This window comes from Oncorhynchus mykiss, chromosome 2, assembly GCF_057628025.1.
Source record: "Oncorhynchus mykiss isolate SJ-2025 chromosome 2, ASM5762802v1, whole genome shotgun sequence".
Taxonomy (NCBI): domain Eukaryota; kingdom Metazoa; phylum Chordata; class Actinopteri; order Salmoniformes; family Salmonidae; genus Oncorhynchus; species Oncorhynchus mykiss.
This window is the reverse complement of record NC_143023.1, coordinates 33,003,847-33,148,025: the sequence shown is the minus strand read 5'-3', so window position 1 is coordinate 33,148,025 and position 144,179 is coordinate 33,003,847. Positions and strand designations below refer to the sequence as shown.

Here is a 144,179-nt window from a genome sequence, read left to right as displayed (position 1 = left end):
CCAATGATCCGTAAGAAGTTAACAAAGCCAGTCAGTGAGAAATGAGCTGAAAGGTTTTTTTTTTTTTTTTAATTGCCCAGTCATTCTAAATTAGACTTGGCTCTGTGTGTAAAAAAAGGACTGTTGCATCACTATTTGTTTCAATATCACAGTATCAAATTGCAACACATAGAATTGTGATACGATATGTGTTGCGATTCTAAGTATTGTGAGTATCTAATCATGAGGTCCCTGGAAATTCCCAGCCCTTGCTAGGAGAAACATTTTGTTCATGTAGAGACACTCTTTAAAATGTTACTTGTGCATTCAATTATTTTTGGCATTTTCAGGAAATGCCTTTAACTAGCAAGTCGGTTAAGAACAAATTCTTACTTACAATGGGACTCCCAATCATGGCAGGTTGTGATACAGCCTGGAATCAAACCAGGTTCTGTAGTGAAGCCTCTAGCCCCGAGATGCAGTGCCTTAGACCACTGCGCCACTTGGGAGCCCCAAGACATCTTTTAACCTTTCAAGGAGCGGAACCCCTTGACAACATTCCGCTGAAAAGGCAGGGCGCGAAATTCCAAAATATGTTTTAGAAATATGTAACTTTCACACATTAAGTCCAATTCAGCAAATGAAAGATAAACATCTTGTTAATCTACCCATTGTGTCCGATTTATAAAATGCTTTACAGAGAAAGCACAACATATGATTATGTTAGGTCATAGCCAAGTCTAAATTTTTTTTTAAAAAGCAGCCATTTTTCCAGCCAAAAGATAGGAGTCACAAAAATCAGAAATATAGATCAAATTAATCACTAACCTTTGATGATCTTCGTCAGATGACACTCATAGGATATCATGTTAAACAATACATATATGTTTTGTTCGATAATGTGCATATTTATATCCACAAATCTGAGTTTACATTGGCGCGTTACGTGCAGTAATGTTTTGATTCCAAAACATCCGGTGATTTTGCAGAAATACTCATAATAACCATTGATAAAAGATACAACTGTTAGTCACAGAATTAAAAAGGTAGACTTCTACTTAATGCAACTGCTGTCAGATTTCAAAAAAACTTTACGGAAAAAGCATAATCTGAGAACGGCGCGCCGAACCCAAAACAGGCAGAGGAATATCCGCCATTTTGGAGTCAACAAAGTTAGAAATAACACCATAAATATTCACTTACCTTTGATGATCTTCAATCAGAAGGCACTCCCAGGAATCCCAGTTCGACAATAAATGACTGATTTGTTCCATAAAGTTTCATCATTTATGTCCAAATAGCCACTTGTTGTTAGCATGTTCAGCCCAGTAATCCATCGTCATGAGGCGCAGGCACTTCATCCGGAGAAAAACTTGAAATGTTCCATTACAGTCCTTTAGAAACATGTCAAACGATGTATGGAATCAATCTTTAGGATGTTTTCACATAAAACATCAATAAAGTTCCAACCGGAGAATTCCTTTGTCTTCAGAAAAGCACTGGAACGAGAGGTAACTCTGTCGGGAGCGCGCGTCATGAGACCAAGGCACTCTGCCAGACCACTGACTCAGAGGTCTCATGAGTCCCTCCTTTATAGTAGAATCTTCATTAAAGTTTCTAAAGATGTTGACATCTAGTGGAAGCCGTAGGAAGTGCAACTTTATCCATCTCAATGTGTATTCGGTAGGCCAAGCTTTGAAAAACTACAAACCTCAGATGTCCCACTTCCTGGTTGGATTTTTCTCAGGTTTTCACCTGCCATAAGAGTTTGGTTATACTCATAGACATCATTCAAACAGTTTTAGAAACTTCAGAGTGTTTTCTATCCAATACGAATAATAATATGCATATATTAGCATATGGGACAGAGTAGAAGGCAGTTCACTCTGGGCACGCTATTCATCCAAAAATGAAAATGCTGCCCCCTATCCCAAAAAGGTTATTAAGGAAAGGAAAAAAAGTGGTTGTTTTTTTCTCTTGGCAACTTGGATCATACTCGTACATCACGGCTAGCCTGGTTTTGTCATAAACGGTTAGTAACATTATAGCTTTGATACCTCAGGGCCTTTAAATCTGAAAAATCTTAAAAGTCAAGCTTATCAGTTGGCAAAGTGTGTGGAATTTATGAGTTAGATTTAGCCTGGTCTACAAATGCAGATGAAAGTCTCAACCATGACATTCTTCAGGGTTTGGCGGTATGAAGCCATGACAACTGTATTCCTTGAAGCTATGGCATTCCAGAGACACATTCATCTCTTGTATCAACACGTCACATCTGGTGACAGGACTGTGGCCATGTTGATCAAACACTTTCTCGCCCTTACTCTGTGGTGTAATCGAAGGGAAGGCTGGATGTACTTTAAAAATGGGTACTAATCAACCTCAGGGCCCCACCACTTCATGTTTACCCCCTGCAGAACCTAACCAGAGATTCACATACATCTCTGTGCTGTGAGGAAGGATCTAATCTCAAAGTAAAGTATTCAAAATAAGTACATCACTCCAGACAGAACTGCTGCTGGAGGAGCTTTCCTGAGGCTTAGAAAAAGCCTAAATGCATGACTGAAGATAATCCATGTGATCTGGACAATGACTTTGACCTGGTCTTTGGGGGCTTTCATTCGTGTTGGCCTTTAGGTGTGGCTGCCTGCAACAGTAGTAGTGTTCCTGTTCAACGGCCAACGGCTGCCAGGCGAGGACTACTAATCAGGATTTCCTCTTGCGCTCAGTGAGGACTGGCTTCAGCTCCCCAAATAAGAAAACGATACCACAGAACGCCCCCCCCCCCCCCTCCCCTGAACTGTGGTTATTTATTTCCTGAAAATACAATTCTGTGTCTTATGTAATGGCCAAAGTCAGGAGGGTGTTTTTAGTTACTTACACATGATTTCATTAAGGCTCAAAATTATCCTGAAAGAGAAACATTTCTTGAAACTAAAAGGAAACAGAATCCTCAAGAACATAATTGTTAGTGATGATAACCACAACCATACAATCTCCAATGTTTTCATTTAGCCTACTTGCTCAGCAGAGATACTTACTTGTTTTGCTTTATTACAAGCATACTGGTACACAATCCATTTCATTAATAGATTTTAACTGGATAATAAAATGTCCCAATTTCTGAAGTAACACAAAATCTCTGTGTTTGGTTATTCGACGATGATGCTGTATCCAGACAATCCCAGGTGTCTGCTGAGCTGCTGTCATAATTAAGAATGTCACAGGCCCAATTATCATCACGCATAGGCCTGCGTTGGCAAAGCCTGATTTCCTTTGCAAATGTGTAGGCCAAATACATAGGCAGGCCAAATACATAGGCAGGCCAAATACATAGGCAGGCCAGATTCTGCAAAGGTCTTCACCTGGAGTTCCAGTCATTTTGTACATAGGTATTGCTGGGTAAAGTAAAACCACAGAGACATGATGTTTGATAAATTGAATAACATAGGCCTAGCTAAACCTGTGCAAGGCTTAGTGGCGTGGGGAGATTTGGAGAGTATTTTTTGTCTCCCCGCATTACATTTAAGTGTGTTCGGCTGCCAAAAACTCCCATAGAATTCTGAATTCCCTAATAGACTGAAACCCCCTTTACTGGTTCAATGAGCAGTTCAGGACAGTCTGTACATCTGAAGTAATCACAGGGGACCCATTACAGTCCAGACCAAGCGCATTGTATAGAGCTAGCAGTTTTGAGCATCACACAAGAGACCAACCACAACTGCTGCATAATGCGATCATCAATATTAGTCTACATCTATGCTAGGCTAAATAGTATTGAATAATCAACACCGATATTTGACTTTTATAAAACGTTTTAATCATTCAAATGATAATGTTACCAAGCGACATTCAACAGCACTAAACTCCAGAAGAGTAGATAGGATTTCAGGTTACACATTTCGCTGCCAACCTATTATAGCATAAAGGGGATATTGCTCATAATTTTGTCCCTTATCAGGCTCTCGTCTCAATAACATCAAACGCTCAAAAGGGAAAAGAGCATTGGCTTTGACATCTGAGCCTGAGACATTTGGACCAGACTGTATTTCCCCCCCGATTATAACGTGAAGAAGCCTCCCTATGTGGAGAAGGCTCGTGCCCCCACTCTGTGACTGCAACCTCATCTACCATTCTGACCTCCAAACACCAGGGTTCATTCACATCCACAGAGCAGACAGACCATCACAATGTTAAAGAGCACATCTGAAAACAGCAATTAGGAGTCAGCCATGCTGGCTTAGGTTTTACTATATAAAAGGGGGATTTAGATGCATTAATAGGCTAGGGGTCACAGCAAATATCAGATATGTTCATGGTAGGCTATTTCCAGCGTTGATCACATTGGCAAACAGTGCTTTCAAGAATATTTCATATGTAGGAACATGGTGGGTGTTGGATGTAGGAAAAGCCTGTTTTAGGAGGAACATATGGGCCAATGCTTAAAATACAGGACTTTCAATCCCCAATTGGGATGTGGCTGTTATACCACTGAAGAACCTGACAAATGTCCAGCTGTTCATGCTGTAATTTGGTATCAGACCTCAGAGTCAAATCAACCATAAAATAAATACCTAGCATGGGAGCCATAGAGTAGATTTCGTGAATTGTGTGCCCCTGAATTGATGTTAATTAGCTTAAAAACACTGTTTTGAAGCTAAAGCCATGGTCTTTAAGAAATGAATATTGCAATGTCTGCTTAAGCTCCAGGATCAGGTGTCTCGCTCAAAATTGAGGGCTTAGTTAAAACTCATTCTGCAGCTCTCCCTGTAAGAAACTAGACCCCATTTGCAAATGTTCATGCAAAGTGCATGCTTTTAGTGTTAAGGAAAGTTAATTGAGGGTGAAATGAATCAGAATCAGCTTCATTCACCATGTACATTTGATTGTACGGGAATTTGACTCTGAAATTGTGCTGTGCAGTTACAGATAGACAAAAACATTTGAGGTAATAAAGCTAGAATCCTTAATTTTTCTAGGAGCACATTGACCGTACACATCCCAACCAGAAGTCATGATTACAGGTAACATCCGAGGTAAAGGCCAGAGTTGCCGCTTTCAAGGAGTGGGACTCTAATCCGGACGCTTATAAGAAATTGTGCTAAGCCCTCCAACGAACAATCAAACAGGCAAAGCGTCAATACAGAACCAAAATCAAATCCTACTACACCAGCTCTGAAGCTGACTCCATCCACCCAAGTAATAAAAACTGTTCTCTGTGCTACCGCATGGCAAGCGGTACCAATGCACCAAGTCTGGAACCAACATGACCCAAAACAGCTTCTACTCCGAAGCCATAGGACTGCAAAATAGTTAATAAACTCAACAAAAAAAAGAAACATCCTCTCACTGTCAACTTCGTTTATTTTCAGAAAACTTAACATGTTGAATCTTATGTTCATACAAATATTTCCACAACAGACATAAACTAAACAAGTTCCACAGACATGTGACTAACATAAATGGAATAATGTGTCCCTGAACAAAGGGGGGGTTCAAAATCAAAAGTAGCAGTCAGTATCTGGTGTGGCCACCAGCTGCATTAAGTACTGCAGTGTTTCTCCTCCTCATGGACTGCACCAGATTTCCCAGTTCTTGCTGTGAGATGTTACCCCAGTCTTCCACCAAGGCACCTGCAAGTTCCCGGACATTTCTGGGGGGAATGGCCCTAGCCCTCACCCTCCGAGCCAACCGGTTCCAGACGTGTTCAATGGGATTGAGATCCGGGCTCTTCGCTGGCCATGGCAGAACACTGACATTCCTGTCTTGCAAGAAATCACGTACAGAACGAGCAGTATGGCTGGTGGCATTGTCATGCCGGAGGGTCATGTCAGGATGAGGGGGTACCACATGAGGGAGGAGGATGACTTCCGTGTAATGCACAGCGTTGAGATTGCCTGCAATGACAACAAGCTCAGTCCGATGATGCTATGACACACCGCCCCAGACCATGACGGACCCTTCACCTCCAAATCAATCCCGCTCCAGAGTACAGGCCTCGGTGTAACGCTCATGTCGATGACGATAAAGGCGAATCTGACCGTCACACCTGGTGAGACAAAACCACGACTCGTCAGTGAAGAGCACTTTTTGATAGTCCTGTCTGGTCCAGCGACAGTGGGTTTGTGCCCATAGGCAACGTTGTTGTAGGTGATGTCTGGTGAGGACCTGCCTCTCTCCGCTTATTGCGGACAGTCAGAGCACTAATTGAGGGATTGTGTGTTCCTGGTGTAACTCGGGCAGTTGTTGTTGCTATCCTGTACCTGTCCCGCAGGTGTGATGTTCAGATGTATCCATCCTGTACAGCTGTTGTTACATGTGGTCTGCCACTGCGAGGACAATCAGCTGTCCATCCCGTCTTCCCGTAGCACTGTCTTCGGCATCTCACAGTACAGACATAGCAATTTATTGCCCTGGCCACACCTGCAGTCCTCATGCCTCCTTGCAGCATGCCTAAGGCATGTTCACACAGATGACCCTGGGAATCTTTCTTTTGGTGTTTTTCAGAGTCAGTAGAAAGGCCTCTTTAGTGTCCTAAGTTTTCATAAATGTGACCTTAATTGCCTACTGTCTGTAAGTGTCTTAATGACCGTTCCACAGGTGCATGTTCATTATTTATGGTTCATTGAACAAAGCACGGGAAACGGTGTTTAAACCCTTTACAATGAATATCTGTGAAGTTATTTGGATATTACGAATTATCTTTGAAAGACATGGTCCTGAAAAAGGGACATTTATTTTTTTGCTGAGTTCATATACAGGGCATTCGAAAAGTACTCAGACCCCTTGACTTTCCACTTTGGTTTTTTTTCTCAGAAATCTACACAATACACCATAATGACAAAGCAAAAAAAAGAAATCTGAAATATCACATTTACATAAGTTTTCAAAACCTTTATTCAGTACTTTGTCAAAGCACCTTTGGCAGCAATTAGCCTCAAGTCTTCTTGGGTATGACGCTAAAAGCTTGGAATACCTGTATATAACACCTGTGCCAAGCTTGTAGCATCATACCCAAGAAGACTTGAGGCTGTAATCACTGCCAAAGGTGTTTCAACGAGGTACTGAGTATTTATGTAAATGTGATATTTCAATTAGCAACCTTTTCTAAAAACCTGTTTTGCTTTGTCATTATGGGGTATTGTGTGTAGATTCATGAGGAAAAACTATATAATCCATTTTGAATAAGGCTAACCAATTGTTGAAAAAGTCAAGGGGTTCGAATACTTTCAGAAGGCACTGTATGTGGGAGTCAGTCTGAAGCATAGCCCAAAGCCAGTGCAGAAAGCAATGTGCAGTCTAGTATGAATGTACAGGGTGCATAGACTGAGTGGGACGATCAGTGTGGAGCAGGTGGCTGATTAATAAGCAGTGTTTCCCCTATATGCATTCAGCAGCGGCGCATGACTGCTGCTAAATCTTGGCCGCTACTGTGGTATGTTTTTAGTGTAAAATTTAACAACTAATATCAGATATAAAGTATGTTGGAAATATAATGGAGCATTTTAAATTTTTTTTAAATAAAGATAATTTGAGAACTAACAATCACCAAAATAAAAATAAAAACTAAAACTGTCAGAGAGAATATAAAATTCAAAAAAATGTATGGCATGGGGCCTTTGCCATTGGCAAACTGATTAGAATCGTAGGAAATCAGCTTTAAAAACAGCAACATTGTCTCTGCAGCCAAAGAGGGCCTCTAAAACCACGCCATTGGATAGGTTCCGTTGAGTGAGGTTTTTTTGTCCTGCAGCAGATCTGGGATGATGATGTCCACAAACAGTATCCTTACGCATGTCCTTTGGTTGTCGAGGTGCTGAAGGATGGAGTGGAGGCCAATGTTGACAGCGTAATCCACAGACCTGTTGGCTCTGTAGGTGAACTACAGGGGTTCAAGGATGGTGTCAGTGATGGTTTTGAGGTGGGATAGAACAAGGCACTTGAGGGACTTCATGATGACTGATGTGAGTGCAACAGGTCTGTAGTAATTCAGGCAGGATATTTATATTTCTTTGGAATGGGAACAATGCAGGAATCAAGACAGGCAGGAACAATGCATAGTTCAAGTGATGTATTGAAGGTGTCCGTAAATAGAAGGGAGAGCTGGTCAGCACAGTGCTTTACTGTGGCTGGGGAAATCCAGCCTGGGCCTGCAGCTTTCCTGACGTTTGTGACGCTGTTGACAATGGGTGAGGCGGTAGGGCACTCTAAAAAAGGTCCATGTTGCCACTCCTATGTGCCTCTTCCTTGGCTGAGTTTAGGCCTTTTAGCTCTGGATTGACCCAGCGTTTGGCATTGTTGAATGTGACAAAAGTACTGGTTGGAAAGCAGTTTTCCACAGACACTGATGAAAGATGCTACCCTGTCCGTGTTGTCATGTTGATATGGTCTTCCTTGAAAATGGCCCAATCTGTGGAGTCCAGGCAGCCCTTTAACTCCCCAATTGTAACTCCCCACTGTATGTTTGACAGGTTTTGGGGGTTTCAGTTTCTGTCTGTGTAAGGGGATGAGGTGGAGCAACAGTGTTTCTCTGCAGTTATTTTGGCGGCAAAATCATTACTGCCACGCTAAAATAATATGAAACATTTTTTTTAAATATGAAGACGCTAGAACAGTCCACATTTGCTTTTCCTCTACAAAGAAAACAAGTAATGAATAGAAAAACCGGACAATCCCATTGTAGAATAGTTTATATATATCTATCTATCTATTTACCTAGTCGGCTTGTTGTTGTGTATTCTATGCAAGAGAAATATTCCTCTTATGGCGTATTCAAGTTATGAGTGCCATAGGGAGGGAAACCTGCATTCTGAAAAGCAGTCAATGCACAACAATTCTTGCAATAGCAGGGAAAACAGCAGTTTTATTTGCCTTTGTTTCTTAAGTACTAAATATGCGCAAACTGCACCATTTTAAACCAGTAGATTTTAGCAGTGTCATGGCCTTGTGCAATTCACTATGAGTGCATAGGGGAGGAGTGGGGCTAAATGTAACATGTGCAATTGTGGGGTAACTTGGGCTAAAACACCATCCTACCTCAAAATCATTTTTGGGTAGGGACTTAAATTGTGATGAGACATAATTTTTGGTTGAGCAAGAGTAGTGGCAACTAGGGAACGTGTTGGGGGGGAATGGTGACATGAAGTGGTTTCTTTGAGAAGTACAGGCAGGGGGCATGTTACCCCATGTGCCATGAGACCCCAAGTTAACATAACATGTAAGCCTACATTATATTCACTGTGTTTATATAAGTTTTTTGGGGGGGACATAAAATTAATCAATAGGATACTAAATAGTTAAAAAAGCTAGCATAAATACAGATCGGCAACCCCAGCCTAGTTATTTATAGATGTGCTTAATTTTAAAAAGTAATTTGCCCACTTTAGTTGCAATACAAACCTTCTCAAAACATATAGGCCTATACTACGAGGTGTGCGGCTATGATTCGACAAAGACGCAAAAAAAAAGGCATCGTTTCTTGCCTTATGCTGGGCATCATTCAGTGATAATATATAATTCACAAATGATAGTCTGATGGGTGACAATATTAGCCTATTCTTAATTTAATCTTGTCTTTACATATACTTAATAATTTGTGTGAAATTTGTTTTGATTTAGAATGGACCATTAAAATCATGCACCTGTCTCGAAACAGGGGCAGAGGAAAAAATACATGTAATCTATTAAATAGCAAATAGAGAACGCTTTTCCCATGGAACATTTTCATGCCAGCCAGGTAGGCTATACTCCTGTTGTAAAGGTAAGCAATGTGCTTAATATTAGGAAAGTGGAGAAAATAGTAGGCCTAGCCTATAGAAAGCTGATTGGATCCTCTTTTTAGTAGAGGCAATCACTCTGTTCTCACGCAATTGTATAGCCTATAGAAACGTTGCACAACATAGGCTCATGGGCTCTTATGAAGTGTTTGATTAGATTTTCGATTACATTTGCATTGATGTCAGAGTTATTAGGAGAGTGCTGAGTACCAGGCAGTTAGCAAGTTTGGTAGGCTACTAATGACAATCAGCAGCATCAGAGCTTGGAGAAGCCTAATTACCATGACTAAACAGTCACGTAGAATTTGACTGCCTTCATGACTCGTGGTGGTAATAAAGTCACCGCATCAGCCCCAACTACATGTGGTAATGCTTATTTCTAGTAGCATACCTGATAATATGGACCATGCATAGGCTATATGTATGGTCCAATATGTTAAAATAATTGTAAGAAAAACCAAATACGTAATTGGAATAATTTCTAGAGGAGGAAATTATATTTTAAATGTGTCAGCATCATTTTAGTTTTCATTTCATTTTGGAATAGAATGTCCTGTTAAAAAGTCCTTATACAAAAATTATCTGGAGGGGATCCCGGAACCCCAAAACCAGGGCGTGAGGGACGTGGTGAATAAAACAGATGGCAGGTGATGAAAATACATTCCAAGTCAACGGATCAAGATTTCGCCAGTAAAGTGACATCATTGCACCAAAATTGTTTGACGTAAAAGCATACATCTCTTGTACACCATCAGCCCAGTATAGCTGGAAGCCTGATATATCCACAGCAGCTTCAGGTGTGTAGTCATTTAGCAAGGATTCAGTGAAGCAGAAAGCAGAAGTGACAGAAATCATTTTTTGTTCTAATCAGAAGTTGTAGCATGTCAATTTTGAGGTGAATGCACATTGGAGAGGAAATGACCTAGGAGCAGGGAACAGGAGACCTCGCCTTCTCCCTGGCACATCTCCCCCTCTTTCTCCAAAGCACAGTCGCATAGCCTCATTTAGAAATCCGACTCATGGACTGGGGTTTCTAGCAGTATATCATCGGATGAGGACAGAATCTCAGGACAAAAACCACCTGGTAACTTGTCCCTAATATTCAGTAGCTCATCCTGGGTGAAAGAAATTGCAATCCAAATAGTGAACAAAAACACACGAGCAGCTCCAAAACCCTGGTGGCTTTCTCACTGGGTGCCTCACACACATGATAAAGCATACCTGTTGTGGTAATTATTTGGGCCTGGTTCTTTTCTACTGCAGTATTCAGATTGCCCATTTCAATTAGTTCACAGCTACTTCAAAAACATTGACTATAGAGATACATAAATTCACATGTGGACTGGAGAGTGTTCTAAGACTAAGTAATTACCAACCCCAGTGAATTGGGCCATTCCTACTACACCAGTGTTTCCCAAACTCTGTCCTCGGGACCCCAAGGGGTGCACGTTTAGTTTTTTGCCCTAGCACTACACTGTTGATTCAAATAATCAAAGCTTGATGATTATTTGAGTCAACCGTGTAGTGCTAGGGCAAAAAAACAAAATGTAAATACTGAGCTTTAGGAAAGCAGAATGACAAAGGGCCAAGCTGGGTTACCAATCAGACAGGCATTACAAAACAGAGACAGAAGAGAACTGCTGCAGCTGCAGGATGTCGATAGAGCCCCTGAAGCTACCCAAATCCAAATTGATTGATTTAGCTCCAGTCAATCCCTGATGCACTCCTCACACAGAGTGTGATTTGAGTGATGCAATCAATGCATACACCACTAGTGTGTGAGGAAGCTAAGCACTTTCACAGCTAGTCTAGCAAGAGCCCTTTAATCCAGGTTTATTTTTCCACATTAGAAAAAATGTCCCCCGCCCCAAATCAGAGAAATTTTTCAGTTTTTGATTTGTTCAAAAAGTTTGAAATATCCAATAAATGTCGTTCCACTTCATGATTGTGTCCCACTTGTTGTTGATTCTTCACAAAAAAATACAGTTTTATATCTTTATGTTTGAAGCCTGAAATGTGGCAAAAGGTCGCAAAGTTCAAGGGGGCCGAATACTTTTGCAAGGCACTGTATCTATTCAATAATCTATCAGTGGTGGCAGTTGCCTTCTCATCAGAAGAAAACGGAAGAAAACGGAAAAATACTGCAGCTGGAGATTACGCAATAATTGCGACGGAGGACACCAACCTGGTAGATGTAGTCTCTTATGGTCAATCTTCCAATGATATGCCTACAAATACGTCACAATGCTGCAGACACCTTGGGGAAAACGTGGAAAACGTAAGCCGACACCTAGCTCCTTCACAGCCATATAAGGAGTCATTGCCATGAGGCGGTTTCAAAAAATGCGGCACTTCCTGATTGGATTTTTATCTGGATTTTTTCTGTAACATCAGTTCTGTGGCACTCACAGACAATATCTTTGAAGTTTTGGAAACGTCAGTGTTTTCTATCCAAAGCTGTCAATTATATGCATAGTCGAGCATCTTTTCGTGACAAAATATCTTGTTTAAAACGGGAACGTTTTTCATCCAAAAATTAAATTAGCGCCCCCTATATCCAAGAAGTTAAACATTTATGATTAATAGTTTTAAAATGCTGACCACCTCCGCTCAAATTCAAGTTGTCCTGGGCAAGAGGACAAGCGTTAATGTCGAGCCCTGCCCTAATTGGGAACCCCTGCTTTAATCTGACCTGAACCAGATTTGTATTAGACGATAATGTGATTTTAGAAACAATAGCCAATACTGTAAATGAAAGGTAGACCTATGTGCAATATCAGTTATAACATTGCTTTATGATGGGAAAGTGTGACCCCTTCTGTTTTTTCCAATGGTCTTCAAGCAAAAAATAAATAAATAAAAATTAGATGAAATCAAAAATATTTATAAAATGCATTGGGTAGAAGTAAATTAATCCACAAATATAAATTCATATACACATCTCAAGTGACCATGTTTTCATTAATTTGATTATATAATCTTAAAGCCCATTCAATACAGTATGGGACTGGATCCAGGAAGTAAGGCAACATGTGCAGTCATCGTATTGCATAGGTCCAAACCCATGCTAGCAGATATCCATAGACTTCATCATTGCGCTAACGCTAGTTAGCAGTGGCTCACGAAACTGCCTCCAACTTCCTTCATACTGGACAGACATAAAAATAGTATCCACAATTCATCTGACTCTTACCAAAATATCACTTTAAAGAAGCAAGCAGCAATAAATCATAGGTGTCGTGTCACGCAATATATATCCATGAAGGAGAGTGAGCAGCTTCAATATCGTTCAGCATCTAATGAGGCATCATTAATGAGACTAGCCTAACATCCTACTGGAAGGCTTCTTAACACCACAGTACTGCACTGTGAATAAAATTAGGCCCTATTGCTTAGTTTTTGCCATGGGTATCAAGATGCCCAAAGCCTGCATAAACTTTATTGTGATTACGGTTTTGCTAATTTATCAGCTGCATAGCTGGAAGAGCCCAAAGGTCAAACAGGAGAAGAGAACGGTGCTGGGGCAGAAGGAATGTGGTCAGGTCAAAGGAATCCATATGCCAATCATGAACAAATTAGGATGTGAGAAGAGAAATCTTGTGAGATCAATAAATTGTACTAAAGTTCTACAGTACAATGCCAATGCGTCGTGACAGTGACTGTCTTTCTAGCGTTCAATCACAGATCAAAAGATGCCGGCCGTGTTTGAGATCGACTAGCCTTCATTGCAGTCAGTGACTGCAGACTGAGCAAAATGTACGCTATCGAACAGTTGTCATATCCTGGGCCAACTCTTGAAGATGTATGGCAGGGGTCAGTAACAGGCGTCCCGTGGGCCAAAACCAGCCTGTGAGTGATTCCCCCCTCCAAAGATTTTTGTAAAAAAAATATATACTTAAATCACCAGGAATTCAGTTAACATTTATATCAAGTATTCCCACAAATAAAAAGACGTGATCGTGTCAATATAAAATCAGGTACAAAACTGTTTTCAAATACAATATATTTTTGGCCTTACTACTTGTGGTCAATTTTGCAGTGTAGAAATAATTATGTTCCGGACCCCCGAACATCCGCTCTAACAAAAATCAGACCGCAGCTGAATCTAGTTGCCTATTCCCTACCACTATACAATTCAAAAACGGACTTGGGTTTAAAGTGAACAGGTGCTAAGATCTGTTAATAATTGAAGGTGTCAGAAATGTGTATACCTGTGTTATGGTGCTCTTATGCACTTCCCTTCAATTAATGGTGGTCTACTATGAACATTACCCTGGTAAAGCCACTTGAGTACTGCCAAGTCATCTGTGGTCCCCCTAAAATAACAGGTTATAGCCAGTAGTTCTCCGTCAAGTCCCCAGCCCTGTAAATGAGTGACACCTGAGTGGATTAATTAATAAATGATACTGGTACATGGGGGATGGACAGTCTTCCAGTGGTGTGTATTCATGGATGTGAAGGGTAGCCAGACTTCCCCAAAACATTACCAAGAGAGAAAACATAGCAAAAATGTGTCTTTGTTTTTCATAATTTTCCTTCAAATCACAAGAGGCTGAATGCATCTCATCTGAGAAAGCATCCAAGCAAGCGAAACAGCGCACCTCTGTCTCCATGTGTAGGCCATCTGATGCGGTTTTGTCCAAAAGAGTATGACGCAGCCCGTAGCTTTGAATGCCAGGGAAGCCAGCAAGTATTTGGCCTTTCTTTATAAAAATAGGATAAAATAATAGCTAATCAGCGTCAGCTCAACTGTGAATGGTCCTGGCGCACCCCCAAAAAATACAAATAAACAAATAAATAAATACGTGTCAATGGAAGCCAGTTTGGGTTTGGTGTCACTCCTATCAAATCGCATTGAGAGCAAACGTCATTGACAGAAACAACTTGAATTGTTGTATCTCATTGTGTTGTCCCCCAGTGGCAAGCTAGCTAAAATTGTCCCTTTCCTAAATTAGCCATGGAGATAGGGATTTGGACTTGTGGTTTTACTTAATTCTCCAAACTGGCCAATGCTTATAACGCCGATTCTAATCCAACCATTAATTCATACATTGTGCCCCTGGCCTGAGGATGGAAGTTCAATAAGTAGCTAGATGTAGAAGGCTAATGTTAACTAGCTAACATTGCCCATGAAAGGAAGTTAGGCTAGCGAGCAAGCATTTTATCCAGGTAGCCTAGGACCACAAAAAAATAAAATAGTGTACTGTATGACAGAGTGATTGACTGTTTCATCAACATGAATGAGGAGGATGGCATTGGCCTTTCTCTTCAAATAGGGTGAGTCAACATGTTCGCTCTATTTGCACGAACGCACATGCACACAGAAATCAGAACCATGGACAGCCACATCATATTAGCTTACGTTGATTGGACTAAATCTTTTTTGGTAGTCACTGTATTAGACTAAGCATACTGTAGGTGATTTGATGATGATGAAGTTGAAATGGTGCGGGAATAGTGGAGGCAGCTCCTGTTTTCTTTGCGACTTGCGCCAACTCTCCATGGTTCTAAATCAATAGTTGTTTAGTGGCCCGAAAATGTCAGAAACATTACTTTGCTTGACCATGCTGTAGGGCATGTAACTGTCAGTTATATGCAATATGATTTGTGGACTTCACTGGACAGATGTTGCTGTCCTTGTTTTGATGAAACAAAGGTGTGGTTGAATTTATTCTGCTACTGTCTTCTTATTGTCTCTGCCTTTAGGCATATTTGTCACAGTTGCAAGGCCTATGAAGTAACAGGTTAAAGAGCAAACAACGCAATTACCGCAACACATAGGTTGTAATATAGCTTTTTTTCTGGCTTCCCCAGTGATTTTACCCACGCACTACTACTGCGGTCTTCCCTAAAAACGTACTACTGCTCCTCTGACCAAGTAGCTTAGCATGAAAATGGGTTGGCGTTCGAACTTTCTATGTCCTACACATATTTTCCGGCTTTTCACTGACAGCAAATGTTGCGCAGCATACTAGGCTAAGAGGCCTAGGCTCTCTCCTTTCAACCGAGGCAGAATATTGTCGCAGTGCTTAATTTCTAACATTCTTGCAGCCATTTATATAAGGTGAAATATTAATTACAAAAAATATAACGAACAGTGATGCACAGTGCATGTGTGACAATTATGTATGCCTACATGCATTCGATGGCCGATTACTGAAACCATAATATAGCCTACCCAATGATAAATAATTACAGGATCAATGAGGCGAGGCATTGCTCCCGCAATCCATTTGCTCCATGTTCCCTTCATAGCTCTTAGGGCTGACTCCATTAAGTCGACTGGTCGATTGTTTGGTCGATAGGCTGTTGGTCGACCAAGATTTTTTTTAGTCGAGCAGTGGCAAATAAAAAATGTGTATGGCACACGAGGCACCCGTCTGATTCACGCCTGTCTGAGTGGACTAATCCATTGCAGAGGCCGCAGGGACGGCACACCAGTATCACCAGTAGTACATTTACCAATTCATTCCCATTATTTCTAAAAATCTACAATGTTTTTTGGTTAAGGTCATTTCTGTTTATGCATTCAATATATTATTACTACAGTCTTACCATTGTCATTGTAGGAGTGGACACATTGTTTGCAGAGTGCACAACCTAGGCTTCCCTGGTTTATTTCATTCCATTTACGAGTTGTCAATTTATTCCATGTCTTGTTTGTACTGTACTGCTCCGGTCAATCTTGACTAAGGACACGCACCTAATTACACATAGAAGTAGGCCTATAGACTATTGGGCCTGCATGCAAATGTAGGCCTATAAATGTGCCCCTTTGGGATCTGATACTATTTCTCAAAGTCATTTTTTTCTTCGCCTCAAACAGCAAGTAAACAAAGACTTTTCACATCCATTGAGAATGCCAATAGTTCCTCAATGTAGCCTATTTGAAAAATCTTTCTTGATAAAAATGTCATGCTCTGATCCGGTGTAAACGTCATAAAATAGACCTACCTGATTACTTCTTATCCCGCAAACAGCCTACAGCTGTGTCTGTCTCTCCGGAGCTCACTGGCACAGGAAACTGAGGGCCCAGAATATTTTATACAATGTTACAAGTTTGCTAGCAGGAGCTTTGGGCCGGACCAAGCTAATAGTTGACAATGTTTCAAGTTCCTTACAGACAGGCCATGCATAGCCAATGTGATTCATAGGATATTTTCTACCTGCGGACTGCAATGTTTTTATTTGTTGGCTTTATGTACGCTATTTTTACATATCGGCAATGGCAACAGAAGTTTAAATTTGAATAGTTTTCATAGTTTTTAAATCGCAGTGCTTAAAGCATCAGACAAGCTCAGTAGCCTACATATAGTTGGCTGTATTCAAACATAGGGTGTGTCTATATATGGAAAAATACATGTTTTACATGTAGAACAGACGACTCTCGATCAACCAACATTTTGTTTTGTCAAGGACAGCCCTAATAACTTTGCACATTTTAATCATGAGCCAGTCTGTTGCGAATTGATTTAATTTGGAGAGTAGCTAGGGATGGGCACAGTTATTCAAATATTTGAATATCTGAAACGGATGTTAGTATTTGAATAAGCCTAATTTTTTTTTTTTAGGTCTAATTTAATTAGGAATGAAAATGCCTTGTCTTAAGTAAATTATCCACGACACTGTTACATACAAGGATGACATTTGAAACTCCTATTTTATTTTATTAAAATGTGTATGTATGTATGTGTATATATATATATATATGTATGTGTGTGTGTGTGTGTGTGTGTGTGTGTGTGTGTGTGTGTGTGTGTGTGTGTGTGTGTATGACGTGTGCCCCATAAAAATACAAATAAAAGACATGCATACTGGTAGCCATCTATGCCGGTAACCTACACACATTTCACACATGTAGCTTGTTGATTTTGGTCAGCCAATCAAAAATGCTCTACAGTCCACATGTAGCAAGGGTAGTGAGAGATCTCTAATCAATCCAAAATGGAAAGAAATTATGGAAATAAACGTTAGCCAAATGAGAATGAGTGGGTTACAACGAACAAGGTAGGCTGTTTAATCTGAATTATGATGTTATTTGTTTACAAGGACAAGGAGCGCAGCATATTGTAGCCTCATTTACTAGCTGGCTAACTTTGCTCAGCTAGCTATCTTCTCTACATCGATTTGATGCAGTCAAGTAAGACTGAGTGATATGGCCCAAAATATCACAACACTGTATTTATTTATTTTTTATATTTTTTTAGAGTGGACATATTTTATGTTTTTGAATAATACAAGTTATACATTTGCTTTATGAGTAGTGTGTGACCATATAGCAGCAACACATAGATTCTAAGTGATTCTAAGTGATTGCAATGGGTATTTCTCCATTCTGTTTCATACCGTTCAAACTTCAACCAAAAATTATTTTACGCATTTATCCATTTCTGCATTTCCTGCACTCTTTTGAGATCATGTCCACACTGCCATGTAGGGCTGCACGATATGGGCAAACAATCTAGGCCTTATTTTTAACCAAATGTTGCAATTGCGATTTTGACTTAGAGCAAAACACTTGGGAGAACTGTTGGAATCATGGAAATATGATTAGGGAGGAGTTATTGTGACAGGAAACACTTCTCAACACTTTGGTTCCTACCCTAGGGGACCCTATAATCTTTGGCTACATTCAATGTTCGCTTAGCTACTTCATGTAGCTAACACGGTCTTGCTTTGCATATTCCTCTTTGATTTAGAAGATACTGTTGCACAAACAACATGCTGATTTAGGTCTACACCATCACTGGTATTATCAGGCTGTATATCTAATTACGTCTGCTCTGACTCAGTATATTTATTAGCTAGCTAGCAATTAGCATTAGTGGCTAACAATTAGCGACTAACAATATTTAGGCCAAACTTGCTGTTTGCAGATGTAAGAATCACAAACGAATTGTGTAATTACAGAACGCAAGTGGATTTATATTAAAAAGCAAAGCAAAAACAGAATCATTGTCATCAACATTGTTGCATGCTCTGCATTGACCATGCAGACTGAATGCAAGTGTCTCGTGGTCGAGGAACAACAAATTTGCACCTTGAGAGGCAGGGGACGGGGCTAGGTCTGTGTGGATAGCGACATGGAGAGAGAGCTGAGAAAGATGACTAAAGTAGCTTTGCAAACTATATCACATTTAACGAACCAAACATTCAAATACCATTACAGAAGGTAAAGTAAAATCCCAAACTGGTCCATGAATCAATACCGGTATACCGCCCAGCCCTAGACTCAAGACATGCACTTTCTAGTCTGTCTCTCTCCATCTCACACAACCGGCCCCTCTGCCTGCTGCTCCATCATAGCGGAACCCTCCGCATTTCTCCCTCGTGCAAGGCTCAGGTAAAAAAAATGTAAGGGGGGGGGGGAAATCATGATATTTGAGTAGTGAAATTATTTCTAATGCCTATCCGTAATAGCAGCCACACACCAGACATTTCCAACCTGGCCTCAGAGCATTTCATATTATTCTGTGCATACAATTCTGAGACACTGCATTTAGTATGATATGTAATGTTTCGTATGGCATTTATTATTTTGTGGATGTCCATCATCCATTTCGTATTATATGTTACAAATTGCAATTCGTACAATATTTTACATATTTGCAAACGTAGGATATGTTACGAATTCCAAATTGTTGTGGCTAACGTTAGTTAGGTGGCTAGGGTCTAGAGTTACGGGTCAAGGTTAGGGCTAGGAGTTAGGTTAGGGTTAAGGTTATGGAAAGGGTTAGCTGACATGCTAAGTAGTTGCAATGTTGTTAATTAACTAAAATTGTCCTTGATGAGATTCGCACACAACCTTTGGGTTGCTAGATGTTAGGGGTCAAGGTTAGGAGTTAGGTTAGGGTTAGCTAAATGGGTTAAGGTTAGAAGAAAGATTAGCTAACATGCTTAGTAGTTGCAAAGTAGCTAAAAAGTAGTAAGTAGTTGCAAAATGTCACATTTTGCTAAAATTATAAATGGGATTCGAACACACAACCTTTGGGTTGCTAGACATTCACGTTATACACCCACCCCGACCATACAAACCCTCCTTTAGTTTTTGTCTCATGTACTCTTCCATCTTATATAACCATAGCAAATGTAACATATCAATCCAATTTCAGTGTCCACGATTTACATTTACCATGTTACATCTAGTCTATGAGACCAATGGCATTTCACATTGAAACTGGGTTTGGTTAGCACTAGGGTGCAAGAAATATCAGGCATCATAAACTGGTGTAGGATTGTGTCATGTAAACTACTCAATATCGACAAATAACCCTGATCTTGAGAAAAGGGAGAAAAATAAAATTTCTGCAAGGGATTCCTAAGCAGCAGTATAAGGCTCCCCTTGAAATATGGAGCATCTGAATTGGAAGACAATGTTTTGCTACTTTTGTTCTGCCTGGACCAGATCAGAAGACTTATTTGCAGTGGACAGTTGGAAAAATCCTAGGCCTACATTTTGCTTGGTTGATCACTAATCAGGGACATGCTCTGAGCTGTGGTTTGGCAACAAGATATAGAAGAGAATTGATAGCTATCTATCAATGGAGGGACCTTGTTAAGTGAACTATCTGTGAGAAAATAATTTAACCATTCAACTCGTTCAAAATCAGTAATTTTCAGTTGTTGGTCAAAACTGAACAGATAAAAATTAACTGTTAGGCCAAAGTGACCTTCCCTTTTACTTGAGTAGTTTTCTTTAGAGATATCTATACTTTTACTCAAGTAAGACAATTGGGTACTTCTTCCACCACTGCTGACCACATCCTCTCATCACTGCAGAAAAACTATCCTGCTTTAGTATACGGACTGTTTCTGATCCACACCACTATCTTTTCATTTTATTATTTTTTTAAAGGTACTGTATCGGTGACCAACAAATGCATATCTGTATTCCCAGTCATGTAAAATACATAGATTAGGGCCTAATGAATGTAAATTGACTGATTTCCTTATATGAACTGTAACTCAGTAAAATCTTTGAAATTATTGCATGTTGCGTTTATATTTTTGTTCAGTGTCATTTCAAAAAAGCATGGTGGCATCACTTTCTAGTCACTGACATATTTGCAAGGCTACAGTGTAAGGTGGAAGTGGAATGGAGAGATGTGAGCATGTAATATGGCTGCACAGTTATGAACAGGGCCAAGACCTGAAGCAGAACCCACTGCTACTAATGGGGGTTGTCCATTTTAACTCTGGTCTGACAGGGCCAGCATGATTAGCCTGGAAATTTGCCCAATTCTGGTTTGCATATGGACCAGTGTTGTATTATACCAACTTGTCAAGACTGGCAGAGAAGGCTGTTATTGTGTAGTCTTACAGTCCCTTATTGCAATTGGGACATTGGTGGTAAGCCACATGTGCAGCCGTCTTCATCGACCTGGCCAAGGCTTTCGACTCTGTCAATCACAGTATTCTTGTCGGGAGACTCAACAGTCTTGGTTTCTCTAATGACTGCCTCACCTGGTTCACTAACTGCTTCTCAGATAGATTTCAGTGTGTCAAATCAATCGGAAGGCCTGTTGTCCGGACCTCTGGCAGTCTTTATGAGGGTGCCACAGGGTTAAATTCTCGGGCCGACTCTTTTCTCTGCATATATCAATGATGTCGCTCTTGCTGCGGGTGATTCTTTGATTCACCTCTACGCTGACGACACCATTCTGTATACATCTGGCCCTTTTTTGGACACTGTGTTAAACCCTCTTTGGGCTAGGGGGCAGTATTTTCACGTCCGGATGAAAAGCGTTCCCAAAGTAAACTGCCTGCTACTCAGTTCCAGAAGCTAGGATATGCATATTATTACTAGATTTGGAAAACACTCTGAAGTTTCTAAAACTGTTTGAATAATGCCTGTGAGTATAACAGAACTGATTTGGCAGGCGAAACCCAGAGCACAATCCATCCAGGGGAAAAAATGTTCGAGGTCAATGTGTTTTCCATTAGCTTTCTATGGGAAACCCTTTTTAATAGGAATCTGGTTGCCGTTCCTATGGCTTCCACTAGATGTCAACGGTCTTTAGAATTTGGTTGATGTTTTTCTTTTGAGAAATTAAGAAGTAGTCCTGTTCTTTCCATGTGTCACTCAGATGGACTCAAGTTTTTTGTTGCGCATGACCTGGAATGCGCTTCACGTTGTTTTTATCCAGTATTGAATACAGTATACCCAGTCTTAAATTTTAGCGATTATTTACGTTTTAGGATACCTTAGGTTGGATTAGGAATGTTGTTTAAAATGTTTGGACCAAGTTTACAGGTAATTTATTAGATACTTTGTAGGCATGTTGAGCAAGTTGAAACCGGTATATTTCTGAATCAAACGCGCCAAATAAATTGACATTTTTGGGACATAAAGAAGGACATTATCGAACAAAAGGACCATTTGTGATGTTTCTGGGAAATTTTGGAGTGCCAACAGAAGATGATGTTCAAAAGGTAAGGCATTAATTATATCGCTATTTCTGACTTTTGTCGCACACCTGCCTGGTTGAAATGTGATTTTCATGTGTTTGTATGTGAGGTGCTGTCCTCAGATAATCTCATGGTCTGCTTTCGCCGTAAAGCCTTTTTGAAATCTGACACAGCGGCTGGATTAACAAGAAGTTAAGCTTTATTTTGATGTAGAACACTTGTATGTTTTATGAATTCTTATTATGAGTGTTTTTGAATTTGGCGCACTGCAATTTCACTGGATGTTGTCAAACCAATCCTGTTAACGGGATTCGAGCGGGAATGGGATATAAATCAAATCACATTTTATTTGTCACATACACATGGTTAGCAGATGTTAATGCGAGTGTAGCGAAATGCTTGTGCTTCTAGTTCCGACAATGCAGTAATAACCAACAAGTAATCTAGCTAACAATTCCAAAACTACTACCTTATAGACACAAGTGTAAGGGGATAAAGAATATGTACATAAAGATATATGAATGAGTGATGGTACAGAGCGGCATAGGCAAGATACAGTAGATGGTATTGAGTGCAGTATATACATATGAGATGAGTATGTAAACAAAGTGGCATAGTTAAAGTGGCTAGTGATACATGTATTACATAAAGATGCAGTAGATGATATAGAGTACAGTATATACATATACATATGAGATGAATAATGTAGGGTATGTAACATTATATTAGGTAGCATTGTTTAAAGTGGCTAGTGATATATTTTACATCATTTCCCATCAATTCCCATTATTAAAGTGGCTGGAGTTGAGTCAGTGTGTTGGCAGCAGCCACTCAATGTTAGTGGTGGCTGTTTAACAGTCTGATGGCCTTGAGATAGAAGCTCTTTTTCAGTCCCAGCTTTGATGCACCTGTACTGACCTCGCCTTCTGGATGATAGCGGGGTGAACAGGCAGTGGCTCGGGTGGTTGTTGTCCTTGATGATCTTTATGGCCTTCCTGTGACATCGGTTGGTGTAGGTGTCCTGGAGGGCAGGTAGTTTGCCCCCCGGTGATGCGTTGTGCAGACCTCACTACCCTCTGGAGAGCCTTACGGTTGTGTAAGGGATCCCTAAGAGGTTTAACAAACCTCCAAACGAGCTTCAACGTCATACAACACTACTTCCGTGGCCTCCAACTGCTCGTCAATACTAGTAAAACGAAATGCATGCTCTTCAACCGATCGCTGCCCGGACAAGCCCGCACGACTAGCATCACTACTCTGGACGGTTCTGACTTAGATATTTATAGTTGTCCACACATTCTAGGTGTCTGGCTAGACTGTAAACTCTCCTCCCAGACTCACATTAAGCATCTCCAATCCAAAGTTAAATCTTGAAATCGGCTTCCTATTTCGCAAAAGAACCTCCTTCACTAATGCTGCCAAACATACCCTCAAAACTGACTATCCTACCGATCCTACCGACTTCAGCGATGTCATTTACAAAATAGCCTCCAACACTACTCAACAAATTGGATGCAGTCAATCACAGTGCCATCCATTTTGTCACCAAAGCCCCATATACTACCCACCACTGCGACCTGTATGCTCTTGATGGCTGGTCCTCGATACACATTCGATACACATTCGTCGCCAAACCCACTGGCTCTAGGTCATCTAAGTCTTTGCTAGGTAGAGCTCTGCCTTCGTTCACTGGTCACCATAGCAACACCCAACCATAGCACGTGCTCCAGCAGGTATATTTCACTGGTCATCCCCAAAAGCCAACACTTGCTTTGGCCGCCTTTCCTTCCAGTTCTCTGCTGCCAATGACTGGAACGAATTGCAAAGAAAACACACAAAAACACTGAAGTTGGAGACATATCTCCCTCACTAACTCACTAACTTTAAGCAACAGCTGTCAGAGCAGCTTACCGATCGCTGCAGCTGTACACAGCCCATCTGTAAATAGCCCATCCAACCAACTACCTACCTCATCCCCATATTTGTGTTTCTGCTCTTTTGCACACTAGTATTTCTGCTTGCACATCCTCATCTGCACATATCACTCCAGTGTAAATTGCTAAATTGTAATTACTTTGCCACTATTGGCCTGTTTATTGCCTTACCTCCTTACTTCATTTGCACACACTGTATTCAGATGTTTCTATTGTTGACTGTACGTTTGTTTATCCCATGTGTAACTGTGTTGTTTTGTCGCACTGCTTTGCTTTATCTTGGCCAGTCGCAGTTGTAAATGAGAACTTGTTCTCAACTGGCCTACCTGGTGAAATAAAATACATTTAAAAATTTGATCATTTGCTGACTGGATCCTTTGGCAGTAGACTACCTTCGGACCAGTCAGTTCGTGCACGACAAGTGCATTATGCTTTGTTCAATAGCAATAAGAGGTTTGTTGACAAAAAAAGGTTTCCTAAATGTGGGCTTCCTGGACCAACCAAGAGCTTGGTGAGTGAAGGTATGTGCAATACATTTTGGGGGGGTAAATACAGATTTCTCTGCTCTCCAATACATTTCAATAGATATAATTGACCTATTAACAGAGGATATTGAACCTTGTGTCACAGGAGTGGACATCAGATAAAATAAATAGTTCTTCACAGCTGGGAAGTGAGACAGGTCCTTGTGTGGTAAGAGATTACTTGGAACTTTACATGGCAGAAATGTCAATATTACCTACATCAATCTCCAGGCAGAGAGAGCATGAAAGTTCAACGCTTTCAATGTGCCAAGAAAGTGCTGCCCACAAAACCTGGCTTGGAAAAGAGCTTAACTGGAAAGAACTGTGTTCATTGCTGGCAAATCAACAATAACACAATGAAAAGGCTCACAATGAATAACAGTTGATTGAGATTTTGGACAATAACAAGTACGAGCCTCATCTACAGTTGGTCCAGAAATGACCTGATCTAAAGATAGTGATGCAACTTTAGTCACAGTGTGGACTATCCATTCATAAGGCTACACAGTTGACTTGCAGATCTGATAAGTTTATCACTAAGAAGGCTAGGAGCATGGATGGGCAACTCCAGTCCTCAGGGGCTCAGTGGTTGTTACACTTTTCCCTCAAACCCTAGCAAACACATCTGATTAAACTAATTGCATTCTAAACTAAAGATCATTAGTTGATTTTTGGAGTCAGGGGTGTTAGCTGGGGCAAAAATGTGAAAGCAATCAGGCCACAAAGGACTGGAGTTGCACATCCCTGGGCTAGAGTGTAAGCCATAACCAGCTTAAAAATCTAAAGATACAAAGCAATATGGGATAGACCTAGGCCTACATTAGCCGTTTCCATTAACTTGTGCAGTGATTTTGTTGTTGACATTTAGAAAGTTTGCATAGAAATTGCAACAACTACCTTTGTTTCTACTGAACTGTCTTGTGACAAATACAGCAGACCGTAATGACATCAACCCCCTCCCCAAAAAATTACAATGTTCGCAAAAACCTTGAGTGCCAAATAAAAAATTAAGTGGTTGAACTGTTTCCATTATCCATTTAGGGAATTTGCGCATTAATAAATGTGACAGTCTGTATGCCTTCCCACCTACAGTATGTTTCATGTCTCAGGTAGCCCGCAAAGGCCAGCATGGATAGAATGCAAGAATTTACTCATCTTTGCCATATTCTAATAATTCTCATGTGCCAACGTATCGCCATGGTCTGTGCTCTTGTGAAACTTGCACTCCTGTAGAGCTGAAATAATTGCATCCAGCCAACCAGAAAAGCAAGGCAAAACAATTCAAGCATTCTTGAAAGTCAAGACAATCCTTGTTCTCCAAATAAACATTTGTATAGTTGAAAAACATTTTTTTTTGCAAGCAGTAGACATTTAGAATTAAAATGTGTAGTGAAGCTTTATAGTAACGTGTGACATCACGTGCCCAGAGTACCTTAAATGATTCATTTATTCTGAAAAACTGTTTCCATCATCATTTCTTGCAATGAAGAAAGTTTGACTAGACAAATCCACCCGTTGAATGGATAAAAAATGTTGATCTTCAGAACATTTCTTCAATAGCTGCCGTTTCCATTACACGTCGCAATGTTTTTTTTGCGACATTGACCCAGGTTTATTCAACAAAAGCAATGGAAACCTGCCTAGTGAGCGGCAATAAGAGAAATACAAAAAAGCTGTGAGTTTAGCAATGTGATAGCCTCAGTCTGCAAGACCTAGGCTACACTTGAATGCAATTTGTAGGCCTATTTAGGGATTTGTAGCCTTCACTTTCAGGGAAAACAAAACAACCTTGCAAAACAGTCAATATGAGGAAATAGGTGAATGCATAATTTCCTTCATGAGGCCATCTGTTGTTGGCTAATATTGAGGCCAACTGACAACACTATCTAAATGAAGACAACGAAATTCAAAGGTGAAAGGTCTTAATGAGGAAAAGCCTTGTCTCATGTGATGAACTGCTTACCAAACCAATGTGTTGAGAAGCAACAATGGCATCAATTTAATTTGGAAACTGTTCTTAACCATAGGAATTGGTCCAGACTTTCCCAAATGTTGAATGGCAACATATGGTAAACGTCAAGCACTCAAAATTGCTGTTTGAAAGATGCCGCAAACGGATCACTTTTTTCTCTGAATGGTGAATTGACACTTGCAATGAAATTCAGACAAGACCTCTACTTTCACCTGACTGTTTGCATTGTCAATGTGTGTGTGAACAGTGGTTTTTGGATTGCAAGTGGTCAAGGTTGCTGAACCAATGTGCATAACATGTACACTTAGTGGAAGATCAAATCTAAGGATGCATCCACGAAGCTAACAATATAGCCAATCATGGACCTCTTTGTGTTCTCAAATCCGTGTAAATCTGCATAAAAATATGATTTACCTTTATAATGCTGCTCCTGCGTGGTATTCCGGATTTGGAATCCAATCTGACAGAGGAGTTGTTGGCGGTTTCAAGCCCTGGGCTGTCATGTAACGTTTCTGATCCAACCATGTCTGCCGGTATCCCACAGTCCCCATTGAAGACCGATACTTCGCACTGCGTCCTCCCGTCTGTTTTATCACTGGGCAAAGCCACCGAATCCCCAGTATTCGATGGAGATGAGCCGTCGTTCTCTCCAAACTCCGCCATAGGCACTCCACGCACACAGACAGACCAAGCTTAGCTGTCAAGCTGCTATGTAGGTGTTTCACTTGCAACGCTGTTGTATTTCTCCAATGTCCTGGCTTGCTAGCTAGCTACCTCGTTATAACAACTGCACAAAAATGTTCCGTATCATTTTCTTGGTCCATATTTGACTGGTATTTAATGTCGCGTGTTCCATGGATTGTGCTCTGTAAAACAAAACATCAACAATAGACATTGAATACCAATAGATTAAACTGTTCAATGCTCGACATGATCTGAAATTGTATGCAGACGATGTCTAATAATGTGACTTTGAATGGTAACGTTAGCTGACGAACGTTAATTACGTACAAACAGTTCAATTGCATTCAATAGCATTTTCAATTTGCAAAGCTGTCGGTATAACATTGCAAAATTATTTCATAATGGATGCAATAGCTAGCTACATCGTCTCATTTGAAATTGTCTGGTATGTCATTCGATAGTTAGCTGCCTAGCTATGCAACATTCGTAAATTAGTTTAACGTTAGTCAACAAGTTAGCCATATTTGCGTTCGTCTGGGATAGAAGTGGCTTGTTTGTTAGCTGCTGTGTTGTATATCTGGACTAGAGCTAATTTAGTTATAGCTAGCAAACTTAGTTATACGTCCTTACTCAGTCATGTTACGGTAACTGACAAATTAGCCCACATTTAATTAACTTGCCAATAGTTAGCTAACATTAACTAACCTGGCAAACTAACACTGTTACAGACAAATGTGTTTTAACTAACCCTCTCGTATCTGTTCTACAGCCACACATGCCAACATAATTTCATGTTATCACACTTGCCTTGCTTGATAAAGTCTTGTCAAAAGAGAACGAAGTTCTATTCTGTTGTGCTACCCAGCTGCAACGACGAGACTACTGTTCAGTCCATGCATCACCACCAGTTGCTGCATTAGTTAGCTTGCAATGCAGCTAATGTTAGTTAGCAAGTAGTCACGGACTAAACCCAACTGTCAATACATTTGCTATCTAAATATGTATCTAGCGAGCTACCCGTTAAGCAAAAGTCAAAAGGTGAACGAACTACTTGTAACAGGCAGCAACGACAACGAACCTTCTGTCAATCAATCCTTGCTCATACAAAAATATATGTCTTATTGAAATACATGAAAACTGCTTTCATCGATCAAAACCAGTGCTTTATAATTACACTAGAAGACAGCACCGGGCACAGTTTTGAAGCCAACACGCCTACATCTTGGCACGCACCCACCACAGTAGAAAAAATACATTTTTACATTTATTCTATTAAAAACACCTTAATGCATACTTTACAATTATATTATGTGAGTTAAACATACGTTATATATATATATATTTAAAGTATCATTTTTGAAAGTACTCATGTTACTGTCCCCACGACAACAACAAAATACATATGCATGTAATTCTGTCCTTGATACATTTAATGAAATACTGTAGAAATTCATTAATTCCTTTGTGGGACTCCTTCTTCTGTGGAGTGCCAATATGGCCGACCAGTGGCTTCAAAGAGTCTCTTTGGCCAACATCCAGCATATACCATCCAGGGTTTATATACAGTGCATTCGGGAAAGTATTCAAACCACGTCCCCTTTTCCATATTTTGTTACGTTACAGCCTTATTCTAATATTTGTTTCCCTCAATCTACACACAGCACCCCATAATGACCAAATTAAAACATGTTTATAGAAATTTGTGTACATTTATTCCAAATAACAAACAGAAATACCTCATTTACACAAGTATTCAGACCCTTTACTATGAGAAATTGAAATGAAATTGAGCTCAGGTGCATCCTGTTTCCATTGATCATCCTTGAGATGTTTCTACAACTTGATTGGAGTCCACCTGTGGTAAATTCAATTGATTGGACATTATTTGGAAAGGCACACGACTGTCTATGTAAGGTCCACAATTGACCGTGCTTTTCAGAGCAAAAACCAAACCACGAGGACAAAGGAAATGGCCGTAGAGCTACGAGACAGGGTTGTGTCGAGGCATATATCTGGGGAAGGGTACCAAAAAATGTCTGCAGCTTTGAAGATCCCAAAGAACACAGTGGCCTCCATCATTCTTAAATGGAAAAAGTTTGGAACCAACAAGACTCTTCCTAGAGCTGGCCGCCCAGCCAAACTGAACACTCAGGGGAGAAGGGCCTAGGTACGGGAGGTGATCAAGGACCCGATGGTCACTGACAGAGCTCAAGAGTTCCTCTGTGGAGATGAGAGAACCTTCCAGAAGGACAACCATCTCTACAGCACTCCAGCAATCAGGCCTTTATGATAGAGTGGCCAGACAGAAGCCCCTGCTCAGTAAAAGGCACATGACAGTCCGCTATGAGTTTGCCAAAAGGCCCCTAAAGGACTCTCAGACCATGAGAAACAAGATTCTCTGGTCTGATGAAACCAAGATTGAACTCTTTGGCCAGAATGCCAAGCATCATGTCTGGAGGAAACCTGGCACCATCCCTACGGTGAAGCATGGTGGTGGCAGCATCATGTTGGTGGGATGTTTTTCAGCGGGAGGGACTTGGAGACTAGTCCGGATCGAGGGAAAGATGAACAGAGCAAAGTACAGAGAGATCCTTGTTGAAAACCTGATCTAGAGCACTCAAGGTTCACCTTCCAACAGGACAATGACCCTAAGCACACAGCCAAGACAATGCAGGAATGGCTTCCTGTCAAGTCTCTGAATGTCCTTGAGTGGCCTAGCCAGAGCCTGGACATGAATCCGATCAAACATCTCTCGAGAGACCTGAAAACGGCTGCTCCCCATCCAACCTGCCAGAGCTTGAGAGGATCTGCAGAGAATAATGGGAGAAAATCCCCAAATACAGGTGTGCCAAGTTTGTAGCGTCACACCCAAGACTTGAGGCTGCAATCGCTGCCAAAGGTGCTTTAACAAAGTACTGAGTAAAGGGTCTGAATATGTAAATGTAAAATAGTTTTTATTTTTAATACATTTTCAAAAATGTCAACCTATTTTTGGTTTGTCATTATTGGGTATTGTGTGTGGATTGCTAAGGAAAAAACTTTAATCCATTTTTGAACAAGGCTGTAATGTAACAACGTGGAAAAGTCAAGGAGTCTGAATACGTTCCGAATGCACTGTACGTCATTGATCAAAACACATGGTGAAACTGAAACATCACTAACATCACACTCACCACATTCTTTGGGCGAGATTGGAAACACAAATTGGTTTACAATGGTAAACCTGGTTTAGATTTTATCTGTCGGAAAGATATCAGTTTGTCCTCTGACAAATCAACTGTAAATTTCGGTGTTCCTCAAGGTTCTGTTTTAGGACCACTATGGTTTTCACTATATATTTTACCTCTTGGTGATGTTATTCGGAAACATAATGTTAACTTTCACTGCTATGCGGATGGCACACAGCTGTACATTTCGATGAAACATGGTGAAGCCCCAAAATTGCCCTCCCTGGAAGCCTGTGTTTCAGAAATATGGAAGTTGATGGCTGCAAATGTTCTACTTTTAAACTCGGAACAAAACAGAGATGCTTGTTCTAGGTCCCAAGAAACAAACGGATCTTCTGTTGAATCTGACAATTAATCTTGATGGTTGTACAGTCGTATCAAATAAAACTGTGAAGGACCTCGGCGTTACTCTGGACCCCGATCTCTCTTTTGACGAACATATCAAGACTGTTTCAAGGACAGCTTTTTTCCATCTACGTAACATTGCAAAAATCATGAACTTTCTGTCCAAAAATGATGCAGAAAAATGTATCCATGCTTTTGTCACTTCTAGGTTAGACTACTGCAATGCTCTACTTTCCTGCTACCCGGATAAAGCAATAAATAACTTCAGTTAGTGCTAAACATGGCTGCTAGAATCTTGACTAGAACCAAAATATTTGATCATATTACTCCAGTGCTAGCCTCTCTACACTGGCTTCCTGTTAATGCAAGGACTGATTTCAAGGTTTTACTGCTAACCTACAAAGCATTACATTGGCTTGCTCCTACCTATCTTTTCGATTTGGTCCTGCCATACATACCTACATGTACACTACGGTCACAAGACGCAGGCCTCCTTACTGTCCCTAGAATTTCTAAGCAAACAGCTGGAGGCAGGGCTTTCACCTATAGAGCTCCATTTTTATGGAATGGTCTGCCTACCCATGTGAGAGATGCAGACTCGGGCTCAACCTCTAAGTCTTTATTGAAGACTCATCACTTCAGTAGGTCCTATGATTGAGTGTAGTTTGGCCCAGGAGTGTGAAGGTGAATGGAAAGGCACTGGAGCAACGAACCGCCCTTGCTGTCTCTGCCTGGACGGTTCCTCTCTCTCCACAGGGATTCTCTGCCTCTAACCCTATTACAGGGGCTGAGTCACTGGCTTACTGGTGCTCTTCCATGCCATCCCTAGGAGGGGTGCGTCACTAGAGTGGGTTGAGTCACTGATGTGATCTTCCTGGCCGGGTGACAAGGTTCAAATCTGTCGTTCTGCCCCTGAACAGGCAGCTAACCCACTGTTCCTAGGCCGTCATTGAAAATAAGAATTTGTTCTTAACTGACTTGCCTAGTTAAATAAAGGATTTTTTTTTTTTTAAAGTATGCTCTCTCTAATTTCCTCTTTCTTTCTTTCTCTCTCTCGGAGGACCCGAGCCCTAGGACCATATCTCAGGACTACCTGGCCTGATGACTTCTTGCTGTCCCCAGTCCACCTGGCCATGCTGCTGCTCCAGTTTCAACTGTTCTGCCTGCTGCTATGGAACCCTGAGCTGTTCAACGGACGTGCTGTCCCAGACCTGCTGTTTTCAACTCTCTAGAGACAGAAGGAGTGGTAGAGATACTCTATCAGGGGTGTCAAAGTCAAATGGACGGAGGGCCAAATAAAAAAATCAGCTACAAGACGAGGGCCGGACTGTTCGAATGTTCATTGAAAAATTTTTAAATGGCGCATATAGTCTAGTGAACCTAATTGAACCTACTGAAAACCTAACAAATATATTACAATATGATCAGATAAATAAAGCAATATTTTCTTATGGCTCTGTCAGTAATCTTTAATTTTCAACAGACACAAAAGACAAATTTCCTTTATATAAATATCCCCATAACATGAACATTAAATGAAAGAAACCGGTATTCAAGGCACCATCAGTAGACTATATTTTCTATTTTAGCAAAAGTGGGCTAAATTTACTTCAAAGAAAAAACAATAATAGCAATTTTCTATCATCCACTCAACTGAAATATTTTTAAAATATAATTGGATTGAAATACAAAAAAATAAAGTGCAAAAATCTGTTAATCAAAAACAACACTTTGTTTAAGGAGAAGTAACATGCAGTGAAAACAAATATTAAATTTTAACTTTTAAACTTGAACTGAGTAAAAACTCTAAATATGTGATTGCACAGTAATGTTCACTTGTTTGAGGTTGAGGGTGATACTTGGTGGTGTCCCATCTTTTCCACAAGTTCATCAATGTTCGGGGTAAGGCTCTGAGCTGAAGAAATCCTCAGAATTGAGTGGAGGTGTTCAGCAGTAAGTCGACTTCTGTGTGATGTTTTGTTCAGGTTCATCAAAGAAAACAGTTGTTCACACAGGTATGTGCTGCCAAACATAGACAACGTTTGAGCAGCCTGGATGCACAGCTGGGGCATTGTGCCGGGGAGGAAACGGGCGAACTCCGCAGCACCCACTGCCGCATATTTTGCCCTCAGTGCATCATTGCATTGGAGGTCAATCAACTCCATTTGGAGGTTTGGTGGTGAGCTTTCCACGTCAACAGCAAATGGGTTACCGAGCAGTTCCAACCTGCTTTTTTGTGCTTCAAAGTCAGCAAATCGGCGTCGAAAGTCAGCGGCAAGCATACCTATTTTATCAGCCAACTGTGTGCTCGGGAACGCACTGGTAGAGAGCTTCTCTTTCATGGTCTGGCAGCTGGGAAAGTGGCTCAAATTTTCTTTCCGCATCTGCGTCTCCCACAGAGTCAGTTTGGTTTTAAATGCCTTCACTGTACTGTACATATCAGAGATGACACGATCCCGACCCTGCAGCTGCAAGTTTATTGCATTCAGATGACTCGTAATGTCACACAGAAAAGCCATTTCACACAGAAACATTTCGTCTCGGAGTTGTGTTGTGTCTTTCCCTTTGCTGTCCAAGAACAGACAAATCTCCTCACGAAGCTCGAAACATCTTTGAAGCACCTTTCCCTGGCTTAGCCATCGCACCTCTGTGTGATAAGGCAAATCACCATGCTCCGTTTCTAACTCCGTCAGAAATGCCTTGAACTGGCGGTGATTCAAACCTTTGGCTCTGATAAAGTTAACTGTGCGCGTGATGATGCTCATTACATGCTCCATTTTCAAGGCTTTACCGCACAACGCTTCCTGGTGTATGATACAATGATAAGCTGTCAGCTCACCTGTCGCGTTTTCCTCTTGCATCTTTTCCCGTATCTTCGCCACCAGTCCGCTCCTGTGTCCACACATCGCAGGTGCTCCGTCGGTTGTCAAACCCACGAGTTTTTCCCAAGGCAGCTCCATCTCATTTACACATCTTGACACCTCTTCATACAAATCATGCCCCGTAGTTGTGCCATGCATAGGACGTAAAGCCAAAAACTCCTCTGTCACGCTTAGGTTGGAGTCCACTCCGCGGATGAAAATTGACAACTGGGCAATGTCAGAAATGTCGGTGCTCTCATCCACAGCCAAGGAATATGCAATAAAATCTTTTCCCTTTTTCACAAGCTGCTCTTTTAGATTGATGGACAACTGGTCTACTCTCTCGGCAATGGTGTTTCTGCTCAGACTCACATTTAAAAAGAGTTGCCTTTTTTCTGGGCAAACTTCGTCACAAACTTTAATCATGCAGTTTTTGATGAAATCCCCCTCCGTAAATGGCCGGGCTGATTTAGCGATCTCTTCTGCCAAAATAAAACTGGCCTTTTGTAGCCTTTGTTCCATGTCCATATTCTTGTTTTTGTCCGCGTGTTTCGTTTCATAATGTCGTCTCAGATTATACTCTTTCAGTACCGCCACACTTTCTCCACACAGAAGACACACAGGTTTTCCAGCTACCTTCGTGAACATATACTCCGACTCCCACCTTGTTTGAAACCCCCGGTTCTCAGTATCCACCTTCCGTTTTGCCATTTTTGATGGGTATCTGAAAGTTAATTTTACTGTGATGCTGACGACTGCTGTGCCAATAAATATTGAAATGAAGCAGCCTACTGCTCGGTGCGTCACCTTTGCATTGTGGGAAATGTAGTATTGGTGCGTGTAAAAGATCTGCGGGCTGCCGGCTTGCTGCGGGCCGGTTCTAATAATAAATCAAGATCATCCCAGGGGCCGTAAAAAACCTTCTTGCGGGCCGGATGTGGCCCGCGGGCCTTGACTCTGACATATGTGCTCTAAATGATCGGCTATGAAAAGCTAACTGACATTTACTCCTGAGGTGCTGACCTGTTGCACCCTCGACAACCACTGTGATTATTATAATTTCACCCTTCTGGTCATCTATGAACATTTGAACCTCTTGGCCATGTTCTGTTATAATCTCCACCCGGCACAGCCAGAAGAGGACTGGCCACCCCTCATAGCCTGGTTCCTCTCTAGGTTTCTTCCTAGGTTCTGGGCTTTCTAGGGAGTTTTTCCTAGCCCCCGCGCTTCTACACCTGCATTGCTTGCTGTTTGGGGTTTTAGGCTGGGTTTCTGTACAGCACTTTGTGACATCAGCTGATGTAAGAAGGGCTTTATAAATACATTTGATTTGATTTGATCAAAACACATGGTGAACCTGTAACATCACTAAGTAACAGCTCCATTGGCACAAATTTAACCATACAAATCAATATAGGTTACGATCTAGGTTTTCTCTGCATCTCCTATCAATTATAAATCATCAAATATGTTTTAGAATGTTATACATTAAAAAGGAATGTTTGAATTATACAAGGAAAACCAGGGATGCTAGACATCCCAAGTGGGAATTTAAAAAACAATATATACTTAAATCATACTTCGTTAACATATTTTAAGTATATTTAAATTGGAGAAATATTAAATATTTATTGCATGTAATGTCAATTTTATTAGCGTTTAATATATTAACTACATTTCAAATTATCTAAATTGGGAAACCTGTGCTTAAGTATATTCTTTGTATATTAGATAAAGAGCTTAACAAATATACTTTGAATACACCTTAAGTACATTTTATGTATACAGTATTTCTGACAATTAGAAATATACTAAAAAGGTATTTGAATTAGAATTCCTGTGTTTTCTTTACAAAACATTTTTTGACAGTGTTTCAAGTATAGTTTTTCAATACACTTCTGCTTATTAATCACATTAGCTATATAAAGGTTACCTTGATTGACCATGGAAGTTTCTCAGCTTTAAAAAAAATACATATATATTTAACTTTAATTTAACTAGGAAAGTAGGTTAAGAACAAATTCTTATTTACAATGACGGTCTACCACGGCCAAACCCGGACGACACTGGGCCCATTGTGATACAGCCTAGAATTAAACCAGGGTCTGTAGTGACGCCTCTTGCACTGAGATGCAGTGCCCAAGACCACTGCGCCACTCAGGAGCCCTTATAAAGCAGTTGAACAGGAATTCAGAAAGTACTTCAAAACGAATTATTGGCACTTGCAAAAGTATTCATACACCTTGGATTTATTCACATTTTGTTGTTACAAAGTGGGATTCAAATGAATTTAATTGTCAACAATCTACACAAAGTACTCTAATGTTAAAGTTTTTTTTAAAGATTGATTGAAATTAAATTACTAAAATATAGTAAGTATTCAGCTCCCTGAGTTTATAGTATGTAATGACACTGTTGGCAGCGATTAGAGCAGTGAGTCTTCTTGCTTAAGTCTCTAAGAACTTTACACACCTGGATTGTGCAATATTAGCCCTTTATTCTTTTCATAATCCTTCAAGCTTTGTCATGATGTTGGTGCTCATGGCTAAACAGCCATTTTCAAATCTTGCCATAGATCTTCAAGCAGATTTAAGTCAAAGCTGTAACTTGGCCACTAAGGAACATTCATTGTCTTCTTGGTAAGCAACTCCAGTGTAGATTTGGCCTTGTATTGTAGGTTAATGTTCTGCTGAAAGGTGAATTCCTCTCCCAGTGTCTGTTGTAAAGCAGGCTGAAGCAGGTTTTCCTCTATGATTTTGGCTGTGCTTAGCTCCATCCCGTTTCTTTTTATCTGGGAAAAACTCCCCAGCATTTGCCGATATCAAGCATACCCATACCATGATGAAGTCACCACCGTGCTTGACAATAAGGAGTCAGTTACTCAGTGATATTTGTGTTGGATTTGCCCCAAATACAACGCTTTGCGTTTAGTTTTTTTGCAGTATTACTTTAGTGCCTGCATACAATGTATTTTTGGGAATATTCTGTATATTTGTATTAATATTTTCACTCTGTCATTTAAACAATTATTGTGTCACGACAATATCAATTTTTCCCATCACAGCCATTAAACTCAGTACGTATTTTACAAATCACCAATGGCCTCATGGTAACATTACTGAAGAGTTTCATTCCTGTCCTGCAGCTCAGTTCAGAAGGATGACTGTATGTTTAATGTATCTGGGTGGTTAAATACATATTCCACAGCATAATTAATATCTTGACCATGCTTAAAGAGATATTCAATGTCTGGTTTGATATTGTTACCGATCTAGCAATCACTGCCCTTTTATGAGGCTCTTGAATGGCTCCCTGGTCTTTGTAGTTGAATCTGTGCTTGAAATTCAATACTTGACTGAGGGACCTTACATATGTTGTATGAGGAAGGGTTAGTCATAAAAAAAATCATATCAACCCCTCCATGTAACATATTCTGTGATTTGTTAAGCCTGAACTAATTTATGCAGGCCTAAACAAAAAGGCTGAATGACTATTTTAGTTATCAAATTCGTATTCATCTTATTATTTATTTATCTTCCACTTTGACATTAGAGTATTTTGATAACACGCATGACAATTAAAGTTTTAGGGAAGTTATAGGCCCCGGATTGAACATAATTATACACTCGCAAAGCCAACTAAAAACGAGGGCTGAGGGCCTTACGTTGAAAACTTCTCTTGCTTGGCTAATCATTTGGACCACTCGCCAAGATGGCGATGGGGATTCCCCCAAGGGCATAAGGCGAGGGTAAGTGGACGAGGGTGTGTCTTTTAAGTCAAATCAATGCTTCAATTTAAAAACAACCAAGTGTATTTTGAATTAATATACTAAAATTACAATTCAAGCGTTTCAAATTGAAGTACAGTTTTAATGAGTGTGTTTAAGTTTAAAGATAGTGAACATATAGTATACTAAAAGACTGAAAAACAATTCATTTAAACTATATTTTGAATAAGTGTATTGAAGGTTGACAATAGTATATTTATAGTATACTAAAAGCTTAAAAACAATTAATTTAAAGTACACTTTTAATAAAGGTGTAATGATAAGTGTAATGATATTATATTTATAGTATACTTAGGATATACAAGAGAAAAATCTCGTATTTGATGTATATTATTATATTTTTTTGTATATTTAAGTATACTTGTAATATATTAAAATATTACATATTTTTCGCATGGGATGTTAATCAGCAAATGTTAAGATCTTGGATTTAATTCAAGATTGATAGATTGATTTCCTGGGTAAAAAATATAGCATTTTACAGTCTGAAAAATGTCAATCTGAGACGTTATCAAAATACTGTATTTATGTAAATGATCAACAGAAAACTATATGTTCCTTCAATAGCATAGCCTATAGAGTTATTGCTTGTAGCAGCTCTTATAGCTATTTAAAAAGGATCCTTACAGTTTACATTCTAATATTTTAGTCAAAGTTAACCATGTAACCAAGTTTATGTTTTATTTTACCTTTATTTAACGAGGCAAGTCAGTTAAGAACAAATTCTTATTTTCAATGACAGCCTAGGAACAGTGGGTTAACTGCCTGTTCAGGGGCAGAACGACAGATTTGTACCTTGTCAGCTCGGGGGTTTGAACTTGCAACCTTCCGGTTACTAGTCCAACACTCTAACCACTAGGCTACCCTGCCGCCCCAGGGTGTGCAGGAGGGTATGCATTGCTGAAGTCTATGTAGCCTACACATGAGACATGACCATAAACAGTTAAATGTAATCTTTTTGCATCAATTTCCAGACCTTAAATATACTGCGGAATATCAGTGTGCCAGTTCCACCTTGTGTTGCCTTCTCAGGGTTAAAGTCATGTGTCTTGTTTCTGATTAAGGATTAGTTCACATAAATCAATTGTTAAAAAGACATATTGATCAGTTCCAGGATGTTGTAAGGGACATGAGAAGGGACGGTGTGTATCAAGCCTGCAGATAGTTATTCTGATACAGAATTGACTGTTGTACAACAGAGGCATCTGGTGGTGACACTGACTATCTGATAGTGAGTGACCTGTTACTGTGGCCTTTGGATCTATTTCCATCACCTCAGTTTCCCATTTAAAATCATAAGAACATGTTGCGCTTTGGGGGTTGTAAAACCATTAACACAGAGTCCATGAATTAATCTTCATGATCGTTTAATGTGATTGAGGAAAATAATAAGGGTTATATAATGCTGTCACGTGAAAATTTTGATAGAGAAAATTACGAGCAGCATTCCTTGCATTTCATCAAACATCAAATAATGCCCTGATTCAACTTAAAGTTAAATGTGTTGAGGTATTACTGTTCTGTATAACCACATTACTGTGTAGTTTATTTGCAGAAATTTAAGTATCAAAATGTTCACTGTTACAGTAACTGATGGAAATATTGCCTTCTCAAAATGTAGAAGATATTCTTATTCAACTTGCATGCAAATCAAATACGGATTTTTTGGGAGGTCAAATTGGTATGAAGACATTGAAATCAATGAAAGGGAACAAAATAAATTGCTCTGCTTCCAACTATCATTAGTTACTATAGGTTAGACACCTTATGTTACCCCCAGAATAAGAATAATGTTTTAAGGTTTTAACTGTACCTTAGACCTACAGTGATAATTAAGAAATTATTAGTGACAGTTAGTATTTTTCAAATTAACTGACTTCACCAGAAGTACAGTAGATAAATCAACCAGGTGTATATGTTTTTTTTTTTCTTCTCATAGACAAGGAAACAACAGAGGAATCATTCAAAGTTATCTTTCAGTGGACCATTTTGAAGAGGCCTGGTGGTTTTAGGTTATTTTGGAGGTGCACAGGCAGAGGGCGGGACACCAGGCGTACACCAAAGAATTGCTGCACCCGGCCTGCTTTTTCATGGCGGCACAGTTGGCATACTTGTTTACGTAAGGACAGGGATTGGCTGAAATGACACACGAGAAGAAACATTGGCAGTCAATTCATTGTATATTGACAGTTTACACTTGGTGATTATTGTACATTGAACCCGTGTGTGAACATGTTTTTAAAAGGCATCACTAACATTGCTGAGTCATATTGGTAAGATTTTAGACGGCAGGCATGTGTTTTCATCCTGTCTGGTACTTACTGCAAAGCTTATTTTCGCAGGAGTTGGGGCAGTCAGCACATGTAGCTCCTTCCTTGTATGGAGCCACTCCTTTGTAGTTTCCCCTGTTAACCAAAGTATTGAAATGATTCCTGGATGATGCCTGCCTTCCACTACCAGTTACAGTAAATAGGGTGAAATTGTACACAGGTGTTAGGTGCATTTTGGGTGTGATTGGTGCAACATACGCTCTGTAGTATTGGCATCCATAGAAGTAGACTGAGCCAGGACACAAGGCCACACCACAGCCAACCTTGTACGAACTGTTCCAAACCACCTATATGAAAGGAAACGCAGTTTAGTGTTATCAGAGTTTCATTGGCAAATATCCATAATGACACTTGTCGGTAACTACGCACCTCTTGGTCACATGAACATATTTAGCAGATGTTATTGCAGGTGTAGCATAATGGTCCATAACAATATACAGTACCGGTATACAAAATGTTAAGAACGAAGAACACCTGCTCTTTCCATGACATAGACTGACCAGGTGAATCCAGGTGAAAGCTATGATCCCTTATTCATGTCACTTGTTAAATCCGCTTCAATCAGCGTAGATGAAGGGAAGGAGACCGGTTAAAGAAAGATTTTTAAGCCCTGAGACAATTGAGACATGGATTGTGTATGTGTGCCATTCAGAGGGTGAATGGGAAAGAGTCTTTGAATGGGCTATGGTAGTAGGTGCCAGATGCACCAGTTTGTGGGGGGGGGGGGGGGGGGCAACTCAATATTAAGAATGTTTGGTATACTCAGTGTATGTACAATACAATGACTGAAATTGCTACCAAAACAAATGTCAATGAGTTAGTAATCTATTTTGTAAGTATACTCCTTTGGTGTCAACAAGTATATGCAATTAAATATCCCTGAAAATGTATGTGACAGAATATGAACTGTAGTTTTGGTGTGTGTTTCCTATCTGACCCTAATTAGTGGTGGACATGTAAAATGTATAAAAATACAACATAGTCCATTGCGGGTCCTTTTGTACCTAAAGGTCCAGTGTTAAGACTGCATAGTGTTGTTGCTGTGCACTCTGTTTTGGGTGTGGTCGAATCTGTTCAGAAGGTATGTTTATTTCTCTATCGGTGTGTCGTTGTCCTGTTGGAAGGTGAACCTTTGCTCCAGTCTGAGGTCCTGAGCGCTCTGGAGCAGGCTTTCATCAAGGATCCCATTGTACTTTGCTCCGTTCATCTTTCCTCGATCCTGACTAGTCTCCCAGTCCCTGCCGCTGAAAAACATCATCACAGCATGATGCTGACACCACCACCATGCTTCACCGTATGGATGGTGCCAGTTTTCCTCCAGATGTGACGCTAGGCATTCAGGCCAAATAGTTCAATCTTGGTTTCATCAGACCAGATAATCTTGTTTCTCATGGTCTGAGAGTCCTTTAGGTGCCTTTTGGCAAACTCATAGCGGGCTTTCATGTGTCTTTTTATTGAGGAGTGGCCTCTGTCTGGCCACTCTACCATAAAGGCCTTATTGGTGGAGTGCTGCAGAGATAGTTGTCCTTCTGGAAGGTTCTCCCATCTCCACAGAGGAACTCTGGAGCTCTGTCAGAGTGACCATCAGGTTCTTGGTCACCTCTCTGACCATGGCCCTTCTCCCCTGATTGCTCAGTTTGGCCGGGTGGAGAGATCTAGGAGGAGTCTTGGTGGTTCCAAACTTCTTCCATTTAAGAATGATGGAGGCCACTGTGTTCTTGGGGACCTGCAGACATTTTTTGGTACCCTTCCCCAGATCTGTGCCTTGACACAATCCTGTCTCGGGGCTCTCAGACAATTCCTTCGACCTAATGGCTTGGTTTTTGCTCTGACATGCACTGTCAACTGTGGGACCTTATATAGACAGGTGTGTGCCTTTCCAAATCATGTCCAATCAATTGAATTTACCACAGGTGGACTCCAATCAAGTTGTAGAAACATCTCAAGGATGATCAATGAAAATTGAGCTCAGGTGCATCCTGTTTTCAAGTCTCATAGCAAAGGGTCTGAATACTTATTCAAATAAGGTATTTCTGTTTTTTGTTTTTAATAAATTTGCAAAAGTTTTCGCTTAGTCATGATGGGGTATTGTGTGTGGAGGAAGTTGTTTTATTTAATCCATTTTAGAATAAGGCTAACAAAATGTGAAAAATGTCAAGGGGTCTGAATACTTTCTGAAGGCACTTCATGTCATAATGTATCTGCACATAAGATGAATGTTACCTGTGTGTAGTGGCCGATGGGTTTACCATTGATAGATCCATTGGGATAGGAGTAATCTCTGACCTCACTGTGCCAGGCTGTAACGATTTGAGTCCAATTCCTCGAAGCGGAGGACATGAACAGGTTCTCACCCATTTCATAGTCTGTTCATAAGTAAAGCATGCATGGAAAAGTTTGCTACATACTGTCGGTGGGTAACAATGAAATCAAACTGGAACAGTTGACGAAAATGTATTTGAATGCAGGATATAAGATGTCAACAAATATAAGATACCAGGTAAGTTACCATAGTCACTGGTGATAAAAAATCATGACATTCCAAATATATTTCAGCTTAAGATTGTGCTCACATTGATACCATTGCAGCGAAAGTCTTGAGTTGCATGAATCAATCAAATATATTTGTCTTAGTTTGCTCTACAGCAGGGGACGAACAGGAGATGTCAAGGAGAGACAAAGGGGAAAACGTACCGCCAAGCATGCGACTGCTGGGTGGGCCATGAGTCATGGAGCAGGTGTCAACCCAAGCCTGAGCACTGGCCGCTGCCTCCTCGCTCCAGTTCTGCAGATCAGATACAAAAAACTCTAGAATAATGCCATCCACAAGACTGACATCCACATACTAGTGTCCAAGGAGTATACCATAGGGCTGCTCTATGAATTACATATCAGGGATTATACTCTTTACGGTGGATTTTGGGGAATACTATGTTGGAAACATTGATTCTGAGGTTGTTACTGATGGAAAGTATATGAATCATGAAAGCGTACCATCTTGAGCATGTCTCTAGCAGTTGGCGTAACCGCTCTCCGGAAGGCGTTGTGCTGGTTAAGGATCTCAGTCTGAACTACTGTGCTGTCTGGGCACATTTCTACACACACACACACACACACACATACACATATTATATTGTGGGATTATATGCACATTACTAACCCCACAGGTAAATTCTTCACTAAACCATAATACAAAGCAACTATTTACTCCTAATGTATTTTCCAACATCTTGATTATGAGTCCCAAATCAATCCACTTTCTTTTGAAAAACAGCACGTGATGAATTGTGTGTAATGACTAAATCCAGTTGAAATAGTTTAGAATCATGTTGGTAGAGGATAGTGAAAGTGCACACCGTTTGTAAAGTCTTCACGTTTTGCTGCATGAAATTGAAAGGGATTAAATGCGGGGGCGGGGGGGGGCGGGGGGGGGGGGGGGGGTGTTCTCCTACAGTACAGATCTACTCAACCTACTCCACCTTTCTGAAGTAAAATGAAGTTATAGAAAATGTAAACACACTACAACAAAAAAAACAAAGATGTTTTGTTTTTGCTTATGTCTTCACACCCCAGAGTTAATACTTGGTGGAGCAGCCATTACAGATGTAAATCATTTAGAATAACATTCTACCGACTGTGCACAACTCTTAGGGCAGCATATGCCAATTATTTTTTTGTCAGAATTGCTTAAGCGCAGTAAATTTGGTTGGGTATCATTGATGGAAAGCATATTTAAACCTCTTTTCAAGCAAATTTATGTCAGGACTGAGTCCAGACCACTCGGCGACACAACACCTTTTGGAAATCAATTCGGGTGTGTCTTTGACATAAGGTTAGGTGTAATTGTCTCACTGAAAAATACAACTCTATCCCAGGGTTTTCAGAAGACTGAGGAGGGGATTTTTTAGTCAATATTTACCTGGGCTTTGCGGCTTTCATATTTATTTTGAAATTGACAAACTCCCCAGTCCCTGCCGATGACAAGCTTTACCAAAACATGAATCTGCCACCATAATACTAACCCTGAGGTAGTTTTTTTTTCTACAGGAAAATGATAACTATTTTAATGCCAAAGACCCACCTGAATGGCTTTCCAAGAGGTGTTTACTTGTTCCTGAATGGTCCAGTCTCAATCCTGAATGAAATCTCCTTAAAAAAGGTTTGAATATTGCTGTCCATCAATGATTCCCAGCCAAAATTACTGAGCTTTAGCAATTTTGACAAAACAATGAAAACAACTGCCCTAAGAGTTGTGCGAAGTTGGTTGAATCTTATTCAAAATGATTCAATGCTTTTAAGGGCTGCCAAAGGTGCTTCAACCAAGTATGAACTCTGGGATGTCAAGACATATGCAATCAAGACATTTTCATTTCATTTAGAATTGATTTGGAGAATGTTCTACAACTGTCTTTCACTTTTAAAATCTGGAGTCAGTCGTGTGGCTCTGTTGTGGAACATATGAAAATGAATCGCTTTTTAAATGTTACGGCAGCAAGGGGTGTGTAGACACTGGACACTGTGTTAGAATGTCCGCAAGGCATTGTACTTACGTGACTGTGGGCACAGCAGTAGGAGATGGCCCAAGGGAAAGAATGAAAAGCTTTCAGAGTCAGATCTTTCATAAATACTTAAACATGTAATTGGCCTCACATCTAATGTACTGTTCCATATTACATATGTGGTTTTCTTTTCAGTAATTAGTAGGAGTACTTACCACATTGCACGCAGAGTACACGTCATGCAGTGTCAGGATGCAAACCAATAACGCAAACATTGTGTCTGAAATCCGGGAGAGAGACACTGCACCTATCTAGAATAAGAATCCACATGATCAGAATGGAGTACCTTGCCTTAGTTGACCTGTTGTCAGAACCTTTGCACAACTGTATGAAAGTATTTATTGCATTTTTGTTACTGTATTTTAACACCAACTTTTGTCTTTTCTCACTAACATATTCACATTGATAGCCATAAGCGAAAAATGCACTAAACAATGAAAATAGGCAATCCTTTGAGAATCAAGAGACTAGCCTTTGCACATCACGGAGACTGATGAATTCATATTTTAACTTGCATGTTCTCGAATAGTTAATGCTGCAAAGATCTGTAATTCTTGCAGAGCGAAGAGGCTTACCTGCTCATGGGTCTTCAAGAGGTTGAGTGGCGCTCGGTGCTGTTCTTTTTCCTTTTATAGGGCCAACGCCGGGCTACATTCGTGACTGTGGTAGGCTCACCTTTTTTTTCACTACTAATGATGCAGAGGCTGTCAATATTACACAATAGATGCAGAACAACAATGCATCCAGAAACCAGCATTGAGAAGCTGACAGAGGTAAATATGAATTTGTAAGCGCATGGGGTGTAGTTTCTCCACTCTGCAGCCCTCCACAAAGAAAGGAGAAGCGCTCTGTAAATACTAGTGTAAATAAAATAACAATTATGGATGGCGTTGACTGCATATGAGTGGATGCATTTCTTTGTTTGGAATGATACACCAATTAGGGAGCAAATAGTCTTCCTTGAGTTTGTTCTAGCTTGCACTTTTGTCAGTCAGATTAATTAGCCTTTGAAGACTTTGCCTGTGGGGTCTGCCTAGTCAATGTGTCTGGGTCACAATAATGACTGTTTAGTGTGTATGACCAAATCCTGTTGTATAAATTCAGTTAACAGAAGGATTTATCCTTTGCATAATAACTATCTGCTCTGAGGTCAGAGGCATTTCTTTAAAAATGGAATGCATGACTTGTTGGCAACTGACATAATACAATTGGAAATCATTTTGTACACCTTATCATGATGCAAGGTGACTTTGGGTGTTCAGAAAGGTCCCTAACAAATAAAGTGGAAACCTAGTCAGTTGCAGAACTGAATGCCTTCCGCATTTAAATCAACCAAAAATGTGGGGGGATGCCTTAATCAACATCCACGGCACCCAGGGAACAGTGGGTTAACTGCCTTGCTCAGGACGACAGATTTTTACCTTATCAACTCGGGGACTCATTCCAGAAACCTTTCAGTTACTGGCCTAATGCTGTAACCACTAGGCTACCTGCCACCCTCAATAAGATTATTTGATTATGCTAATGACTTGACTTTATATCAAGATCTCGTTAACTTTGATTAATAAACCAATAAATCACTGAATTGACTGTGTATCATTGCTAATAAACAAATGTCTGTCATAGTCAAGGTGTAATTCGTTTTTTCCAATCCGATTCCCTCTATCCCTAAAAGGCTGAAATTCAGTATGTCTAGAGGGCACATAGAAAGTGGGTAGGTACATTTATGAGAATAGTTTTTTTTAAAAATCTGCAACACACTTAAAATGCAATGAGAGAATATGCTGAAACCAAGCACCCAGGTCATGTCTTTCAATGTCATATCACGTTTACCATCATTAACCTGTCAAGAACGCCTGTGATGTTTGTATATTTAACTGGGTGTTGCTCTCTACATACTATACATTTTTGGGTGCAGCAAATACAATACATGCTCTCTGACCTAAAAAATACCAAATAAAGTACAAATGCAACATTCAACAATTACAAAGATTTTACTGAGTAACAGTTCATATAGGGAAATCAGTCAATTGAAAGAAATTCATTAGGCCCTAGTCTATGGATTTCACATGTCTGGGAATACAGATATGCATCTGTTGGTCATAGATTCCTTTTTTTTTAAGTAGGGGCGTGGATCAGAACCAGTCAGTATCTGTTGTGACCATCATTTGCCTCATGTAGCACGGCATCTCCTTCGCATTGAGTTGATCAGGCTGTTGATTGTGGCCTGTGGAATGTTGTCCAACTCCTCTTCAATGGCTGTGCGAAGTTGCTGGATATTGGCGGGAACTGGAACATGCTGTCCTATGTGTCGATCCAGAGCATCCCAAATATGCTCAAATGTTGACATGTCTGGTGAGTATGCAGGCCATGGAAGAACTGGGTCATTTTCAGCTTCTGGAAATTGTTATATTTTTGGACCTGATGTGGTAAGACAGTTGAAATGAAATCACAATCCATTTTGAAAGTTATATTCTTCAAGACTCAATGGCTACACAGTATATTCATTGAAATGTCCTGAAATGGATGTACCAATCCCTGATTGCTCCTTTTAAATAATGTTTACAGTTTTTTTTTTTTACAATTACTAACAAGCATTTACTTATACGTAAGATACTTTTTCTAATGTCTTAACACAGCAACATCACACAATTAGCCAAATAGTACATTTTCTGCTCAAAACCACATTTTGTTCCTTAAACACCAACTCTCCATTTTAAAATACAAAAAACTTTCTCTACGTACACTAACTCTATCATAACACGGCAAACCTGACTCAATATCTAATCATTGTCAAAACACTTACGCATGTTTTCTATCCAAGAGGAACATATAGGAAATCATAGCACAGCGACTTTCAAAAATACTAACAGTTGATGGCATTACAAAAACTGCATTACTTTTCATGTTTCAGTTCTACCTGCATACAATAGACAATACGAAATCCATAGTGTTTCATAATTCAGTTTCCTTTTACTGTAAACCACTACATTTTTTGGTTGAGTGTTGAATGTGTGCATTTTTGGCAACATACTATCTAAAAGTGAATGAGTCATCTTTACTTTATCGAACGTAGAGTAGAAAAAAATATTAAGTGACAGAATTGCTGCAGTAAAATCTTTATTAGCAACATGAAATTGCTGCCAGTGATCAATAACAAAACACAACATACGTGGCCTTTGGTTCCAAATGTGTAAAATTAAAACACAATTACAGTACAAAAGGGGAAAAAACACAAAAATGCACAGTCCTGTTCTAATCTATATGATCTTCAGCATTTGGCCACATGTTCTCGTCCACATCACATCTTATGTCGTCTCTCGCTATGCAGCTTGGATAGAAATGCTTGGCATGCCTTATCCACCCCTGGCAGTCTTCAGCTAAGAAGTCTCTGCACCCAGCATCCATTACATCCAGGAGGGACATTTGGTCATGTGGACGATGATCATCCACTTTCCACCTCCAGGCAGAAAGAAAGGTGAGTAGGTGGGGAGGAAAAGGAAACCATTCTTGGATGGGCTGCAAACCAGTTTGTGATTGCATGTGAATGGTGGAATGCTACATTGCCTCATGCAATCACAAATGTTGTACTTTGTACTGCTCCCCTGATTCCTGCTTCAGTGGGAGAGAGATCGGTCCCTCTTTTTGTGTGTCTGACAGTTTGCCATTTATATACAAACAATTTAAAACTTGATAGTAATGGTAATTTCAGTAGTTTATCAAATGTTTATATCTCCATTGGAATGTCCAGGCTAGGGCTTTTCCCCATCCGAAAGGAATGAATTGCCATCGATAATTCATTTTGTGTAATTAGACCTTCACAAGAATCCTGTTTTTTTGTCACATAGTTTATAAAAAGATTGGTAGAAGGATATCACAACTCATCGTGAAGTGAGGTTGGAGGAACTTGACAATAGAACATTTATTTACAACATTTTACTTCCTCATTCAAAATCTCCTTTGGTGAGAAGTATTTCTGTAGGCAATTTTTTTGTTACGTTTATATATTGAAGGTTGAGGCATTTTTTGTCATTCTCCATCCAGTTTGTTCCGTTTTTTTAAGATAAGGGAAGCCTGATCTTTCCTGATTAAGATCCTCAAACTTAGTCCCTGACCCCCCCCCCCCCCCCCCCCCACACACACACACACACACACATACACACACACTCAGTTGTATGACCTATAGATATTGAACTATCCTTAGACTGTACAGTTCCATTTGTCCAGTGTCTCTTGAATATTTGAGCCATGTGAAGCTACACCTTCAGTAATAGACACTAGAGGGCATTCTCACTTATTAAAAGGATGAGGCAGCTACACTCTCCTCCGTATGTATTTGGACAGTGAAGCAGAAATGTAAAATGTGGCTCTGCATTTTGGATTTCAGATCAAATGTTTCATGAGGCAACAGAACAGGGTGTCACCTTTTTGTGGCTATTTTCATGCACATCTGTTTTACAGTTTAGAAATTAAAGCACCTTATCTAAGTCCCTGAACACTTCTAAATGAATCCTGATAATGCCACGGTTTCCTTTCAATGAATAATGGTCAGTGAGAAGGTTAGAGGCTAGAACAAAACATGTTAACCTCTTACATTTTTTTATCTGCAAAACACTTAAAATGTAATGAGAGAATATGCTGAAACCAGACACCCACGTCATGTATTCAATGTCATATCACCTTTACCCTCATTCACCTGTCAACAACACTTATGTTTGTATATTTAACTGGGTGTTCCTCTCTACACACTATACATTTTTGGGAGGCAGCAAATACAATGTATGCTGTCTGACCTAAAAATACTGAAGAAAAGTATAAATGCAACAACTTCAGAGATTTTACAGAGTTACAGTTCATATAAGGAAATCAGTCAATTGAAATACATTCATTAGACCCTAATCCATGGATTTCACATGACTGGGAATACAGATATGCATCTGTTGGTCATAGATTCCTTTTTTTTTTAAGTAGGGGCATGGATCAGAACCAGTCAGTATCTGTTGTGACATCCATTTGCCTCATGCAACACGACATCTCCTTCGCATTGAGTTGGTCAGGCTGTTGATTGTGGCCTGTCGATTGTTGTCCCACTCCTCTTCAATGGCTGTGCGAAGTTGCTGGATATTGGCGGGAACTAGAACACGCTGCCGTACGCATCGATCCAGAGCATCCCAAACATGCTCAATGGGTGACATGTCTGGTGAGTATGCAGGCCATGGAAGAACTGGGTCATTTTCAGCTTCTGGAAATTGTTATATTTTTGGTCCTGATGTGGTAAGACAGTTGAAATAAAATCACAATCCATTTTGAAAGTTATATTCTTCAAGTATATTAATTGAAATGTCCTGAAATGGATGTACCAATCCCTGATTGCTCCTTTTAAATAATGTTTACAGGTTGTTTTTTTTTTACAGTTACTAACAAGCATTTACTTATACGTAAGATACTTTTTCTATTGTCTTAACACAGCAACATCACACAATTAGCCAAATAGTACATTTTCTGCTCAAAACCACATTTTGTTCCTTAAACATCAACTCTCCATTTTAAAATACAAAAAACTTTCTCTACGTACACTAACTCTATCATAACACGGCAAACCTGACTCAATATCTAATCATTGTCAAAACACTTACGCATGTTTTCTATCCAAGAGGAACATATAGGAAATCATAGCACAGCGACTTTCAAAAATACTAACAGTTGATGGCATTACAAAAACTGCATTACTTTTCATGTTTCAGTTCTACCTGCATACAATAGACAATACGAAATCCATAGTGTTTCATAATTCAGTTTCCTTTTACTGTAAACCACTACATTTTTTGGTTGAGTGTTGAATGTGTGCATTTTTGGCAACATACTATCTAAAAGTGAATGAGTCATCTTTACTTTATCGAACGTAGAGTAGAAAAAAATATTAAGTGACAGAATTGCTGCAGTAAAATCTTTATTAGCAACATGAAATTGCTGCCAGTGATCAATAACAAAACACAACATACGTGGCCTTTGGTTCCAAATGTGTAAAATTAAAACACAATTACAGTACAAAAGGGGAAAAAACACAAAAATGCACAGTCCTGTTCTAATCTATATGATCTTCAGCATTTGGCCACATGTTCTCGTCCACATCACATCTTATGTCGTCTCTCGCTATGCAGCTTGGATAGAAATGCTTGGCATGCCTTATCCACCCCTGGCAGTCTTCAGCTAAGAAGTCTCTGCACCCAGCATCCATTACATCCAGGAGGGACATTTGGTCATGTGGACGATGATCATCCACTTTCCACCTCCAGGCAGAAAGAAAGGTGAGTAGGTGGGGAGGAAAAGGAAACCATTCTTGGATTTTATTTTATTTTATTTATTTTTTATTTTACCTTTATTTAACCAGGTAGGCAAGTTGAGAACAAGTTCTCATTTACAATTGCGACCTGGCCAAGATAAAGCAAAGCAGTTCGACAGATACAACAACACAGAGTTACACATGGAGTAAAACAAACCTACAGTCAATAATACAGTATAAACAAGTCTATATACAATGTGAGCAAATGAGGTGAGAAGGGAGGTAAAGGCAAAAAAGGCCATGGTGGCAAGGTAAATACAATATAGCAAGTAAAACACTGGAATGGTAGTTTTGCAATGGAAGAATGTGCAAAGTAGAAATAAAAATAATGGGGTGCAAAGGAGCAAAATAAATTAATAAATTAAATACAGTTGGGAAAGAGGTAGTTGTTTGGGCTAAATTATAGGTGGGCTATGTACAGGTGCAGTAATCTGTGAGCTGCTCTGACAGTTGGTGCTTAAAGCTAGTGAGGGAGATAAGTATTTCCAGTTTCAGAGATTTTTGTAGTTCGTTCCAGTCATTGGCAGCAGAGAACTGGAAAGAGAGGCGGCCAAAGAAAGAATTGGTTTTGGGGGTGACTAGAGAGATATACCTGCTGGAGCGTGTGCTACAGGTGGGAGATGCTATGGTGACCAGCGAGCTGAGATAAGGGGGGACTTTACCTAGCAGGGTCTTGTAGATGACATGGAGCCAGTGGGTTTGGCGACGAGTATGAAGCGAGGGCCAGCCAACGAGAGCGTACAGGTCGCAATGGTGGGTAGTATATGGGGCTTTGGTGACAAAACGGATTGCACTGTGATAGACTGCATCCAATTTGTTGAGTAGGGTATTGGAGGCTATTTTGTAAATGACATCGCCAAAGTCGAGGATTGGTAGGATGGTCAGTTTTACAAGGGTATGTTTGGCAGCATGAGTGAAGGATGCTTTGTTGCGAAATAGGAAGCCAATTCTAGATTTAACTTTGGATTGGAGATGTTAGATATGGGTCTGGAAGGAGAGTTTACAGTCTAACCAGACACCTAAGTATTTGTAGTTGTCCACGTATTCTAAGTCAGAGCCGTCCAGAGTAGTGATGTTGGACAGGCGGGTAGGTGCAGGTAGCGATCGGTTGAAGAGCATGCATTTAGTTTTACTTGTATTTAAGAGCAATTGGAGGCCACGGAAGGAGAGTTGTATGGCATTGAAGCTTGCCTGGAGGGTTGTTAACACAGTGTCCAAAGAAGGGCCGGAAGTATACAGAATGGTGTCGTCTGCGTAGAGGTGGATCAGAGACTCACCAGCAGCAAGAGCGACCTCATTGATGTATACAGAGAAGAGAGTCGGTCCAAGAATTGAACCCTGTGGCACCCCCATAGAGACTGCCAGAGGTCCGGACAACAGACCCTCCGATTTGACACACTGAACTCTATCAGAGAAGTAGTTGGTAAACCAGGCGAGGCAATCATTTGAGAAACCAAGGCTGTTGAGTCTGCCGATGAGGATGTGGTGATTGACAGAGTCGAAAGCCTTGGCCAGATCAATGAATACGGCTGCACAGTAATGTTTCTTATCGATGGCGGTTAAGATATCGTTTAGGACCTTGAGCGTGGCTGAAGTGCACCCATGACCAGCTCTGAAACCAGATTGCATAGCAGAGAAGGTATGGTGAGATTCGAAATGGTCGGTAATCTGTTTGTTGACTTGGCTTTCGAAGACCTTAGAAAGGCATGGTAGGATAGATATAGGTCTGTAGCAGTTTGGGTCAAGAGTGTCCCCCCCTTTGAAGAGGGGGATGACCGCAGCTGCTTTCCAATCTTTGGGAATCTCAGACGACACGAAAGAGAGGTTGAACAGGCTAGTAATAGGGGTGGCAACAATTTCGGCAGATAATTTTAGAAAGAAAGGGTCCAGATTGTCTAGCCCGGCTGATTTGTAGGGGTCCAGATTTTGCAGCTCTTTCAGAACATCAGCTGAATGGATTTGGGAGAAGGAGAAATGGGGAAGGCTTGGGCGAGTTGCTGTTGGGGGTGCAGTGCTGTTGACAGGGGTAGGAGTAGCCAGGTGGAAAGCATGGCCAGCCGTAGAAAAATGCTTATTGAAACTCTCAATTATGGTGGATTTATCAGTGGTGACAGTGTTTCCTATCTTCAGTGCAGTGGGCAGCTGGGAGGAGGTGTTCTTATTCTCCATGGACTTTATAGTGTCCCAGAACTTTTTTGAGTTAGTGTTGCAAGAAGCAAATTTCTGCTTGAAAAAGCTAGCCTTGGCTTTTCTAACTGCCTGTGTATAATGGTTTCTAGCTTCCCTGAACAGCTGCATATCACGGGGGCTGTTTGATGCTAATGCAGAACGCCATAGGATGTTTTTGTGTTGGTTAAGGGCAGTCAGGTCTGGGGAGAACCAAGGGCTATATCTGTTCCTGGTTCTAAATTTCTTGAATGGGGCATGTTTATTTAAGATGGTTAGGAAGGCATTTAAAAAAAATATCCAGGCATCCTCTACTGACGGGATGAGGTCAATATCCTTCCAGGATACCCCGACCAGGTCGATTAGAAAGGCCTGCTCGCTGAAGTGTTTCAGGGAGCGTTTTACAGTGATGAGAGGAGGTCGTTTGACCGCTGACCCATTACGGATGCAGGCAATGAGGCAGTGATCGCTGAGATCTTGGTTGAAGACAGCAGAGGTGTATTTAGAGGGGAAGTTGGTTAGGATAATATCTATGAGGGCGCCCGTGTTTAAGGCTTTGGGGAGGTACCTGGTAGGTTCATTGATCATTTGTGTGAGATTGAGGGCATCAAGTTTAGATTGTAGGATGGCTGGGGTGTTAAGCATGTTCCAGTTTAGGTCGCCTAGCAGCACGAGCTCTGAAGATAGATGGGGGGCAATCAGTTCACATATGGTGTCCAGAGCACAGCTGGGGGCAGAGGGTGGTCTATAGCAGGCGGCAATGGTGAGAGACTTGTTTTTAGAGAGGTGGATTTTTAAAAGTAGAAGTTCAAATTGTTTGGGTACAGACCTGGATAGTAGGACAGAACTCTGCAGGCTATCTTTGCAGTAGATTGCAACACCGCCCCCTTTGGCAGTTCTATCTTGTCTGAAAATGTTGTAGTTTGGAATTAAAATGTCTGAATTTTTGGTGGTCTTCCTAAGCCAGGATTCAGACACAGCTAGAGCATCCGGGTTGGCAGAGTGTGCTAAAGCAGTGAATAAAACAAACTTAGGGAGGAGGCTTCTAATGTTAACATGCATGAAACCAAGGCTATTACGGTTACAGAAGTCGTCAAAAGAGAGCTCCTGGGGAATAGGAGTGGAGCTAGGCACTGCAGGGCCTGGATTCACCTCTACATCGCCAGAGGAACATAGGAGGAGTAGAATAAGGGTGCGGCTAAAAGCAATAAGAATTGGTCGTCTAGAACGTCTGGAACAGAGAGTAAAAGGAGGTTTCTGGGGGCGATAAAATAGCATCAAGGTATAATGTACAGACAAAGGTAAGGTAGGATGTGAATACAGTGGAGGTAAACCTAGGTATTGAGTGATGAAGAGAGATATATTGTCTCTAGAAACATCATTGAAACCAGGAGATGTCATTGCATGTGTGGGTGGTGGAACTAATAGGTTGGATAAGGTATAGTGAGCAGGACTAGAGGCTCTACAGTGAAATAAGCCAATAAACACTAACCAGAACAACAATGGACAAGACATATTGACATTAAGGAGAGGCATGCTTAGTCGAGTGATCAAAAGGGTCCAGTGAGTGGAGAGGTTGGTTGAGGGTCACGGCGATTTAGACAGCTAGCCAGGCCATCGGTAGCAAGCTAGCATAGGATGGAGGTCTGTTGTTAGCCACCTCTTGCGTTCGGTCAGTAGATTAGTGGGGTTCCGTGTGGTAGAGGGGATTAATCCAAATCACACAACAACAACAAAAATAAGAACAATAGATATAGTTATAGAGGCCCGAGAAGAAAACATAATAATAATAAAAATAAATAAATTGTCCGATTGTCTATTCAGATAACAGCCGGTAAGACAGCTAACGGTTAGCGGGCCGCAGATGGGCGTTCAGGTAACGTCGCGACGGAGGAGCCAGCCGGATCTCCTTCAGGTAGATAACGTCGGCAGTCCAGTTGTGAAGGCCCGGTGGGGCTCAGCGTAGGCAGTAAAACGGGTCCGGATAGGTGACTGCAGCCCAGGAGTGAATGATGGAACTCAGGAGTGATTGACGGAGCTGGCTAGCACCGGAATAATTGATGTTTGCTCCGGAATCGACGAAAGCCGATTGTCACACGGATAGCAGCTAGCTAGCTGTGAGATCCGGGTATGAATGTCCAGAGAGCAGTTGAAATCCAGGGACATGGAGGGAAAATTGGTCCGGTATGTTCCGTTCCGAGCTCCTGGCTAGCATCTGGCTAGTTTCTGGCTAGCTTCTTGGAGTTTCTGGCTAGCTTCTTGGAGGATTACAGATCTGAGGTAAATAATACTTTTTTATAAATATAAATTGGTGAGGCGGGTTGCAGGAGAGTGTTTTGAAGATGAGTTGATGGAAAATAAAAATGATGATAGTAATGGTAATTTCAGTAGTTTATCAAATGTTTATATCTCCATTGGAATGTCCAGGCTTCGGCTTTTCCCCATCCGAAAGGAATGAATTGCCATCGATAATTCATTTTGTGTAATTAGACCTTCACAAGAATCCTGTTTTTTTGTCACATAGTTTATAAAAAGATTGGTAGAAGGATATCACAACTCATCGTGAAGTGAGGTTGGAGGAACTTGACAATAGAACATTTATTTACAACATTTTACTCCCTCATTCAAAATCTCCTTTGGTGAGAAGTATTTCTGTAGGTAATTTTTTTGTTACGTTTATATATTGAAGGTTGAGGCATTGTTTGTCGTTCTCCATCCAGTTTGTTCCGTTTTTTTTAAGATAAGTGAAGCCTGATCTTTCCTGATTAAGAAATGTAAAATGTGGCTCTGCATTTTGGATTTCAGATCAAATGTTTCATGAGGCAACAGAACAGGGTGTCACCTTTTTGTGGCTATTTTCATGCACATCTGTTTTACAGTTTAGAAATGAAAACACTTTATCTAGTCCCTGAACACTTCTAAATGAATCCTGATAATGCCATGGTTTCTTTTTAGTGAGTAATGGTTAGTGAGAAGGTTAGAGGCTAGAACAAAACATGTTAACCTCTTACATTTTTTTTATCTGCAAAACACTTAAAATGTAATGAGAGAATATGCTGAAACCAGACACCCACGTCATGTATTCAATGTCATATCACCTTTACCCTCATTCACCTGTCAACAACACTTATGTTTGTATATTTAACTGGGTGTTCCTCTCTACACACTATACATTTTTGGGAGGCAACAAATACAATGTATGCTGTCTGACCTAAAAATACTGAAGAAAAGTATAAATGCAACAACTTCAGAGATTTTACAGAGTTACAGTTCATATAAGGAAATCAGTCAATTGAAATACATTCATTAGACCCTAATCCATGGATTTCACATGACTGGGAATACAGATATGCATCTGTTGGTCACAGATTCCTTTTTTAAAAGTAGGGGCGTGGATCAGAACCAGTCAGTCTGTTGTGACATCCATTTGCCTCATGCAGCACGACATCTCCTTCACATTGAGTTGGTCAGGCTGTTGATTGTGGCCTGTCGATTGTTGTCCCACTCCTCTTCAATGGCTGTGCGAAGTTGCTGGATATTGGCGGGAACTAGAACACGCTGCCGTACGCATCGATCCAGAGCATCCCAAACATGCTCAATGGGTGACCTGTCTGGTGAGTATGCAGGCCATGGAAGAACTGGGTCATTTTCAGCTTCTGGAAATTGTTATATTTTTGGTCCTGATGTGGTAAGACAGTTGAAATAAAATCACAATCCATTTTGTAAGTTATATTCTTCAAGACTCAATGGCTACACAGTATATTAATTGAAATGTCCTAAAATGGATGTACCAATACCCCCCCCCCCCCCCCCCCCACACACACACACACACACATACACACACACTCAGTTGTATGACCTATAGATAATGAACAATTCTCAGACTGTACAGTTCCATTTGTCCAGTGTCTCTTGAATATTTGAGCCAAGTGAAGCTGTACCTTCAGTAATAAACACTAGAGGGCATTCTCACTTATTAAAAGGATGAGGCAGCTACACTCTCCTCCGTATGTATTTGGACAGTGCAGCAGAAATGTAAAATGTGGATTTGGATTTCTGCATTTTGGATTTCGGATCAAATGTTTCATGAGGCAACAGAACAGGGTGTCACCTTTTTGTGGCTATTTTCATGCACATCTGTTTTACAGTTTAGAAATGAAAACACTTTATCTAGTCCCTGAACACTTCTAAATGAATCCTGATAATGCCATGGTTTCTTTTTAGTGAGTAATGGTTAGTGAGAAGGTTAGAGGCTAGAACAAAACATGTTAACCTCTTACATTTTTTTTATCTGCAAAACACTTAAAATGTAATGAGAGAATATGCTGAAACCAGACACCCACGTCATGTATTCAATGTCATATCACCTTTACCCTCATTCACCTGTCAACAACACTTATGTTTGTATATTTAACTGGGTGTTCCTCTCTACACACTATACATTTTTGGGAGGCAGCAAATACAATGTATGCTGTCTGACCTAAAAATACTGAAGAAAAGTATAAATGCAACAACTTCAGAGATTTTACAGAGTTACAGTTCATATAAGGAAATCAGTCAATTGAAATACATTCATTAGACCCTAATCCATGGATTTCACATGACTGGGAATACAGATATGCATCTGTTGGTCATATATTCCTTTTTTTTTAAAGTAGGGGCGTGGATCAGAACCAGTCAGTATCTGTTGTGACATCCATTTGCCTCATGCAGCACGACATCTCCTTCGCATTGAGTTGGTCAGGCTGTTGATTGTGGCCTGTCGATTGTTGTCCCACTCCTCTTCAATGGCTGTGCGAAGTTGCTGAATATTGGCGGGAACTAGAACACGCTGCCGTACGCATCGATCCAGAGCACCCCAAACATGCTCAATGGGTGACATGTCTGGTGAGTATGCCGGCCATGGGAGAACAAGTTCATTTTCAGCTTCTGGAAATTGTTATATTTTTGGTCCTGATGTGATAAGACAGTTGAAATGAAATCACAATCCATTTTGAAAGTTATATTCTTCAAGACTCAATGGCTATACAGTATATTAATTGAAATGTCCTGAAATGGATGTACCAATCCCTGATTGCCCCTTTTAAATAATATTTCAACCCTGAACCCCCCCCCCCCCACACACACACACACACACACATACACACACACTCAGTTGTATGACCTATAGATAATGAACAATCCTCAGACTGTACAGTTCCATGTGTACAGTGTCTCTTGAATATTTGAGCCAAGTGAAGCTGTACCTTCAGTAATAAACACTAGAGGGCATTCTCACTTATTAAAAGGATGAGGCAGCTACACTCTCCTCCGTATGTATTTGGACAGTGAAGCAGAAATGTAAAATGTGGCTCTGCATTTTGGATTTCAGATCAAATGTTTCATGAGGCAACAGAACAGGGTGTCTCCTTTTTTGTGGCTATTTTCATGCAAATCTGTTTTACAGTTTAGAAATGAAAACACTTTATCTAGTCCCTGAACACTTCTAAATGAATCCTGATAATGCCACGGTTTCTTTTTACTGAGTAATGGTTAGTGAGAATGTTAGAGGCTAGAACAAAACATGTTAACCTCTCATATTGCAAATAATGTGAGTTTATCATTTTATGTTTTTTTTTGCAGGGGGGGGGGGGGTGATCTTTGTGCCTCTGTATCCTCACATATTATTAACGATTCATTCATGATTATCCATGATCATGGCAGCATCCACAGTAATGTAGAAGTGTTCAGAAATATCTTATAATATCTTATATTCTTACTTACAATAAAAGTAACTCCAAAATGACAATACATTATTCACCATTCAGTTATTTTGGGTTAAGTTTGACCCGAAATGCAACCAAAACAAACTGCAAATGTAAAGTCACAAGCTTGATGTAGTCATTGAGTGCAAGGAATATGGGATCAAATAATTTTGGACTATTTTAATACACTAAGGGAATTTGTCCAAATACAGTACTTTGCATCAAATGAGGGGGGGGGGATAGATGCATAAAGTGCTTTCATTTCTAAACGGGAAAACAGATATTTTCAAATGAGGCGACAGTACGGAATGCCTACCTATTTTGTGAGGATGTTTTCAGATGAGAGATGGGAGAATATGACGAAACCAAGCACCCACGTCATGTCTTTCGATGTCATGTCACCTTTACCCTTACTCATCTCTGTCAAGAACACTTATGTTTGTATATTTAACTGGGTGTTCCTCTCTACACACTATACATTTTTGGGATGCAGCAAATACAATGTATGCTGTCTGACCTAAAAATACTGAAGAAAAGTATAAATGCAACAACTTCAGAGATTTTACTGAGGTACAGTTCATATAAGCAAATTAGTCAATTGAAATACATTCATTAGACCCTAATCCATGGATTTCACATGACTGGGAATACAGATATGCATCTGTTGGTCACAGATTCCTTTTTTAAAAGTAGGGGCGTGGATCAGAACCAGTCAGTCTGTTGTGACAACCATTTGCCTCATGCAGAACGACATCTCCTTCGCATTGAGTTGGTCAGGCTGTTGATTGTGGCCTGTCGATTGTTGTCCCACTCCTCTTCAATGGCTGTGCGAAGTTGCTGGATATTGGCGGGAACTAGAACACGCTGCCGTACGCATCGATCCAGAGCATCCCAAACATGCTCAATGGGTGACCTGTCTGGTGAGTATGCAGGCCATGGAAGAACTGGTTCATTTTCAGCTTCTGGAAATTGTTATATTTTTGGACCTGATGTGGTAAGACAGTTGAAATGAAATCACAATCCATTTTGAAAGTTATATTCTTCAAGACTCAATGGCTATACAGTATATTAATTGAAATGTCCTAAAATGGATGTACCAATCCCCCCCCCCCCCCCCCACACACACACACACACATACACACACACTCAGTTGTATGACCTATAGATAATGAACTATCCTCAGACTGTACAGTTCCATGTGTCCAGTGTCTCTTGAATATTTGAGCCAAGTGAAGCTGTACCTTCAGTAATAAACACTAGAGGGCATTCTCACTTATTAAAAGGATGAGGCAGCTACACTCTCCTCCGTATGTATTTGGACAGTGAAGCAGAAATGTAAAATGTGGCTCTGCATTTTGGATTTCAGATCAAATGTTTCATGAGGCAACAGAACAGGGTGTCTCCTTTCTGACAAAGAGGAGTAGTACGAAGGATCAGAGGACCAATGCGCAGCGTGGTAAGTGTTCATCTTGTTTATTTGCCTGAACACTAAAATACAAAATAACAATGTGAATAAACAAAACAAACGAAACAGTCCCGTGTGGAACAAACACTGACACGGAAAATAATCACCCACAACTCAAAAGTGAAACCAGGCTACCTAAGTATGGTTCTCAATCAGGGACAATGATTGACAGCTGCCTCTGATTGAGAACCATACCAGGCCAAACACAGAAATCCCAAATTATAGAAAAAGGAACTGCCCACCCCAACTCACACCCTGACCATACTAAAACAAAGACAAAACAAAGGATCGAAGGTCAGAACGTGACAGTACCCCTCCCCCCCAAAGGTGCGGACTCCGGCCGCAAAACCTGAAGGGAGGGTCTGGGTGGGTCTGGGAGGGTCTGGGTGGGCGTCTGTCCGCGGTGGCGGCTCTTGCGCGGGACGTGGACCCCACTCTACCGTAGTTTTTGTCGCCTCTTCACCTGCCTCCGTGGCCTCTTTACACCCTCGCTGCCGACCTCGGACTGGGGACCCTAGCCCTGGGTCCCGAATGGATTGGAGATTCTGGAAGCACCGGACGGACGGGAGACTCCGGCAGCTCCGGAGTGAAAGGCGATTCCGGCAGCGCTGGAGTGACGGGCGATTCCGGCAGCTCCTGGCTGACGGACGGCTCCGGCAGCTCCTGAATGACGGACGGCTCCGGCAGCTCCTGGCTGACGGGCGGCTCCGGCAGCTCCTGACTGACGGACAGCTCCGGCAGCTCCTGGCTGACGGGCGGCTCTGGCGGCTCAGGACAGACGGGCGTCTCTGGTGGCTCAGGACAGATGAGAGACTCTGGCAGCTCAGGACAGACGGGAGACTCTGTCAGCTCAGGGCAGACGGACGGCTCTGGCAGCTCAGGACAGATGGGCGGCTCTTGCAGCTCCTGACTGACGGACGGCTCCGGCAGCTTCTGACTGACGGACGGCTCTGGCAGCTCCTGGCTGACGGGCAGCTCTGGCGGCTCAGGACAGACGGGCGGCTCTGGTGGCTCAAGACAGACGAGCGGCTCTGGCAGCTCAGGACAGACGGGCGGCTCAGGACAGACGGGCGGCTCTGGTGGCTCAGGACAGATGGGCGGCTCTGGTGGCTCAGGACAGATGGGAGACTCTGGCAGCTCAGGACAGATGGGAGACTCTGGCAGCTCAGGACAGATGGGAGACTCTGGCAGCTCAGGACAGACAGGCGGCTCTGGCAGCTCAGGACAGACGGGAGCACCTGTAGGGAGGAGACGGAGAGACAGCCTGGTGAGGGGGGCTTCCACCGGAGAGCTAGTGCGTGGAGGAGGCCCGGATAGACCGGACCATGGAGGCGCACTGGAGGTCTCGAGCACCGAGCCTGCCCAACCCTACCTGGCTGGATGCTCCCCGTAGCCAGGCCAGTGCGGCGAGGTGGAATAGCCCGCACTGGGCTGTGCTGGCGAACCGGGGTCATCATGCGCCAGGCTGGTGACATGTACCCCGGCCCGCACTGGAGACCAGATGCGCTGAGCCGGCTTTATGGCACTTGGCTCGATACCACTCTAGCCTGTCCGATACGAGACGCTGCTATGTACCGCACCGGGCTATGCCTGCCCACCGGGGACACCGTGCGCCTCACGGGCTAACACGGTGCCTGCCCGGTCCCCCTCTCTCCACGGTAAGCACGGGGAGTTGGCTCAGGTCTCCTACCTGACTTAGCCACACTCCAACTGTGCACCCCCCAATACATTTTTGGGGCTGCCTCTTGGGCTTCCAACCGCGCTGCCGTGCTGCCTCCTCATACCACCGCCTCTCGGCTTTCGCTGCCGCCAGCTCTGCCTTGGGGCGGTGATACTCTCCCGCCTGTGCCCAGGGTCCTTTGCCGTCAAAAATCTCCTCCCATGTCCAGGAGTCCGGAGATCGCTGATGCTGCCCGTTACCACGCTGCTTGGTCCTTTGGTGGTGGGTGATTCTGTAACGATTGTCCTCCTCTTCTTCTGACAAAAAGGAGTAGTAGCAAGGATTGGAGGACCAACGCGCAGCGTTGCCAGTGTTCATCTTGTTTATTTCCCTGAACACTAAAATACAAAATAACAACATGAATAAATGAAACAAACGAAACAGTCCCGTGTGGAACAAACACTGACATGGAAAATAGTCACCCACAACTCAAATGTGAAACCAGGCTACCTACGTATGGTTCTCAATCAGGGACAATGATTGACAGCTGCTTCTGATTGAGAACCATACCAGGCCAAACACAGAAATCCCAAATTATAGAAAAAGGAACATAGACTGCCCACCCCAACTCACGCCCTGACCATACTAAAACAAAGACAAAATAAAGGAACTAAGGTCAGAACGTCACAGCTTATGTTTGTATATTTAACTGGGTGTTCCTCTCTACACACTATACATTTTTGGGATGCAGCAAATACAATGTATGCTGTCTGACCTAAAAATACTGAAATAAATAAATGCAACAACTTCAGAGATTTTACAGAGTTACAGTTCATATAAGGAAATCAGTCAATTTAAATAAATTCATTAGATCCTAATCTATGGATTTCACATGACTGGGAATACAGATATGCATCTGTTGGTCATAGATTCCTTTAAAAAAAGAAGGGGAGTGGATCAGAACCAGTCAGTCTGTTGTGACCATCATTTGCCTCATGCAGCACGACATCTCCTTTGCTTTGAGTTGGTCAGGCTGTTGATTGTGGCGTGTTGATTGTTGTCCCACTCCTCTTCAATGGCTGTACGAATTTGCTGGATATTGGCGGGAACTGGAACATGCTGTCCTATGTGTCGATCCAGAGCATCCCAAATATGCTCAAATGTTGACATTGTGTTTGTTGTGATTGTGACAATTTTACCATCATTATTTACAATATCATTCATAATGATACCTTCCATATACATTTTTTCCAAATAAATGGGTCTTTGCTCTATCAGTATATTGGAGTTAAACTGTAATATTTGTTCTGCCTCTTCTGGAGGATGAAATTAGAATTGTAACCAACTCTGTATGACTTCATTTTAAAAAAGGACACTTTAAACAGGGTTCCATTGTCAAGCCACCTGAAATGGTAACATGGGATGACGCTAGAGAGACGAAGCAGGTACGGGGAATAAAACGCTTAATATAGAACGGACATGGAACGAGACAGTAACAGCATCAGCAAACAGGGAACACAGACAAAAAACAACAATTAATGCAGCAGTGGGGAGCAGAGCAATGTAACTGACAAATATGGGGGAGGAAATAAACAGATGATGAGTGAGTCGAGGTGAGTCCAATATCGCTGATGCGTGTGACGAGGGAAGGCAAGTGTGGGTAATAGATGATAGGAGTGAGTGATGCAGGGCAGCCTGGCACCCTCAAGCGCCGGGGGGGGGGGGGGGGGGGGGGCGCAGACGTGACAGACATGGTGGGTTTTAATCTGTATTATGGCGAAAAGGCCCCCTTTTGAACATTGGTTGTGCCTCTCTAAGGCTACGTTTACACAGGCAGCCCAATTCTGATATTTTTTCACTAATTGGTATTTTGACCAATCAGATCAGCTCTGAAAAAGATCTGGTGGGAAAAGTTCAATGTGATTGGTCAAAAGACAAATTATTGCAAGAAATATATATTAGAATTGGGCTGTCTGTGTAGACGTAGCCTGAGTAGCCTACTAGGAAAACCAGTTTGGATTTAGATATCATTTCGGCATGGGGGTTTTGAGAGGTTTAATGGCTTAATATTTAATTGCGTAGTCTCTAATCCATTAATTTTGAGCCCCTTAATGTTATCATTACCTCCGATTTTTAAAGCTAACATTTCAATAACCATAATAAATAAGAATGGTGACAGAGGACTTCCTTGTTTTACTCCTCTTGACAATTCAAATTTCTCAGCGAAATAACTTAGTTTTACACAAAGGATTGTTGTACAAGACGTTTACCCTGCATATAAGAGTTTCTCAAGTAAAACAAATACAGGCACTTAACAAATTCTGGACTTACTGTATCATCATATTTCTATAAAGATTACACCTGGTTTCCCTGCATTTTCTTACATTTTCAATAATTTTTCAAATATTTTTTTTAAGAATCCCGTCTGATGATTATTTTTAAATTCTGAGCAATACATTTTGCCAATATATTTGTGTTGCAACATTGATGGGTGAGGGGCCTCAAATTCCTCCAATTTCCTGATTCCTGCTTCAGTAGGAGAGAGATTGGTCCCTCTTTTTGTGTCTGACAGTTTTCCATTTATATTCAAGTAATTTAAAACATGATAGTAATGGATCCGTTCAGTAGTTCAGAATTTTTTTATATCTCTATTGGAATGTCCAGGCTAGGGCTTTTCCCCATCCGAAAGGAATCAATTGCCATCGATAATTAATTTTGTGTAATTAGATAATTGTAACAAGAATCTTGTTTTTTGTCACATCTTTTTTTTTAAATTGGTAGAAGGATATCACAACTCATCGTGAAGTGAGGTTGGAGGAACTTGACAATAGAACATTTATTTACAACATTTTACTTCCTCATTCAAAATCTCCTTTGGTGAGAAGTAGTTCTGTAGGTAATGCTTTTGTTGCATTTATAAATTGAAGGTTGAGGCATTTTTTGTCATTCTCCATCCAGTTTGTTCAGTTTTTTTAAGATAAGTGAAGCCTGATTTTTCCTAATTAAGTCCCTCAAACTTATTTTGTTTTATGTCTAGATTATTCAGTGCTTCTGTAGTACATTTACCAATACCATTAATGTGTAATGTTAGATGTTCTATTTCTGTTGTAAGTCTTTTCTCCATTGACCAATAACATTTTTGTTTTTTTTGGGATGAATATTTAAAGGCATCCCATACAATAAGTGGGTCCACTGAACCTGTATTGTGCAAGAAAAAGTGAATTCCTATGAATTCCTTTGTTTTTGTTAAAGTACTGTCAGTCAATAAACCCAAGTTAAATGTACAATATGTTCCAAATGTTTCTTTGCAGTTCTCATCATTATGTTTATCTGTGTAAAATCTACCAAATAAACTGTTACATTTCAGCACATAAGTTAGTTCAATTATTTGAAAATTAAACATTTGAATCTGGAAATGTATTTGGTCATGTTTTTTTAATCTCAACTCAATTTCTCAAGATTTGGCAGTGTTTACAGTTATGCTACAATGACACAAAGTTCCATCTAAGCAATTTCTTTAGACTTATTTTGAGTATGACTTGTATGAAACACCAGCATGCACAAAGCTACGGCTAAAGCTAGGTGCTGCTATCCCATTTGAATGGTTTCTGAGCTTGTGTCAGTGGGAAAATGTCAGTAAAACCAGTGGTGCATTCCTTTAGGGTCATCTTAGGGTTACAGTCAAGTATAAACCTAATAACACCACCCAGGCATTCACTCTGATGACATCATGTAAATGTCCTTTGTTTTCAACATGATTATTTTTGACAGATTATAAACTGATTACCCGCGACTAAACATGGTGGCAACTACACTGTGGAAGATCATTACTGTTCTTCAGGCTTCAGCAAAGGAGCTATTCTGGCAGACTGGCTGCTTTTGATTTCAGTTGTAGCTTATAACAAGCGGGAAAACAGCTACCCATCCTTTACCATCAGTGCTGCGTGTTACGTGATATTTCAAATCTTCTCCAAGGGCAGAGTAGTACTCCTGGAACAGTTTTTCATCCAATGTCACCTTTGCCTGAAAAATGTACTCCAATGCTAAATATGCCATATTAAATTGGATGCGTGTAGCCCAGAACTAAATGTGTGTTGGCAGTTCCTATTCTTGCTTTCAGGGGGTACGTTTGAACTCTAATAGGGATCCTGTTGTGTAGTAGAAGAGAGAATCTCAAGCTTTCAACAGAGATGCATCATTAATTTGTGACCCGAAGAAATGGTTGCCTTCTGACTGAGGCCCAACACCACTGGAAGAGGTGTATGCCCTTGGATGAAAGTGCCCTGTTTTGAGCATACAACTGCCCTATTGTTCAAGGAAATGGGCTGAGGCCAGGATTCTTCCAATTGCAGAGTGGCTTTCCAGATAATGCTTTCAGAAGCTCATACAATGTTCTAAGCATAACTATGATGTTGTATGATAATTTCTTTGTCCAGAAAGGCTGAAATGTATGTAGTGTATTTCTAGAAATGTTCCTTGGGATGGAAGTCTGCTGTCATGGATATGCTTTGCATGTGATTTTCAAATGTCAGGCCATGATTAAAGTTGACACAAGCCATTTTTAACAACAATTCAGAGAGTTCTGACATGTTCATGATTTTCTTATGACCAAGAGCATCATGAGGCTATCATCTGCAGCGCAAGGGAAAGGCATATGTTTATTGATAACATTTCCAATGAGTAACGCAAAGGACATTTTAAAGCAGAATCTTGAATGCCAAACTCAATTTTATTTGCACTCCGATTTGTCATCTAGATGGACAAAGGAATGCTTCTCAGCCAATTTGTTAGCTAAAATGTGATGACTCACTTGCGATAAACTGAGATTCCTTGTGATTTCTGCCTTCCATGTAAACTCCCCTTGTCTACTGACTTCTCCAGGGCAATGGCATCTTTCTCAAGGCATTGCCTCTGGTCCTTCGTTTCAGATATTAAGCCAGAGACACACTGAGACGCACGAAAACAGATGGAATCGTATATGACGTACATAATTTTCCGTCAAAAGTACAACTCAAGTGAACTATTTTCGGACGATTTGCCGCCATCAAAAGACAGACTCTCTCATTCATTCTCATTCTCTCAACAGATGACTCCCATTGGAAAAGCATTGGTTCCATGTGAATTACTCAGACAACAGTGTGTTGCCAATTCTGGTGGCAACATCTGAACTGTCCAGCAATGTTTTTGCTGCTCCATGAGAGAATAGTATCCTCAATGATGCAAGAGCCCCACATGTACACAGTAGACCCAACGCTGATGTCCCATAAATGATCTGTCCCATCCACCTGCACAGTGGTGTAAAATACTTAAGAAGAAATGCTTTAAAGTACTACTTTAAGTTGTTTTTTGGGGTATCTGTACTTTACTATTTATATTTTGGACAACTTTTAATTTTCTTTAGGAGTGAAGTAAAAGTATGTAATTTTTACTCCATACATTTTCCCTGACACCTAAAAGTTACATTTTGAAAGCTTAGCAGGACAGGACATTGTCAAATTCACACCCCTGGTCATCTCTACTGCCACTGATCTGGCGGACTCACTGAACACAAATGCTTTGTTTGCAAATTGAGCAATGTTGAGTATCTGGCTATCCGTAAATTTAAATACACATTGTGCCATCTTGGTTTGCTTAATATAAGGAATTTGAAATTATTTAAACTTTTACTTTTGATACTTAAGGATATTTGAGCAATTACATTTCATTTTGATACTTGAGTATATTTAAAACCAAATAGACTTTTACTCAAGTAATATTTTACTGGGTGACTTTCACTTTTTCATTTTCTATTAAGGTAGCTTTACTTTTACTCAAGCATGACAATTGGGAACTTTTTTCCACCACTGCACCTGCATAAAGAATATCTTCCATGTTACAGTAAGTTGCAATCGTTTCCCATGTTGTTTTGCTTCAATGTTCGCTTCTGTGAAAATCCCTGGTTTCTGTGTCAGACAACTGTCTCCAGAGCAGTGGTCCCTCTCACAGCCTGGTGTGAATAATGAATATGCAGCTATAGGGGGCCTCGACAGGATCGTATTAAATATGTATAGTCACCACAGAAGTGCTGACACAACAACTTACCCACCAAAACATTCTCACACCCTGTACCCTACCCATAGTCAACCCCACCAAATTCTCAAGGAATACACTAGTATGTATAATACATCATATCTCTCCTTGAAATTACAATTTTTATTTTCCATCCTTCTGTCTCCCCAGCTCTTTCTCCACTTTTACTCCTTGTACACCCTTTCTTGTTTCCTCACCTCTCCTCATTTCGCCCTCTCTCTCTCTCTCTGGCATCCCCCCACCCTTCCCTCTCGCCCGCCCTCTTTCCCCCAGCCTCATCCTCAGATGGATTCTTCAGTCAGTCGACTGGAACTGGTGCGGCTCCCGGAGAAGCCTTGAGTGAGTGAAAGAGAGGGAGAGGGAAAGATAGAGGGGTGGAGGGGCTGCGCCGAACAGAGGTTGGGTCAGAGCGCTCCATCGCTTCAGACAATCACAAGAGAGGAAGAGAGAGAGAGAGAGAGAGAGAGAGGAGGTAGATATGTGACAGGATGTGGTTTCCCTGAGCTTGCAGAACATAGCCGAGGCATACTTTGAGCATGACCTAAACGCACGCGCTCAAAGTGTTTGCTGCGCACCGTTAGCTAGTGAGCCTCTGGCGAGGATCGAACAAGCTGGCAGAGCTACTGATCCCATCCAGATTTTAGTCTTCTTGCTGTCTTTTTCCCCTCTTTGACCCAAAAGCCTCTGTTCGAGCTGTATCTGCAGGACCTGAGTGAAGAATCGCAGAGGATCTGAGCGTGGACTGTTGCGCGGTGCTGTTCTCCTGTCAGTAGAATGTGTGTGTTTGTTCGGGGAGCCGTTCCAGTGGCGTTCTCTTGATCTCAACAGTAAACTTTCCAACTCCTGTAGTCAACAGCTTCTGATCAGGTAACTCCCTTTTTTTTCTACTTTAACTTGCATGTGTTTACCACTAGTCTACATCCTTATTTCTCAAGGCTTGAGAAAAGAAACATGTAGCCTACAGGAAAAGACACTGATAAAGACAGACTGTACATCTCTTTGGACAGAAGTCACAGACAACTTAGTGTTCTAGTTGTTTATAGCATAACAACCGTTCAGAGGCAGATTAATGAGCATGAATGCATCAGTCAAGGGATGCCGCAAGCCACAAGTTTGGCTTGTGTGCAATGCCTTACAAGAAACTCCTGATCACCAACCCACACTCCTCCAAACGTGCGCGCGCATACACACATAAACACCTTCTTATGCTCAGAGCAGTAATCGCGTTGATCAATGAGCTGGTCGGTTTGAAGTCACATAAAAAAAAACATGTATTTTTATTTTTTTAGTTCACCTTTATTTAACCAGGTAGGCTAGTTGAGAACAAGTTCTCATTTACAACTGCGACCTGGCCAAGATAAAGCAACACAGTGCAACACAAACAACACAGAGTTACACATGGGTTAAACAAACGTACAGTCAATAACACAATCTAAAAATCATTATACAGTGTGTGCAAATGTAGTAAGATTAGGGAGATAAGGCATTAAATAGGCCATAGTGGCAAAATAATTACAATTTAGCATTAACACTGGAGTGATAGATGTGCAGAAGATGAATGTGCAAGAAGAGATACTGGGGTGCAAAGGAGCAAAAAATAATAACAGTATGGGGATGAGGTAGGTGGGTGGGCTATTTACAGATGGGCTGTGTACAGGTGCAATGATTGGTAAACTGCTCTGACAGCTGATGCTTAAAGTTAGTGAGGGAGATATAAGACTCCAGCTTCAGTGATTCTTGCAATTCGTTCCAGTCATTGGCAGCAGAGAACTAGAAGTGTGGTACCAGAGGGGTGAGAATGCCAAAAATGTCTACCTAGCTCCAATCACTGAACCCTGATGGCATTTCAAGATGTGCTTGACATACAGTATTAAACCTTAGGCTCTACTGCAGAGAGAGAGAGAGAGTGTGAGTGTGTTTGCCAGTGTGAGAGAAAGCAAGAGCGAGGGAGGGACAAAGTAGAGCGAACGAGTTGAAGGATGTGAGAAGGGATAAGAGGTTGGGAGAAAGGAGAAGAGGGCATGAGAGAGGAATGCACACAGACAGGAAGAGTGAGAAGAAATGAGAGAGAGCGTTAGGGAGTGAGTGAGGAAGAGAGAGAGTTTGAGTGAACTGTTAATCAGTTCCAGCTGGTTGGTTGTGAGGGCTGGGCTGTTAACCCTATATTGTTGCTGGGTCACGAGCTAGCACGCACGCACGCACGCACACACACACACACACACACACACACACACACACACACACACACACACACACACACACACACACAGGGAAACACTTTTCACCAGGAACCCCCAAATGACTGCATCACAGACTAGCCACAACCCAAATATAACTGGCCAGCCCTGAATGGGAAAGTCATTGTGGTATCTGCTCCATGCTGTAGGCCTCATTTGAAACAGAGAATAATAGATGGGACAAAAGGTGAATCGAGGGAGCCGGAGCAGAAACAGTTTCATGACATAATGACGGTGTTAAATTGAATACTCGCCTGATATAATCTATAAGGCCTACATAGTAGGAACTCACTATTTTGTGTTTCATAAAGTTGATCATGGTCACAGATTTTCTGAACATTGACTTCTGTCGTCCAGCTGCGTTGACGTTCAAACTTCCATTTGAATCCAGTTCCCACATGTCTGACATTGGACCAGGGTGTAGAGATTTATCTGGTCCTGAGTTGAATTTGAATAGAATGGGAAAGTCTTGCTTGATTTTAAACCGTTTCCGTTTAACGGAATTCATCTTACCAGAATCTCCCCAGAAGCGGCCTGATGCTAATTTAAATACATGTATACAAAATTACCCGATTTAGTAATTTTAAATGTTACTATTATACATTTTATACATACAAATTATACCAACCCATCCACAAAAAAATTGTGTTTCAGCGTGCCTGTGCCTGGCCCACCACAGGAGTCGCTACAGCGCGATGGGACAAGGACATCCTGGCCGGCCAAACCCTCCCCTAACTCAATTGTGCGTCGCCTCATGGGTCTCCCGGTTGCAGCCGACACAGGTCTCGAACCAGCATCTGTAGCAATGCAGTTTGCACTGTGATGCAGTGTCTTAGACTGCTGCGCCACTCGGGAGGCTCCATCCACAAAGATTTTAATGCTTATCAATTGCCTTGCACAAAGTATCAAAATACTCAAATACTACACAGGACTCTTAAAGAATTTCATTTAATTGTTCATTGTATTTTTTGATCACAGACACAATGAGAAAATATGGAAAAATAAATAATTAAATGTTAATTATATAAAGCAGCCCGTGTAATCATCTGCCAGAGAGTAGCCCCCAATCGGCCCAAGCCTCAAGTAATATATTTGGGCCAGATAACTCTCACTGGAATCAGTCTGAGGCCCAAGTAATACATTTGGGCCAGAAAACTCACACGGAATCGGCCCGAGCTCAAACCCACATCCTAGCCACAAGTAATACTGCCGAAGGCGGCCCAGACTCGGGCCACATGACGTCGGTCGTGTCTGACTCTAAGCCGAGTGCCCCGACTATCAGCCGGAATTGGCCCAGATTCACTGTGCTAGCTGGGATAGTACTTGAACATAGTTCTGTCTTCCCATAAAACATATTTTAAACAAGAACCAAAACTGAGAATTACTGAAATAATATTTCCATATTGAAAGACTCTACACACACACACACACACAATTCCACACATACTCTATTTATCCCTATTTGCCTCCCTACAAGTACCTACCCACCGTATTTTAGGCCTTTTGGGTAAACAGCTTAGCCTGATTACTTGCTGAAAGATGACGGGTAATTCTTTGCATTTCTCCTGACAGCGATGACAGTCTAAATGGATTATACTCTTGCATAAGCATCACATCTATGTCCTTTGAAATGCTTCGGTACATGATCTGTGGCAAAGATTGTACCTTTTTCTTTCTTTAGTGATGGGCTTTTGAAGAGACCAATTTATTCAAGCCTTTGGCATAGCCTGAAAGTACTTAGAATGGATATTAAGAGAAATCCCTTTGCTGGAAGGAAAACATGGTGGTATGCAGTATTCACTTGTTTTGTAGTCGCTAAGCGAGGAAGAAAACTTCCCTTTGATACTGCATTTCTCGAAGGAAAATTGACTGGGTGGTCAAGAACTGCAGCAGTATTGATCAAGTAATGTTCAAGGACTTGTCGATACTGTATCTGAAAAGCAAAACTTAGCTTCAGTTGGCTGTAATAAAAAAAATGGCCCGCCTCCAGCAAGTTTGCATGAAAACAATGAGTCATTCCTTGAAATCTCTGTGCCTATGTTTTGGAAAATATAATATTATTAACCAGATTTTCCTCTTTCGCAATGTTATTTCCATTCTTGCTGTGTGCCATTCACTTTAGCCATGATCGGACTCATCCATTGCAATGTTTATGCATGATAGATTTAGAAATGCTTTGAGTTCAGGGTATTTTATAAAACCCAGAGTGAAGAGATTATACACACTTTATCAAGATAATGACTGTCAAACAAAGCAAATGCAAAATACAGACCTGAAAGACAGAGACTGGGAGGAAATTAGAGAGAAGACCTTACAGGCAGTGAGAGAAAGAGAAGGGAGAGACGAGAGCTTAGCCCTTGGAGAGAGGAAAATAGAGATATTGGTGTCTATTATTCCCCTGAGAGGGGAAGTAGTTCTAAAGGGGCTGGTTCCCATGGCAATAGCTCCCTACAGTACATGTGTGTCTGGGTGCAGCATATGTAGCCGGCTGTGCCCAGGCCTTGAGACGATAGAGGGATGGCTTGGCTGGAACCAGATCGAACCAACCACCGGGCCAGCCAGGACACTCAGCCTTGAAGCACTGGAGAGGCTCAAGCAGACGCTTGTTTACTACGCTCTGTTTTTACCAGCACTTATCTCCCCTCATCTTTCAGCAAGGCTCTTTCTTTATGTGTGTCATTATGTCTTGTCCTTGGAGATTTATATTGAATGTAATAAACTGTGTCTAGCTGTGGGTTTTCAAAAAAGCTTTTCAGTTTTCAGAGAAGGCCCAGTATTTGGGATTGTGCTATGGTCATTGTTTTCATCTTAACTACAGGGCTTTCAAGCTATGTAATATTAGAACTGGTCTAATTGTTTTTGTTGTTGTAGTATGGTCACCAACACCACCTAAATCCCAGCCCACCTCTGTTTTTCCTCTGTCGGGCCCCTTGCTCCTATCCTCCTTGTCCACTGTCCCGCCCAGGTGAGAAGCCAAGGAAGGAAGGAGGGAGGAAGTCCAAACAGGGAATGGCCCTGCTCCGGGCCCCTGAGAGCACTCTCCCCCCTGAGTGGACAACACAGCAGCTGCCAGGAAACTGTGCCTTTTGCACAACTGCTTTATTTGTCACATTTAAGAACCCGGGGTAAACGGGGTTACTGTGGTAGACACAGGCAGAAGTCCGGGGTAGAGACGGAGGCAATGTAAGAGATGGCCGTGTTTTAAAGAGCGTCTGCCCCTGAAAAGCAACTTCTTAGTTTTGAATACAGCCTGCCTATGTGGCATCGATGAGAGTCAAACGTTTATTCGATTGTCATGTCCGCTGCATTTCTTAATGACCAAGCCGAAAAACAAGGCCAAATCAGGAAGTTCAGCCGCCCTTTAAGTTTGGAGATGGATAACTCTTCCTCTAATCTAGCGGTCACCAACCTTTTCTGAGTCAAGATCACTTTCTAAGTCAAAATGCAAGCCTAGATCTACCACTCAGATTTTTTAACATGACTTAAATAACGTAAGCCTATGTAACATTACCCAATTAAAAACAGTACTGTAGCAATGAGGTTTGTGCAGTGGGCTATAGGACCCAAACATTGTCACTGCATATTGGCTATGCTTGAATTACCCTGACAATGTTGTTCTCAGACCCTTTTGGAATTATATTTAAAATTAGGTATATGATCACACTGGTAGTAGATCATTTGTTGCATTACTTGTGAGCCACAGCTAAGTAAGCATAATAATTGGTTTCTATATTTTTTAATGTATTTATTACTGGACTGATGGTCAGTTTGAGGGGAGAGAAGGAGCAGCATTGAGGCTGCCTCTCACCCGACTCATCGACCTCCGCTCTCCCTCCCTCCACCGAGAAAAGGGGACACAGTCTTCCAGCTGATGGCGAAACTCAAGTCACACTGCATTATTTTTGCCTCATACACAAATTCATGTTATTCCTATGACCAGAGAAAGTGAAATATTCCTCCTTATTAAAAACGACACAAGCCGCTAATAATAACAACACAAGCTTATCGTAACACTTTTCTAACATTGTACTCATTCATTGCAGCTGCAGTGCTGGTTGTAGCATGAGTGGAAGTAGGGAAAACGCGCATTTATGACAAAAGTATTGAACAAAGTTTTGACAGTGCTGAATAAACATGAACTTACTCATAAAAACAGCAGCCCTATGTTGTATTTTTTGGCTTTTGAAAGTTTTGAAATCTCAAGAGTACCAATCTCAGAGTAGCAACTTTGCTGTGTGTGCGAGGCTTTTTACAGTCTATGGCTCGAGGAAGCTGTGCAGCCACACTGATCTGAGCTATCTGATTGGTCAGCGGAAGGCCTATAGGTGCACTTGATTTGCTCTCTGGGCATGTCGGGTAGGCAGAGTTCTACCTTCAGACTTCCCGGCACTAGGGCTGCTGAATCATTGTGCACCTACCGGCAACTGCGCAAAACAAATTAAAAAAATAGGAACACAAGGCTTTATCGTTGGGTTTTTTACTGAAATGTTTGGTGATCAACTTAGAATCCGATCAAACGGTTGCTGACCACTTCTCTAATCCTTTCTAGTCCAAATAGATATTTTCCTCACAAGTTGAGCTTTGTTCTCAGGGATTTGTGTCTTTACATGACACTTCCAAGAAGACAAATTATTTTATGATTAGATAGCATTATGGAAAGATAAATGAATCATCACTCGTTAAATTGTTGCCCATATCTGATCCAACCAAATATTTACAGAATCATCGTACATTATTAACTCATGTATTAAGTTTACTCCCATGCAGATATAACAAATTCTGTGCTAGGCAACTGTGGAGACGTTGGAAGGTTATGAAAGATGTTTAACCATTGAATTCTATATTTATTAAGGATCTACTCTTCCTAGGGTCCAGCACCATTAAGACGGTTATATTCCGTTCCAAACAGGTTCATAGCTAACAAACATGACTTTCTACACGGAACAAAAATAGAAATGCAACATGTAAAGTGTTGGTCCCATGTTTCATGAGCTGAAATAAAATATCCCAGAAATGTTTCATATGCACAAAAAGCTTATTTCCCTGTTAGTGAGCATTTCTCCTTTGCCAAGATAATCCATCCACTTGACAGGTGTGGCATATCAAGAAGCTGATTAAACAGCATGATCATGACACAGGTGCACCTTGTGCTGGGAATAATAAAATGCCACTAAAATGTGCAGTTTTGTCACACAACACAATGTCACACATGTCTCAGGTTTTGAGGGAGTGTGCAATTGGCTTGCTGACTGCAGAAACTTCTACCAGAGCTGTTGCCAGATAATTTCATGTTGATTTTTCTACCATAAGCAATGTCGTTTTATAGAATTTGGCAGTACGTCCAACCGCCGTCACAACCGCAGACCATGTGTAATCACGCCAGCCCAGGACCTCCAAATCCGACTTCTTCAAATCAAATCAAATGTTATTTGTCACATGCGCCGAAGGTGTAGACCTTACTGTGCAATGTTTACTTACAAGCCCTTAACCAACAATGTATGGTCTGAGACCAGCCCCAGACAGATGATGAAACTGTTGGTTTTCATAACCAAATAATTTCTGCTCAAACTGTCAGAAACCATCTCAGGGAAGCTCAACTGCATGCACGTCATCCTCATCAGGGTCTTGAATTGACTGCAGTGGGAAACTCTGTCTTGATGAATCCCGGTTTCAAGTGTACCTGGCAGATGGCAGACAATGTGTATGGCGTGGTGTGGGCGAGCGGTTTGCTGATGTCAACGTTGTGATCAGAGTGTCCCATGATGGCGGTGGGGTTATGGTATGGGCAGGCATAAACTGCGGACAACAAACACAATTGCATTTTATTGATTGCAATTTGAATGCACAGAGGTACTGTGACAAGATCCTGAGGCCTATTGTCGTGCCATGTATCTGCCGCCATCATCCCAGTTCTTCCATGGCCTGCGTACTCACCAGACATGTCACCCATTGAGCATGTTTGGGATGCTCTGGATCGACGTTTACCACAGCGTGTTCCAGTTCCCGCCAATATCCGTCAATGAAGAGGAGTGGGACAACACTCCACAGACCACACTCAACATCCTGATTAACTCAATGCGAAGGAGATGCGTTGCATGAAGCAAATGGTGGTCACACCAGATACTGACTGGCTTTTTGATCCACGCCCCTACCTTGTTTATTAAAGGTATCTGTGACTAACAGATGCATATGTATTCCCAGTCATGTGAAATCCACAGCTTAGGGTCTAATTTTTTTATTTAAATTGACTGATTTATTTTATATGAACTGTAAAATCATTTAAATTCTTGTATGTTGCGTTTATTTTGTTCAGTGTATATCCATCCCATCCAGTTACAACAAACCCTTTGGACTTCTATAACATCTTGCCTTACAAAGTCTTATCGAGTAAAACCTCAAATGCAATTAACTCCAAACAAAAGAAGGAAAGAAACAGTGAACCGATCGTTACTAATTCAGCAAAGAATCAATGCCTTTCTGTTTTTCTGACAATATCGAGCCGTTATTTGGACTGTTGGTGTAACCCAAACTCCCTCGCTGTCAGTCTGAAAAGCAGAGGAGATTAACCAAAGCAGGCCCATAGAGGCAGAGCTCAGACAGAGCATGCTCAGAACAACACCTCGATTCCGAGGAGACGTTTGAGAGGGAAAACAGTCCCTCTGAAAATCATAAACATCTCACACTTCTTCGGTCAACTCTAAAAATACCCTGGCCCCGCCTCACTCCCCCCGTTGGTCTCCAGGAGCTATACGAATAAGAGCCCCTACGTTTTTCTAAAATGTTCAGCCTTTTGTTTTTCTCTCTTCTTTTGTTCAGACTTCTTCTGCCTTTCCTGTACACTACATTACGGAGCCTCTCTCCGGAGTTCACTGGAACTTAGACAGAGCACATCTGAGATAATATTAAAAACTATGGATATTTTACTGTAGTATTTGCCTGTTTTCTTTGATGACAGAAAAATGGTGATGTCATTGAGCCGAGTTGCTTCAGAGTTCAGTCCTGGGGGGCTGTTTTGGAGAAATTGAACACTTTTAGGGAAATGGAAGATCTGTTTTTGGGGGATTTGAAATGTGTGCTCTTGATTTTGGAACTGAGACATGAGCCCCAGTTTATTAGACACAGAGAAGAAATTACACAATTCCCGGAGATGACTCGCCGAGTTCTATTTTAAACATTTAAAAACCAATTTTAAAACTTCTTTGAAGCATATTTACAAAAATACAAAACATCAGATCCTGCAAGCATTCCTTGTATTCACTGGTGTACTAAACGCCCTGCAGCCACTGCAAGGCAGGACAAAAGCCATGGCAAAATGTGTAGAATAGCAGGAAATATGCTTAAAGAATGCTAAATTCTCTCAGCCTCATTGCAAAATGTGTAGAATAGTATGAGATGGTCAATAAAACTGTGGTATGCCACTGCTTGTATTGACTTGAAAGCCTGTAATTGTTATAAATTATACATGTTATGCACACGTATGACATTTATTAAAAAGAGACAAAGATTATAGGTGATACACACATTTCATTTCATAATACAAACACGGATATCTATGTAGGTGTTGTGGAAGACAGTGGCTCTCATGACAATACTTTTGAATCTCTGTCATCTCCCTCTTCTCGTCACTTCTATTCAACAGGGTCTAATTACAGTGGCCTATCTCTCCAGACTCTACTTGCCATGCATTACCTAACTCGTCTCTCTAGCGAACAATCTCCAACCAGCCACCCATTTCCTCTTTTTCCCTTGATTGATTCTCACCTTTTCATTCTTCCTGCTCACCTCATTAACAGAGCACCGGTTCGCTCCTGTCCCCCCCCCCCATCCTCCTGTCTCCGCCACGGCCTCTTGGATTAGTCCGCTGGCGGAGCCCGGAACGGCGTATAATTAGAGGGGAACATAATACAGTGCGTTCCTCATCAGCTGGGGGGCCGGCGCCCCCTGGAACCCCCATCACACCCTCCCGGGTTTAATCAGCAGAGCACAATGGGATATTACCTGTGCCAGCCTGAGCCAATGGAGATGCAGCACCGCTGTCACAAGCCATTTGGGTGACGCCCGGTGCACAGGCTCTTTAGAGGCCCCTTTCCATAGTCTTTCACGGTTGTCTCTGTTAATTTGTCCCCCAGGGAATGAGGGCTCCGGAACCCATGAAAAATCAAGCTCATTTATGCCTTATTTATTTATTTATTTGGAGCCGCTTATCCAGCATGTTTTTATTTATTGGTTTTCCCTCTGAGACTCCCTTGGGGCCCCATACGTGAGGTATGTGTGTGTGTGTGTGTAGGTGTGTGTGATAGAGAGATTAATCCATCTCTCCCTAAATTGAACATGTCTTATGCTTTGGGACTGGTGTCCAGTTTCACACACACACAAGCATCAGGTAGCCTAGCAGTTAGAGCGTTGGGCTAGTAACCAAAAGGTTGCTAGTTTAAATCCCAGAGCCAACAAGGTGATGGCAGACCCTGGCCGTGACTCCACTCTTTAAGGGTGTCTCAAGGGGATTTAGGATATGCAAAAAAACTAATTTCAAATTCACAAGTGTATTAATAAACACTTGTACATGTGTGAAATAGGACAGATATATGAACCCACCTTATTACACACACACACACACACACACACACACACACACACACACACACACACACACACACACACACACACACACACACACACACACACACACACACACACACACACACACACACACACACACAAATCTCATTCTGCCCCATCTATTCCCTATGTAGGGTCCACACACACTCTGGTGAAATGGGCTGTGGACTGAGGAAGCTGAAGCCATCAGAGGAGAGCAGTCCAGGGAAGATCTACTCCACCCTGAAGAGACCACAGGTGGAGACCAAGGTGGGCGTAGCCTACACATACCAGTACGTCGACTTCCTCGTCGGGAAAGACGGTAAGACATGCAACGTTTCAGAGACAATTCAGTGGTTATTTCTAAGCCGTTTGAAAAACGTACTAAATCACTGTTACAGTAAGAATACCAAATTATAATGTTTTCCAACTCTCTTTTTACACACCAAAGATATGCTGAACAATCATATTGTCCATCATATTGTTCAAGTTCAGTACCAGAAATTAAACTGACATGCACTCCAACCACAGAACATGCTGCCCGCCGCCTCACACTTAGATGGAAATACATTCCTCCACCATAATAGACTCCATCTCCTTCTCCCACCTACTCACACACCCGCAGCCAACAGAGGCGTTTCTTGTTGCAATTTGAGGTGTTGATGAGATGCAAGCTGGGGTGTTGCTTCCTGAGACCTGCTCTGCTCATGGCTCAGGGGCGGGTATATGGGGCGAGCAGCAGAGACCTATGGAAGCTGGGGATAAATATAGCCATCACTTTATTTCCCTCCATGAGAAGTTACAATTCAAACAGTGTGAGTGGTGGTGTGATGGTGGGAGATGCAGCCCTCTGGAGCCGGGAGAAGCTGGGAGATGTAGTGTGCTGTGTGTTGGCTGTGACAGTTTATTAGACTCCATTAGCTAGTCAATCTGACGGGGAGAGAATGGGCACTAAGATACACCATCTGGGTGTCTGGGGCTGTATGTGTGCATCTCTCTCTCTCTCTCCTCTTCCCCCCCACCCCCACTGGGTCTGTCTTGACTGTCTCTCGCTCGCTCGCTCTTTCTCAGTTCTCTGCCTCGCTCTTTTTTAAAGCTGTGCCTGTTTATGTCTCCTAGGACTATACTGAGTCTGTGTAGTTGTGTCCCTGTAGTGTTTGGGTCTGTCTGAAAATCCTTACATTACCTAAGCAGTTTTTAGGGTAACTGTTGGGGGATAACTTACTGTATGTAATTATATTGTACCAGGCATGTGACTAGGCTACAGGGAGTTTCATAGTTCCTGCAACTCTTAGTGCTGTTTCCTACAAAATACACAACATTTCATATGATCACTAAAGTGCACTATACGTACTCATGGCTGTATATACTAACTGGCCTGTTTATTCCAATTACTTGGGTATAAGGCCTTTGTAATGTAAATGTGGCCTCTGTATATCCGGGTTCATACTTTCTTGTTCTAGAAAGTGCTTTGGTCTCAGCAACAAGCTCTAACCAAACATTTTCGACTAATCAAATCTAGGAGAATTTAGGCAAGAAATTAGGACATTGGAAGATTACAAATGTTCTAGTTTATTTGTTTCCAATCATGTCCATAGCTCAATGTATCTCTAAAACAGGCACTATATAGTACTGCCAGCTACTTTTAGGGTGTTTTCACAAATGTAATTTGGTACCCTGGTTCGGTTTCCTGGAGCAATTCTACAGAATACGTTTTGCTTTCACAAGACCTGAAAATACTGGGAAAGAAAGTTCCACGCAACTCGTGCTGCTGTGTCACGATATCTGGTACTCTGGTCCTGGATCTTGGTCCCGCTACTCACACAGGTCCAGGATTCATTTCAGCCAGGGTTCGTTTGCGTTTCACACATGCTTTATAGCACGGATCAGGGTACCAAACGCTCCAGGATCCGGATCATAAGGGGATATGTGAAAGCGCCCTTAAATGACTAAATGACAGGGGGCCATGTTGAGCCACATAAAGACCGGACCGAGGTATGAAGAGCAATGTGTCATGAGCTTTTAATAAACTGCCACTGTAAATACCAGGCAGCCTTAGCTAGCAAGCTATAACCCCACGTTTTATGTAAGTATATTACTCACATTCACAAACATAGCCATGCTGCTACCTTTCATTTACCTCAGAAAATGGTTTTCAAACAAAGAGGCAAGAATTATTTGATATTAACACCATGGCCCCATAGGGAAAGGACAAACTGAGTGCTGTGCTAACCGGTGTGGAACGAAACCATCTCACCGTACACACATAGAAAGGCTCTTGGAGTGCCTGGCACGTATTTTATTTCCTAAAATGTGATTTCAAATGTTTAAAATGTCAAGAGGATGAAAAATTGAAAACACACTTATGTTAGTTTCCAGTAGACAGCATATAGCTACAGAGATTTTGTCCTTGAAATCAAATCCAGCTGACAGACACACGCACACACACACCATTTGATTTCATCTTGGCTCCAGACACATTATTTATATGCAAAACCCCCAGAGCCTGAAGTCCTCTTGTTAATATAAGCTTTCCTCACCGCTCCGTGTGACTGACATGTAGAAACAGCGGCGTTCCGCCTGTGCTCTGATCGGAAGCGGGAATATGGAGCACGGAAATGAGAGGTCAGTGGAATTTTAGAACACCGTAGTGTGTTCTGAGTGGAGATTAGCCCCTGGATGCGGGGAGCCAGAATTTATCCCGGTTCACCACTCCGAGAGGGAGAATTGAACAGCGGTCGGTTCTCGGGGAATGACATTGAAGTGAATTCACGGTCATCAGGTTTTACTTTAGATTTACATTATATTCTCATTGCATGGGTGAAGTGTTTGCATGGCACATGCTCGATTCCATTCAACATGTTGTTTATAATGTAGATATGACCTAAACAGAAAAGACACACATAGGGTAGATGTTGACCCCAACCACAGATCTAGGATCCCATGACCTTACACCCCCTAATCCTAACATTAGAGGTATTACAAATGAATGAGCCTGTAGGACTACTAATGATTATGGCTATTTTATATTCCAAGACATGCACACTGTTTTATTTAACTAGGCAATTCAGTTAAGAACAGATTTGTATTTACAATGACAGCCTAGGAACAGTGGGTTAAATGCCTTGTTCAGGGGCAAAACCACAGATGTTGACCTTGTCAGCTCGGGGATTTGATCTAGCAACCTTCCTGTTACTAGTCTAAAGCTCTAACCACTAGGCTACCTGCCGCCCCATGTAGGATGCACATCTGCCTTAAAGTGTGAATGTACAGTTGAAGTCGGAAATTTACATATGCTTAGGTTGGAGTCATTAAAACTCGCTTTTTCAACCACTCCACAAATTTCTTGTTATTAACAAACTATAGTTTTGCAAGTCGGTTAGGACATCTACTTTGTGTATGACACAAGTCATTTTTTCCAACAATTGTGAACAGACAGATTATTTCACTTATAATTCACTGTATCACAATTCCCAGTGGGTCAGAAGTTACATACACTAAGTTGACTGTGCCTTTACACAGCTTGAGAAATTACAGAAAATGATGTCATGGCATTAGAAGCTTCTGATAGGCTAATTGACATAATTTGAGTCAATTGGAGGTGTACCTCTGGATGTATTTCAAGTCCTACCTTCAAACGCAGTGCCTCTTTGCTTGACATCATGGGGAAATCAAAATAAATCAGCCAAGACCTCAGAAAGAAGAAGACCTCCATCTCCACATTGGTTCATCCTTGGGAGCAATTTCCAAACGTCTGAAGGTACCACGTTCATCTGTACAAACAATAATACGCAAGTATAAACACCATGGGACCACGCAGCCATCATACCGCTCAGGAAAGAGACGTGCTCTGTCTCCTAGAGATGAACGTACTTTGGTGCGAAAAGTGCAAATCAATCCCAGAACAACAACAAAGGACCTTGTGAAGATGCTGGAGGAAACAGGTACAAAGTATCTATATCCACAGTAAAACAAGTCCTATATTGACATAACCTGAAAGGCCGCTCAGCAAGGAAGAAGCCACTGCTCCAAAACTGCCATAAAAAAGCCAGAATTTGGTTTGCAACTGCACATGAGGACAAAGATCATACTTTTTGGAGAAATCTCCTCTGGTCTGATGAAACAAAAATAGAACTGCTTGGCCATAATGACCATCTTTATGTTTGGAGGAAAAAGGGGGAGGCTTGCAAGCCGAAGAACGCCATCCCAACCGTGAAGCACGGGGGTAGCAGCATCATGTTGTGGGGTGATTTGCTGCAGGAGGGACTGGTGGTGCACTTCACAAAATACATGGCATCATGAGGCAGGAAAATTATGTGGATATATTAAAGCAACATCTCCAGACATCAGTCAGGAAGTTAAAGCTTGGTCGCACATGGGTCTTCCAAATCAACAATGACCCCAAGCATACTTCCAAAGTTGTAGAAAAATGGCTTGAGAACAACAAAGTCAAGGTATTGGAGTGGCCATCACAAAGCCCTGACCTCAAACCTATAGAAAATTTGTTGGCAGAACTGAAAAAGCATGTGCGAGCAAGGAGGCCTACAGACCGGACTCAGTTACACCAGCTCTGTCAGGGGAATGGGCCAAAAATCACCCAACTTATTGTGGGAAGCTTGTGGAAGGCTACCCAAAACATTTGACCCAAGTTAATCAATTTAAAGGCAATGCTACCAAATACTAATTGAGTGTATGTAAACTTCTGACCCACTGGGAATGTGATGAAAGAAATTAAAGCTGAAATAAATCATTCTCTCTACTATTATTCTGACATTTCACATTCTTAAAATAAAGTGGTGATCCTAACTGACAGGGAATTTGTACTAGGATTAAATGTCAGGAATTGTGAAAAACTGAGTTTAAATTTATTTGGTTAAGGTGTATGTAAACTTCCGACTTCAACTGTAGATGTTGTGATAGCGATGGAAACCTCTGATGTTACTGGTCGGATTAGCATACTTAATCAATAAACCACAGAAGGCTTTGGACAGCAGACAGCTCCTACTAGGTTACATTTGTAACCAAATACACTGAGTGTACAAAACATTAACACCTTCCTAATATTGCGTTGCACCCCCCCCTTTTCCCTCTGAATAGCCTCAATTCGTTGGGGCATGGACTCTACAAGGTGTCGAAAGCCTTCCACAGGGATGCTGGCCGATGTTGATGCAAATGCATCCCACAGTTGTGTCAAGTTGACTGGATGTCCTTTGGGAGGTGGACCATTCTTGATACACACAGGAAACAAATTGAGCTTGAAAAACCCAGCAGCACCTACTACCGTACCCCGTTCATAGGCACTTAAATATTTTGTCTTGCCCATTCACTCTCTGAATGGCGCACATACACAATCCATGTCTTAGTTTTCTCAAGGCTTAAAAATCCTTCTTTAACCTGTCACCTCCCATTAATCTACACTGATGGAGGTGGATTTAACAAATGACATCACTAAGGGATCATATCATTCACCTGGATTCACCTGGTCAGTCTATGTCATGAAAAGAGCCGGTGTTCATAATGTTTTGTACACTCAGTGTATGTCATACACTGTAAGTAGGATGTTTAACTATTCTGTAAATAAGTCACATATAAATACCCTTTGAGGTTGCTCGATACAGGAGGCATATGTTTACAGGTGTCCATACAGCAACAGATGATTGCTACTATGCTACTATGTAGTGCTGAATGTTCCTTACTATGGATTTGGACCACTCAAGCAGTCAAATACCAGCCTATTGTTTTTAAAAGAAAATGTGTTGGAGCAGCATTAAAATGTCTGACATTGTAAAACTCAGCAGGTTCTTAATCATTAGGCTTCAAACAAGAGCAACTGCTGACAACGTTTTCATCAACAGGAAACGCAGATTTCTGTACAGTTCCTTCCTCTCCCCCTCTCTCTCTACCTCCTGTATCTGAGCCTGTGTCTGAGGCAATATGTTTGAGATTAGCCTTGATTCTACAGGAGGGGATTCTTCTTATTCTGCAAATACTGTTTCCTGTGTCTAAGGGTCTATCTTCTGTGGTGCTATGTGAAATATGTGTACATACAAATATGTCCCTTCTCCTTCTTGGAGGCAAATAGTCTGTTCATTATTAGGTTTTACTGGCAGCCCAGATATAAACCTGTCTTATTTAGTTTTCAGGAGAGTTCTCTTTCTCTCTCTAGAGGTGTGTGGGGATTTATGTGTGTGGGGTCTGTGTGCATTATGTGTTTGTAAATATACTGTAAGAATGTGTGTGTGTGTGTGTGTGTGTGTGTGTGCGCGCGCACGTGTTACACGTGTGTGTGTTTGAATGCCTGTTTTTACCAACCCCATTTTCGATCCTAGCTTCCATCCTCTTCCCGCTACTCTGATACACAATACCCCCTATACGCCCCCTCACAGCTTTATTGGGTCTTATTATCCTGTTGCTCTGATCCAATATGACAGTATTGATTGTGTTGAAATGCAATCTAGGCAAAGATAGCAGAGGAGTAAACAAGCTAAATTTAACCAAACACTTCTGCCCCAGCCTTCACACAACCCAAATGAGGAACAATGATATTTGTCTGCTGTAAAAAGAGGATATATTGTATCCTCTCATGGATGTTCTTGGACTTTATAAAGAAAGCACTGGGTTGTTGCTCACTGTTCACAGGAAGTGTCCTCATTCTGGAGAATCTTGACCTCACTTCCTGAAAGCTAGGTTTGAACATTTCTGTTTTCAAAGGAGGTCTTGGTTGAAGGTTCATCTCAATGTGCATGAGGCATTGCTTTTCTGTGAAAGCTTGAAATTGTAATGACAAGATACAGAATGTACTGAGAGTGTTTTCATCTTCATTCTCATTCAGTTAGTGGAATTCCAGTTGTCATTCAAAAAGTGTCACTGAATAATTGACACGCACAGCTCAAGACTGCCATGCTACTTACTGCTTATCCTACAGCCATGCTCTCCCATCAACCACTAACGTAGAGCTTCAGACATTCTGGAGCTGTTTGAACTCCTCTGAGCTGTCGTGTTATGAAAAGTCAGACTTTTCAAAAGCATATTCTTTAGTTATATCTCATTAGATCGATGTAGATATGGGAGGGGGCGGGGGGGGCGGGGGGGGGGGGGGGGTTCTCTTCAGATTTCTGCTGTGAGAACCAACACAAGACTCCACTGAGAAATCATCAACCCTCAAATAAACCTGAAGGACGAGAGTAGCCTACCAACGGATGACTTATCCTCAGCTATCGACAAACTTGGGGAAATGCTTGCTAAACGGTGTTCATTCGACTCCGTTGGGCTATCTGGGTTCTCTGAAAACCACACAGAAGAAAAAGTATCGTATTGACAAAACGTCTTCTCTAAATAGTCATGTCAAGGTTTGAGCCCACCTCACCAACACACACTGGTTGGGTGTGCTTTCTCCATGAGCCTGTCTCTCATACTGTGTAAACGGAGTCAATCGTACGTAGCACTAGTCGTCTCTATCTGTTCTCTTTAATAATATATTCATATGTTTTTCAGTCAGTCATTCTCCTGCCTTTTACTTATTTCATAATTCATGGGAACACAGGTCTTGTCCTTCAAGAATTCAGTACATCGCTTGTGAAGTATGTAGGTATCACAGCGTCAATTGTATATATAATAATCCTCTGTCTATAGCAATCTATTCTGGTCATTTAGAAACAAAAGATGGTGTTTCGCAGGCACTGTAAGCAATTCATTATAATAAAGATCATAGACACATTCTGTAATTATTGCAGATCTGTCTCATATTTCACTCATACGTCTGAGTTGTTAGCGAGGTCCCAGGCATTGTTTCCATGGGTTCAATCATTATAGTGCCGGGGATGGTTTCCATGACGATCTACCACCTGTTGTTTGGTGGAGCTCCCATCTGCTGGGAGACTGAGGTGTGAGTACAGGGCTTTCTGTAATGGGAGTTAATGACTAGTGAAGAGGGTGTGGATGATTAGAGTATCTGTTTATTCATTTAGGATAGTGTCTCTTGATGTATCCCACTGGCCCCTTCAGACTCAGTCTGGGGAATCAGTTAGAGTTTGGGGTCCTATTGTTTCCCACATGTCTCCCTAACTTTTGTTACTGCAAATGCTAAGTGCATCTCTATGGAAAATATGAGGAAGAGTAGAGTTATTTATTACTGCTATGTAAGAGAATGAGATGATTCACACCGTGTGTGCAGGTGCAGACACATGTTTTACAGGGCCGGCTGCACATAGAAGTGGATCATCTACTCTATACAGTTGTGAAAACACTTAGTGCCTTCAGAAAGTATTCACACCCCTTGACTTTTTCCACATTTTGTTGTGTTACCAGTCAGAATTTAAAATGGACTAAATTGAGGTACCCCATAATTTCGTAGTGGAATTATGTTTTTAGACATTTTTACAAATTAATTAAACATTAAAAGCTGAAATGTCTTGAGTCAATTAGTATTCAAACCCTTTGTTATGGCAAGTCTAAATAAATTCAGGAGTAAAATTAGCTTAACAAGTCACATAATAACTTGCATGGACTCACACTCTCTGTAATAATAGTGTTTAACATGCTTTTTGAATGACTCTCTCATCTCTGTATCCCACACATACAACTGTAAGGTCCCTCAGTCTAGCAGTGAATTTCAAACACAGATTCAACCACAAAGACCAGTAGGTTTTCCAATGCCTCTCAAAGAAAGGCAACTATTGGTAGATGGGTAAAAAAAAAGCAGACATTGAACATCCCTTTGAGCAAGTTATTAATTACACTTTGTATAGTGTATCAATACACCCAGTCACCAAGATACAGGTGTCCTTCCTAACTCAGTTGCTGGAGAGGAAGAAAACCGCTTAGGGATTTCCCCATGAGGCCAATGGTGACTTTAAGACAGTTAGAGTTTAATTGCTGTGATAGGAGAAAACTGAGGATGGATCAACAACATTGTAGTACTCCACAATACTAACCTAAATTACGGAGTGAAAAAAGGAAGTCTGTACAGAATAAAAATATTCCAAAACATGCATCCTGTTTGCAATAAGACACAAAAGTAAAACTTCATTTTTTTTGGGGGGGGGGGGCAATTTCTGAATACAAATCGTTATGTTTGGGGAAAATCCAACAAAACACACATTTCTAAAAACATGTTCCACTTTGTCATTATAGGGTGTATGTAAATGGGGGAGAAAAAATACATGTAATCAATTATGAACTCAGGCTGTAGCACGACAAAATGTGTAATAATTCAAGAGGTATGAATACTTTCTGAAGGCACTGCATGTGGTTTCTCAAGAGGCCTGTGTTCAGCTGAAAAACATGTAACACCTCATTGATAGTTTTACGCAGCCACATTTTATCATCAAACATATTTGAGTTCACAGCCTTTGATATGGGGCTTGTACTCAGCCCTGAGGTATACCACTATATTGTCTACTACTGCACCGAGGTGTTCTACTCCATTGGGTTATTATTTAAAATGTTGGACCTTTTATTTAACTAGGCTTTAGGTATTGAGTTGCAGTTGGTTCTCCGTACCAAGGGCACTACATGAGATGTTTAAACTGGTGATCCCAGAGGAATGCCGGGGACCTAGGGCTGTTTGCATGTCATTATCAATGTGGATACCGCCTTCCACCCACGTACAATACAGAAACAGACACGCACACAACCTCCGCCACCCACAGCTAACCAGACAGACCTACCATACAGCCTTGTGGTTTGTAATATCTCTCTATATGGAATGATATGATCCCCATAGTCATAGTGGTGGTGATTTATACATCTAGTACAAACACAGACGGTAGGCATTATAAAAACTATTTTGTTTTTCACTAAGACATATTACCCATGTTTTCCTAAGAAGAAATATTCTCACAGCTGGAGCTATGGTCATTGGTATCCCTCCCCAAAACATTCTCATACATTATATAAACCAAGAACAGAAGTAAAGAAGATTATGGACTTGAGAGTAAACAGAAATGCATTTGATGCCAGGGACAAGGTGCCTGTAAATAAGGAATGTAAATCTAGCCTTGTTGAAGGGGTCTAATCCTTATGTTAATCACAAGCTACTTTGTCAAATTCTAATCTCCATATTTTACAATTCAAATTTTGGATCTTCCAATCAATTGGCGTTGAACACTTCTCTTATTCAAGTGTGGCTTCTTTCAATGGAACCCTAATGTCAGAAAATGTTGTGGAAATGGACTCCAACCTAAAGGGAGGAAGGAGAAACTCTTGTACTGTTGTGGAGACAGACTTGGGTTCAAATAGTATTTGAGATCTTGAGTGTTTACTTGATCCTGCCTGGAGTGCCAAGTGGGCAGGGTTTTCACTTTTGGGATTTTGTTCCCGATTGGTTCAATTGCGGCCAGGCAACCTCTGTCAAACACAGCTAAAGTATTTGAAAGATTCAGAATACTATTTGAACCCAGGTCTGCTGTGGTGCACTGCTGAATGTCGTCAATGGACTCATATGGGCATTGATAAACGCCTGCTTATTTAACACTGCTTGTCTCTCAAGAGCTGCCCGTCTCCGAGCAACAGGGCTGTCAACAGATCTACTTTCTCAGAAAACTTGCTTCAGAGACTTCCTGTCAAGAAAATCTGATGGGGGGAGAGACTTAATTCCAGAGAGCCCTTTTTTCCTATTTATAAACCTTTTTACTGGCAGAACAAATTACAGGTAGTTTTCCGTCCATCAAGTCGCCGAGCGCCTTTTCATTTAGCCGTCGTAACGTACAGTGTTTAGACATTTAAAGAGGGAGCTTTTAGTTAACTCTGTGCTTTTCCACTCTTTTATAAGCTTATGTCTGGTTGTGCTGAGATTGAAAGTAGCAGGGGATGCATATGTACATGGTGATCTACAGATGGACGCTTAAATGCACTGTCTAGACTTCAAAAGTACAATTACATGAGCATTTTAGCAGTCCTTGTTGGAGACTCACTGCCTAGTCAAACGACACACTAAACCAAAGCTCTTCATCGATTATGCCTGCTTCGGACGGGTCCAGTCTCTCGATGACCGCCTACTCTTCTCATGATGCAGTCTGTTACGGTGCCACTGTGTAAGTTGTCATAAGACTTGCATCACCTTGTAATAGCATCTTGCAAGCTAGCAGTGACTCTTCCTCCCTCTGGAACATGACCCCTGGCAGTAGTTCAGTTTTAAATGATTAGAATGTGGTCATCTTCAACACTGTATCTGAGAAGGGAACAGGAGCAGGTTATCTCCCACTTCGCCAGAGCACAAGGTGTGAATGCCCGTGTGTGTGTGCGCGCGTGTGAGAGAGCAAGCATACATGTGTGTGTGTGTCTGTCTCTTTGTGTGTGTTTGAGAGATTGTGTGCTTACCGGGGTTGGTGTGCCTAAGTCTTAGAGAGCGTGCATTTTTGTTTACTTCTGAGCGAGTGGCGGGCCAATGCACAGCACCAGCAGGCCTCTCACAATGACTCATTAGTTAGGTAATTAAGGCACAAGGCTGTGCCCCCGGGGCTCCACAGTGGAGCACTGTGAGCTAGGACTGCTAATGATACTAGGCCCAGAGCAGAGAGAGATGGAAGGAAAGTATGGTCCATAGGTTCTGCTCTCCACAAAGGAGGGTGGTGGGGGGAAGAAATGGGGGAGAGGTGCGGACAGGGGACCTGCCGGCATTTTCATTATGGGTCTATGAAAGCTAATGACATAGGACAGGGCCTGGACAGGGGATACGGGTCCAGAGGTTGTGCTCAGTGGAAAGAAGGGTTCAGGGTGAGTATTTTAATTGGACACAGATGAGGGTATGAGAACTTTGGATACTTACTGTATACTGCAAGGGTGGATTAACACAGACTTTAAATGGTCTTCTGTGGTCATTTGTAAGGCTTTATGAACTGCCGTAAACCCCATAGGTATCCCCACAATTCACGACCATGTACTCCCGTTAGGGGAGAAATAGGAAAGGGCCTGGACAGGCTATTGTCATTTTGAGCATGGTGCTACATTAGTCATTGTCCTTTGGATGACATATTGTAGTATCCTAATCAAATTACAATATGGAGGCCCCTTCCTGTATGGTTTAAGGATATTCTACTCTACAGTATGCATATCGTTTTGTCATGCAAAACACCACTTCCCATACCCTGAACTCATAGCAGCTAACTTTTTCAATTGAATGAAATGATACTATAAACTTCAAGTTGTTTGTACATCAGTTTGAATATGATATTGTCCATAAGCAAAATGAGTTATTAGTGTGGTAGGAAAATATACAGCGCTTTAATTGTGATGAGGGAAAATGATGCTGAACAGCAGATAGGGAAAAGTGAAACCTTCTTCCTGCTGAGTCCTAATAGCTAATTTATTCCGGGTCTATTTTTCCCCACTCAAGTTTCATGCAAATCGTATTGAACCATGTCCCCCAGTGGCGGAGTACCGAGTGTCGGTGGAGCCCACACGCTCAAATCTCTCAGCTTATTAATTTCCTATTTACTCATTTCATTTTTAATACATTGACTGATGGAAGTGCAACAGCCGAGCTCAACGGTGCTTACATGGAACTGATGGTAGAGGGCAAATGAACAATTGAGCCGGTGTCATTATAAGGGATGTCAGAGTCTACACATGTCTTAATGCTGTATGCCAAGTGGGGTGTATGATGCTATTATATTGTAAACATATTGGCACTGCAACATTGTATCATTAGAGGATGTCAAAATAGTGACATCTACCCATTGTAGTTAGAGTATATTTCACCTGGGCTGACATTAGTTGAATGTCACCTTTGATGACATATGCCTCGCATTATATAATTAAGTGATACTGCCCAAGAAGCCAGTGTTTGGAGGATATATTGGCACGGGTGTTAGGCACGAAACGAAGTCAATGTCACGGCTGGCTGAAGGACTGGACCAAGGTGCAGCATGGTAAGCGTACATTTTCTCTTTACTAAAAATGACGCCGACAAAACAAAGAACAAAACCAAACCGTGAAGCTTTGGGCTATGTGCCCTGAACAAAGTCAAAGTTAACTTCCCACAAAACAGGTGGGGGAAAAGGGTACCTAAGTATGGTTCTCAATCAGAGACAACGATAGACAGCTGCCTCTGATTGAGAACCACACCCGGCCAAACACATAGAAATAGAAAATCATAGAACATAGACTGCCCACCCAAATCACACCCTGACCAAACCAAAGTAGAGAAATAAAACGCTCTCTACGGTCAGGGCGTGACAGTCAAACACTGGCTTTAAGGACATAATCACCTTTATACAACGGGTTACCAACATATTACAATAATGATTGACATTTTCATTAAAAATATATATTTTTATGATTTTATTCATACAATTTCACCCTTCCACAAGAAATAGTCCTGACACAAATCTAGGGTTGCTACCCAAGCTGTTCGTTCTATCGGTTCGGTTGCCAGAAATGCGACCCAGTCGTTCAGTCTTTTTGTTGAGTGTCTACGGACGCGACCCAGGAATTCATTCTAAATGTTCCATTGCCATATTGGCTGGCAGCATTCTTATCCCTTGCTTGCTAGCTAGCCAATTACGGCTAACTTACAGTCACGTTAAACAGTGTAGCCAGAATAACAACGAAGTAGCTGCATTAGCATTTGTTTAAGCTGTTTAACATTTCTTTAAGCTGTGACATTTATTTGGATACATTCATAACAAGGAGCTGATGATGCACGATTTCACCTGGCATAGAAAATGTGCTTTCTCGTCAGGACACTGTTGTTCACAGGAGCTAGCCAACTACACAGCTAATACAATAAATTCAAACTGAAGCTGGAAAGACTTCAAAACGTTCAGACTTCCCAATTCCCAAAACATTCATTACTATGGGACAGCTGGAGGTTGAATTTGAATATTGAAACAATGTTGCAAATGTTGGAGAGACAGACAGCAAGGTTTATACAAATCTCTGCTGTTGAAATCTAAATGTTAGTCTAAAAGAAATGTGAGATAATGTCTTGATGCTTTTTATAGTGGAGATCAAGTTTATAAATTGCCTGGCTGGGCTGATGAGACAGCAGATTGCGCAGCCAGATGGAACAGAGTAAATAGGCATTTTAACGTCATAGATTTAGTCGGTGGTAACTTGTGGAATAGACACCGTCTGGAATGCGGTTTTAACCAATCAGCATTCAGGATTAGACCCACCGTTGTATAATATGTCACATTTACAGTGCCATCAAAACGTTACTCACACCCCTTGACTTATTCCACATTGTTGTGTTACAACCTAAATTCAAAATGGATTAAATATTTATCTGCACACAATACCCCATAATGACAAAGTAAAATCATGTTTTTAGAAATGTTTGCAAATGTATTGAAAATGAAATTCAGAAATATCTGATTCACATAAGTATTCACACCCCAGAGTCAATACATGTTAGAATCACCTTTGGCAGTGATTACATCTGACACATTTGAATAAATGTAGGTTTTGAAACGTATGAATGCGTCATAACCGGCCATAAAATAAAGCAATATACTGTATGTCACATCAGGTGTAAATATATGGGTCATGACAGTGTTACTACAATGTTGTTGATCCATCCTCAATTTTCTCCTTTCACAGCCATTAAACTCTAATTGTTTTAAAGTCACCATTGGCATCATTGTGAAATCCCTGAACGGTTTCCTTCCTCTCCGGCAACTGAGTTAGGAAGGACGCCTGTATCTTTGTAGAGACTGAGGGTATTGATACACTATCCAAAGTGTAATTAATAACTTCACCATGCTCAAAGGGATATTCAATGTCTGTTTTTTTCTCTTCACAGATCTACCAATAGACCCTTGTTTACCAGGCATTGTAAAACCTCTGATCTATGTGGTTGGTTGGTTTGTGTTTGAAATTCACTGCTCGACTGAGGGACCTTACAGATAATTCCACTTTGACATTTTGGGGTATTGTGTGTAGGCCAGATAATTAAATCTAAATTTAATTAAATTACATTTCAGGCTGTAAGACAACAAAATGTAAAAAAGTCAAGGGGTGTGAATACCCAGGTGAAATATACAGCCTCTGTGAAATATACAGTGCATTCGGAAAGTATTCAGACCCCTTGACTTTTTCCACATTTTGGTACGTTACAGCCTTATTCTAAAATGAATTCATTCATTTTTCCTCATCAAGCTTTTTTATTTACCCCATAATGACAAGGAAAAAGCAGGTTTTAGGAAATGTTTGCAAATTGATCAATAAAAAAACACTGAAATATCACATTTACATAAGTGTTCAGACCCTTTACTCAGTACTTAGTTGAAACACATTTGGCAATGATTACAGCCTCAAGTCTTCTTGGGTATGATGCAACAAGCTTAGCACACCTGTATTTGGGGAGTTTCTCCCATTCTTCTTTGCAGATCCTCTCAAGCTCTGTCAGGTTGGATGGGGAGCATCGTTGTACAGCTATTTTCAGGTCTCTCCATGTTCAAGTAAAATTTAATAAAATTGTATTTTTCACATTTGCCGAATACAACAGGTGCAGATCTTACCCTGAAATACTTACCAAGCCATGAGGTCGAAGAAATTGTTCGTAAAGCTCTGGCTGGGCCACTCGAGGACATTCAGAGACTTGTCCAGAAGCCACTCCTGCGTTGTCTTGGTTGTGTGCTTGAGTGTTGTTGTCCTGTTGGAAGGTGAACCTTTGGCAAACTCCAAGCGGGCTGTCATGTCCCTCTTACTGAGGAGTGGCTTCTGTCTGGCCACTCTACCATAAAGGCCTGATTGATGGAGTGCTGCGGATATGGTTGTCCTTCTGGGAGGTTCTCCCATCTCCACAGAAGAACTCTGGAGCTCTGTCAGAGTGGCCATCGGGTTTTTGGTCACCTCCCCGACCTAGGCCCTTCTCCCCCGATTGCTCAGTTTGGCCGTGCGGCCAGCTCTAGGAAGAGTCTTGGTGGTTCCAAACTTCTTTCATTTAAGAATGATGGATGCCACTGTGTTCATGGAGACCTTCAATGCTTCAATCCTTCAATGCCTTCCCCAGATCTGTGCCTCGACACAATCCTGTCTTGGAGCTCTACGGACATTTCCTTCGATCTCATGGCATGGTTTTTGCTCTGGCATTCACTGTCAACCTTGGGACCTTATATAGATAGGTGTGTGCCTTTCCAAATCATGTCCAATCAATTTAATTTACCACAGGTGGACATCTCAAGGATGATCAATGGAAACAGGATGCACCTGAGCTCAATTTCGAGTCTCATAGCAAAGGGTCTGAATAATTATGTAAATCATGTTTTTCTGTTCTTTTTTTCACTTTGTCATTATGGGGTATTTTGTGTAGATTGCTAAGGAATTGTTTTAATTTAATACATTCTAGAATAAGTCAAGGGTTCTGAATACTTTCCGAAAGCACTGTATATCACTAATGTATTGTGTAGTAGGACCAAGATGATTGAAAAGTATTTGAAACTTGTTTGGATCATCATGTTCTTGGGGATGACTCACACACAAGAAAATGGCTTCATGTGCACATGTGGTCAATGCCAGGCAGTTGCCATGTAAAGAAGATCAACTGAACTAATAACTTTTTATTTTTTTACAATAATAGGATCCAACAGTTAAACTTATTTTCATCTAGTATGGCCTGTGTGTGGACATAACCTGGAGAAACAGATAATATATTTTTTTAAATCCCACATTTTGTTTACTCTTCATTGTTAAATGGGAGTATTTTGTTTGATGACTCTGTGCTAACAGAATTTGACAGAAAACTAATTTATTGGCTGTCAGCCAGGAGCCTTTTCTTTCATTATTTGTCAAGGTACGATTCATTTTTTCCCCTTCTGTTTATGTAAGTTAATTTATTTTCTGGGTAAACAAAAAAAGGGAAAAGAAATTGGCTTCCAATTTGTTGATAACGTTAACCAGACTGCCTCAGTCTGAATATGGGCTTTTCAAACAAGGGCCCTCACGTTTACGATATTAAACGCAAACATTGACTTGAGATATACATATACTGCACAGAATCTAATCTGAATTGATCTACTTAAAAAAAATGGGTTTCTGTATGGATAACAGGGTCTTATTGCCAAATAAACGCTCTCACCGCATCACACATTTTTGTGAGACCTCACATTACCCTGCACTAGGCTTCAAAAGAGATGTTTGAATGATAAATATACATATCGGTTGGTCACCGTATGACGGCTTTTGGATTCGATGTCAGGATCAGCTCTCATAGCGATTAGAGGCAACTTAAAAAGTCCCCTATGGGTGTGTTTCCATTGGCTCTTCATGAAAAACATATTCTATATTTACTCATCTCAATGGAGTGTTCAGAAAGTAAGCAGAGAGAATTCTAGTCACGTTATTATATATACACCATCTCACAGACCCAGCATACATACACAGCACAGAACCAAGCCTCAAGGGAAAGGAAAAAGAGTTTGTGGATCATCAAAACAAGAAAATAAAATCACAGATCACAGAAGGATTAATTACATTTCCAACGGCAGTAGGGCAGAAAAGAAATGATGTTCCACACATTTTGAGAGGGTGGCCTATTTCTTTTCTCTGTCATGCCTTTTAGCTCTGGAAGCTCCTGTATTGTGTCGGAGTAGGACAGAGTGTGATTGAGAAAATGTGGGGATATTTTTAGCCAACCAGTTACTGGCCTGAGGGGAAAGAGGATTTTTTTTGTAGCTGTTTCACAATGAACCTCTGGTTCCATGCCCAGGAGAGACTTCAGATCCTCACTGAATCAGCTTTCATCTCCTCCACAATGCTGCTGTTTCCTGGTTGGCATTACAAGCTCCACTGCTCCCCTTTCCTCTATTGTTGTTCTGGTGATATACTGCAGGGTTTCCCAAACTCGGGCCTGGGGCCCCCCGGGTGCACGTTTTATTTTTTGCCCTAGCACTACAGAGCAGATTCAAATAACCAAAGCTTGATGATGACTTGGTTATTCGGCCCAGGACAGAGTTTGGGAAACCCGATATACTATACTGTTAGTCACACTATTGTGTTACAGTAGTGTGCTATAGACTGGTAGAACAATTTAGTTATTATATTAATTCACAGACACTCAGTTAACACAGTGAAATGTATCAACCAAAGTAAATGGCAAATAGAAACAGGCACATTATGTCTTTTTGATTTGTGGTTTGACTGGGAAAACACTAACTTCATCATTTCGCTTGAGAGAACCCATGTCTGTAGCACCATCACTCTGTTGGATCTATTCAACCACAAATGCTAATGTGAGAGTTACACTAATTTTGTCCTAAGCATTTTCTTGTTGATGACATGAAGTTGTGAATATTTCTCTATGACCAAATGATCCTTCCCTGACCGTGACCCCTCATATACTTTCCGTTCCGACGTTCCCATGGACTTTGCCTTTTTCTTCCCACTTTATGCCGCATTGATTCCAATTACAGCAGTGACATTCCCACAACTTGTTTCACCCCTCCTCCCTACCTCCATCCTGCTCTTTGTCTTGACTGTCTCCCAAGCGGGCAAACTGTTTGGACCTGTTTAAATGTCGCCTCACAGCGTGTTCTGGAGCTGTGGATGGCTTGGCCGAGCTGCTTGGATTGTGCTGAGACGACTAGGCTTAAAATACACCCCCCCTCCTTCTCCCCCCTACGTCAAAATATCTGGTCACTCAGCGAGTCTACTATCTTGTTAATTCCAAGCGTCTGTCTTCACCACTGCTATTGCTATTGGGAGGTTAAGCCCTGTCGAGAAGGCATCAAAGCTGTCCTCGGAAAGCGGCTCGTATCATAGAGCTAAACAATCAGCTTTGATTGGATTTTTATCCTGTCTTATTAACTCTCAGACCAGGGAGCCTTAGCCAAAGGCATGATGCTAATTGCCAAAACAAACTGAAAATGCTCCGTGGATCAACACTGACATCCGGTCCTGCTTACGTTTGGGTTGTTGTACTGCAGTAAAGTATTATGACATTTGATAGGGATGTTTTCTGTTAGGCAATTTGGTTGACCTCCCTCCGTATCTCTATTTGACCTGGTCATGGATGAGTTCAACTAGATTCCATTTGAATGTAACCTTTTTGTGAGACTTTTCTTGGCTGTACATGATAGTTCCCTGTGTATGTTTAAAATTCCGAAGGAAGACCAACAGCCGAAACGCTTCGGTTCTACTTTTAACAATGAAGCTTTTATTTATTGAATTCCATTGTCCTCCAAAGGTTGCTGAATCTCCTCTCTGTTTATCACTTTTACCTGAATTTGAGTATCATTCACTGGACTACTACTATAGTCAGTACTATCACTATAACTTCCACTACCATGTCAAAACACCTGAACCAACCACACACATGTTCTTCAGAATCTGTACCTTTTCTCGTTCCCTGTCTTTCAGATGGCTCATCTACACTGTGTCTTTCGTCTGTGCGGGAGCTCCCAGCCCAGCTCCAGGACCTGTACCAGCAGGGCTTCTCCCTAGTTGCCGTTCACCCCTTCATTCATCCCTGTGGCTCCGACGCAGTCAGCCCCCAGCACCAGCTCTACAGGGCCGTGCTGATCCGACTCGATGATGGGTACGAGTATATACACATTGCACTTATTCAGAGCACCTTCATTGACACAATTAGCAGAAGCCTTATCCAGGGTCAATACATTTGTGTTTATGTAAGCTTTGTCATTACGTAATATGTACAGCAAATAAAAATGTATATTACTACATGGATGTAGACATTGGTATTGCAGAGGTTGTTTTGGGCTAGCTGTCACAGGGCTGTTGTTTTGGTCGTTAGCAAGCAAATAATCTCTTTCCAAGCTTTTGATGCTCCGGCCAACATGTGGAATGGGCCAAAGTCACAGCTGCCTCCCCATGTCTGCCCTCCACCCGGGCACCTGTCAGCGAGCCCTGGGTGAGAGTCAGCTTGGATCAGGGCATGGTTTTACTCCAAGTGTATGTGAAGGGCATGGTGGGGTGGTGCTGGTAGTGGTGGTTTCCGGCTGAAGCCCTGTCTGGCTTGCCTTGTGTGCCCTGTGTTCTACCAGCTGGCTGTTATGAAGGACAGCGGTTTCATGCGTGTTAGGCCACATGCAGGTCTGTCTCTGGGAATGACTGCCTGTGTGAAGCAGAACCAGACACTTACTAGTCACTTTCCCCACAGAGAGGTTAGAGGGGCAGCAGTTGAACCTCTCACCCTCCCCTCTTAACAGTGTTTTATGGCCTGGTCTGTTCTCTCTCGTGGATCCAGAGCCCTGGGGTCGGACAGTGACGCCACACTCCATAAATCCCTGGACTCTCCTCTCGTTGAATTATGATCCAGGAATTAATCTCGAGATTCCTAAAATAAATAATTCCAAACATGGACAAATCATTCCTGCACATTCCTCATTGTATTGGGGTTTAGGCTCCGTGCCCTGTTATTCTTGTTTTGTGCTTCCTGGTTGCCTAGTGTTGTCTTGATAGGATCAAACCATTTGGCTGGTACAGGTGGAGGGTTTAGTTAGTTGTAAAGCACAACAATCCATCCACTCAGGTGGCTCTTGCCTTCTTTCTAAAGACAGCCTGTGCCCATTAATGAGCTCCTATGGTCTAGGGAAATACATCACACCTCTCTCCCACTGTCTCTACACAAAAACCACTCACAAACAAGTTCCAGACACTAATCCTATGCTGGGAGCACATAAATATTGATTTTGTATGAAATGGGATGGATGAATGGGCAGCAGCATGGTTTTTACACACCGACATGGTTGCCTTCCTCTGAAGGAAAAAAGAGAATATGAGGAATAGAAAGCGGTAGAGAGAGAAAACAAGATCACAGCTGGAGTGTGACCGAGAGAGCGGGAGTTAGAAAGAGAGAAAGGGGAAAGGGCTGCCATCCTTTGATGGCTCCGGCCAAACCGTCCTGCTTTATCTCAGAGTCTGTCACCGTGGAGACGGCTGCTCACATCAGCACCAGCCCCGGGGGGGAGGGGTGGGATAAAAGAGAAAGAACAAAAAAAAAATCAACCAGGTAGCATCTTCCTCTCCTATTCCCTTGTCAGTCCCTTGAATCAGGGAGCCAAAACTGCAGATGACAGCGCAACCATTCATCACTCTCCCAAAGCAAACAGACCCAAAAGTGTCTTCTTCGCTCTGCAGTGCGCTATGCGTCAGCTGGAGACAGACAGAAGGAGAGACAGACAGAGGGGGAGAGATAGTGTGTGTGTGTGTGAGAACCAGAACAAGAACAGCAGCTAGGCTATGCTTAGCAGCAGCTGGATGTGCTGTGTTTAGTATGCACACAATGTCTCTTTGGATACAATCCCAACCAATTTTCTACAGTATTAGCCCCAATTGTAAAGCCTCAGTGAACAAGGGTATAGCTGCACAGTAGTGTGACATTGCAAAAGCTTCTAGAGACAGGAATTACACAGGGGCGGGTAGCTTATATAGAGCTGGGAGCCAGTATTGTTCATGTTAAACACTGTCACCTGGAACAACTATTTAGTTCAAGATAAACTCTCAAACTTGTATAATTTCAGCCAGTAGTTTTGAAAGTGGCGCTCACGAGCCAAAAGTGGTCCCTTTTTTGTGTGTACTATGTCATCAAATTGGGTACTACAGTACGTCATTCATTTTGTATGATATGTTATGTCCTGCAAATATATTTTCAATCCAATATGTACTATAGGTTCCGAATTTGTTGTGCTTGAGGTCCTGGAGTGCATCTTTAAGTAGGCCATAACTTTAAAAGCCTGTTGTCTCTGACTGTGATTTGTCACTGGTGACCGTGGTAACCTGCTCAAATCTGTGGATCAGAGAGAATGGATAGGACCATTTTAATTTTCAAATGTCAACTGTCAAATTTCCCAATGTTCAATTTGGTTGCGGCGTAGAGGGGTTACAGTTCAGCAGGCAGTGTCTGATGGGATATATTCATCATCTATTGGATAATTGTAGAATTCACATGCGCTCGGGGAGAGAGCTGTATGGACCAGAAACCATTAGAGGGGATTCGTCCAAAGAAATTATTCATGACTCTGTGAAAAGCTGACATTAGAAAAAGATGTGCTATATTATTAAAGGCCAGGGATGAAAGATTGCTAAACACAGGTTCGATGGTGGAGCCTGACCGAGCCGTTGTCATGGAAATTGTGATTTTTGGAATTGCGCTTTTGGCGCCCGATGTGAGGGCTTCTGGGTTTAAAGCTACATTCTGGGTTTCAAAAAACTTAATCACGCCCAACTATATCAAGAATTAAAATAACCATCCCCAGATTCCAAATCCCAGAATGTGCCTTTAATAGTCCCTGTGGTCCGGGACACAGAACCTTGAACGGTTGAACCTGACTGACAGTGCAGCTGAATAGATAGCAGCAGCAGTCTGCATAAGGAGTGGGAAGTCCGGCAGACGTACACCCAGGAGGAGGCTGCAGTCAGACCAGCTGCAGGCTGGAGCCAGGCATGTGTTTGACACTTACTCTAGCAGCCTGGCGGTAGACAGCAGATCAATGGGGTTGAATGCAAGTAACCTGGTTCACACCGAGAAAATGGACTGCAGGTGATGGGGATATTTTTAAAGAAGTCCTTACCTCTAGAGAGGCGATGGGAGACTAGTTATTTTCTCCCACTTTGTCCATTATGGATTTGAGCCCTCTGTCACGGCCGTCAAAAGAAGTGGACCAAGATTCAGCGTGGCGAGCGTACATTTTCCTTTTTATTCAAAATGTCTCCAACAAAACAACAAACGAAATAAACAACCATGAAGCTTACAGGGCATTAGTGCCACAAACAAAGTTAACTACCCACAACAAAAGGAGGGAAAAAGGGCTACCTAAGTATGGTTCCCAATCAGAGATAACGATAGACAGCTGTCCCTGATTGAGAACCATACCCAGCCAAAACATAGAAACACAAAATCATAGAAAACAAAACATAGAATGCCCACCCCAAATCACACCCTGACCAAACCAAAGAGACATAAAAAGGCTCTCTAAGGTCAGGGCGTGACAGTACCCCCTCCCTCCCAAAAGGTGCGGACTCTGGCCGCAAAACCTGAACCTATAGGGGAGGATCTGGGTGGGCATCTATCCGCGGTGGCGGCTCAGGTGCGGGACGCAGACCCCGCTCCACCACTGGCTCACCCCACTTTGGTGGCACCTCTGGTGCGGGGACCCTCGTTGCCGACCCCGGACTGGGGACCCTCGCCGCGGGCGCCGGACTGGGCACCCTCGCCGCGGGCGCCGGACTGGGCACCCTCGCCGCGGGCGCCGGACTGGCACCCTCGCCGTGGGCCCCGGACTGGAGACTGTCGCTGGGGGCTCCGGACTGGGGACCCTCCCTGATGGGAGGAGGCGTATAGACAGCCTGGTGCGTGGGGCTACCACGCACAAATGTCGCCAACAAAACAACAAACGAAAGGAACAACCATGAAGCTTACAGGGCATTAGTGCCACAAACAAAGGTAACTACCCACAACGAAAGGAGGGAAAAAGGGCTACCTAAGTATGGTTCCCAATCAGAGACAATGTTAGACAGCTGTCACTGATTGAGAACTATACCCGGCCAAAACATAGAAACACAAATCATAGAAAACAAAACATAGAATGCCCACCCAAAATTACACCCTAACCAAACCAAATAGAGACATAAAAAGGCTCTCTAAGGTCAGGGCGTGACACCCTCCAAGTTTACAGATCCTATCTGCTTTTCATAACTTCAAATTACAGAACAGGAAAACAAATTGCAAGAATTCAGAGGTTTTCCTTTACATTGGCGCTTCACGGTGCTGTGAATTGCACAGTAAGTTTGCAAAAACATTTGCATCCAATGTGCAGATTTTCCTTGACACAGTTTGCTACTGACATTTGATCTGGGATAAGTTGCATAATGATGGGGGACTGGCGTGACAGTGACGTCTGACTTCTGTGGGGTTGTTTTTGACTGTGAGAGATGACTCAGGTTCCCGCTGTGTTGTGAAGTCCGTGTGACAGAGAGAGAGCTAGGCCTGGGCTGCATGGGATAATGTTTAAAGTCTCCTTACACACACACACACACACACACTGTACACACACACACGTACGTACTGTACATACACACACATGCTGTGGCGAGGGTGGAAGGGTCCCATCCGTGTTGTCAACAGGATGAGAGGTGAAGCAGAGTGATGGAAGCTGGGGCATTGGCCTCCTCCAGGGCTAGCTGTGGGATTTCCTCCAGAGAAGATAAAAAAATACAGACCCATATACATAGATTCCATCCACCCACAATACTGATAAGTGGAAAAACAAGACAAGATTAGTATTGCATTGAGTTTCCTATCCCACCCTAATGTACCCCTTTCAATCCTGATTTGTGTCTACGTTAAGTGCTCCTTCTTTTTTTTGGTCACACAGGCCAACAATTACATTAACACGGCTCATATGTGATTTATTAATACATTATTTTCATAAATCCATAAATACTTCATTTCCAAAGATTTCTCTGTGCAACCATTTCAGAGATGTATTACAGAATGTGGTGTATGTCTGTATCGTGTATGACTGAAGTGACTGTGGCTGAAATGTGTTGTTCCTCTCTCCCTTGCTGTGTGGGCTGCTACCGCAGGTTGGAGAAGAGCCAGTCAAACTGTGCTCCCTACTGTCTGCAGCTGGAGCAGTGTCTGTCTACTGACCAGGTGCCCACCCCTGAGCTCATCCAGGGCTATGTGAAGAAGGTGAGCCTCAGATAAGGCCCTGTCACATTACTGAGACGAGCTGAGCCAAGCCAAGCTGTACTGAGCTGGCCAGGTTAGGCGGTTAGGCATCCACAACTGTGCTGAAAAGGACATCGATGTGAACAAAACTATTAAGCCTGCACAGTTTTGTTCAGGTGGCGTGATAAGTGTGAAAAGGGTATAGTGGACTCAAATCACAGACACAACTGACCAGCCTATAAGTCCTAAAGGCGCTGTGGGCAAAAACTATCTGTTGGGTTTCTTCTTTATCTCGACTCGCTTTCCACAGCCAGTAGACGAGACGGTCCTTCGTTTTAATAAAACATTGGGGAGTAGAAATGGGTTATCAATTCAGCCGGCCAGTCGCCTGAGGACCTGAGTTTCATTCTGACCTTCAAACTATCGGCTCCTGGAGCACTCTCTCTAATATCTGGAAAAATAGGAAATATATAGCCTATGTAGAACTGGAAAATGAAAGTCTTTACAGAGGGCTGCTCTCATTCTGCAGTGAGGACATGGTAACACTAACCACTCTCAAGCAAGCTGATGGCCATAACCATATCATGTTAGGAGATATCACAGGCGTCTATTAAAAGCAAAAGAGACTTGTTATTATAAATAGCAATGTAACAGAAACAGGACGTTTACCTGTTTCTCTGACCTGAGCACGTGCAATACACAGTAGTGTGATTCTCCAGTCAATGCGGACCATTTCAAAGGCTATCCATTACCTTCACACCCGAGTCGACCCACATTAACACACACACACACACACACAGTAGAAATGATCCCTCTCCCTCATTGACTGGCAACGTTACCCTCAAATGAGATACAATATTTTTATTTTCATCTTGGCAATTCCATTTTGCAATTTGTCTGGGAATAAAAATGTGCAAGTGCTGAGCGAACGTTCAATAGATATTAAACAATGGAGCTAGGAAACGATGTGACTGTTTTACAATTTCATTTCATAGAGGATAACCTGTGATATGGCACCCATGCTGATTTGATTTGGATTCTCCTGGTCCCCGGTTGCAGATAGCAGAATGTACTGCCTCTGGCTGGATCTTATGACAGAATGTGAATGGAGAATGGCATCATTAACACTGCTTGACAGTTAACATTTCAATTTCATTTTGATGGAAAATCCCAATATTGACATAGAATGCCAGATGACAATGAAATGGGAAAAGCAATGCTTGATTTGGAATGCAGTCCTGCCAGGGCTGGAGCCATTGCAATCCAATCAACTCTAGTTCAATTTGAATGGCTGATGCTGGGAAGAGGGGTGGAGGGAGGGGGAGTGCCTCTATAATTATATGATAATACCAGGTATGTAAACAGTTCCCCTAGAATCCATTTGGTTGATAAAATAGGGAGTAAATGGGGGAAATTCAGGGGAAAAAATAGCTATGGTTCTATAATGGTATGACTTAGCAATGTGTGCTTATGTTCTAGATTGTGTTTCAAGATTATCACACATTTTTTAGAAAGTCCATTGAGCACTAGCTCCAACTTTGATCTTACTCATGATTAGCCAACATGATCTTAAATAACAGTCCATCATAACAGAGCACACCGTATGAAAGGTTGGTATTATTAAATTGTATTTGTAAAAGTCAGGTCGTCCACGGATCTCTCTAAGGCGGTTGTTTGCTATCTGTCTCTCCAGCAGATCCAGGATGCTGCAGACCAGGGGGTCATGTTTGTGGGCTTCATCCAGGAGCCGTGTGGGTTACGAGGTACCCAGACCAGAGAACCAGAGACGCCCTCCCTCTCCCTCCACTCCAGCCCCAGCTCCATGCTAGGCTCCCTGAGCAGCCGAAGCCCCACTAGCCCCCGGACCAATGGAGAACCAGGAGCCCAGGAGCAGGCGATGGACACTGGGGCTGATGAGGGCCAAGGCTCCTTATGTAAGGGTGGGGAGGGGGAGGACCAGACTAGGGACATTGTGGGGAGTGAGACCACTGTTGGGGAAAGCAACCATGATGGGAGGTCCTCTCTTCCCATAACACCATCCACAGAGAGCAAGCAAGATGATGATCAGGATGTTATAGTGGAAGACACACTGACACACAACAATAACAAGACAAACGTCATAGAACTGAAGGAGAAGCCAAGCCGTCACCCTCAGCGAGCCAATGGTGAGTATTGTCAGATTTCTATTCGTTACTATGTAATTGGATTTGTATACTGTATGCCAGGCAAGATTCAACTTGAAACCGCATAAATGGTTCTTCAATTTCCTCAGACTGTGGTGCAGCATAAAGTTGGATTAAATTAGCATATTTCAGAATCTTAGAATACCAGATGGACAGCTCTTCTCTTCTCTCACACATTCTCTTTCAACCCCAGTTGGAAAACATGTTCATAAATGTGCATCTGTGTTGAATGCTCCCCTCTGTGTGTGTGTGCATGTGTGCGCCCATACATACTTGGCTCCCGGTAGACAAAGCACCCTGGTCCATCTGGACGTCCCTCAAGTGTGTATTGCAGTGAGATAATCCCCCCCCCCCCCTACCTCACTCAGCCTCATCCCTCCTCCCCAAACCAGTGAGATAATCCCCCCCTACCTCACTCAACCTCCTCCCTCATCCCCAAACCAGTGAGATAATCCCCCCCCCCACCTCACTCAGCCTCCTCCCTCCTCCCCAAACCAGTGAGATAATCCCCCCCTACCTCACTCAACCTCCTCCCTCATCCCCAAACCAGTGAGATAATCCCCCCCCACCTCACTCAGCCTCCTCCCTCCTCCCCAAACCAGTGAGATAATCCCCCCCCACCTCACTTAGCCTCCTCCCTCCTCCCCAAACCAGTGAGATAATCCCCCCCCTACCTCACTCAACCTCCTCCCTCATCCCCAAACCAGTGAGATAATCCCCCCCTACCTCACTCAGCCTCCTCCCTCCTCCCCAAACCTCCACAGTCTACACCACCACCACGGCATAGCCAGCATTGTGTGTGACCATGTGCCAAGTACCCTTGTCCTCTTCGCTAATTCTCTCTGCTGAAATTGACTCAAAGTCTCAGTTCTGGGTGACTTTGCCCCCATAATCCTCCTGAACAGCAGAATGTGGAACAGGGAACAGGGTCACAAGCCAACAGTCAGAAGTGAAACTGGGACTTGAAACCGACGTGCTCTAAAATAGCACCAAAGATCGTTGAGGTTATTGAAACTAGTGCTGAGAACATTCCGGTGGGATCACAGGTGTGAGAGGAGGAAGTGACGGTATAAAAAGAAGACAGAGATTGGACAAACATCACAATGGTCACTCACATTATTGCCGTTACCTCTTAGAAATGAAGCAGTATGAAGCTAACCACTCTCCAACTAAGAATCACGTTGCAGAGAAAGCTGGTCTACATGTTGGTTTGAGCATGTATTTATTATGAAATGTTAGTCCTGATTAAATCAGTGTTGAGGAGGGTGGATTAGCAGAACAGATGCTGTCATGTTCAACAGTGGTTCTGTAGAGTACACATTACCAGTTAGGATTATGGGGCCTGACCTTGTCACTTGGACAGGCATCCATCAGACCAAACTTTAAAAGGAGACCCATTTGGAATGTTGCAATTGCGTTCATGCGCTCGTTTACTCTTTAGTCGTCAATCTTCTCAAATGATTGGACCACACAAGGTATCGTCTCATAGCAGGTCTGTCATTTCCCATGCGACTGTGGCCTGGCAGGTCTCAATAGCCAATACACCCTATTGTTTGTGTTATCGCCATCCGACTCTCAGGGCAAGTCGAGGGCGATCCTAAAATATTTGTTTAACTTTGATGCCCCTGAAGCTGAAATTGTCGAGTCAGTTGCGCTTTGAAGTGGTCATCATGTGGGAACTGATCTGACAGGTATGGACCCTGGGTTATCTTTATCTCCAGATTACCGTAATTCAGATTTAACCTAGCAAATGGAAATAACCTATGCCGCAAATTGTTCTAAGTGTTGTTGTAAAATGTATGTTGTACAATTTACCACGATTATCTCATCTTTAAATGAGTTCCCATTGAGCTGTCTGATTTAGTCAGATGCATTAGTGCAAGGTTTCTGTCAGCTATGCATAAATTATAAACGGTCTGTGACACATTGCAGACGCAGAGCATTTAGTGGGATGGTGAAGCTAGCAGTTCCTCAGAACCGCTGGCCTTGAACGAGTAAACATCAACTTTAATATCATGTGAAAGCCTCATTTAAATTCACTCTTTTGGGGGAAAACAACAGAACAATTAAGATTAGTGGAGCGACTTTGTTGTATTGACTTGGCTTGGTTTTCAATAAGTTTGTAGTTTTTCCAACGTATGCAGGGAGAGTTGTGATGCATTATTGTCATTCAGTTGTCATTCTGGAGCTTTGAAGAGTGGAAAAAAACTACAGGATTTGGGGAATTTGGTGGCCAGCTGTCACATCAGTCAGACGTGGCAGAAAGGAAATGGATATAAATGATTCATTCTTCCTGGGTGTCTGACTGAATGACTGACAGAAAACCAGAGCAACTGAACCATGGTCCCCTCTGATGCACTCTGTGTGTGTGAGGCGTGCGTGCATCTTTTGTGAGTCTTCGTGTGTGGGAGTCTAACACATTCTGGCCCTCCGTCTGGTTCACATGGGAATGGCAGATATTAGCATTAAAAAGAGAAGATTATGCCGCACTTCATTTAAATGGCTGCTGCTAAAACAACAGTCCATCCAAATTTGTAAGCATTGGTCCATATTAAAGGACCAATTCAATTGAGGCACAAGCCTTTGGTACGGGATTGTGGGAAAATGATGATGAGTCAACTCTGTTATGTGTTATTAATCACCTCTGTTATGGGGGTATGAGTCAACTCTGTTATGTGTCATAAATCACATCTGTTATGGGGTATGAGTCAACTCTGTTAAGTGTTATAAATCACCTCTGTTACAAAGTAGCAACTCTGTCGCGTTATGAATCTCTGTTGCATGACATGTTTCATGTCAGCACTATCTAAAGAGATTGAGATTGAGTGTTCTGTGTTCTCAGGGGTGGAGCTGCTAGCCCTGTTCAACCACCCAACTGACAGTGAGGGCCAACTGAAGTACTACACTGTGAAGGTACCGCTGAGGGTTCAACTCCGTGACGAGGGGGTCAAAGGGGTGGAGGCCAACTGGCTGGATCACATGACCCAGCACTTCAACAACGGGGCCTCACTCGTTGATGGATATTTCCACCTGGGCAACGACAACGGTAAACAAACTATCCAACGTCCACTTTGTGTTTTTACTCACATTACATTTCAAGGTAACATCTGTTCTGCTATGGTATAGTACTAGCAAAGTAAACTCAAAAAAAGAAACGTCCCTTTTTCAGGACCACGTCTTTCAAAGATAATTTGTGAAAATCCAAATAACTTCACCGATCTTCATTGTAAAGGGTTTAAACACTGTTTCCCATGCTTGTTCAATGAACCATAAACAATTAATGAACATGCACCTGTGGAACGGTCGTTAAAACACTAACCGCTTACAGACGGTAGACAATTAAAGGTCACAGTTATGAAAATTTAGGAAACTAAAGAGGCCTTTCTACTGACCCTGAAAAACACCAAAAGAAAGATGCCCGGGGTCCCTGCTCATCTGCATGAATGTGCCTTAGGCATGCTGCAAGGAGGCATGAAGACTGATGTGGCCAGGGCAATAAATTGCAATGTCCGCACTATGAGGCGTTTAAGACAGCGCTACAGAGAGACAGGACGGACAGCTGATTATCCTCGCAGTGGCAGACCATGTATAACAACACCTGCACAGGATCGGTACATCCGAACATCACACCTGCGGGACAGGTACAGGATGGCAACAACAACTGCCAGAGTTACACCAGGAACGCACAATCCCTCCATCAGTGCTCAGACTGTCCACAATAGGCTGAGAGAGGCTGGACTGAGGGCTTGTAGGCTTGTAGAAAGGCAGGTCCTCACCAGACATCATCAGCAATAATGTCACCTACAGGCACAAACCCACCGTTGCTGGACCAGACAGGACTGGCAAAAAGTCCTCTTCAATGAGGAGTCACGGTTTTGTCTCACCAGGGGTGATGGTCGGATTCACGTTTATCGAGGCCTGTACTCTGGAGCGGGATCGATTTGGAGGTGGAGGGTCCATCATGGTCTGGGGCGGTGTGTCACAGCATATCGGACTGAGCTTGTTGTCATTGCAGGCAATCTCAACTCTGTGCGTTACAGGGAAGACATCCTCCTCCCTAATGTGGTACCCTTCCTGCAGGCTCATCCTGACATGACCCTCCAGCATGACAATGCCACCAGCCATACTGCTCGTTCTGTGCGTGATTTCCTGCAAGACAGGAATGTCAGTATTCTACCATATGGCCAGCGAAGAGCCCGGATCTCAATCCCATTGAGCACGTCTGGGACCTGTTGGCTCGGAGGGTGAGGGCTAGGGCCATTCCCCCCAGAAATGTCTGGGAACTTGCAGGTGCCTTGGTGGAAGAGAGGGGTGACATCTCACAGCATGAACTGGGACATCTGGTGCAGTCCTTTGTTCTGGGACACATTATTACATTTCTGTTAGTCACATGTCTGTGGAACTTGTTCAGTTTGTGTCTCAGTTGTTGAATCTTGTTATGTACATACAAATATTTACACATGTTAAGTTTGCTGAAAATAAATGCAGTTGACAGTGAGAGGACTTGAGTTTAGTTATGGAAAGTACTCAGTCATTTGTTCATCCCTCTGTCAAACCAATTATTTTGTTCCACAGTAGTAAACAATGTAAACAATTATTAATAATAAGACAAAGGAAATGATGACTTAGCTATTGCCATAATGTCTCCATATCATGTCCCCTTTCAAACTGTCCAGTCTGTGCTGCTGTTGTTCTGGTAGTGTGCTGTGCTACTCCTCTACTGCACATTGCACTCTGCATCTAGACCCTGGGGCATGCCACTTAATTCTGATGGTGACGAAAAACCTAAGCTTGAGTAAATAAGAGTCATAATTCATTAATCTCCTAAAGTGAACGCATCAGCGCCTCTGAAACACAGATAATTAACCTGATGGCAAATGAGTGCCTCCTTGCATATTTTCTCTCTTTAGAATGGGGTAATGAACCGCGTTATTATAATTCCTTTTTTCTAGTAAGTTATTCTAATATATTTACCATTTTTATGTGTGGTTAAGATACGCATCTTTTATTACAGAATGAGTGTATTCTAAAAATAAATATTGGCTAGGCCGTGTTCTGTATTGATCTGGAAAATGTCAGCTCCCTATCAGAAATAGCTTGTCAAGTATACTGTATCGGGAACAGCCTGTCAATGCATGCCTGCCAAACCCTTTTCAAAACAGACAAGTTTGTCTAGGTGAACGTTGTGTTCGTGTGACCCTCTTGGGAACTGTGAACGGTAGGATATCAAAGCCAAGGCAACATCATGTGTTTGTTGCTAATTACATCAAAACGGAGGAGCGTCTGGTTTTAACAAGCCTGAGAACCCATGGCCGTGCAGACGAATTTAGCACCTCTTTGAGATCCATTTGTGAATACATTAGAGCATGAGAAGAAACTCTTGTCCCTGGCGCTTCAGACCGTCTCCTCTCTATAAACATCAAGGGCATTCTGGGACGTGAAGCAGCACAATAAAAGATGTAGCGTGTCAGTGGCGATGACACTCGGTTTGATTGGAGATTATAATGACAGTCACAGCAGAGCATCAGAAGTGCAAAATAAGTGTCTCTGATTGTCATCATGTCCCCTGTGCAATACAACTGTGTACCAGTACACTGCATGATCTTCTCGTGCCTTGTTTTTTTTCCCTTTTTTTTTCAATTTCCCTTTTGATGTTGTGCATCTACTTTCCCGATGTTCTCCCACTTTCCAAAACATCACAGGCCTACCAAAGTAACCGCCAGTGGAATATCCTATATATGTAACAACCCTAAAACAAGCCAAGCAAATTTGGTTAGCGGTAGGCAGTTACCCCTTTTAGGTTCTCTTTAAAAACAGAATTAACAACGCTAATAACTATACATCTCCCTGTACCTTCTAGTTACAGAGGAATCATCTCTCAGCAATGTAAAGTTTCCCTCCATTGTTCTGAACTTGTTTCGCTGTTGTTTACTCCTACAGTCCTACGCCTCTTCGAATACATATTCATGACTTCTCCCTGCTCGGCTGGCCTTTTGCTAAACCCGGCGCTACCTCCCGATTGTGGCCGGCTGTCGACAACCATACCAGGGGAATACCACACATACAGTCTCTCCTCCTGCTCCTCTGCCCTCGCCCCTGAAGAGATGGGTTTCCATGGTGAAGCTCACTGAGGAGGTGGGGCAGTGGGGGGAATAAGTCCTGTTTAATATCCCAGCGTGGCTAGGTGGGATGGAGGCGGGAGACTGGTGGGAGTGGGTTCAGAGAGGAAGAGACCTCTCCGGCACGGAGGGTCGGATATTAGTTTGTTATTGAATTTGCAGATCGTTGCACTGGCAGGCGGCTCCTGTGTAACGTTAACGGCCCCGCCACCCTGCGGCGTTATGAGAGGGGGGCATTAAAGATTTATGCCCAGCCCAGCGTGTCAAAACGCCCTTGCAGCCCTACACGGCTACGCCACAGCTGGAGTTCTGAAGGGGAGCGGTTTGTTTACTGGTGAATTGACACTAATGGTGTTGATGGGAGGTGTTTTCTTTGTTACACTTAGCTTACGCTATCTCCGCCGCGACAATGAGGATTTGTAGCCGGCACTGTGAAACATTTGAGCTATTCATATGCATGACAGCTAGCATAGCGCTTGGCTTTCTATATTCAGGCAAAGCCGGTGGAGAGAGAGAGAGAGAGAGAGTTCCACAGAATATGAAATTCCAATAAGGTATTACTTCAGAGTGAAAAGAATTTGGAGGAAAGTTGTGCTGGCAATTTTTATGGCCAAAGATTGGTTGTGCAATAGGGCTTGAAGGCCTGTGTGCGTGTGTGTGTGTGTGTGTGTGTGTGTGTGTGTGTGTGTGTGTGTGTGTGTGTGTGTGTGTGTGTGTGTGTGTGTGTGTGTGTGTGTGTGTGTGTGTGTGTGTGTGTGTGTGTGTGTGTGTGTGTGCGCGCGTGCGTGTGCGTCACTGTGAGCAGTGGTGGAAAAAGTACACAAAAGTAAAGAGACCTTAATTGAAAATGACTCAAGTAAAAGTGAAAGTCACCCAGTAAAATACTACTTGAGAAAAAGTCTAATAGTATTTGGTTTTAAATATACTTAAGTAACAAAACTAAATGTAATTGCTAAAATATACTTACGTATCAATAGTAAAAGTGTAAATTATTTCAAGTTCCTTATATAAAGCCAACCAGACGATGTTTTTTTACAAATATGCAGCAGCACCCTCCAACACTCATAATTTACAAACAAAGCATTTGTGTATAGTGAGTATAGTTCAGTCTGCCAGAACAGAGGCTGTAGGGATGACCAGGGATGTTCTCTTGATAAGTGTGTGAATTCCAAATGTAACGAGTGCTGTTGAATGTCCGGAAAAATGGATGGAGAATGTAGTGGAGTAAAATAGAATGTAGTGGAGTAAAAGATGTAAAAAATAGAGTACAGATACCCCTAAAAAAACGACTTAAGTAGAACTTTAAAGTATTTTTACTTAAGTACTTCACACCACTGACTGTGAGTGTGATTTTGAAAGTATATGCCTTTGTGTAAGGCAAGGTACATTATTCATGTCATATTCCTCAAAACCCTAGCTACAACCAGAAGTCTGCCCGGTAACCACAGGTACATGGCTCCCAGCCTCCAAACCTTTGGCTCATAGGAGGAAAGCCCTGGCCAATCAACACACATTAGTAACCCCACTCTTTCTATATCTCTCCTTCTCTCTCTGGATGCCTGCCTGTCCCGTTTTAAAATATAGATAAGCTGTCACAGCCCTCCTGTTCTCCCCGGCAGTGCTAAGCACACATGTTTAAGTCATGTCAGTAACAGACAGGACTTGGGGCAGGGTCATTCGGTTGCTTCTGCGGTCAATAAGGCTTTAGATTCCTCTCCCTGTTTTTTACTCCTCTGTGTCTCTCCTTCAAAGTCTATGTCAACCTAGCATCAGTCTTTCTCACTTAGTGCCTGTCTTCAGTCCACTCCCCTGTCACTGGCTGTCACTGGGCCCTAGTTAGGTTGATGCTCCGTGTCAGTCGGTGTCACGACTCACGCCGCCATTGTCACTATCTATCAGTACGTCTGTCACTCTTTGTCTTTCAATTCACTCTCTATGTGTCGGAGATAGTATGAGCACATCTCACTCAGTATGTTCAACCTCAGGTGCCTGGAGAGGATAGGCTAGTCGATGAGATTACATTGTCCCATTGCAAATGAACATGTGTTTCCCTACAAGCTTCTGTTTTGCTCACTACATTGTCAGTCAAGACTCAACTCAAAATGTTATGCTGTTATTTGTGTTGGCACTACATGTCCCCCAAACCTCTCAACCCCACAATGCCTCAGTGTCTGGCAGCATCATGCCAGGAAGCAGTGTGTTTCTCCTAAAGCAAAGGGACTCAATCCCTGTGTGCATCTCACCTGAGTAATCCAAGTGCATCGGCAGGCCAACACAATCTCCAAGAGGGCTTTCCAATTACACGCCAAGCAGGGAGACGTCTGATGAACAATGGATGGGGGGGTGTAAAGGAGGGGTAGGGTGGAGGAAGGATGGAGGGAGGGAGGGCGGGAGAGAAGGGGAATGAACAACGACAATGTCTGTATTTGAAAGGAGCCAATAGATGTCTGAGAGATCTTCAATTGAGCTCGTCCAGCAGCCTTAAATGGGTTCTCTGGGGGGAAATAAAGGACCCTGTCATCCCTCCCTTTCCAGCCGGCCCTCGTTCCCCCATTATTAGAGCAGAGTAATGAAATGTGGAGTGTCTCATGGTGGAGCCTGGGCCGCACCAACTCTATTAGTGTGTAAATGGTACAGGAGTAATGAGAAAGCACTCAGACCAACTGAGAGCCCTGGTCTGAAGGGCAATAGGTTCTAGCACACTGCTCAATGGAATCAAAAGAAATGCGGGATGGAGAAGAAGCTCACCAATGTTCCTATACCAATAATGCCCAAACTGGGAATGTTACCCTTATCCATGGGGTTCAAATGAAATGGAGTCTACAGAAAAGCATGTTTATGGTTTATGTCCCTGATAGTCTAATAGTCCTTCCATGTAAATATCTACAATATGTGAAGCATATCATTGTTTTCAGATGAATCGTGTTATGCTTCAACAATCTGTCCGTAATACCTGTCTGTTCATCTATAATCTCTCCAAGCTTCTTCCCTGAAGGAAACATTCTTCTCCCCCTGTCTCTTGTTCTGTCATAGCTACATAATCCATAATCCATAGCCCTTGCTTATACAAATGGTCCATGCTGCAGCCCTGCCTGGTAATAAATGGCCCAGTGTGTGTGTGGGTTGCTGGTCGGCTGCATAATGTCATTAACTTCCCTCTCCTCTTGCACAGCCTGGAGGCCTGGGAGCCAGACAGACAGACACCCTCCATTCTGTAAATACTAACTCCTTCATGGCCTCCCTCTCCATTTTCTACAGATTTGCAGCCTAAATCAGTGGAAAGCGTCTTCATCTTCCAGGAGGGGACGGAGGGCGGCGACCAGAGCGTGACCACCACGTACGACGCCATTGTTGTGGAGCAGTGGACTGTCATTGATGTGAGTGGGCTTTTTACATGGCTCGGAGTGTTTTCCAAGGTTGGAGCGGTTTGTCCTTACATTTTACTGTGAGAGTCATCATATGGAAATATTCCCTCTAACCATGGTGGCTATGGCACATGTGTCATGGTGGCTTGTCTTATCTGCAGCAAACAAGCCCTTATCTGGCCAGCCATTAAGTCCCCAGTTTGCTCAAATCCAAGTTGGAAATGGATTTCTGTCTACTTCTGAAGGGTTTGAGGCTTCTTTTTTTCTGTCTGTGTGTGTGTGTGTGTGTGTGTGTGTGTGTGTGTGTGTGTGTGTGTGTGTGTGTGTGTGTGTGTGTGTGTGTGTGTGTGTGTGTGTGTGGGTGTGTGTGTGTGTGTGTGTGTATCACTGTCAGAGTTTGTAGTTTGAGGCTGTCGAAGTGTGAAAATATACTTATGTCCCCTAAATGTGACTGGAGCATCGTCCAGCTCAGAAAGGAAGTCGGCGCACAAAGACAGAATTTAACCCTCGACATCAAAATGCTCTTAACCCTTTAAAATGACTGAAGAATTCAGACTACACAATATTCGCCGCCTTAAAACGTCATGTTTGTCAGTGGCCCACACCACACAAAAACCTTGTCTTGTGAAGGTTATACACCTGCGCCATTTTGAAAATCGTGGAGTATGTAGGTATCTTTATGTGAATACTGTGGTAAAGATACTGCAATAATGTCTTTATTAAAGATTTAGCAATTATTTTGTCAACCACTGAGAAATAACATGGATTTTATATACTTTTTTTAGGCACCTTTGGAAGTTCATTGAAGGACAAAGCAACAATGTGTAACAACTTTAGATGTTTCACATTATAGCTCCAATGGATCCAATCAAAATATGCTGGCCAGGACTTTATCAAAAGCAATTTTGCTCCACTTATCGCTCCTGAAGTTAGCTTGATAACACTACTTTACAAAGGATGATCAAACTTCATTGCTGGCACATTCATTATGATAACTGCTTAAAATGTATATGCAAATTATCCTCACCGCTCATTGTCATTTCGGTGCCAGAATAATTACTTTCAAATTATGCAGAATATTGATTGGGATATTTTTCTTCAGCGCTCTCGTTCCCGTCTTGCTGAAAGACTGACAGGTGGTTGGATTTATGAGCCGCGAAAACAAGAAAACAGGCTGGTTCACTGAGAATTCAATCAATATTGTTGTGTTGAAGCAGGAAGTGCAGCTTTTCTCAGAGATTTTGTTTTCGTATGGCATAGAACATGTCAGATTTTCTGTTTTAATTGATAGCAAACTTTTAAAACAAATCTGACTTTAAACCCAAATGAGGAGTTACAGTTTTTTTGTGCGCAGTATTCACAATCACGTTGGTAGAATGTGGTATGATTGGTACAGTGTAGATATGTAGAGCTGTTTGTGGCCAAACTGTTTGTGGTCTGTAATCTAGAAAGTCAGACCTTCCTCAATTGTCACTAATTTCACATTTTTGTGGGAGATGGGGTCATTTCGACAGCAATTTATTTGGTACTTTAAATTCATATTAGTCCATATGTATTCACCATATAAGAATGTATAAGTTAGACCATTTAATCAAGAAAGGTAAGGCTAAATAATAACTGTACAGATGCTCAGAATTCTGCATAGGTCTATGGATGGACATTCTACCTTAGCCAATCAGAAACATACTTCCCATTTTCTTCAATAAATGACTATGCTCTGATGAAGGCCGACTGACAAAGCTCGGCTACAATGAAAGACATTTGCATCTGACTGGAAGACCTTTTCCTATTTCTACAATAAATGACTAAATGAACTGAATAGGACATATAGTAGATGTTCATGGAGCCCACAAAATGAATAACTAGACATAATTTCCTACACAATGAAATTCAAATTAGGACTGTGCTCCCGTCTCTCGTATCAAAAGGAAAATCAATATGAAAGTTCAGCCTTGGATATAATGCAATGCCTCCCCTTATCACTGAGCTCTTAAAGCTGCAACAAAAAGTTCCTCTCCTAGAGACCTCTGAGAAATATTCTTTATAGATTTTGCAACCTTGTTATTAGTTCATATTGATGGAAGGGAATGAAATACTTAGAAAACCGGCATGTTAGTGTACTACTAACATGCTCAGTTTCTAGATAAATTATTTAACAAATAACATGAATGACAACGGAAAACAACAGGAAGTGGATGTGTGTGAATATTATTTTATGATAGCACTACTGCTAATATTTAATGCCTAACTGTGTCCTTTGGGGATTTGGAATGCATGTGGTGCAAATGGTCAACATTTGGGTTATACTGTACATTACTTGAGATTTTATGAAGTGTTATACTTAAGTGATAATGCCCAAAAACCAATATTTGGAGGATATATTGGCACGGTGTTGTTAAAAAAAAATAAAAATGTTTATTTAACTAGGCAAGTCAGGTTAGAACAAATTCTTATTCTACAATGACGGCCTTCCCCAGCCAAACCCAGACAACACTGGGCCAATTGTGCGCCGCCCTATGGGACTCCCAATCACAATCACGGCCAGATGTGATTCAGCCTGGATTTGAACCAGGGACTGTAGTAACGCCTCTTGCACTGAGATGCTGTGCCTTAGACCGCTGCGCCACTCAGGAGACCACAATATATCCTCCAAACACCAACTTCGAGGGCATTATCACTTCGAGGGCGTTACCAACACATTCAAATAATGATTTACATATTTGTATTAAAAACATTATTTTGATGATTTTTTTAATACTATTTCATCCTTCCACAAGGTATAGTCCCGACACAAATCTAGAGTTGCTACCCAAGCAGGCTGGTCATTAGTTCTATCGGTTCAGTTGCCAGAGATGCGACACAGTTGTTCAGTCTTTTTGTTTTGTATTTATGGACATGACCCAGTCGTTCGTTCTAAATGTTCTATTGCCACACTGGCTGGCAACATTCTCTTCCCTTGCTTGCTAGCTAGCCAACTACAGCTAATTTAGAGTCACGTCAAACAGTGCAGTCAGAACAACAACAAAGTAGCTGAATTGGCACTTGTTTAAGCTGATTTCTAGATACATTTATATGTGTATAGGTCCTTGTAAAAGTATTCAACCCCGTGGCGTTTTTCCTATTTTGTTGCATTACAACCTGTAATTTATAGATTTTTATATGGATTTCATGTAATGGACATACACAAAATAGTCAAAATTGGTGAAGTGAAATTAAAAAAATAACATGTTTAAAAATATATATATATTAAATATAAAAACTGAAAAGTGGTGTGTGCATATGTATTCACCCCCTTTGCTATAAAGACCCTAAATAAGATCTGGTGCAACCAATTACCTTCATAAGTGACATAATTAGTTAAATAAAGTCCACCTTTGTGCAATTTAAGTGTCACGTGATCTAATACTCTTCCGGCGCCGACAGAGATGGCCGCCTCACTTCGTGTTCCTAGGAAACTATGCAGTATTTTTTTTTACCCCCTTTTCGTGGTATCCAATTGTTAGTAGTTACTATCTTGTCTCATCACTACAACTCCCGTACGGGCTCATGAGAGACTAAGGTCGAAAGCCATGCGTCCTCCGAAACACAACCTAACCAAGCCACACTGCTTCTTAACACAGCGCGCCTCCAACCCGGAAGCCAGCCGCACCAATGTGTCGGAGGAAACACCGTGCACCTGGTGACCTGGTTAGCGTGCACTGCACCCGGCCCGCCACAGGAGTTGCTAGTGCGCGATGAGACAAGGATTTCCCTACCAGCCAAACCCTCCCTAACCCGGACGACGCTAGGCCAATTGTGCGTCGCCCCATGGACCTCCCGGTCGCGGTCGGCTGCGACAGAGCCTGGGCTCGAACCCAGAGTCTCTGGTGGCACTGCAATGCAGTGCCCTAGACCACTGCGTCACCCGGGAGGCCCGTATTTGTTTTTTTTACGTGTTATTTCTTACATTGGTAGTCTTAGGTTTTATTACATACAGTCGGGAGGCACTACTGAATATAAGAGCAACGTCAACTCACCATCATTACGACCAGGAATACGACTTTCCTGGACAATGGATTGGATCCCAGCCGGCGAACCAAAACAACGTCGCTGTAAAAGGGGCAGACAAAGCGGTCTTCTGGTCAGGCTCCGGAGACGGGCAAATTGCGCACCGCTCCCGAGCATACTACTCGCCAATGTCCAGTCTCTTGACAACAAGGTTGATGAAATCTGAGCAAGGGTAACATTCCAGAGAGACATAAGAGACTGTAACGTTCTTTGCTTCACGGAAACATGGCTCACTCGAGACACGCTATCGGAGTCGGCACAGCCAGCTGGTTTCTTCACGCATCGCGCCGACAGAAACAAGCATCTTTCTGGTGAGAAGAGGGGCGAGGGGGTATGCCTTATTATTAACGAGACGTGGTGTGATCATAACAAATGTCGACCGCATTATCTACCAAGAGAATTCGGCCCTGAACGAACTTTATTTGACTCTATGTAAACTGGAAACCACATATCCTGAGGCTGCATTCATTGTAGCTGGGGATTTTAACAAGGCTAATCTGAAAACAAGACTCCCTAAATTCTATCAGCATATCGATTGCGCTACCAGGGCTGGTAAAACCCTGGATCATTATTATTCTAACTTCCGCGACGCATATAAGGCCCTCCTTTTGGAAAAGCTGACCACGACTCCATTTTGTTTCTCCCAGAGACTAAAACAGGAAACTCCCGTGCTCAGGTCTGTTCAACGCTGGTCTGACATATCTGATTCCACGCTTTAAGATTGCTTCGATCACGTGGATTGGAACATGAGCGAATACAAACAGTGTAGCTATTCCCTCCGCAAGGCAATCAAACAAGCTAAGCGTCAGTATAGAGACAAAGTAGAGTCGCAATTCAACGGCTCAGACACAAGAGGTATGTGACAGATTACAAAAAGAAAACCAGCCCCGTCGTGGACCAGGATGTCTTTCTCCCAGACAGACTAAGGGGGAAGGTGAGGGATCAGCCCAGAACTACACGGCAGGACCTGGTCAATGACCTGAAGAGAGCTGGGACCACAGTCTCAAAGAAAACCATTAGTAACAAACTACGCCGTCATGAATCAAAATCCTGCAGCGCTCGCAAGGTCCCCCTGCTCAAGCCAGTGCATGTCCAGGCCCGTCTGAAGTTTGCCAATGACCATCTGGATGATCCAGAGGAGGAATGGGAGAAGGTCATGTGGTCTGATGAGACAAAAATAGAGCTTTTTGGCCTAAACTCCACTCGCTGTGTCTGGAGGAAGAAGAAGAATGAGTACCACCCCAGGAACACCATCCCAACCGTGAATAATGGAGGTGGAAACATCATTCTTTGGGGATGCTTTTCTGCAAAGGGGACAGGACGACTGCATCGTATTGAGGGGAGGATGGATGGGGCCATGTATCGCGAGATCTTGGCCAACAACCTCCTTCCCTCAGTAAGAGCATTGAAGATGGGTCGTGGCTGGGTCTTCCAGCATGACAACGACCCGAAACACACAGCCAGGGCAACTAAGGAGTGGCTCCGTAAGAAGCATCCCAAGGTCCTGGAGTGGCCTAGCCAGTCTCCAGACCTGAACCCAATAAAACATCTTTGGAGGGAGCTGAATGTCCGTATTGCCCAGCGACAGCCTCGAAACCTGAAGGATCTGGAGAAGGTCTGTATGGAGGAGTGGGCCAAAATCCCTGTTGCAGTGTATGCAAACCGGGTCAAGAAGTACAGGAAACGTATGATCTCTGTAATTGCAAACAAAGGTTTCTGTGCCAAATATTAAGTTCTGCTTTTCTGATGTATCAAATACTTATGTCATGCAACAAAATGCAAATTAATTACTTAAAAAATCATACAATGTGATTTTCTGGATTTTAGATTCCGTCTCTCACAGTTGAAGTGTACCTATGATAAAAATTACAGACATCTACATGCTTTGTAAGTAGGAAAACCTGCAAAATCGGCAGTGTATCAAAGGCCCCAGAGTCTGCAACACCACTAAGCAAGGGGTGCCACCAAGCAAGCGGCACCATGCAGACCAACGAGGTCTCCAAACAGGTCAGGGACAAAGTTGTGGAGAAGTACAGATCAGGGTTGGGTTATAAAAAAATATCCAAAACTTTGAACAGCCCATGGAGCACCATTAAATACATTATTAAAATGTTTTAAGAATATGACACCATAACAAACTTGCCAAGAGTGGGCCACCCACCAAAACTCACAGACCAGGCAAAGAGGGCATTAATCAAAGAGGCAACAAAAAGACCAAAGATAACCGTGAAGGAGCTGCAAAGCTCCACAGCGGATATTGGAGTATCTGTCTTCAAGCCGTACATTCCACAGAGCTGGGCTTTGCAGAAGAGTGTCCAGAAAAAAAATAAAAAGGCATGTGGGAGACTCCCCAAACATATGGAAGTAGGTACTCTGGTCAGATGAGACAAACATTTCGTTTTTTGGCATTCAAGGAAAACACTATGTCTGCCACAAACTCAACACCTCTCATCACCCTGAGAACACCAACCTCACAGTGAAGCATGGTGGTGGTAGCACATTGTGGGGATGTTTTTCATTGTCAGGGACTGGGAAACTGGTCAGAATTAAAGGAATGATGGATGGCCCTAAATACAGGGAAATTCTTGAGGGAAACCTGTTTCAGTCTACCAGAGATTTGAGACTGGGACGGAGGTTCACCTTCCAGCAGTACAATAACCCTCAGCATACTGCTAATGCAACACTTGAGTGGTTTAAAGGGAAAAAATGTATCAAATCAAATCAAACCAAATCAAATGTATTTATATAGCCCTTCGTACATCAGCTGATATCTCAAAGTGCTGTACATGTACTAGTCAATGCCCAGACCTCAATCCAATTGAGAATCTGTGGTACGACTTAAAGATTGCTGTACACCAGCGGAATCCAGTTCAACTTGAAGGAGCTGGAGTAGTTTTGCCTTGAAGAATGGGCAAAAATCTCAGTGGCTAGATGTGCCAAGCTTATAGAGATACATCAAGAGACTTGATGCTGTAATTGCTGCAAAAGGTGGCTCTACAAAGTTTTGGGGGTGAATAGTTATGCACACTCAAGTTCTGTTTTTTTTGTCTTATTTCTTGTTCGTTTCACACCCCAAAAATATTTAGCATCTTCAAAGTGGTAGGCATGTTGTGTAAATCAAATGATACAACCCCCCCAAAAATCCATTTTAATTCCAGGTTGTAATGCAACAAAGTAGGAAAAATGCCAAGGGGATGAATACTTTTTGCCACATTCATAACAATGAACTAATAAGGCACGATCATGACACTGTTGTTCAGAGGAGCTAGCCAACAAGACAGCTAACAATCACTACAAACTGAAGCTGGAAAGACTGCAAACTAGCTGCATATTATTTATTTGTACCTGTTTTCTATTGATATTTCTTTGTCCATAAACATGTGGCCCTTTTCATGATTTCGACTGGCTGAGAAAAGCTGCCTGTCTGTCTTATCCTGACTCCCAACAATTACTATACGACAGCAGGAGATCGAACTTGAATATTGAAACAATGTTACAAATGTTGGAGAGACAAATGGGAAGGTTTATACAAATCTCCGCTGTTGAAAACTAAATGTTAGATAATGTCTAGATGCTTTTTATAGTGGATATCAAGTTTATAAATTGCCTGGCTGATGAGACAGTGGATTTCCCAGTCAGATGAAACAGAGTAAATAGGCATTTTAACGTCATAGATTTAGCCGGGGGTAACTTGTGGAATAGACACCGGCTGGAATGCGGTTTTAACCTTTCTAGCGCTCGCGGAACCCCTCGACAACATTCCGCTGAAAAGCCAGGGCGCGAAATTAAAAAATATGTTTTAGAAATATGTAACTTTCACACATTAACAAGTCCAAAACAGCAAATGAAAGATAAACATCTTGTTAATCCCACCCATCGTGTCATATTTCAAAAATGCTTTACAGCTAAAGCACAACATATGATTATGTGTGTCCAAGGAAGGGCCAGAAGTATACAGAATGGTGTCGTCTGCGTAGAGGTGGATCAGGGAATCGCCCGCAGCAAGAGCAACATCATTGATATATACAGAGAAAAGAGTCGGCCTGAGAATTGAACCCTGTGGCACCCCCATAGAGACTGCCAGAGGACCGGACAACATGCCCTCCGATTTGACACACTGAACTCTGTCTGCAAAGTAGTTGGTGAACCAGGCAAGGCAGTCATTAGAAAAACCGAGGCTACTGAGTCTGCCGTTAAGAATATGGTGATTGACAGAGTCGAAAGCCTTGGCCAGGTCGATGAAGACGGCTGCACAGTACTGTCTTTTATCGATGGCGGTTATGATATCGTTTAGTACCTTGAGCGTGGCTGAGGTGCATCCGTGACCGGTTCAGAAACCAGATTGCACAGCGGAGAAGGTACGGTGGGATTCGAGATGGTCAGTGATCTGTTTGTTGATCATTCAAGCATTTTTAGAAACTTCAGAGTGTTTTCAATCCAATACTAATAATGATATGCATATATTAGCATCTGGGAGAGAGTAGGAGGCAGTTCACTCTGGGCAAGCTATTCATCCAAAAGTGAAAATGCTGCCCCCTATCCCAAAAAGGTAAACCAATCAGCATTCAGGATTAAACCCATTCGTTGCAAAATGTGTCATAAACACATTCTTGGCAACTTCATATAGCATAGATGCTGTAGAGGTCAATAGAACTCAGACCACAGGGATAGAATGGCGCCAGATTGGTGCACATTCAATAAATCTAACAAAGTGGATATTCGTCAAATCCGTCATGATTGATGTATTGTAACAGGACCACAATGTGGTTACTAATGTCCGATTTGGATATATTTGGCTGTTTTCACTGCATAACATTTAGAAGTTGTTCCTTTTCAGGTTTAGAAGAAGTGACTGCTTAAGTTGCAACTCTAGGGGCAGTATTTTCATTTTTGGAAAAAAAACGTTCCCGTTTTAAACAGGATATTTTGTCAGGACAAGATGCTAGAATATGCATATAATTGACAGCTTTGGATAGAAGACACTCTAACGTTTCCAAAACTGCAAATATATTGTCTGTGAGTATAACAGAACTGATGTTGCAGGCGAAAGCCTGAGAAAAATCCAATCCGGAAGTGCCATATATTTTGAAAGCGCTGCATTTCAATGAGTCCCTATTGAGCTGTGAATGTCCTATCAACGAGCTTACGCTTTCTACGTATTCCCCCCCGAAAATTACGCATTCATGTTGAAGAATAGCCGTAGGCGGCTACATTGCGTAAGTGGTCACATGATGGCTCCCAGGGTGACTGTCACGTAAAATACAGAGGTAGCCATTACTCCAATCGGTCCTACTGAAAAACGAATTGTCCCGATGGTTATATTATCGAATAGATATTAGAAAAACACCTTGAGGATTGATTATAAACAACTTTTGCCATGTTTCTGTCAATATTATGGAGCTAATTTGGAATATTTTTCGCCTTTTTCGTGACTGCAATTTCCGGGCGATTTCTCAGCCAAATGTGAAGAACAAACGGAGCTATTTTGCTTACAAAAATAATATTTTGGGAAAAAATGAACTTTGGCTATCTACCTGGGAGTCTCGTGAGTGAAAACATCCGAAGTTCATCAAAGGTAAACGATTTAATTTGATTGCTTTTCTGATTTGTGACAAGGTTGCCTGCTGCTAGCAAGGTATAATGCTATGCTAGGCTATCGATAAACTTACACAAATGCTTGTCTAGCTTTGGCTGTAAAGCATATTTTGAAAATCTGAGATGACAGGGTGATTAACAAAAGGCTAAGCTGTGTCTCAATATATTTAATTTGTGATTTTCATGAATAGGAATATTTTCTAGGGATATTTATGTCCGTTGCGTTATGCTAATTAGTGTCAAGCGATGATTACGCTCCCGGATCCGAGATGGGGAGTCACAAGAAGTTAATGCGAACTCCTGTTCGTATAAGCTGGTATAATAGCTACACCAAAGTATTGAGATAAACTTTTGTTATTGACCAAATACTTATTTTCCACCATAATTTGCAAATAAATTCATTAAAAATCCTACAATGTGATTTTCTGGAATTTTTTTTCTCAGTTTGTCTGTCATAGTTGAAGTGTACCTATGATCTTATTTTTAAGTGGGAGAACTTGCACAATTGGTGGCTGACTAAATACTTTTTTGCCCCAATGTATAAAAATAGAATAGAAGATAGCATTGTTCATTTATGGTGCAAGGCTAACAAACCGCTAATCGCTAACAGTCATGCTAAAATGCTCATGCATTCCATTGCAAAATGTTAACTGTAGTGCTAGCGGGAAGCGCGAGCTAGCTAACAAGCTCAACACATGGTAATTGTACACAATAAACCACAAAACTTAGCTCCACATAACATGACACAGATCTCAAGGCACTTACGTTTAGATGCACGCACAATTAAACATCAGTCATACAGGGATTCAGTCCACAGTAGGAAAACTTCAGCAGGAGGGAAAACTGTGGAAGTGCTCATCAGGATGGAGATAGCACGTTTCTGACATAGACCAACTGAAACTGAAGTCCCGGAAATTAAGGCTGCTTATAGGCTGAACAAGATGTGATGATAAGTATTTGGCGTGACCTTGGCTAATAAGATACTAACAAAAGTGGGGGGCCTCTGAAAAGGAGGCTATACTGCCCGACTTAGAGCTAACCATAAAGGATGGCTAGAATCAGCTGACCGAAGCTGGCCATTTTAACAGGTGTCATCGGTCAGAGGGCCTCTCATGTTAACTTGTAGTCTAAACTCTAGTTCTCCCAACATTTGTCTGTCATGGTGCTATGCTTGATTTATATGATGTAATGAGCTAAAATATGCCATCAATCCTATTGGTGCTGCCCGATTTGAGCAGCCAATTAACATGCAGTGGGTGTTGCAAAATGTTGAATAGCCAGAATAGACTAAATTATAATCTCTGTCAGATGAATACCTCGTACCTACAATCCTGCCTGTATTGAAAGCAGTAACTCCCCTCAATTAATTCTGAACAATTCATGACATTTCAGGACCAAGAACATGGATTCAAAATAGCTTCTGAAGTTTCATAATTTTATGTTCACTAATGAGAAAATGTGGCCGTTTTTTTCCATTTCCTGAAAAGTTTGTGTTTTGGAGATGAGTTTTTCATTCAACAGCACCAATGGGTCTTGGGGAAATTAGTAATAACTTGCATGACTTTTTAAAGATTATCTAAGCATAGATATTGCTTGTTATTTGGCTTTTAACTGAAATATTTAACACATACTGGTCAAAAGTAAACCAAGGCATGTCAATAGTCATGTAGCAGCAGGTGTGGCAGGGAGACCACTGAAGGGATCATTAAAGTGTATCTTTTGCCAATGATTTATTTTTCCTCTGAAGCTGAGGTGAGACGAGCTGACCTATATACAGAGACCAATTTTCACTTTCCCTGCATGAGTCCACTCCTATGGTCAGACTAGTTTGATGAGGGATGTGGAAATTATGCTCATGGCTTGTGGATGAGGAAGTTCCCAGAGAATTCTGCTCACCGAAATATGTGACTAACAATTGGTTGACATCTAGGCTAACTACAATGGTTAAATGTCAAAATGTTGACATATTCTATTGAAACTATGTTGATTATTATTACTCTTATTATTATTATTATTATACTGTATATGGTGTGATTAGTCTTAATTGCAGCTGTTGGTTTTCAAAAATGTTCTCAGTCTCTCAATGATTGACATGCAGAGTAGGGACTTTTAAGCCTCGTTTCAGGATACCCTGTCCATAAAAATACAATGAGATTGTGGTGGAAGAAGTGCAGCTCGGTCCAAAGACAAAGTGATAGCTAGAAGGCTAGAGGAGTAGCCTAGATCATTTCCCTGGGCTGATAGACCAGACTACGGCCTGTAAAAACATGAAGGTCTGTCAATTCTTCTTAAATAGAAACGGTTGAGAATTACCTCAAAACAATAGAGCTCTGTTTTCTTTCCTCCAACTCTTTGTGAACTCAACACCACCCTGCTAGTTTTACTCTATAACACGGTTCTGTTTTCAAATCTTAGCCCCTACCTCACTGTTCTCCACTCTTGATAATGTAGCCCTTTACCACCCTAGCTTGCACCCTACCCTGTTTTTATATATAGATTATATTTAACACAAAAATCAGAACACAGAGTTACTGCTAAGGCCCCGGGTTCCGTTTCTCATGTGCTGATGCAGCAAGGTGACCACTGTGAGTTCAGGGGGAGGGAATCTTCCAAAACATGATTCACTCAGTCGAGTCTCAGTTACGCTCAGGAATGAAGAGGGCCATTAAACAAAACTTATTTCCCAATTTACTTTGCTTTTATGGCTTTGAAAATGTGTCCATTTCTGGCAGAAGTCCCAACACAAACCCTAAAACACAGCTCTCACAGCTCTGGATATTCGGAGGGATACTGGGACAGCAAATGCCAATGTAAATAACAGTTTCAACAGAGCCCTCTCTACCCTACTGCAGTGTTTCTCGAACAATGGGTCCTGGCCAATTCTCACTGGCTTGTGGCTTAAGACTTGATTGTGAGGCCTCCCGGGTGGCGCAGTGGTTAAGGCCGCTGTACTGCAGCGCCAGCTGTGCCACCAGAGAGTCTGGGTTCACGCCCAGGCTCTGTTGTAATCGGCCGCGACCAGCGACTCCTGTGGCGGGCCGGGCGCAGTGCATGCTAACTAACCAAGGTTGCCAGGTGCACGGTGTTTCCTCCGACACATTGGTGCGGCTAGCTTCCGGGTTGGATGCGCGCTGTGTTAAGAAGCAGTGCGGCTAGGTTGGGTTGTGTATCGGAGGACGCATGACTTTCAACCTTCGTCTCTCCCGAGCCCGTACGGGAGTTGTAGCGATGAGACAATAGTAGCTACTAAACAATTGGATACCACAAAATTGGGGAGAAAACGGCGTAAAAATAAATAAATAAATAATACATTATCTGTTGGTTTGGGACCCACTGCCCACAGCCTGTCCTGTGGATGCCCGTGTAGAACTACAACGTGTGCATGGATATATATATATATATATATATATATATATATATATACACTGCTCAAAAAAATAAAGGGAACACTTAAACAACACAATGTCTGTGAAATCAAACTGTCCACTTAGGAAGCAACACTGACTGACAATAAATTTCACATGCTGTTGTGCAAATGGAATAGACAACAGGTGGAAATTAGGCAATTAGCAAGACACCCCCAATAAAGGAGTGGTTCTACAGACCACTTCTCAGTTCCTATGCTTCCTGGCTGATGTTTTGGTCACTTTTGAATGCATGAGACGGAGTCTACAACCCACACAAGTGGCTTAGGTAGTGCAGCTCATCCAGGATGGCACATCAATGCGAGCTGTGGCAAGAAGGTTTGCTGTGTCTGTCAGCGTAGTGTCCAGAGCATGGAGACGCTACCAGGAGACAGGCCAGTACATCAGGAGACGTGGAGGAGGCCGTAGGAGGGCAACAACCCAGCAGCAGGACCCCTACCTCCGCCTTTGTGCAAGGAGGAGCAGGAGGAGCACTGCCAGAGCCCTGCAAAATGGCCTCCAGCAGGCCACAAATGTGCATGTGTCTGCTCAAACGGTCAGAAACAGACTCCATGAGGGTGGTATGAGGGCCCGACGTCCACAGGTGGGGGTTGTACTTACAGCCCAACACCGTGCAGGACGTTTGGCATTTGCCAGAAAACACCAAGATTGGCAAATTCGCCACTGGCGCCCTGTGCTCTTCACAGATGAAAGCAGGTTCACACTGAGCACATGTGACAGACGTGACAGAGTCTGGAGACGCCGTGGAGAACGTTCTGCTGCCTGCAACATCCTCCAGCATGACCGGTTTGGCGGTGGGTCAGTCATGGTGTGGGGTGGCATTTCTTTGAGGGGCCGCACAGAGGTAGCCTAACTGCCATTAGGTACCGAGATGAGATCCTCAGACCCCTTGTGAGACCATATGCTGGTGCGGTTGGCCCTGGGTTCCTCCTAATGCAAGACAATGCTAGACCTCATGTGGCTGGAGTGTGTCAGCAGTTCCTGCAAGAGGAAGGCATTGATGCTATGGACTGGCCCGCCCGTTCCCCAGACCTGAATCCAATTGAGCACATCTGGGACATCACGTCTCGCTCCATCCACCAACGCCACGTTGCACCACAGACTGTCCAGGAGTTGGAGGATGCTTTAGTCCAGTTCTGGGAGGAGATCCCTCAGGAGACCATCCGCCACCTCATCAGGAGCAGGCCCAGGCATTGTAGGGAGGTCATACAGGCACGTGGAGGTCACACAAACTACTGAGCCTCATTTTGACTTGTTTTAAGGACATTACATCAAAGTTGGAACAGCCAGTAGTGTGGTTTTCCACTTAAATTTTGAGTGTGACTCCAAATCCACACCTCCATGGGTTGATAAATTTGATTTCCATTGATAATTTTTGTGTGATTTTGTTGTCAGCACATTCAACCATGTAAAGAAAAAAGTATTTAATAAGAATATTTCATTCATTCAGATCTAGGATGTGTTATTTTAGTGTTCCCTTTATTTTTTGGAGCAGTGTATTTCTTTTCAAATCTGACATGTGCTGTGGTTTGTCAGTGAGGGCAGATGCAGAGGAGATGGAACACCACAAACACACTTCCTGTGTGAGCAGAGGCGTTAGCGCATGTGTGCGTGCGACGAGCGTGTGTCTTTAACCCAAATCTCATGTGCACTACACTATCATACCAGCGAAAGATCTAACAGAAATGCATGTATTTTGCTATGCATCATACATAGTTCATCATCTGTTGTCAAGAGCTTGGGTAAATCGTGGATATTTTCATAAGGTTTTAATGGTCTATGTGTTTATGCATGCATACATTTATGCGTGTGTGTGCCTGTCTGCCTGCGTGTGTGTTTTCATACGTTGGAATTTTGGGTAAAGATTACTTGTCATGCAAATGAGAACACAGTTATTGTCATAATTGTCATTTCTGTTAAAATGTTTTGAGCATCGGAATGCATCTCTGAAAAATAGCTACGACAAACCTAATGAGTACAACCCAGCTTTGGTAACACCCCTGTCTCAAAAACCTCTTGGAACTTTTGGAAATGAAGCTACTCCCAACGGTGCCATTCTGCTCGTAAAATGATTACTAACTTTACCCACTTCACGTAAAAATGAAAAACTGCTATTGAGTCATTTATATCTACTTGAATATGAAGTTGAATCCCCCTTCTCTTAAAATGAATATGCATTATGACTATTATGATAATTCTTTTTGAAGTTCACAGTTATTGTCTATAATTGTCAGTAATAGGATTAAACGATAATTGTGCCAGCCCTACTCGTACTTGTGCTTGTGCGTACGTGTATGCATGCGTGTGTATAGTGTTTGTGTATAACTGGAGTATGTAATATTCATGTGTTTGTATTCTCTCTTTAGGGCTTGCAGGTGAAGACAGACTATGTTCCCCTGCTCCAGTCTCTTGCCATGTACGGCTGGAGACTAACGTGTGTGCTGCCTACACCCATCATCAAGACCAACAGGTAACTACTTTCACCTTCCAATACACACTCTCACTAATGTTGAGTTAGGGCCTGAATGACCATCATATCTCCTGGTTACCTAACTCTGGTATCGATTGGTCAACCTGATTAACCCTCTGGAGATTACACTGCCTTCTCTTTGATTTCAAAGAGCACCCATCTACCCATCTCATTTGGACAAAGCGATGGTCAGCCCATATGACTGTTCAGTTAACAGCTCAACTTAAATGGATTATGAAGTCAGTCAGAAGAACTCAACAGGTTGTTCAACGAAAATACTAACTGGCCCCAATTGGCAGGTTCATTCGTAACAGCGTGTGGTGCGAGACAGTTTAAACCCACAAATGTGTGTAACTGGAAAATCCCTTCAGAGAAATGTAACGGTTCTTCTGCTCAGCCTCTGCTGACTCATTCATCTTATATGAGGACTATGCACGCACACATTCGCTAGCAGTCAACAACTCAGTCATCTATCAGCATGCCACAACATGTCTTCCAAGTCTCTCACCTGAAACCCCACTTTACACAGTCACAAGCACAATCACTCATCATTATCACAAGTCAGAACACGTCCAATCCAATGATATGTACCCCTTGCATTGATCCTTGAAGAATATAACTTGTAAATAAATATCTTGTGAGCTTAGTTCAACTGTCGTACCACATCAGAAGCCAAAATGGAAGCTTGTTTCACTCCAATGTTTGTAAACAAAGTAAAGGCAAACAAACACTGCATAGCCTGAACACATGGTTAAAACTATCATTTTAATATCATGGATGGTCCTTGCATCCATAGAATTTGAGTGGCAACATTTCTCCAACCCCATGCCCCCGTTTTTGACTGAAACAGTGGTGGGGAGAACACTTTGTTATTGTTTCAACTACTGATTGCTGCTAGTAGTCAGAGTTATGTGTTGTGTCATGCTTATGGAGACTCCAAGTATATGCTTAGAGTTCAACACGGTTGCAGTTCTAGGTTCACCTTGCGTGACCTTGTCTCTGGGGGTCGTCATGTTTGTGACCGTTCCGGAGCATAGCTGATTAATTACCGCTCTATTTTCCTCCCTTGTTTTTTCACCACTCTTTATTTGTATCTCTCTCTCTCAAATTGCAACAACACAACAGCGCAACATGGCTAATTAATCAGAGAGCCGGCCTAGATACAGCAACACAGCAACACTCATTTCTCTCCATCTCTGAAACACTCGTCTCTTTGTGCACAGCAACGATAGCTGATGACCCATTTCAGATTAGCTTGTTCATTACACTTGTATTATGTTGACTCTTCCATTTTCACAACTATATTAAAGCTAATGCACGTTGGGATACTATCTGAGGATGAGCAAAGTGCACTTCTTCCAATGGGGGTCTACATGGACTCTGATCTGCATAGACCTACGTACACACTAGTTAGCATCTAAAGTGAACATCCACCGGGACTCAAGGCTTCTTTAATCAACGTAACATGAATGTGAAGTTGCACGTGGTAATGTACAGCATATTTCTGCCACATGAAACATGTTACGTTTGGTGTAAATCTGATGTTTGGACATCGTAACTGTTTTAAGTAAATAAGTAAGTGCTTCATTATACCGTTATAAATGCTTAACATTACACTACAGAAAACATGAATAAAGCTGAATTGAACAACCACAGGTAACCACTAAACATGATACACCAAGTTCCCCTACCACTGTACCAAAGAAAGTATTGTTGCTGGTATATGACGTTTCTGTTCCAGTACTGCAGACACTGACAGCTATGAGAGGACTGTAGCAACAAGACACTGACAGCTATGAGAGGACTGTAGCAACAAGACACTGACAGCTATGAGAGGACTGTAGCAACAAGACACTGACAGCTATGAGAGGACTGTAGCAACAAGACACTGAGAGCTATGAGAGGACTGTAGCAACAAGACACTGACAGCTATGAGAGGACTGTAGCAACAAGACACTGACAGCTATGAGAGGACTGTAGCAACAAGACACTGACAGCTATGAGAGGACTGTAGCAACAAGACACTGACAGCTATGAGAGGACTGTAGCATCAAGACACTGACAGCTATGAGAGGACTGTAGCAACAAGACACTGACAGCTATGAGAGGACTGTAGCAACAAGACACTGAGAGCTATGAGAGGACTGTAGCAACAAGACACTGACAGCTATGAGAGGACTGTAGCAACAAGACACTGACAGCTATGAGAGGACTGTAGCAACAAGACACTGACAGCTATGAGAGGACTGTAGCAACAAGACACTGACAGCTATGAGAGGACTGTAGCAACAAGGGGCCTGTAATTCATCCGCTCCGTTCTACTTTAATGGGCTTGGGCTTTTTCTTAGGACTCCGGTTGGCTTTTCCGCTTTCATTCAGCAGGAAGCTGTCGGGCAATATGACAGCCTGGAAAATAGGTTGTTGGAAACGCAGGGTAAGGAGGGAGGGATGGGAAAGGGGGGTGGTTTAGATAGTAAGCCTCTACAGGAGATCTGGAAGCCCATTTGATGTTGTGGGGAAGATTTGCAGCCAGCGCTATACCGTTGTCACCCTATCATACATTTCCGTTGTTCTTCATATGCCAAGTTAAGGATCCAGCTTAACTCAAAGCTGCTTCTTCCCCATGTGTATAAGAGTACATATATTTTAACGGTGAGGGAGTCCGAGAGAGGAAGTGACAGAGAGAGCGATCTGGAGAGGGAGATCAGGGGAAATACAAAAGAGAGAAGGGAGAAGGGAAAGGACAGAGAAAGTCTACATGAAGCTCACAGAAGAGGAAGAAGCAGAGAAGTAAAGTGAAGGAGACAGATAGTTAGAAACAGCAGGCTAAAGTAAGAAACAGAGTCGATACGTGCATGTCGGATGGAAAGATGAATGAGAGAAGCAGAGAGAAGGTTATGCGTGTGAGATGGAACGAAGAGAGATGAACAGGAGAGAGAGTAAGCACGAGAGACCGGAAGCCCTCTGATGACAGAATCTCCTCGGTGGATTAGTCTGTCTGTCATCTGTGCTGTATGGGTTATCCATAAATGAACACAGAGTGTGACATGTGCATGGACAGGGATTATTTTGGAGAGGTTTATGAGGACAGCCATGTTTTGGGGAAACCAGAAAACATGGTCTCTTTCTCTTGGTCTCTGAACTCTCTCCTAAGCATAGAACATATTCACATTTACATACATCATTTCTCCAAATTCCTTTTTGGTTTCTCGTGTTAACAAGAAAGGACAGAAAGGGAAGGAAGTAGAATTATCGAGGTTGACCACTGCTATGTAACTCACATCTGTGGTAGATGTCAGCTATTAATATAGCATCAGCGCTGACCATACTAGTCACACAAACCATTATAAGGTCTACCCTGGAGTGTGGATTCCTCCCCCATGTGGAACTGGGGCATTATAATACAAACTGCATTTTCCATTCCTCTCTCCCTTGCTCTGAAATGACCCCAAGTATTTCTAAAAGAGCTTGTGGCAATCTGATTTGTGTGACATGGATTTCTTTATCGAAGGTACAGATGTTGTTCTCTACAAATAAAGTAACAATCAAGAAAATGGCTAAGATTTCCAAAGTTATTTGTATTTCAGTTCTAATTATATTCTCTCTCCCTCCCTCTCTCCAATTTCACCTCTACCTGTTATCTCTCCATCTCCCTATCTCTCCCTCTGCCCTAGTGATGGAAGTTTGGCCACCAAGCAGGTCGTTTTTCTTCAGAGACCTGTCCTTCCCCGCAAGAGGGGGGACTCCAAGGTGTGTGACCTCTCATTGTGACCCCTCCTAGTGTTTGTCTTGGCACATGTGGGTCGACTCGCAGCTTGTTCACTAGCCAGAGCAGCGCTCCAAGGCCAACATCACCCCTCACCATACCACACTTCTTTTTGTTTTCACAGAGATAAATATGCACACTGCCGGTCAAATGTGAATGAACCCCTTTCTTCCTGAGATATGAGCCATTCTGTGGTAACCACGGCAATGCATGTTGAGAAAGAACTTTCCATTTGACCCTAGATTGTACTGATATAACCTCCAGATTTGACCTTCGTCCTTTGTGGAATGAATCTATATTGTCTGTGACCTGAATTTAAACTCTGGTCACCATTGGCAACGAAACTGATGGGCAATAACCCTGGCAGAGTGGGGCAGAGAATGATAATGTGAATGTTTGTGTGCAGGAAACATGCCGTTTGCCTCAGTATACTGTAAGTCTCAGCTAAAAGAGGGTCACTGGAGGCAATCTCAAAAAATATTACCAGCGATATTTTCTTGTTTGGTCTGTACCCCTGAAGGCACCAATCAATTCCCTTGGAATGACCATTTCATTCCCCACAATGAGAATCATTTTAATTAGTTATTTCCAAGTTTGCTATTATGTCCATTTCCAACAGTCTGTCTGTCCATCCTTAACATGACCAATGGAACAGCAGTTTAGAGAAACGTTCTTAAACAAACATCCTGTCTTTCAGAAACTGATATTCAAAAGCAAGTCCAACAAGAACTCTGTTAAAGACATGTCAAAAAACAAGAAGAAGAAGAAAAACAAGCAATCGGCAGCAGAGAAAGATCTGGAAGATTCCAAGATTCTTGATGATGGGGAAAAGGTGCTCAAAGAGGAGAGGAACTTGAAGGGAAACAGGGGGAACAAAAAGGAGAAAGTGAAAGAGGTGAAGGTAGAGACTGTGTGTAAAGAGGGTGAGGCTCCCTGTGAGGTGGAGGAAGAGAAAAAAGTTGAGGCAGAAACTGAGGAAAGGGTAGAAAGCGGGGTAGAAACTGGGGAGGAGAGAGTTGGAGCTGCAGGAACAGATGACAAGAGCGACAAAGAGGGGAGAGTGCAGGAGGGAGAAGAAGCAGGGGCAGAGACTGAGGAGGAAAGAGATGGAGAGAGGGAGATCGTGGAAGAGAAAGAAAATGGGGTGGCAGTTGATGATGAAACCGAAACTACCAAGGGGTCAGAGGTGGAGGTGGAGACCAAAGAGCAAGGGCAGAAAGAGGAGAAAGGGGGAGGAGCTGAAATGGAAGTGAAGGAAAATGGGGTTGAGACTAAGGAAGAGACAAATGGAGGGGAAGACAATGGAGAAACTGAGAATGTTGACTTGCAACAAGACCCAGCTGACCAGGATGAACATTTAGTGCAGGAGGTGCAAAAGGCAGTAAAGGATGATGGACAGATCAAATTGACCAATCAATGCCCCGAAGAAAGTCAAAGGTCAGATGTGTAAACCTCTTCAGACCACAGCAGACATCACACCTAAGGGGTTTCCTACCCATCAATAATTTACCTACAAAACATCATAACCTGAGATAGGGGCTCCACAAAGTCACCATTACCCCCTGGAACAGCCTAAATTGCTGCAACATCCTCCTACCATGCAATCACTCTATCCTCTGCAGCATCTCTCCACAATGGACACACACCAGTCTCTCTCACAGCCTCAGACTGATCCTATGCCTATACATAGAGAACGTACATAACTGAGAATGATGCGCAGGATACTAATGTACGAGAGTCACTGGATATAATGGACAAATTGATGGAACCAGTGGGGCTTGGGTCTGAAGAAACATCAAACTTTAACCAGGCAAACTCGCTTGTCCTTATTTGTACGGGACCATAGTGGTACAGTTACTGTATGTCACATGGGTTTAGATGAGGAGCACTGTGGGAAATGTAGTGGCTGTTGTTGCGACAGGCAATCCAATGCAAGGTGAATGGAACTTGATTTACTTTTAGCACATAATGTAAAGTACTACAGATGATGCTGATAATCGCTTTGATTCTTATAGTAGGTATGATGCATTCGCCTTGCATTCCGAATGTGTCAATATCCAAGCCAAGTCAAGGGTTTGATAATGGAGTCAATCTGCATTGAATGTGTGTGGGTGAGTGGAAGTGAAGTGTGATGAGAACCAAACATGGAAATATTGAGTCAACTTTGAGAGTTTACACACGTTTGATTTTAATAGCTTTTCCAATCAATGGTCATTAAAAAGTACTTGGCAAGTATGAGGGCAAGGTTATGGGCTGTGCCACGACTGGGTGTTCAAGATAGAAACGGAGCGCAGAAGAAGTAAAAAAAAAAAAAAAAATGATTGAGCAATTTGGAATAGCTGTGTTCGAATTGCCATTTTCCATTGACTTTGCTTTAGTATTTCACCTCAAGCTTTTAAAAGCCCCTCTTGACGTTGTCATTTCTGACCATACCAAAATCATAACGTAGTCTTTCAAGGTATCATGTTGCTTTCCATTTTAAAGTGGTGCTGCATCGATGCTGTGTGGAGAAATCATTAACCGGCTAATGGACGTTGTCAGTGGGGTGTCAGTCAAGTCATACATTTATAATGGGGGTCACTTGTGGCTATGGACAGGGGAAAACCTCACCTCGGAAAAATAACGAATAGCACTTCATTTGGATTGTGATTTTCATAGGGATTGATTTTTCTTGTGCTGCAGTTGCTAAGCAAAGTCTGTAGAAACCTGTATGTTTACAGATGAATATAGGCTTGTCGACGTTTTGTAGATGTGGTATTTTTCTGAATAACCGACTGTTCTGAAATGTTCATCTCAATGGCAGATGTATTGTATAGAATAGAATTCCAAACTGTGACCAGGATAGCCTTATTGTGGTACTGGGCCTAAATCGTGAAGTACAAATGTCAGAAGTTTCAAGGTGGTTTCAGTGTTATAGCCTGAGAGGGTTGCTACAATCAGTGTTTGAAGGTAATATGAGGGTAAGTTCAGTGTTCTCTGTTTTAGATTTGAACGGGAGGTAAGGAATTTGGCTTTAACAGGTGTTGTTGATTTAAAGGGTAAGTTTCTGTTTTTGATTTGAAGTTAGGCTCGGTGTATTCTGTCGTGCTAACGCTAGCTGAAGTGTGCTTTCTAACGCACATACTGGAGCTAGCTACCTCCTTAGGCATATTGGGGATTTGTAGCTATGGAGTCATCATTGCCAACTTTTTCCACCATATGGTCCATGCTGTAGGTGTGAGGTCATTACTAATGGCCAAGTGGTCAGAGGTCATGTTTGAACCATATTTGATGGATTTTCCACAGCTTCTACTTGTTCAAGTAGAAAGGAGTTTGCCCACATGTCAAATAGCAGATTTGATATGAAGTCAGGATCTTTTTTTTATTTTGTGATATTATCTGTGGTATTGTTTTTCTCCAGCGACACTTCGCCTTAGGCGATTACGAGCTTTAATAAGCACTTGTTGTATTCAACATATTTTATTTAGCTTTGTGGGTCGCAGCTAGGGAGAGAATATAAATGACTTGTCAGTTTTAATATTTGTGTGGCTAGGACGAATATGAGTAAGAAATGTAAATCTAAAACACCCCTCTGTGATAACTGTAGAGATTATCTGGACCTGAGACAGATTTCCCCATTGGCTTCTTATCAAGTCATTTTTTCTCTTTAGATTTAAACAAATCGCTTTTTGCCCGGATATAAGATCACGTAGGACTGTCATATTTGCTTATTCATACATTGTTTATTATGTGTTCATCAGTTCTGTTGTTCATACCAATTTGAGTCCTTTTTTTTATATCTGTGATCCTTGTTCCTTTGTATATTATTTTACAAGAAGACAATACTGCCTGTTCAAGTACAATGTAGATCAAGTTATGGTAGGAAAGTGTGGAAAAATACAGCCAGGAACTATCAGGTGATCTCATCCTTTACATCATTGTATTTTAACACCTACAGCATTCCGGTAGGACACCATTAACATGGACAAATGTAACCTCCACAGAGTTGGGTCAAATGACACCAGGTCCTGTATCCGTTTGTATTACCTGGGGGGTCGTGAACTCCATGCCCTCATCTCTCGTGATAAGAGATGATTTGTGATTGTACATTTGCTCAGCTTTGACATAAGTAGACTCTGGGGAGAGTGGGTAGGCTACATTTTTCCTGATACTGAAAAACAAGGATATGGAGAGAAGGTGAAGCAGGATCTGGCACTTCATCAGTTAAATGATGCTGAATGTTGTTTACTTACTCTTCCTTGACGATCCCTCATCCTGTGACTAACTAACCTCAGCCTTGTCTATAACAAGCGCCTCCAACCCACTCATGGAAAAAAGGTAATCTACTATTTCCTGTCTTTATGTAACCATAATTGTCTAAAGCTCAGCAGTCAGTGGCAGTGCAATTGTTCTTGATAATGCTGTGCAAAATGTGTGTTCCAGGGTTCATTTCCTGTGTGTTATGATGTGAAATGGACAGATTAGAAATGACAGAAACATGATACAGTAGGAGGGCAATCTCTTTATGTCGTCACTTTAGCTTGCTCGTGGCCTCTGGAATTGTATTGTTAGGTTTTATCTCCGATGTTACTGTTTTCATCACCTGCGCTGCCATTTTGAATGTTGAGTGTCTTTGGTCATCGGCTACCGTCATGCACTGCAGTCTTTGTAAAAACGAAGGTATTCTTTGTATTCGCTTTTCATGGAAATGTCTACATCCCTACTGTTCATGACTGTACAATTTGTATATTATAAAATTATTTATATTTAATGTGCACCTGTGGTGTTTTATGTTCCTAGGGGAATTCTGAAAACCAATGCATTTTGCCATGTTTGGGGTCATTCCTAAACTCAAATCATTACCCAGCACTACACATTTCGCTCATCAGTGGTCTTTCAATTTTCAAGTCTCTTGTAAAGCTTTATGTGCAACCTTCAATGTCTTAGATTCCGTAAACACTAAAATGCACCATTAGACATTAGAATCACACGGGTGGTTAAACATGACATTGGCCAGTGAGAAAAACAAGCTGAGACATGTTTTGTTCAGGTTCAGTTCTAAGGGCCCGATTCACTCTCAGAAAATCTATTCTTTTTTTGATTTATTAAGCACTTCTCTGTAGTTGGTATCCATACTTACCGTATGCAGGTGTGTAACAAGCTTTGCAGGTGTGTAACAAGCTTTGCAGGTGTGGCTACCTTGCACGTACTGAATAAATATAATTCAACTGTTGAAAACACTCCCACTTGCTGGCCAACAGATTTTCTCGTGGAGTTTTCATTCGGAAGGGTTTTCAGTACATATATCTAAAGCCATCCCATTAAATATGGTGTACCTTTAATTCAAATTTTCTCGACAGACAGTGAGTGTACAAAAAATTGGGAACACCTTCCTAATATTGAGTTGCACCTCCTTTTATCCTCAGAACAGCTTCAATTCATCAGGGCATGGACTCTACAAGGTGTCAAGTGTTCCACAGGGATGCTGGCCCATGTTGATTCCAATGCTTCCCACAGTTGTGTCAAGTTAGCTGGATGGCCTTTAGGTGGTGGACCATTCTTGATACATACGAGAAACATTTGAGTGTGAAAACCCCAGCAGCGTTGCAGTTCTTGTCACACTCAAACCGGTGCGCCTGGCACCTACTACCATATCACATTCAAAGGCACTTAAATATATTGGTCTTGCCCATTCACCCTCTACATGGCACACATACACAATCCATGTGTTGATTGTCTCAAGGCTTAAAAATACTTATTTAACCTGTCTCCTCCTCTTCATCTACACTGATTTTAATGGATTTAATACATTTCTCCAATAAGAGATCAGAGCTTTCACCTGGAATCACCTGGTCAGTCTGTCATGGAAAAAGGTGTTCCTAATGTTTTGTACACTCAGTGTAATTGAGAGAATTGGTTCAGAATGGGGATTAATGAAAGAGCCATCTTAATACACACATATGTATCTCCTTTCCACCACCAGTTAGTAGATTTTAAAATACTCTGATCTTGTGTATTATTTAGGGTTAGGAAACGATTGTCATTTATATTTACAATCCCCTTATCCAAACGTCTTACTCATTTACCTAGCTCTCATCAATTTGTAAATTACAGTGCATGGAGAATGGTGTTATTTCTATCGGGGGGAAAAATTAAGTAGATGTTGACCTTATTCATTGTTTCATCATGTGTAAAGATGGTGTAATTATGAGGGAATTAAGTCGGGGTTAGAATACGGCATATCTGTAGACACACCTCCACCACACCTTCATTTATTTGATTGCCACCCAAAACGAATAGCGATTGAATAGCATGCTATTCTCAAGTTCAAGGTCAGAATACCCATAGAGAGAAAGGTGCATATTCCATTTACACACGCTTAACTCGGGTTGGAATCGGCCCCCGAATGAAGGGCTCTTGTAGGTTGGCCTTGGAGTGCTGAAAGAATGTAAAGAGGTAAATGCAGAAAACTTCAGTCCCTCACAGTCTACAGTACAAGGACTCTCCATTGTTGGATCAGGCTGGACCTGAGTGCTGTAGCTATGCGCTTACAGACAATATCATTTTCTTAGGGGGCACAAGGGGGTAAAAAAAACGAACATGACTATTGTTTAAAATCTGTCGTATCTACTTATTACATTTTCAGTACCATGAAGGGGTCACAGTTGATCAGATGTATAGGCATTATGCTGCTGTATTAAAATACATTACGTGGGCCCCATGTGTTCATAACTCATGGTAATGGTGCTTGTGAAAACAAGCCTATTTACGTAGAGTTTCGCGGTCAGGGGTGATCTATACATCATGAGAGCTAGGAGCCCTGGGGAGGACAGGGTCATTATAACAAGGGCTATGAAACCACAACCACATCATATCCATGTTGTCCACTACAGGAAGCATTATTAGATCTTAAATGACCAAGGGGACGAGGTGGACCACTAGAGCGTGTCAAAAATCCTCATTTCCACCCTGCAGTTGTAGTATTGAACAACTGTACTTATGGCCTAAAGCACTGTGGACCATGGGGTTTACAACTAAGACCTGAACTGGTGTTTGGTTTGGGATAAAACTGCTGAATGTGGCATACTGAATGTCTGGAGAATTTTGGTAATCTTGTTTTAAGATCTGATTTTATCAGACTAAATATTTATATAATGATACGCCAAGGTTAACTCAAGGAATACCATTCTGTGCCCAGAGGGCCATAAAGGTTCATTGATTTACTGCAAACTGTAAGAGGACATTCAAACGGATCACTTAATCATTTCTATTCATCTACATTGTGTATACTGTTATTTTTACTGTTTTTCATCTAGTTGGTTCTGTCATACCCCTTAAACTGAACTCTGGACCTCGAGGCCAGCCCAATTGCTTTTCCCTCCATTGTTCCCCTCTTACCAGGAACTGATTTATACCTGGGACACCAGGTGGATGCAATTAATTATCCTGCAGAACAGAAAGCCAGCAGGCACCGGACCTCGTAGGGTAAGAGTTGAATACCCCTGTGTCATACCATCCATCCACTGAACCATGTCAATTCACCTCTAAGATAACACTGCCATCTAGTGGTCATGCCAGTCACCTGCTCATCTGATTGGATGTACCTACCTCTGATGCTCCTTATGACTCAGCAAACAAATGCATATTTTGTCTGCATTTAAACACTTCATGGTCTTATAAGGTTCCTTTTAAAGTATCAACATACATATACAGATGACCTATGTCATCACTCTTTACTATCACTCCAATCTAACCCACACTAAATGAAAGTATTGTGTACCAAGAGGCAAATAAGTTTGAACTTAACTTGGAGTTCACCAGAAGTTCACTCATTAGCATGAAAGAGAAACTCCAGAGCAGTGAATTATGGGCCATTATATGTATGCCTCCATTGCCTCATGTTTGATTATCTGGTGAAAACCATTGCGGAGCAGCTTGATAAAGTCACACGGTCCTTCACTGCGTTTGCAGATTACACATTAACACAATCACCTCTGTGTATGCCAATCACCGCCTTATCGAACCCCGTCAGGCCTTTAAACTGTAAATGAATTAATAACCCTTGTCATTTCTTAATTAGCTCCCTTTCTAGGAGGAGAAATGCATGTGTCAGCACCTCCGTTTTGTGCACACTTGTTATGACTTTGCTTTTGAGTTTATTGGTTCATTAGAGACGCTCTATGAAAACATGCTGTTCTCATGCTGATGAGGATTTCAGTGTGTATTGTGGAGTGATCTAGGGGGGGTGGGGTGGTCTTCAGCTGAGATGAGTGGGTTATATTCAATAGGAGCTAATGTCATTTGTTTCAGCCTCACTGAACGAAGGAGCCATAAAGACACAGTTGAATGATTTATTAGGTTTGAACCAGTGGTAGATTCAGATATTGAGTGTAGATTGGCTTGAATGGACCATGGGTCAGTGCCAGTGTGTTGACAGGTCTGGGCTGTTTGGTCCGTAAGAGGTATCTCCCTCAGATTATTACAGTGAAGATAAGACAAAAGAATACCAGAGGGTTAGAAAATGAGTGATATACCTTGTTCCAGAGCTGCCATGATATCAATATCATACACAAGACCCTCTATGATAAATGATCCGGTATCACAACCATCTTATCTCACCTGCTGGAGTTTGGCGCAACAGTCGGAGCGCACGTCATTGAGAGATGAGTTATCCAGACCCTACTGGTATTCGTCCATCTTGGTCTCGATGCCACAGATTCCGCCATCGCCACAATCCTGGGCTCCAGAGGCGGTACTCGCCGTAGTCCAGGCCGGCACCTGTGAGGGTGTGGTTGCTGCTGCAGCGGAACCTGATGTTGTTGGCGGCTGTGTCGTCACCGAATATACCCTGGTGGGGCTCAAAACGCAGCTGGAATCAAATCAAATGTATTTATATAGTCCTTCATACATCAGCTGATATCTCAAAGTGTTGTACAGAAACCCAGCCTAAAACCCCAAACAGCAAGCAATGTAGGTGTTGAAGCACGTTGGCTAGGAAAAACTCCCTAGAAAGGCCAAAACCTAGGTAGAAACCTAGAGAGGAACCAGGCTATGAGGGGTGGCCAGTCCTCTTCTGGCTGTGCCGGGTGGAGATTATAACAGAACATGGCCAAGATGTTCAAATGTTCATAAATGACCAGCATGGTCAAATAATTGGTCTGGGACAGGTAGCACGTCCGGTGAACAGGTCAGGATTCCATAACCGCAGGCAGAACAGTTGAAACTGGAGCAGCAGCAGCACGGCCAGGTGGACTGGGGACAGCAAGGAGTCATCATGCCAGGTAGTCCTGAGGCATGATCCTAGGGCTCAGGTCCTCCAAGAGAGAGAAAGAAAGAGAGAAAATTAGAGAGAGCATACTTAAATTCACACAGGACACCGGATAAGACAGGAGAAGTACTCCAGATATAACAAACTGACCCTAGCTAACTGACCCTAGCCCCCCGACACATAAACTACTGCAGCATAAATACTGGAGGCTGAGACAGGAGGGGTCAGGAGACACTGTGGCCCCATCCAATGATACCCCTGGACAGGGAAAAACAGAAAGGCTATAACCCCACCCACTTTGCCAAAGCACAGCCCCCACACCACTAGAGGGATATCTTCAACCACCGATTTACCATCCTGAGACAAGGCCGAGTATAGCCCACAAAGATCTCCGCCACTGCACAACCCAAGGGGGGGGGCCCAACCCAGACAGGAAGATCACATCAGTGACTCAACCCACTCTAGTGACGCACCCCTCCTAGGGATGGCATGAAAGACCACCAGTAAGCCAGTGACTCAGCCCCTGTAATAGGGTTAGAGGCAGAGAATCCCAGTGGAAAGAGGGGAACCGGCCAGGCAGAGACAGCAAGGGCGGTTTGTTGCTCCAGAGCCTTTCCGTTCACATTCACACTCCTGGGACAGACTACACTCAATCATAGGACCTACTGAAGAGATGAGTCTTCAGTAAAGACTTAAAGGTTGAGACCGAGTTTGCGTCTC

The 144,179-nt window shown here is 42.1% G+C and overlaps 3 protein-coding genes across 6 annotated transcripts in view; 1 reads left to right on the top strand and 2 right to left on the bottom strand.

Annotated features, from left to right (window-relative positions):
• LOC110487926 (inactive phospholipase C-like protein 2) overlaps positions 1 to 28,496 on the bottom strand; it is a 56,848-nt gene extending 28,352 nt beyond the window's left edge. Inside the window, exons 1-2 of one of the 2 annotated variants that reach the window (XM_021559846.3) lie at positions 28,085 to 28,496; positions 27,008 to 27,459 (exon numbers count right to left, since the gene is read on the bottom strand). In XM_021559846.3, the coding sequence (XP_021415521.3) occupies positions 27,008 to 27,256 (249 nt within the window). In that variant the 5' untranslated portion in view covers positions 27,257 to 27,459; positions 28,085 to 28,496. The remainder of the gene's footprint in view (positions 1 to 27,007; positions 27,460 to 28,084) is intronic. The other variant, XM_021559854.3, reaches the window with a different exon arrangement.
• A 10,351-nt stretch (positions 28,497 to 38,847) lies between these two features.
• On the bottom strand, positions 38,848 to 45,083 carry LOC110487915 (cysteine-rich venom protein ophanin). 2 transcript variants are annotated; one of them, XM_090216714.1, is made up of 8 exons: positions 44,962 to 45,083; positions 44,538 to 44,637; positions 42,822 to 42,922; positions 42,522 to 42,612; positions 42,051 to 42,193; positions 40,026 to 40,114; positions 39,820 to 39,902; positions 38,848 to 39,633 (listed from the first exon to the last, which is right to left on the bottom strand). In XM_090216714.1, exons 2-8 carry the CDS (start codon positions 44,599 to 44,601, stop codon positions 39,506 to 39,508), a joined length of 699 nt encoding a protein of 232 aa, XP_090072840.1. In that variant the 5' UTR covers positions 44,602 to 44,637; positions 44,962 to 45,083; the 3' UTR covers positions 38,848 to 39,505. The 2 variants fall into 2 exon arrangements, with proteins under 2 accessions (XP_090072840.1, XP_090072835.1); XM_090216709.1 differs by having other exon boundaries at positions 43,909 to 44,637; positions 44,962 to 44,989.
• A 22,903-nt stretch (positions 45,084 to 67,986) lies between these two features.
• LOC110487899 (raftlin) lies at positions 67,987 to 138,962 on the top strand. Of its 2 annotated transcripts, none has more exons than XM_021559825.3 (10): positions 67,987 to 68,700; positions 78,824 to 78,990; positions 97,968 to 98,145; positions 103,155 to 103,263; positions 104,939 to 105,407; positions 108,268 to 108,471; positions 114,803 to 114,921; positions 130,343 to 130,446; positions 134,121 to 134,196; positions 134,910 to 138,962. In XM_021559825.3, exons 2-10 carry the CDS (start codon positions 78,846 to 78,848, stop codon positions 135,660 to 135,662), a joined length of 2,157 nt encoding a protein of 718 aa, XP_021415500.3. In that variant the 5' UTR covers positions 67,987 to 68,700; positions 78,824 to 78,845; the 3' UTR covers positions 135,663 to 138,962. The 2 variants fall into 2 exon arrangements, with proteins under 2 accessions (XP_021415500.3, XP_021415494.3); XM_021559819.3 differs by having other exon boundaries at positions 104,936 to 105,407.
• Positions 138,963 to 144,179: the final 5,217 nt, after the last annotated feature.

Excerpts from the sequence above, each read along its gene's own strand:
- LOC110487899 (XM_021559819.3), top strand. The coding sequence starts at position 78,846 with ATGGGCTGTGGACTGAGGAAGCTGAAGCCATCAGAGGAGAGCAGTCCA. Across the intron at positions 103,264-104,935 it reads TCCAGGGCTATGTGAAGAAG|CAGATCCAGGATGCTGCAGA; the intron begins GTGAGCCTCAGA and ends CTGTCTCTCCAG. Across the intron at positions 108,472-114,802 it reads CCACCTGGGCAACGACAACG|ATTTGCAGCCTAAATCAGTG; the intron begins GTAAACAAACTA and ends CATTTTCTACAG.
- LOC110487915 (XM_090216714.1), bottom strand. The coding sequence starts at position 44,601 with ATGTTTGCGTTATTGGTTTGCATCCTGACACTGCATGACGTGTACTCT. Across the intron at positions 40,115-42,050 it reads CCATCGGCCACTACACACAG|GTGGTTTGGAACAGTTCGTA; the intron begins GTAACATTCATC and ends CCTTTCATATAG. Across the intron at positions 39,634-39,819 it reads CTGCGAAAATAAGCTTTGCA|CCAATCCCTGTCCTTACGTA; the intron begins GTAAGTACCAGA and ends GTGTCATTTCAG.